The sequence below is a fragment of the Vicugna pacos genome, chromosome 15, assembly GCF_048564905.1.
Source record: "Vicugna pacos chromosome 15, VicPac4, whole genome shotgun sequence".
In the NCBI taxonomy this organism is placed as follows: Eukaryota; Metazoa; Chordata; class Mammalia; order Artiodactyla; family Camelidae; genus Vicugna; species Vicugna pacos.
In genome coordinates this window covers 4,299,746-4,418,843 of record NC_133001.1, presented here as the reverse complement: position 1 = coordinate 4,418,843, position 119,098 = coordinate 4,299,746, and the positions used below count along the sequence as shown (strand labels likewise).

The 119,098-nt window shown below is 41.4% G+C and overlaps 5 protein-coding genes and 1 pseudogene across 10 annotated transcripts; 3 read left to right on the top strand and 3 right to left on the bottom strand.

Annotated features, from left to right (window-relative positions):
- Positions 1–7,478: 7,478 nt before the first annotated feature.
- LOC102544222 (STAM-binding protein) lies at positions 7,479–39,595 on the bottom strand. Of its 2 annotated transcripts, XR_012058885.1 has the most exons (11): positions 39,475–39,575; positions 37,307–37,524; positions 27,526–27,601; positions 27,114–27,209; positions 25,626–25,989; positions 24,510–24,634; positions 23,504–23,641; positions 20,533–20,645; positions 19,883–19,982; positions 18,353–18,519; positions 7,479–7,790 (listed from the first exon to the last, which is right to left on the bottom strand). XR_012058885.1 is itself a non-coding variant. In XM_006218999.4 (10 exons), exons 2-10 carry the CDS (start codon positions 37,507–37,509, stop codon positions 18,463–18,465), a joined length of 1,272 nt encoding a protein of 423 aa, XP_006219061.2. In that variant the 5' UTR covers positions 37,510–37,524; positions 39,550–39,595; the 3' UTR covers positions 12,145–18,462. The 2 variants fall into 2 exon arrangements, 1 of the variants encoding a protein (XP_006219061.2); XM_006218999.4 differs by lacking the exon at positions 7,479–7,790 and having other exon boundaries at positions 12,145–18,519; positions 39,550–39,595.
- Positions 39,596–52,634: 13,039 nt separating this feature from the next.
- Positions 52,635–85,373, top strand: LOC102544657 (RNA/RNP complex-1-interacting phosphatase). 4 transcript variants are annotated; one of them, XM_072937508.1, is made up of 10 exons: positions 52,635–52,731; positions 55,673–55,750; positions 69,692–69,767; positions 72,914–73,045; positions 75,960–76,083; positions 79,611–79,671; positions 82,029–82,075; positions 82,333–82,408; positions 82,636–82,821; positions 84,697–85,373. In XM_072937508.1, the coding sequence occupies exons 3-10, from the start codon at positions 69,723–69,725 to the stop codon at positions 84,890–84,892; spliced, it is 867 nt and encodes a 288-aa protein (XP_072793609.1). In that variant the 5' UTR covers positions 52,635–52,731; positions 55,673–55,750; positions 69,692–69,722; the 3' UTR covers positions 84,893–85,373. The 4 variants fall into 4 exon arrangements, with proteins under 4 accessions (XP_072793609.1, XP_072793610.1, XP_006219062.2 ...); XM_072937509.1 differs by lacking the exon at positions 52,635–52,731 and adding an exon at positions 52,753–52,837; XM_006219000.4 differs by lacking the exons at positions 52,635–52,731; positions 55,673–55,750 and adding an exon at positions 67,996–68,221.
- On the bottom strand, positions 53,632–61,149 carry LOC102524667 (uncharacterized protein C2orf78). Of its 2 annotated transcripts, none has more exons than XM_072937505.1 (3): positions 60,721–61,149; positions 56,539–57,333; positions 53,632–55,717 (listed from the first exon to the last, which is right to left on the bottom strand). In XM_072937505.1, exons 1-3 carry the CDS (start codon positions 60,815–60,817, stop codon positions 53,799–53,801), a joined length of 2,811 nt encoding a protein of 936 aa, XP_072793606.1. In that variant the 5' UTR covers positions 60,818–61,149; the 3' UTR covers positions 53,632–53,798. The 2 variants fall into 2 exon arrangements, with proteins under 2 accessions (XP_072793606.1, XP_072793607.1); XM_072937506.1 differs by having other exon boundaries at positions 56,569–57,333.
- A 3,916-nt stretch (positions 85,374–89,289) lies between the features above and the next one.
- LOC140685634 (EKC/KEOPS complex subunit TPRKB-like) lies at positions 89,290–96,332 on the top strand. Its single transcript, XM_072937504.1, has 6 exons — positions 89,290–89,419; positions 92,580–92,656; positions 92,983–93,145; positions 93,997–94,119; positions 95,470–95,646; positions 96,176–96,332. The coding sequence occupies exons 3-6, from the start codon at positions 93,005–93,007 to the stop codon at positions 96,260–96,262; spliced, it is 528 nt and encodes a 175-aa protein (XP_072793605.1). The 5' UTR covers positions 89,290–89,419; positions 92,580–92,656; positions 92,983–93,004; the 3' UTR covers positions 96,263–96,332.
- Positions 96,333–105,907: 9,575 nt separating this feature from the next.
- Positions 105,908–108,304, top strand: LOC140685990 (putative N-acetyltransferase 8B). Its single transcript, XM_072938378.1, has 2 exons — positions 105,908–106,576; positions 108,005–108,304. The coding sequence occupies exons 1-2, from the start codon at positions 105,908–105,910 to the stop codon at positions 108,302–108,304; spliced, it is 969 nt and encodes a 322-aa protein (XP_072794479.1).
- Positions 108,305–114,015: 5,711 nt separating this feature from the next.
- Positions 114,016–116,533, bottom strand: LOC140685989 (uncharacterized protein C2orf81 homolog; annotated as a pseudogene).
- Between the last annotated feature and the right edge of the window lie 2,565 nt (positions 116,534–119,098).

The window sequence follows — 119,098 nt, the reverse complement described above, 5'->3', positions numbered from 1 at the left end:
ATAACTGAAAAATTGTGCTCTACACTGGAATTTGACACAACACTGTAAAATGATTATAAATCAATAAAAGATGTTAAAAAATAATGTCTTCTTCTTACAATTATGTAAATATTCACCTACAGTTTTTATTCTGGCACTTTTGTTATTTCATTTCTTATACTGAACTCTTTATTTCATCCAGCTGAAATTTATTCTAATGTAAACAAGAGGTAGGTATCAAACTCCCCTGTCTCCCCTGTTCCCTTAAGTCTATTACCCAAGACTATTTGTTAACTAGTCAGCATCATTTATCAACTAGTCAACATCATCTCCATGATTTAAAATACTCTCTCGTTCTATATTCTGTTCCCCCCATTTGCCTATTTCTGCACCAATATCTCACCATTTTAAATATAACTCTAGGTTTTAACATCTGCTGAAGTAAATATTGCATTGTCATTCTCTTTCAAACATTTCTTGGTTATTATTGTTCAGTTATTTTCTAGAAAAACTTGTAAAAAATCATTTTGTGAAATTCTCTTACCACATCCGCTGAAAAAGATGAGGTCCTAATTGGTTACACTGAAATTATGTATGAATTTAGAAAATGTTTATACCTTTACATTGTTGGACTTTCTGTTTATGTCTTTTCATTTATTCAGAACTTTCTTTATGTTCCTTAATAACATCTCCAAGTTTTCATCATATAGATCCTGCACAGTTCTGTTTTTCAAATTAGGTTTTTACATTTTTGGATGCTATTATATTAACATTTGTGTTATATTTTCTATGTGGTTACTGACATATAGGAAAATATACATTTTATTAGATACACATATACTATATTATTATACACACATATCTAATTATCTTGCTAAACTCTCTCATTCGTTTGAAGGGTTTTTTTTGAGCAGGTAACGTCATCTGAAAATAATATTTATTTCAAACAATACCTCTACTTTTTATTTAGTTTCTTATTTTTATTACAGTATGTAGAACACTCAGAACAACGTTTAATGTTCTGCTCTTACAAACGGCATCCTGGTCTTTAATGAGAATGCCTGTAGTTCAATGTCCTTAACCACCCCCTATAACCCCACGGGTTCTGCTTCATTAAATCTGAGGTGGGACCCGGGCTGCTGAGTTCCGTTAGTTATACAGGTAGTACTGAAGCGTGCTCCCAGTACCCAGCGAGGACTGTACTCTAGTGCTTCCCTATTAAATATTGTTTGATATAATACACATTATTTTTCACATGATGGAAGTATTGTTCCACTATAGGTTTATGAAGAGTTATTAATTAGGGGGTTAGATTTAATAAAATGTCTTTTCAGCATCTCAGTGATCCCCTCTCTTGGATAAAACATGAAAACACCTGTCTGAAGTCCCCAGAGAACTGCCAAAACAGACAGGACAAAAGAGACTGGATTTCTAGAGAGAGAAAACTCATTTGGGTGAGGCTGAAATTCTATGCCATTTTCCTCTTGAGACATCTTTCAGTGTTCAAGCAGCACAGAACAGAGGTCAAGAAATTGGGCAAGAAGAAGTAACTAAGAGAATGAGAAGCTTATCAGTACTTTGGGCAGACTTACGAGGCTAGGGAGAAAAATATTGGCGTTCAGAGCCCATCGCGGAGGAAGGGGTACCATCGAACGCTCCAGGCTCTCCAACGGGACCCGTGATGGTTAACATTGTGGGTTAACTTGGCTCGGCCACAATACCCAGATATTTGGTCAAATATTAACTGACGTTTTTGGGTGAAGGAATTTTTTAGATGAGATTAATATTGAAGTCAGTAGACTTTGGGTGATGCAAATTATCTTCTGTAGTGTGAGTGGGTCTCATCCATTCAGTCGATGGCCTTAACAGAAAAACACTGATCTTCCTGGGAGAGAAAATTCTGCCAGCAGACCACCTTCGGACTCAAACTGCAATTCCTCCCTGGGTCTGCAGCCTGCTGGCTGTAGGTACACACACACACACACACACACACTCTAATCTACTTCTTTGGACAACTCTAACTAATGTAGGTACACACACATACACACACACACACACACACACACACACACACTCTAATCTATTTCTTTGGACAACTCTAACTAATGTAGGTTCCATAAAAAAAAACATGCTCTAGGGAATAAGAGCAAGCCAAAAATAGTCCAGGCCTCGCAAAGAGTGCCTCCAGATTAAAATAAGTTCAATTCCAGGCTGGAATAAGGTGATCTCTACCTGCCAAAATTTTGAGTAAATCCTCTCCAGAGGAAGATAACACTATTAAAAGCCTCTACAAATATTTGTTCACAGTATCTGGCATTCAGTTGAAAAATTATCAGGAATACCAGGAAACAAGACTGAAAGAGAAAAAAGCAAACAATAAAAATAGATCACAGATGATCCATATTTTGGAAAAATAGGAAAAATACAAAAAAGAGATTTAGAATATGGTGAAAAGGTCTAACATGTATAATTGCAATCCTAGAAAAAGAAGAGCAAAAGAAAGAGACAAAAAAAAAAATTGAAAAATAATGTCAAGAAATTTCCAAAATGGATGAAATACAATTGAGCTACAGATTCAAGAAGTACTCTGTATCGCAAGTAGGATAAATACAAAGAAAATCACTCTTAGACACATCATAGTGGAACTAAGATAGAGCGTAATTTACAAGCAATTGGGGGAAAATGTTACCTTCAAAAGAACAGCAGTGAGACTGACAGCTGACTTTTCACAATGGAATGTTACCTTTAAAATGCTGAATGAAAATAGATGTGATTTATAACTATATAACCTATGAATCATCCTTATGCCTTATGGAGAATTCTTTAGGCAGAAGGAAAATTATCCCAGTAGGAGGCACAGAAATTCAGGAACAAATGGAGAACAATGAAAAGGGTTAGTATTGCATGAATATTGACTGTACAGAACAAAAATAATAATGTCTTGTGGGCTTTAAAATATATGTAAAATATACATAGAATTATAATACACAACAAAGTCGGGAGGGGATAAATGGGGCTGAAGTGTTCTAAGTTCCTCGTGTTGTCTTGGAAGGAGGGAAGTTACTGTTTTGCATGACATGTTAATAAGTCAAGGGTGAATGTTATAATATCTAGAGTAGTCTCTAAAAGGAAAAGGATGTATCACTACTAAGCTAATAGAGGAGAAAACAACTAAGATAAAGAAAAAAGATACTCCATTAATTCAAAAGAAATCAAGTAAGGAGAAAAATAGAAAGACAAAACAGGTGAGAAAAATAGAAAACAAATCGTAAGGTGGTAATCTGATGCCCAGATAGATCAGGAATCACATTAACTTAAATTGAGTAAATATTCCTATTTAAAGATTAAGATTGTTTGACTGGATAGTTAATGATATTAAATTGACAACCTATTGCTTGTAAGAGATACACCTGAAATGCAAAGATTCAGTAGAAATAAAAGTAAGAAGCACTCCTCAAAAGAAATTTATACTAAGATCAAAGTAGGTCTTAGGGCAGTCATAAAGATAAAGAAACATTTTATAATATAAAAGGGTCAGGCCATCAGAGAATATAACAATTCCACATTTATGTGCACCTAATACACACACACACACACGCACACGCACGCACACACACACACACACACACACACACAGTGGGAGCAAAAGTTGACCAAACAAAAAGGAGAAATAGACAAATTTGCAATCACACTGAGAGATTTTTTAACACTAAGAAAACTCTCAGTAACTGATAGAACAGAGATGAAAAATCAGGGAGGATTTAAGAGGATTCAAACAACAGGATTAAATCGTCTCTGTGTACTGAATGTTGAGCGAACATTTTTGTTTCCCTGGATAGTCACTATGGTCCCAGCTGCAAACAGCAAGCTCTAGGAGATGGCCAAAACACAGAGCCCAGCACCTCCCCCGGGCTCACCGAGGGGCAGCTTAGCCACCCTTCTTTCTGGGAGCAGCCCTGCCTCCAGACGCCTATGTGAGAAAACTACGGAGAGGAGACTGAACCGTCCCGGTTGGAGTTCTCAGCCTTGTGGGGAGGGCAGTATTATGGTGAGAAGGGACCCTCTCCTTTCTCTGTGAGGAGGGGAGGGCTGCAAGTAAGTAATGCCCTGCCAAGTAAGGGATAAGGGGGATTCCCAGAGGAAGATCCAGGTGCCCACAACAGCTCCCCTTCCCCTTTTGGGTGTCTGCCAGTACAGCGGCTGTATTGATCAGCCCTGAGCGCATCTGAGACGAGGCAGACGGTGAAGTCTGTGGAGCAGACTGGACACCCCCCACTTGGAGTGTCCTCGCAGGTCCAGTGGGCACAGGGAAGGTGATTGGGACTGAGCCTTCTTGCCAATTACCTAACCCAAGAGAAAGGCTGTGGGTGTACCCCTGGAGGATGTGTCCCTAGATGGGGATAAGGGAGGGTGAAAGTGTTTGAACTAGACCAAATTCCCCACATGGAGAAAGTGTGGAGGGGCAGCTATAGCTCAGTGGTAAAGCATGTGCTTAGCATGCACAAAGTCCTGGGTTCAATCCCCAGTACCTCCATTTTAAAAATAAATAAGAATTGAAATAAATAAATAAACCTGATTACCTCTCCAAAAACAAAATCTTTTTTTTAAAAAGCGTGGAGTTGGAGGGGGAAGCAGCTTGTACCGAACATACAGAAAACCCTGCATGTGATTGCAATGAGAAAGCAAGTATTTGGACAGTCAGTGCTAAATGGAGAAATGACAGCTGAAGGAAGAACTCTGAAACCTACCAGTCAGCTGAGTAAAAACATACGTGCCTTTTCCTGCTAGCCCTCAGCGACGACCCCAGCTCTGGAGGAGCTAGAAATGGATTACACACCCCTCTCCACTTTCTACGAGCACTGAGCCTTGGGCTGGCCCGGAAGGTGCCAAGGATCCCCGTTCGTTCCTTCCCTTCCTTGTCATGGGGCAGTCCCCTCCCCCACTCCCGCACTCATCCCTCCCCGGCAAGCCCTTGTGCTGCGGTGCCCCAGGCCATTATTCTCCTCCTGGGGGCACAGGGGGAGCTAGAGAGGAGGATGCGGGAAGGGGCACTGGAGGGCTTTCAAAGCAGAGCTGGTACAGCCTCCCTGCTGGATGGTTCTTCAAAGTCAGGCTCTATCTGACACTTCAGGCCTGCCCACCTGGAAGGGCGTCTTTTAAATGAAAGCAGGATGCCACCCTCCTTCATTCTGTGACTAGGGGGTGTGGTTTCCCTGGGAGAGGTCTCAGCGCACAGGGCCTCAGCTGAGCCTGGGCTGTTAGGATCCTCTGCCCATCTCTCTAGGGAGGCAAGGATGTTCCCCCCGAAAGCCCAGAGCCCCCAAAGGGCGACGTGGGGCGAACTACTGGCCTTAGGCCTTGTTGTTGTCGGTATTGTTGCTATGGTCAATAGCTGCCGTTTACCGAGTTGAGTCTGTGTGCTACAAATTGTGCTGGGCCCTGGGTGTGCATTCCTACATTTAAATGTATTTTTCACATTTTATAGAGCTGAGGACTTTGAAGCAGGGGAGGGTAAGGCACTTACTGAAGTGACTTGGGCAGTAAGTGAGGAAGCCAGGAATCCATCCCAGATCAATTTAGCTTTGGAGCCGGCTCTTAACCTCAGTTCAACGCCCTCCCCTAGGGCTGAGGGCAAAAAATATATTTGCAATTTGGTACTAGCTGAGAACAAGTGCAAGCATCACGTATAGCGTTCTGAAAGGGAGGTTCTCCCGTAACAACATAATGCAAATAATTTAGAACCCATCAGTCTTAATTTTCAAAATTTTCAAAATTAATTAACAAAATACAGCTCCTACATCTCCTGCCTTTGGTTAAAGAAGTCTTGGGTAGCCAGAATAACCTTTCATGGAGAAGTTGTGAAAAACCGAATTAGGAAAGCCACTCAGGACCTCATAAAAGTTAAGGTGTAGGATACATTTTTCACTGTCTTAAAAATATTTTACCCCAGTGGGAGGGGAGGAGAGATATAGGTGAGGGAGATGAAGAGGTACACATTTTCAGTTACAAAACAAGTATCACAGGTATGAAATACACCATGTGGGGAAAACAGTCAATGATCATGTAACGTCATCATATGTTGACAGGTGACCACTAGACTTACCATGAGGTTCATTTTGAGATGCACAGAAATATCAGATCACTCCGTTGTGTACCAGGAACTAACATAGTGCAGCTCAATTATACTTCAAAAACAAATAAACAAACTCATGGAAAAAGAGATCAGAGGTTACCAGAGGTGAGGGAGGGGGAATTGAATAAAGGTGATCGAAAGGTACAGACTTCCAGTTTTAAGTAAGTACTAGGGATGCAATGTACAACATGCTAATGAACACTGCTGTACGTTACAAATGAAAGTTGTTAGGAGAGTAACAACTCTCCTAAGTAACTCCTAAGAGTTCTCATCACAAGGGAAAAATACATTTTTTAAAAAACATTTCTTCAATCTAACACTCTCCCAAGTGAGCTATCTTGGCTGCCTTTTCTGTTTCCTTAATGTTGTTTCTATATGAGATGATGGATGTTCGCTAAACCTACTGTGGTCGTCATTTCATGTATGTAAGTTGAATCATTATGTTTAATACCTTAAACATATATTGCTGTCTGTCAAGTATATTGCAATAAAACTGGGGAAATATTTTAGTTCAATAATATCTTGTGGTGAGAATGGAATCTGGCAACAAGGGCAGACTCTGGAAGAGGCTTTTGAGCGGTTATCCTGGGAAGTGAGCTTGCATGGGACCAAATGCTGAGTAACACCTAGGAAGTTCACTTCCTTGGCTCTCTTGAAACAAGATCAACAGCCCCAGTTTTTATAAACATGAGGCCAGTCTCTGACTGGAGCCCAGTTATGGTTCTCCGTTGCCCAGACAACAGTAAAACTTGAGCTTAAGTAGAGCATCCATAGGGACTTTTTGCCTTGAGTTCTTAATGGTCCTTCTGAATGATGGGCTCCAAACCCCAGTTTTATTTATTAATCGTGTTTATTATTCACTATTTTACTCCTCGGACTTAGTTCTGTCTAACTAGACCCAGAGTCCAGGTTCTTTTCCTTGAGTAAGGACAACTTGTGCCTCTCCTAGCTCAAATTAAAAGTCCATTTTTTAACCCAAACTCTATGCCAGCTCCTTAACAATTCATGTCAATCCAGGATTCTCAGATCAGCATTTGACATACGGAACCATCTGGTCTTTAAGCAGTAATTCCACCACCGGCCACTGCTATAATGTTTGCCTACAGTGGCAGGAATATTATCAAACTGCCTGCAACTTTTATTGATCTTTCCTCAGTCTAGGCCACAGACAAATTGATTCGCCACTGCTATCCTGCTTCACGGGCCAGAACGGGGGGGGAACAACTTTCCTGAGGGCTGATCCAGGCTGAGTTCTGACACTAGTATTTTTCCACTTATTCAAAAAAAATCTGATACTATCTTTGGATGAGTTAGTTGCATAGCTTCTTGCTATAAAAAAAAAAAAGGAAAAGGAGACATTCTTTTTCACTCTGATGATACATGGCTTTATTTTCCTGGACAAGGAATGGTCTGTATATGCAACAGACCCTACCAGCTAATTGCAACAGAAAGAAGGGCTACAGATCAAAATATCTAACACTAAGGCTATTTCCTGGGTAAGTAGTCCCATGTTATTGCCAAGTTCATAAATGAGGAGACAACCGCATTGTCCAAGTGTGATTCTCCAAATTTGCTGTACAGAAGCCCTTTGTGGTTACTGCAAGTCTCTTTTCTGCTGTAAAGTGGGAATCGATGTGCTAAGTGGGCGGCGGGCTCTCTTACTCCACCTTGATGAGCTCTATTAAAACAAAACAAAAACCGTCTTACTTAGCCCCCAGTGAAGAATGGCAGCTAAGCAGGGGGAGAGCATAGCTCAGTGGTAGAGCGTGTACTTAGCATGCACAAGGTCCTGGGTTCAATCCCCAGCACTTCCACTAAAATAATAAATAAGTAAATAAATAAAAACCTAATTACCTCCCCACCATTAAAAAAAAGAATGGCAGCTGAATTCCAGGCACTTGCCAAAGATCACAATTCCAAGTTCATTGTCACCACATATTAACTAAAATGTCACCAAAGAGAAACCTGGAGTTGTTTAGAATCCATGCAGTCCATCTGAGTCCAGATATGACAAAATACATCTGTAGGTTAAGCTGATTAACAGACAGCTAGGCATCTGAGCTGAACTACACGACCTGCCCCCACCCTCCGCGTTCCAGTAGAATTACTTTTACTAACTCTTGTGCGTCAGAGAGAGGCCATCTTTATATGGAAGAACGGAACCCTCTGTGCGCCGTTTGGGTTTATATACAGGTGTTTACATTATTTATGACATTACACATCACGTGGCCTACCCATGGTGGGAACGTAAGTGATTATGTTTTGCTTTTTTTGCTCTGTTACTGGATCCACTTTACTGTAGCCTTGTAGTCTATATTTCTTTGTCCTTATGTTCAATTTATTTTCTCTTTGAAATATTTTACACATCCTGGAAAACCTTTCTAACTAGGTGTCTGGAGTATAACATGGGGCTTGGCACTTAGAAGGCACACAGTAAATATTTGTTGAAAGAATTAAAAGTGAAATACAAAAAAAAAGAACTATTATAAATAGAGTATAAATTAAGATGAAAACTTGGGTTTCTCCCTCACTTGGGTTCCTTCAATACTCCTGCATAGAGCTGGTGCTCATTCTGTGTACAGTCATCTATTACGAAGAAATTGCTCTTGTGCTATTTCACGGGAGTATGGTTTCTTTTTCTTACTCCATTATTTCCTCCTTGGAGACAGAGAGTATAGGATTTACTTCCTGTGTATTTTGAAGAGGGCTCTGCACACAGTAGGTGCTCAATAAATGCAAATTAAATAGAAGAATTATCCATGGCCTGAAAGTGTGACCCACCTTTTGGGGAGTGAAAGGGTTACTAACCCATAGTCCAGCTGCTTTTATCTAAAGCCAGCAGCACTGGTGTTTCCATTTGTATTTCATTAGCTTGCTCATCTTGGGTCTTTGTGCCCACAGTGGTGATGGCAGGCCCTAGCTTTTTCTCCTGGGCACATATCATAGGTATCTGTTGCTTTTGCTGCCCAGCAACCATTCTTCCCTTAATGCTATCATGACTTTCCTTTGCAGAATGAATGTTCCCCCACACCCAGTGCATGTGGTTCAGATGGGTTTGGACACACAGCCCAGGTCTGGCCAATAAGAGCATCCCATCCCCTGGGGCACAGTGATGGGTATGAGGATGAAGTCATGACCAAAGTCATAACCCAATGACTCAGTTCCAGGACTTGTTGGAACTGTTGGACACAGAAGTTCTCTTTTTCCTGCTGGATTTACCAAGATGATAGGATATAAACCTATAGCTGTCAAAGCTACCATACTGGAAAAACCTAACTGAATGAACACTGAGTACGTAAGAGCCAAGAGATGAACACAAAATGAGTGCCCTGATGACGCTGTGCCTGAACAGTCTGAATTGAATTTTCTGTCAGTACAATGAAAAGAATTCAAAGCAGCACAGAATTCTGTTCTCATCACATGGCCTCTTCCTAGACCACACTGAAGCCCCAAAGGCCGTATCGGAGGCTGTGTGCTTACAGAGCAACACCGGGACTGGAAACTAAAGTATCTGTGTGATCCTATCCTGAGTCTACCATGGTTCAAAGAAAAATAGCGTAAAACTCCTAAGCCAGGGGAAAGGGGTAGAATGTGAAGCTGGGTGAAAGAAGTTATAGACACAGATGCTTAAGTAGGGAGGACAGGGGGTCAAGCGCTGTCCAAGGTGGGAAGGGGGTCAGTGCTATGCATGGTAGGAACCGGACTTTGATGGAATTGTGCGTTGGTATTTGGAATTGGCTTTCTTAAGGCAAAGTGAAATGAAGACAGGAGACAGAGGCGTAGGGAACCTAACTGCAGGGGATAATTGAGGAAAATTTAAAAATAGTCTTCCTTGAGGTGATGTTTTCACTTCTTTCACCCACTGATAACCCATCACTGTTTATCCAACACGAGTAACATCCTACATTCTCACTCAGGCCCAGGAAAAAAGCTAGGAATCACCCTTGGGCCACTGTGGGAGCTCTTTCTTGGAGGAGGTGAGATGGGGAGAAGGAACCCTCCCCTAGGAACTAAGCACAGAGGTCTGCTAACAAGCCCCGATGGGCACACAGGAGCGCTTCAGGCCACAGCCCAGAGTGTCTGTCTTCTTTAGGTCAATTCTCTCGGCTTTCCACCCTCCAGGTTTTGCCCAAAGCTCTCCGCTAGCCCTTGCAGCAGAGTTTATGTTGAACGGGCTCCAGGGGTGAGGTCATCCTCGTGGAAGCTTTCCATATATGACAAGCCTTTGCTGCTGTGCCCAAGAGTGTTCCTAAGGCCCTTTCACTGATGCTGTTCAAGAATAAGGTCTTGGCTGGATTCCCACACTGAAGGGGCAGTGGAGCTTTGGTTTCTGAAAATAGTAGGTATTGTCCTTTTTGCTCCATTATGAAAGAAAGCAATGTTCTCTGTAGAATATTTGGAAAATTCAGAAAAGTATAGAGGGGAAAGCAAGAGCAATCATGCCATCATTCTATCAATCACCTACAGAAAATTAATTTCAAAATGTTGTATTTCTTTCTCACAGTTTTATGAAGACATGTATCTGTATATATTTTAGGAAGGTGGTATTGCCCTGGGGTTGGGTGTGGGTTTGGAAGTGTGACACCGCTCATTTGGAGTTCTGTGGCCTTCGGCACCTCCAAAAAAGAACTCCCGCAGTGGCCCAAGGGTTATTTCTGTCCTTTTCCTGGGCCTGAGGGGGAATGTAGGATGTTACTTGTGTTGGAAAAGTAATGGGTTATCGGTGGATGAGAGAAGTGGAAACATCACCTAGACTAAAGGTAGTAAGACTATTCTTAGGTATTCCTCAGCCAGTCCCTGTAGTTAGCTTTCCTACCCCTCAGTCTCCTCTCTTCGCCTCACTTTGCCTTAAAAAAAGCCAGCGGCATCGTACCAAGCACAACTGCCGCAGAACACAGTCCGTGTTGTCTACAGCACTGCCTTGCCTCCTTGAACAATCAAGCTTGCTAATTCCTAATCTAGTCCTCTACCTGTACACTATTATTTTAACTTATAAGTTTATAGTAAGTTATCTGGTAATAAAATTTCTAACATTCTTCTTTCCATTTTTAAAAATGGTTATTTCACTTATTCCAGATTAATTTTAGAATGCTCTTTTCAAGTTAAAAAAATGAAATTTTTATAGACGTGCATTTAAATCTACGGATTAATTAAAGGAGAGTTAGCATCTTTGAAGTATTAAGTCTTCCCCTCATGGAATACAGCCTACCTGTCTTTGCATTTATTTTCTTCATATCCCTCTGTAAAGCTGAGTTTTCTTTATGTAAGTCCTGCACACTTCCTGTTAATTTTATTCAAGGTGCTTTATAGTTTTGGTTGCTAGGGTAACTGAGATTCTCCACCAGCATCCCCAATCACAACTGGCTATTGCCTGTATTGGAAAGCTGTTTTAGGCGTTTTACATTTATCTTTTAGTGGGCAAATGTGCTGCTCTCTCTTATTAGGTCTAACCGTTTTTTCAGGATTATCTTCAGGTTTTTAGGTAGATACTTCAGTTTTCAGCCAAAATCTCTGTCTCCTTTCCGATAGTAAACTCTTTATCCTGCTTCAGTACATTGGCTAGGTTATCCTTTCAGGACACTGTTACATAATAGTATTTAAAATGGGTCTGTCTTGTTTCTGCCAATAGTATTTCTTTATTAAGAATGATGCTGGGTATCGTTTCAGAAGACATATTTTATCATGACAATGAAGCTTCTTTCTTTCCTAATCTATTAAAGGAGCTTTAAAAATAAAGAATAAATGTTGATTCTCATCTTCAAATGCTTTTCTTATTCTCTGAGAGCGCCCTGGGTCTTTTTTTTTTTTCCCCTTTTGACCTACTTCTGTGATACATTATATTAGTGGATTTCTTTTATTGGGCCAACATTACCTTCTCAACAAACTCGCCAGATGCATCATGGGCTATAGGGTTGGGCAGACCTGGGCTGCCGTCCCAGCCCACCACTTACTAGCTAGGGGGTCAAGGACAGGTTCTAAACGGGGATGTGCAATAAACGCTGGCAGTCATGACACATTATTCCTCCACTATGTTGACGAATTTGTTAACGCTTTTATTTAGGAAATTTGTATCTGTATTGGAGATTGGCGTGAAATGTATGTGAATATAATTTAGTGAGTTGTGTTCACAAAAACGAACTATGTTGGTTTTCTTATTTCCCTGTGCTCTACAACACTTAAAACAGCAAGAGATATTTATATACTCATGTCCACGCAAGTACTATTCACAATAGCCGAGAAAGAGAGGCAACCCAAGTGTCAATCGGCAGATTAATGGATAAACAAAATGTGGTATATACATACAACGGAATATTATTCAGCCTTTAAAAGGAAGGAAGTTTTGACACATGCTACAGCATAGATGAGACTTGAGTACATTATGCTAAGTGAAGTAAATAAGCCAGTCACAAAAAGACAAAAGGATTCCACTTACATGAGGTATCTAAAGAAGTCAAATTCATTGAGACAGAAAATAGAAGGGTGGTTGCCAGGGGCTGGGGGAAGCGGGGAAAGGGGAGTTGTGGTTTAATGGGTGCAGAGTTTCAGTTTTGGAAGATGAAAAAGTTCTGGAGATATGTTTCTCCACAATGTGAGTACACTTAACACTACTGAATTGTACACTTAAAAATGGTTAAGAAGGCAAATTTTATGTTATGTGATTTTCTTACCACAATTAAAAAATGGCATGAGAGTTGCAAGTTTGAAAGAACTCATTCATAAAAGCATCTGGAGATAATACTGCACATGTTTTCCCATTTCTTCATTGACTGTTGGTCTTTCAAGTCTTCCACTTAAGACAAATTTTGATTTCATTCACATGTATAATTTTTTTTACTAGAAAATCATATATTTCATTGAGAAGCAAGTTCATTAGCCTAGTTAGTTACATGTAAGGCTTTCTGTTGTACCCCTTGGTTTGTTTCTAATTTTTTGTATATTTTTTCCTCTTTGACTACTTTATTGTTTTTTTCAAAGAAAGACATTATGAATTTATCTACCAAATCTCCTATTTTCAAATTCAGCAATATCTGCTTCAATATTTCTTTCTTTCCTTCTGGCTTTCCTAGCATATTCTGTTATGCTTTTTTTTAATTTGATCCAAATGTTTAATTCATATCTTTTGATTCCTTCTAATTAAATAATTAAAGCATTTAAGGTTCTAAATTTCTTTCTGTGTACAATTCGTAGACAGTCTCGAAGCTTTAATTTGTGACACTGCAGTAGCATTCATCTCTAAATAAAGACAAATGGCTACGTATGTAGTTTTAATTTTCTTACATGCTTTCTTTCTTATATGTTCTAAGAAGTAACCTCCTATGATTAGTTTGTTAATTTTAAAATTATACAATCTTTAAAATCATTAATCAAACTTTGGATAAGTCTGTGCATTTATTCCTATCTTACTGAGTGTCAGGCACTATTCTGGGAGCTGAGAATACAAGTGTGAACAAGACAAAAGTTGCTGTTTTCAGAATATACGTTAGATATATAAGCTAGAAATGAACAGGACAACTCTAGCTAATGAATGACAGTGCTGTACACAGTAAAGAAGGAGATGTGGTAGAGTGACGGGCTGGGCGTGTTTTAGATGGGGCTGTCAGGGAAGACCTCAGCTAACTGCCAGATCCCATGGGCTCATCTTGGTCCTTAGTCCAGAAAACCTCTCCTGAACCATTTGGTACCATTCATCTCCCCTTTTTAAAAATTGTTGCTTTCCTTGGTTTCTGTGATAAAGAGAGTAGTAACTTATCTTGTAACCACTGTCTCTTGGTTTCCTCCCACCTCTTGGACCTCTCCTTTCAGCCATTATTGTGGGCACATCTTCCCCTCCTGACAACCATCTGTCCTGGCAACCAGAAGCAGGGCTCAACTGCTGGCTCCCTCTGCTCTTGCTTGTATTCAGACCTCTGGCACAAGGTGACACTGGGGTGGCAGCTGAGGCCCAGGACACAATGTCTGGGTCAAGGCATTCTCACAAGGTGGAGGTTAGGGCACAGGCCCAGCTGGCTTCTAAGGACACTATTCCAAGGAAGGGCTGAGCGAAAACAAGGAAAGAAGTACCATGCTGACTGAAAGGCTCAACACAGTGCTAGAAAGCAAACATGGTCCCTACCTTTACATGACATGAGTGTACATAACGTTCAGAGACACGACTCACAGAAGACAATAAGAAAACACTACAAAAACCAGCCAAAAAAACACATTCCAAGTTGTGGGAAACAGGCTATAAATGCCACTGGAGTTCAAAGAAGGAAGCCCTCAGAGTAAACTGACCAGTTTGAGAAGACACTGAAGGAGGCAGAACTTGAACCAAGCCCGAAGGAAAGCAGGATTAATCACCAAAGGACATGAAAGCCCATGGTTATTTGGTGCGACTTGGCTGGATTCTGGATCCAACAGGCACAATGAACGATTCTGGGCATATCCTGTAAGTGTAAGGCCCTGCTTCCAACCCCAAGTAGGCAAAGGTTAACAAACTATTCAACCCTGGAGGAAGGAGTGAAGACTTCTGTGAAGAGGATCAAAGTTCTCTTCCTCTTCTTTCACCTCAAGAAGTAGTTGGAAAACAAAAGTGGGAGGTTCAAACAAGAGTAGGAGGGACCTGATGGTGAGAGAGACTGTGAACTCTCTTTAGGTCCTGGCTCTGCTCTGGGTCTTAGGGAAAATGAGTAGAAATTTGGAATGTTTCTTCTGGCTCTTGAGGCTCTCAGTTTCTCAGCTCAGAAGATCAGGGCAGACCAGAAAAGATATCTGGAGCTGGGGCCCAGTCAGTGATTGAGGATGTGAAGCTCTAGCTGGAAGTTGGATGGGGCAGAGGTGGGGTAGGTGGAAGCAAAGGCACCTCAACTCTAACATTTTCAAAGATATAAATAACAAGTACTTGAAGTATTGACAGCATCTTATAGCTCTGAGTTGCACATGGAGTTCATTCTGTCCTCATTTGAGGTAGGCATATTAGGCTGGTCCCATTTTATAGATTTAAAGAAGTCTGGGGTGCTGACTTGCTGGTGAATGAACAGCTGGACCCAGAGCAAAGTCTTAAATGTTCAACCTGGCACTTCCTTTCAAGAGGAGAATGTTCCAGTGGTCCTGATCCAACAGGCCTTCTCTGTGCCCCAAGCAAAGCTCCTCACAAGAAGAAAGAGCCTTGCCTCTGAAGTTCCACTCTGGGCTCACAGGTCTGAAAGATCCTTGAACAAACCTGTCTCCAAATCCAGGTGGGGTTAACACACTGAAATATGGCAGAGATGGGTAGGGAGGAACAATACCAACTGACAGACTGTTTTCTAGGGAACGACACCTGGTCTGGTCCTAAAACTGGTCTCAAAGTCCATGCGAAACAGACCAAAGTTGCAGGATTCACTGAGTCTTCAAGTCAGTAAAGCTTTGCTCTTAGCCGTCTCCATTCCTGTTAATCCCCACATGAAAAGTTTCTCCTTCTACTAGGGTAAATGAAACCCAGATGTGATCAACAGTCAAAGGGGACAGGCATTATGACTTTAAATTCTGGGGTGCCAAACGAAAGTTGAAACCCTTGCCTCTCTTGCAACAAATATCCACCATGACACGGGCCCCACTAGGGGATGCTTCTTCCGTGCTGCCTTTTAAGGTATCTGGTACCCAAGAGAGCATTATAAAGGCTTCAGTGGTTTCTTCTTCCTCTGGTGGCATTGAACTAGGAGTACCTGAGAGTAATCATCTGAAAAAACCCAGCCCAAGCCTGGCCCCCAGCAAAGCAGCTTCACCAGGCCCTGCACCTGGCCCAGGGCACTTGGGAGGGCCTGTGCCTCTAAAGCCAACTGGGATACAACCAGAAACTGCTTCTCTCTCCTCACTCAGCCCAGACCAGCAAGCATGGCACTTGTGTGGCCTGGGAGAGTGGAAAGGCGTTCAGCAGCCCAGAAGTCAGTCTCTTCACTGAGCAGTTGTTAACCTTTCAATATCAGCGTCTTTCCTTGGGTTTTGTGGTCTGAATCCCTTTTATTCACAATATTCCTTTCCCTACACCTCTGGCTTCTTTTCTCTCACTGGCCTCCCAGTCTCTCTGCTTCCTTGCGGGCTGGCTTGATACCACGTCTCTTCCACAGAGGTAGGGTGAAGTGAGACACTGAAGCTGGCCTGTGCAAAGTGCCTCTGCTGTGGCTAGACAGGTGTGAAGAGGGCTTCTGCAGACTGATTTCCTGCACCCGCCCATCCACTCACTGGGACTTCCTGTGCACAGCTGCAGAGGCAAGACAACGTGGCCATTCGGTACACATTAGGTGATCAATGTGGTTGCAATCTATGATACAGTTCACTTTGGTTCAATGAACACTTGCTGAATGTCTATGATGTGCAGAGACATGACAGCTCACAATTCTTACGTATAAATGACAAGTACAGAGGTTTTCAACCCTGGCTGCACTTGAGACTCCGAGCAGATTGAAAGAAAAACCAAAACCAAAACAAAACCCAAACAATGTCTGAGGTCCCATTCCAGAGAAAGGGATTTCACTGGGGGGTGGGGGGGTGGTGCCCGGGTACCAGCATTTTTTTAAAAGCTCCCCAGCTATTTGAACGTGTAGCCAGGGGTAAGAGCTTTATGTGGTCGTATGTAGAAAGTTTGGAATAAAGGTTACATTTAGACTTTAAGCAATACAAAGCTAATGCAGGTTTCTGAGCAAGAGGAAACATGAGGATGGTTGTAATGGGGGAAAATTCTCCGGACTATAGTGGGCAAAACAGACTGGGGTCAAGAAACACTAAAAACAGAGACCCAAACAAAGCCTTAGTGCACTAGTTCAAGTAAGAGATAAAAAGGTCCTAAACTAGGCTGTAGCCTTGAGAATGGAAAGGAGGGGTGAGTTTCCTGGAAAGAGCAGGGCCAGGCAACTGTAGGACTTTTAAGGGCAAGACGGAGCAGTGCCGGCTGCAGCAGGGGAAGGAGGGCAGTGACAGGGAAGCACCCTTTGCCTTGCCCGGACCCATCTAGCCCCACGTTCCCACAGACTCCAAAAGTGCAGGAGAAAGAACTTCTGGTGTCTTTGGAGTTAAGTCCATGAGAAGAACAAGGATACAGAGATCTGGTGCTTTCAGGGGCCAAGTTCACGGGCCACTAACCTAAGCAGTAAAGACTGAACATACTCAGGACAAAAAATTTAAAAACAAAACATTTGCAGATTTTTTTCCCCCGAAGAATTTTGATACAAAAAGAAATCATTCTCCTACCCAGGGCATTTACTCTTCAAACAATATTATTAATTTCCAGGCCACCTTAGAACACTAGGCTCAGCTCATAGAAAAAATACAGAATCAACTGCAGCTTCAGACATCTTCCTGGACGTCACCTAAGTCAGAAAAGAATAGCCAACACGATGAAATTAGTAGAGTGTGGTGGCATGGGAATACAATCCTTTATCTGGAGTGTAACCTGGCACTCCGAACAAAGGTGCCACTATCCTCAGCTGAAAGCTTTTCGGGCACAAGAAGGAAGTGAATGGGATGACCCACTTGAGAAAGCACCAAACAAACAGAGATGACTGCACATCCCTGGAAGACAGCAACGGGCAGAGAGAAAGACTGAACAATCAAGAGTGAACCGGGACACACCTTCAATGCTGGTACATCTCAAATTCCACTCCCCTCTCACCTTTCTCCAAATAACCAGACCTTTTAGTTAACCTGTTTAGACCATGTTTGATCCAACACATCATTCTAGAGCACACACACACACTATATATATATGCATATGTATATATATATAAGTTAATTGTTATTTTATTGTAGAAGAAAAAATATCCTGAAATATTTGTTAAGTAACAATAATTCCTGACAAAATCATTCCTCAGGGTTTTCGAGCCTCACCACCTGGTCAGACATAGCGAGCTGTCTGTCTCTCAGCCTGGTAATAAGCTTCATTAATAGTGCCACAAACCACAGAAAAACCCAAAGGTTTTCTAAATGGCTTCCGAATTTCTGCATAGATGCCCTTAATTAGTCCAAAGGTAAACAATAAACAAATAGGCAGAGAAATTAGAAGGATAGCTGAGAGAAAAAAATGTTAACAACGGGTGAATTTATAACAAAGGGTATATGAGTGCTCATTATAGCATTTTTTCAACTTGATTTTTTAGTTACAGGCAGACTGAAAAGTTGCTTCAGCATGATCGTGCTGTTTTCCAGACGTGCCTAAAAAACACATTCGAGTATTTCCTTTCAAACCAGAAATAGAAAATCAGTCCTCCCCCAGGTGATACTCACTTTCTATTCTGCCTAAACAAGCTTCCAGAGCTTTCTGGAAAGTTTAAATTAACGGGCTACAGTACACTGATACGGTGTTATAGTTCTTGGCAGGTGTTTGACTCAAAAGCTCATCGAAGGTCTGTGATGGTCACTGCTCTGTCCACAACAGTCGCATGGCTGCAGCTCTGCAGTAGGGAAAAAGGAAGAAAGGGAAAGTCCCGGAAAGTTCTGAAAGGTCATCTTTGAAAACTCCTTACTTATAATGCTCACTCTGGCCGGTGGTTCCCAGGCTGGCAGCCAGACGGCTACTCAAATGGCAGTTACGGTAAAGGGTCTGGGACTTATTACTTCTACCAATCCAGACCTGCAGACTGAATCAATGTAGGCCCAAGCACCTTCATTTGTTTCTCCACTGAATGTATATTCTGGAGTCATTCATAAAATACATACTTAGGAGAACTGCTGAACTCATTGCGGCTTTTGGGTAACTATGTCAGCCAGACAGTAAAGCACATCCACTGTCACGCGGGGAGTGCTCCCTTCTGACTGGCACACGGGGTCTCCACGAATGAAAGCCTGGGCTGTGCGGGGGGTTGTGCAGCCCGTTTCAACATCTTGGTACCTACACACTTACTACATTCCAAGGCAGACTAACCTATTCGTGACCAGATCTGTCAAAAAGTTCTTTCTCACTCTCAGCTGAAAACTGTCATTCCACAAGGTCTGAAGTTTTAGTTCTGAGAGTCACATGAAACACCGTTGATAGCTTTTCATAAAACAATTCTTCCAACACTTACAGATTCTCAGATCCCCTCTGGGGTTCTCTCCTAAACAACCCAGTTCCTTCTATGTGACAAGGTTCTAAGTCCCTTTTCCATACTGGTGACTTTTCAGTGAATCCAAAAGAAATAATAATATTCCATGACCTGCATGGAGTGAAGCAATACTATCACATTAGATTCGAGGGGGAAAGTGAAATGTGCTTAATCTTACCACAGTTGAAACTTTAATTCACAGAGTACCACTTGGGGAAAAAAAACTTCCTAAGAAAGTCATAAAAATCCCTGTTATCTAAGCAAAATTCCAAAAGCAAATATACTTTACCTATCTTAAACAGCTTTTTTCCTTTGAATTCAATCTCTTACTGAAGTGCAGACTTAGCAACTGATGTAGATAAAGACGAAAACCCAACATTTAATAAGCAAGCCACTGCACGTGGTACTTTCTGTGATTCCTTCATTTAACCCTGTCAATAACCCTATGAAGTGGGTATTATTATTATATCATCTCCATTTACAGATGAGAAAGCTGTGGTCCAGGAAGGTTAAGTAACTGGATCAGAGACACACAGTCCTTAATAAGCAGAGCTAAGACGCAAACCCCTCCCTGTCCCACACTGCTGCCCCCGAACGTCTACTAGGGAGATGTGGAAAAGCAACTGACAAGGCTGATCTTCTACGAGGGTCAGAAAGGGCAACACGCCTCGTCAGCTCTGACTGCCCTCCCTGCTTGCAGCACAGCTCCGATTTCTTCTACGTGGATACCTACACAGAAGAGGGGCGGCTCCTTGCTGTGTGGATGAAAGCCCTTCTGGCGACAGGAAGAAATCTCTTCTAGTCCGTGGTCAGTTAGTCTAAAGAATCCAGTTCTGAAACAAGAAAAGGCAGGTCCAGAATCAAGCAAAGGCGTCCCCTCAACCACACACACACAGAGCAGGGCACAGCTCATTGTGAGACAGCTTCACAAGTGCGCCAGCTCACAGGCCTCTTCTCTGGGGAATGCATCAGAGTTAGAGAGCTCATCGCTTCCACCACGCTAGTTTTGCTGGGAGAATTCATAGTTAAAAACCAGGATTTAGAATAAAAAAGAAGTTAACTTTAGGACGTAGTTTATGGATTTTGGAATTCTCTAATCTGAAATCAATCTCTTGAAATTCCTACTGCTTCAAGTCAAACACTTCAAATTTCGTGTGTCCCTTTCTTAGAAAAGCACCTCGGTCATTGCTGTGACACTTTGTAAACCAGTAGACCAGGCTTATTAGGAATAGAGAGCTTAAGAGGAAGCCTTTGGAAAAAGCCAATCAATACCACAATCTATATATTTTATGGAGAACAAGGTCTTAAGAATGGAGACCTTTTCCTGAAGCTTTTCCCCTACTATCTCCTTGTGAAACCCTGAAACGCATCCTGTGTACTTACTCCTGGAACTTGGGGGAACAAACGATGGCTATCGACTCCGGCAGCATCATCTGGTAGGAGCAGTGAGTGTGCAGGTCAACACTGGAGAGGAAGGCAGTCTGTGTGGGATGAGTCTGGGAAGAGAAAAAAAGCCAGGGACCCCTTTAGTGAGAATACACAGCCAAGCCTGGTCCACGAAGGAAAGCAGAGCCAAATAATTCTCAGTAACTTGCCATAATCTCCTTAAATACAAAGCCATTAGCAGCCCTGAGGAATAGATCTGAAGTTCCTAGTAAGTAATGAACTTCCTTCCCAGCATTGCAAACAAGTATAGCTTAACATGAGTCTGTGAAGAGACTCAGTTTCTAACTGACCACCAGGACTTATCTGGCTCCTCACAAGCTCTCTCTACACAATGTCCTACTGGAACAGAAAGCACATGCTGCCCAGCACTTCAACGTGGTAGGCGTCACGGGCTGCACAAGCCACAGTCCGCTGAATGATTCTTCTTCTGGACATACATGTTAAAAGGTCAAGTATGAGTCTGGGGCTCAAAAGGCAAAAAAAGCCAAAGATATGAGAGAAAGACGGTGACTGGGATTTCAGTGGGGAGTTAAATCCACAAAGGACACTGTCTTATTTGGCAAAAGGACTAAGATATTGAAATTTGAGGGAAATCACCATCTAAATTCATTAAAGTTTATCTTTAGTTTATGTACTTTCTTATATGTGTTCTATGTCAAAGATAAAGGTTTTGAAAAAAAATCAAAACAGAACACGTATTTTCACACTAAACCATAAATCAGGCAAACTGTCTCTCAACCTGGCTATTCCTTAAGCCACCATCCCGTCTCTTTCCTTTCCTCTAGGGCTACACTCTTCAAAAAATTAGTGTATACTTCACTATCACGACAACCTCAATCTCCATTACTTCTATTACTTCTTAAACCCTTATAATCTACTCCCACCACTGCCTAAAAACCCCACTAAACTGAGTTCATCAATTATCTCATCAAATCCAACAGGCTCATTCAAGCCTTCATCATTCTGGAGCTCTCCGCAGCGTGGGACATAGTTTAACATCCTGAAGTTTCTTCTTAAAATGTTCCTCCTCCTCTGGCTTCGGTACCTTAATGTTAGCCTCACGCTTCTCTTACATCTCTCTGCTTCATGACTGACTATTCCCTGTGCTCCGCTAGGTGGCCTGTCCTTCAAGCTGTCAGGGAATCTCTTCTTGTTCTCTGCTCTCCTCCAGTTCCTAGGCTTCTAAGGTCAGCTCTACACAGAGGTTTCCCAGTTCCCTTTCCCACCTTGACCTTGTTCCCAAGTTTCAACTGCCTGATAGATACCCCCACTGTCTGACCAGTATCTTAAATTCAACAGACTCAGAACTGAAAACACCATTTGCCCCACTTTCAAGTAAGTTCTCCTACTGAAGCCTCTGTTTCTGCTTGTGAGATGATCACTGCCTGAAATCTCTTAAGTCATCACCTTTAATCATCATCCTCTCTTACTCACTCCCCACATGCTCTTATATCCTACATTTATCTCTTCCTTTCCAAATATGCTGCCATCACCCTAGCTCTCATCATTATGAGATGTTATTACCACACTAATCTCTTAAATGATCTCCCTGTCTCAACCTATGCACTAAAAAGCAGAACTATGCTGTCTGTCCCCCCCAAACCCTCCAGAACACTGTTCCTAATGTATCATGTTAAAGCTTATCCTCTACTGTTTCCTGATAGGAACCACAAACCCCAGCAAGCTGGACCACTCGATGCTCCACGAACGCAGTCAGCCTAGTCCAATGCTGTCCCCCCCATACGGAACTTCCCCCTGGCCCATCTTGTCAGAATTCTAGTAAATCACCCCAGGTGTCATCTCTCCCTCCTCTGAATTCCACAGTGCTGTTCGCACCTCTTGAGGCACTTGCCTCACATGAAGAGCTATGACTTGTCTATTTGTCAATCTTCCTTGTGAGACTAACATCATATCTTACTCAAGTTTGTATCCCCTGGCAGATAAATACAAGTTTTCTACCCCCATGTACTATAATGGAGGACACACAACAGAAGGCAAATATCTGTGAAAGGACACAGGGGCACGGGACAGCCTCACGGGTCAGTATTTCCCAAATTCTAACAGACAAGTACGTGCAATCTTCTCAAATCCAGAAATGAGCTGACTTGTTTGAATGCAACCCTGTCACACAACATGAAAAACAGCTTGGTCTATGAGAATGAGGGGTTGAAAAGGAACAGAAAGAAAAATTAAGAAGTAATCTCTAGAGTGGGGGAGAGTATAGCTCAAGTGGTAGAGCACTTGCCTAGCATACATGAGGTCCTGGGTTCAATCCCCAGTACCTCCTCTGAAAATAAATAAACAAATCTAATTACCTAACCCCCGCCAAAAAAAATTTTTTTTAAAAAAGAAGTAATCTTTAGAGATGGAATTATGGTTTACCTGAATATTACCAGAAGACTGTATACGATATACAGACACTTGAAAATCACCTATATTGGTGGCCCTTCTGATTTATATAAAGGTATATGCTGCTTTAAGAAAGACCAATGTAAACATCTGAATTAACTTCCTTGGCTCATTTAAAATGTTTTTATTTATATGCCTTTGAGGAACAGCATTCATATATAGTAAGGCATAACCTCTACAGTCAATGTCCACATATGTTCTAGGCTAGCATCCTATCCTCATTCACGTTCACAGGGAAACTGGGACTTTAGGGAAACAAGTTCACTTTTATTACCTTTTTTTAAAAATTAAAAAGCCCTAAGTAGTTTCCAGAAATCAATACTGGAGTGCAAGCAGTTAAGTATGCTAGAGAAGTCAAGTCTGCATCCAGCAGAGGGAAAAACAGTCAGCTAAATAATCTAGCTACAACTCACTTTGCTCCAAGAGAAAAGCAAGCAGTGTGTTTATAACATCATGCGAGAAGAGGAGACGACCCCTCGGAGAGCCCGGAATTGCTTACATGAATCCAGCCCAGTGTGATGAGACCCTGCTGATCCTGTATGAGGAAAAGCTCCTCTTCGTTCTCCGTGTTGCAGTAATCGGACCCAGCACTTTGCTTGGGGATGAGAACGTGGGTAATGGTAAACTCATTCCTCATCTGTCAAATGAGAAAACAGCTCGTCACAGTCCCCTGGTGTTTAGGCAGCCCCCATCCGTCAGCATCTATACAAGGGAAAGCCCTTCCCCCGGTGTGCGTCTTCTTGGGAGGTGAGTCCTTCAAGTTAGCGGTTCACACCCCTGGCTGCCCACGCGCACTGCCTGGGGCACTCGGCAAAGCCACAGATGCTCACAGCCCTGTGGGAATTTCCTGCTGCAGCCAAACAGGTCTACTCGTGGTTCTTGAGAAGCTCTGGGTACAGCACCATTTCTCTTCCTTTGTTATGTCTAAAGTAGTTTCCTTTTACTGTTTCTCTAAGCCCTTCCCAACCTTTAAGGTTCAGTTTGAGTCTATTCCACTTTATTCACTAATTTATTCAGCAGTTTAAATGGGTTCTTTAAGCAACTCCATGTAATGATCCTTCCTTCCTCATAATTTGCAGTGTTTGGTTTTGTTTTGTTTTTAGTAAGTCAGCATGCTGCTTAGCTCTTGGTGTGCATCTCCCATCCCTCCTAAGTGCTCGGGTACTTTCTGTGTATACAGGCTATGTGCCTTACATAGTTCACGTTCCCAGGTCCTATCATAAAGCCGATGCTCAAAAACTGATAGACAGGATCTTCCTACCAAGTTTAGAATTAGGCATTTCCTAATACTAATATTAAAATCATCATTCCAATTCAAGGGACTCTGAAAATCAATCAAATACAGGGTAAGCAAATTCAAGGTGACATTGCACTATGCTGTCCATGGCGCCTTTGGCAGAGGGATAGGCACAAAGGGTAACGGATCCTGGGTATCTTCTCTGAGCGTCACAGGCCAAGAGGGAAGAAACAGTGTCAGCTCAGGAAAGCTTTTTTTTTTTTTTTACCAGTTTTCCACAGAGAATTCCACAGGTCTCTACTCCCCGGGCAGTGTTGGCACTGGCCAGCTGGAGAAACTGGGGGCAGAGCTTCCCAGGTACCACCACATGGCGCAGTCCATCGATTGTGGGGGCTGTGATGGAGAAAGAAGGAAAGTCTGAGTCCTGGGGCAGAGCCTCCCCAAGCAGACCTCTGAGCAATGCCAGATCACTGGGGTCCCCCCAACTGTAAGAAGTAAATGGCAAAAAAAAAGGGGGGGCTGCAAAGTCTCTCCAACCTCTGGCCACAACCATTGGGAGTACGCTATTTCAAGAACAGAAAAGAGGCTTTAATCATTCAAGTTAAGACAAGGGTAAACTACCACTTAAAAGAAGCTTCTGAGCTGTTCAGGAATAACAGTGAGAGACAATCCTGCCGAGTACATGGGGAGAACCTGAAGGCCAGGCTTCAGAGTCCAGCACCCCTCGCCCACTCTTACACTGTCCTTTCAGGTGGATCTTTTGTAAAGCTGAATTCCTTAAATGACTACTTGAAAGACAATTCCTAACAAAAAGATTTATTCTAATAACCAAGGCATACTCAACATTTTTCTCAGATAGCTGTTCACTGGTGAGAGGAGGAAAGACTCAACAGTTTTTATGGCTAGACTGAATTATCCCTGACTACATACAATATTTACCTTGCGTAAGCTCCTTAAGGATTAGGAATGTTTGCAGGGCAAGCACAAGTCAGTAGCTCTCTTTTATCTTTTAAAAGGCAGTTGTTGAATTACAAAGTAGTACTATAAATGTCAAATTTCCTTTACAGAAGGTCAACAGTGGTCTCTAGTTCACTGGACATTTCAAATCTCTGTATAACTCTTAAGAGCTGAAGGTCTGACTTTCAAGGATATTATTAGCTCTTCGGAAAATCGACCTGGCTCAGGTAAGTTATATGGCTTAAGCTAAGGCCACTATATAATACAGCTGTGATAGAACACAGCATGGTAATACTGATCGATGGATTTCTGTGACCAGAGCCTCATAAATGGGTCATGGAGGTAATTTTAGGCTGAATCCCCGAGAATGACACTCTGCTTGGCTGAAGCTGAGATGGAAGAGGACGTGAACAAATGGACTCACTACCTGCTGAGTTGCTCAGCGCTCCGGGTTTCAAGGACCTGTCCACTACAGGTGGCTTGGCAGGCCGTACAGTTGTATTACAGTCTGAAGGCTGCGTGGATATGACAGGCGCCATGGGGAGGACATCGAGGGGGGGCTTCTCCAAGTCAGGTATCAGTGGGCCACCCAGGCCAGGGTCCACCTTCCCAAACTCCTGTACAATTTTCAGTCGTTCTTTCTCGAGCTCCTGGTTCCGGATCATCTCCTCAAAGGCATGGAATTGTTCCTGCTCCAACTGTTGCTGCTTCTGCTGTGCAACCCTCTGTTTTTCCTTCTCCAGCTCTTGCTGGATGGCTACGTTCCGGGCGAATTCTTCCGCTTCCCTCTTCTACGAAGAAAGAACAGGAGTTAGGCTAACACTTTACACTCAGGGGATTTCACACCTTAGGAGGACGAGGCTTTCCAGCAGGGAGATTTCCCCAAATGCGCTTCTGCTGTAGCCTGATTTCCTGACACACAATTCATGCTTCCCTCAGTACCTCTACACCCACTCCTGCCTTTCTGAGAGTCCCTGTAAACCTATTCTTCAAGGACAGTTAAAGTCCCCATCCTCTCAAGACACTTTCCAATGACTCTAACTAATGCATTTTCTTCTCTACCAAAATCCCAATGCAACTTACTGTCTGCACCTCATAATCTGTGCCACACAATTTCATTCTCTAAGTGCGCCGCCTTGTATACAGTGTTTCCCAAGTAAGGCTGTGAAATAGAACCAAATCCCAGCTTACACCTGCTCTGGTGGGAGTCTCTATTCAATTTTAACCCAAAATGAAGCCTCTGAAATTTTTCTGGTGGTCAGTACAATATAGAGTAGCATTTTAACAAGAAATATCAAGCAACAATCTGCTTCATGAAGGTTTTCACTCATTCGGTACCTTAGAAACACACTGCTGTGTACCTCCCTGCCAGGGTTCAGCATCAGAGTCCAGAAGAGAGCTAACACAGTGCCACAGAATACCGTGGGAGTGCCTGCAGTGTGTATTCTCATCTGCCACAGGCCACTGACACTGCCTTGGGAGTTTTTCCATGTGCTTTAACTGAGTCTTACAAACAAGAATCACTTGAAAATAGCTTGGAAAAACACCCCAATTATAATAAACAGGTATAACCTGTTTCAAATATAACCAAATGTGAATCAAATCTCCCCAAATTCGCTGAGCTAAAACCCCTCTGTTTTAGTGACAGTTTTCTTTGTTCTTAGGTTCTCACTCTAGACACAGCAGACAAGCAATAGATTTTCTGTCCCTCAAGTCATCTTCTTGGACAAGCAGGCTAAATCTGTACCAAAATCCTCAGCTTAAACACCTTTCTTGAGTTTCTGGCCTTTGTCCAAAAAAAATAAAACATTACATTAAAATCAAAGGATCTACTGAAATGTCATATCAGAATCCTAGGGCACACAGCCTAAGAAACCAAAATAATTTCCTTTTTTTTTTGCTGTTACATACTCACTTTTTCTTCATTATATTCTGCATATTCTTTGGTATATCGTTTTAACAGTTCTGCCTTCAGCTCTTCTGCTTTGGGAAATGCAATCTCCTTTAATTTCTGAGACACGAAATCAAAAACTGAGGGTTAGAATAATTCCCAGCTAATTAAGTAGAGAAGTAAAAAGACTTAAGTCAACTTGACAATGGCAACAATGTTCCTAAAAACATTTAAATAATTTAAATTTAAATTTAAGTTAATTTAAAATACCCCCTATACCATACCTGATACTTCATGACTGATCTAATGAAATGGCCTTATGTCCTATTTGCAGGTGTTGATGCTCAGATGCAGACACGGCTGCTACTTGTACCTAGCAGTTAGTCTGTGCCGCCGTGAAGCTTTTAGATGGCCATCAGTGAGTGTGAAGACTCACCTTTACTGTGTCTTTCTTTTCAGGGATGACAGCTGATTTGTAATCTCGATGCTTTGGTAGTTTCTCAATAAAGAGCCTAAGGGAACAGATCAGAATGATTGTGATGCAAAGAAAATGTCCAAATGTCCAAAAGACTCCGAAACAATGCAGCTCGCTGATCCCACTGCGACTACGTGATGGGTCTGCAGACATGCATGGCTAACAGGCACACCCTGACAGCCCACGTTCCCCACCCATCTTCAGCCCTGTAAGGACCAGCAGAGTGTTTTCCTCTTCTCCCAAATCAGGTGTGCCGCAGCAAACACTAGACTCCTACTACAGAAAAGATGGGGGGAAAAGCCTATCCTGTGCCCAAAAATAGACCTCTGAAGAAGATTCTTTTCTTGTTGGGACAGTGACAGGCTTCCAAAGGAAAAGGTTTCTGTCACAAATCATTCTTCAGAGAACGGTTTGGCAGCCAAGGGCAGGAGGCTAAGAGAAAAACCGTGTTCTTTTACTAGTCTTAGCTCTGTGTGACTTTTAATGTTGGCTTTTTTCTTTAGAACTCATATTATTTCCAAGAAGAATACTCCCTGCATCAGACTAAGCACTGAGATGCTTAGATAGTACATGTGCTGTATGTGTGTAACATGTGCGTGTTACACGTGTGATTGCATCATCATCTCTGAGGAAAAATGCTGAGAGAAACACGGCGCTAGATTTTCTCTTTCAGTTCTTGTCCTTGGCTGGAAAGCTCAGTGGGAAAAATAAACTGAATCAATTCATAGACCTCTAACATTTATGATGTCTATTTGGGGACAGTGAAAACAAGCAGAGATTCAGTAACTTGTCATAGTCAAAAGTGGCGAGTTCAGAATTTCAATGCCAGCAGGCCAGCTCCAGTGTCTACTCCCAGCCACTAGATCATACTGCCTCCTCATGGCTCCTGGGATGTCCAGAACTGTTGGAGGGGTTCTGAACAAAAATGTCTTTTAATTGAATTAAGTTGTAACAAACACAAACTGAGACCCAAAACAAATAAATTAAGGGTAGCTTGGCCACAGCCATGAAATACTATAATATAGTTGGGATTAAGTGACTCTCCTACTTTCTGCCCGTGGGTAGGAGTAAATGAAGGGGGAAACCTCAGTAAAGGGAAAGAAGAAGATCCCCACCAAAGCAGACCCCTCAACAGATACGCTGTCCTCCTTCAGTTCTGTATTAGTCACGTGAAAATTTCATTTCAATCCAATTTGACAAGGCCTCTTAGGCAGGGATGAATTCCAAGCTAATTCTAAAAAAATCTTTCTTTGGGTTCATGAAAAATGTATAAAAGTTTCCCTGAAGTCCATACTTGAAACAAACACAGATTCATTTTCAACCATAAAGACCTGAAGAGGATATTAAGATAAATAAGACAAAGGTCTTGTGTTCAAGAGATCTGTAATTCAGGGACTGTGAAGACCAAGGTACGTGTTCACTACCTTCAACAGGCTGAGTGTTCTCAACTAATACTGCCATGCCATTTAAACACCATGCTTTATTTTCACTTACGCTCTCAGCCTGAAGAACTTTAAAGTTCCCGAGGGCCAGAGATTTCTGTGTCTCATGCTTCTTTGTTTATTCCTCTAAAGCCAGCACAGTGCCTTGTATGAAGAGGCACTGAATACACAGCTGATGAACAAAACTGTCCTAAAAAACTTGGATGAGCTGAGTGAAAAAACAAAGTGTAAAAAAGTATAATAATATATAACTTATGTGTAAGAACGGGGAAAATTACACAGAGGCGTATCTTGGAGATATTGCAGGTTTGGTTGCAGACCACTGCAATAAAGCAAATGTTGCTATAAAGTGAGTCACAGAAATTTTTTGGTTTCCCAGTGCTTATAAAAGTATGCTTACACTATACTGTAGTCTATTTAGTGTGCAACAGCAGTATGTCTAAAAAAGAGCATACTTTAATTAAAATACTTTATTGCTGAAAAATGCTAACCATCATCTGACAATGCAAGGTTGCCACAAATCATCAATTTGTAAAAAATGCAGCACCTGCAAAGTGCAATAAAATGAAGTATGCCTGTATGTTTGTATACGTATTTATTTATTTTGCTTATAAATATATAAAGTAATGCAGGAAGTATATACAGAAACTAATAAAAGTAGAGGGCAGGGGAAATAGAGCAGATAATACAAGACTGAAAAGTGAAACTTTTCACCAAATATACCTTTTTTCCGTTATTCTGATTTTGAACCATGTAATGAAAACTAGTTTACAAGCAAAGATAAAACTCCCAGACCTGAACATGAATACCTTTCTCTTATTTCAGTAACTGCAGTCAATTTTCTGAATGGGGACATATGGGCAGAAGGGCCTCCTGAAAACAGAATGGGCAACATAACCCATTGCCTGTACTGGAGGCAAAAGGGCTTCGTGTTAGGACAGCAAGCTGTGGAGCCACTGTGTTTAGGTTCAAATTCTGACTTTAACCACTTACTAGCTGTGTGACCTCTGGCACCATCCTTCAGTTTCTCTCTCTCTCTCTCTCTATATATATATAAAAATTATAAATATGGAGACAAACTAAGACTACCTGAAAGGGTTGCTAAGACACTAAAAATTTTAAAAAACAAATAAATAAAGTGCTGAGCACAGTGCCTACCACATAGCCAATATCTACTATATGTTTATGTGATTGTTTTTACCAATAAACAAAAATGTAAGCAGGAAGAAAAGGTGAAGATGTTAACAGCAGGGTCAGAAATTTTCTAAGCAGAGACTAGCTGTGGCCCAGATGTATACTGTTCTCTGGGTTATATCTGGTTGCAGCCTAGAGAGAGGAAATATACCAAAGCAAACAAAGGTGCGTTGGCAAAAACACAAGCAAAACAACTCAACAGAACAACAGAAAAAGGGAGATACACAGAAAAGTAAATACAAAAGGTAAGTAACTATTTAAAACGGTACTCAACTTTACTTATAAATGAAGGAAATTCAAAATGGGATGAGATACCATTTTCATCTATCAGACTGGCAAAGACCTAAAAGTTGATTACAACCAGTGTAGGCAAGGGCAGAGAGAAATAGGTGTCCTTACACACTCTTAGCAGGACTATAATTTGATAACACCTTTCTTCTTAGGGGAGGCAGGGGAGTGGGAGATGAGCATTTAAAATTTTAAATGTCTACACCCTTGAAACTCACAATGCTACCTCTGTGAGTATAGCCTACACAATAACACAAAATATATGTATGACTATTCAATACCGAATTGTTTGCAAAAGTAGGGAAACCTGAAAACCTAAATGTCTATCAGCAGGGGATTATTTAATAAATTATGGTGTACCCAAATGTGAAAAACAACATAATCACTCACTCATTCATTCAACAAATATTTATTGAGCATCTACTACGTGGCCAGACATTACTGTGGGGATTTGGCAGTGAATGACTCAGTCACAGGTTCATTCCCATCAGAGTGTACATTACAGTGGAGGAACAGACAATAAACAGAAGAAAAAGTATACAGACAACCAATGCTAGGAAAAAGTCATTAATAGAGAAGGAGACAGGAAGGGACAGCGGAGGAGCTGACATTTTAGATAGGGCAGCTAAGAAAGGCATCGCTGAAAAGGTGGCATTTAAGTAAGGACTGGAAGAGTGAGCCATGAAGAAGTCTGGAATAAGACTGTTCCCGGCAGAGGAAAGAGCCCTAAGGTAAAATGAGATGGATCAGCATGTCCTGATTTCAGAAGATACAACTGTTAAGAAAGCAAGTCACAGAAAAGAATGTATTATACGATCTCAATCATGCTTTAAGAAAAAAAGATAAACACATGGGCTCACGTGCTTGCACAGGCATAAACACGTTCTTAATAAACACACAAACACAGAGGAAACGTAACGGTGATTACCTCTGGTGAATGGGAATTTTTTTCACTTTAATATTTTCCTTGCTGTATGGTTTGAAAAACATTTTTAATCAGGAACAGACATTAATTTTACATAAAAACAACTACTTCAAAAAGTCAAGCAGAAATTCTGTAACATGGATGTATTAAGGGCTCTAATTTCTTCCAATCTTAAAAGTTAGTTAGCCGAGTAAGCGTGATCACAGATGAAAACCCTCTGCGGTCCATAACCCCCAACCTGGGGGCCAGCATTTTCTATGCAGGTGACAGACCACTTCCAGAAAGCAGGTTTGTATTGCGGGAGGCTCACAGCAGACCGGAGTTGCCTAAGTCCTCTGTAACTCTCCTCTCTGTGGCCTAGTCAATGACCATAAAAAGCTGTGAAAGAATCCACTGCCTGGATTATTGTCTGTGCTCACCATGAAAATATGTACTGATTTAATATGCTGAGGCTCCTTCTTCTCTGGTGGGGTCTGCAAAAGGCAAAGCATTCCTAGAGCAGGGAAAGTCTCTGCGGGGGGAAATGTGCTTGAGATCATTAGGACACCTCACTACTTGAGGGAAAAGAACAAACATGCCTTTTAAGCTCCTGAATTAAAGTACCCACAAAAGGTCTAGCACAGTGACTCAGTCATGGGGGGAGGCAGAGGAGTGGTGAGGCAGAGGCCTACCCCTCTCCTTCCTCTCTCCTTAGTCATAATAATTGCCAAAGTGAGCTGTTCTTACTGACGGCAATAAACCAAGGAAAATGTGGTAGAAAAACAGACCAAGAATACTGAGCTAGAACTTTTTTTGTACCTCCCAGGCCTTGTCAGTTCACAGAATCAAAATTAGGGTCTTGAAGATATCTGCGAGAAAAATGAAGGTAGCTACATTTATTGATTCAGGGCAAGCCAATCCAACAAAGTCCCAAAGTAAACCCCAGATCTGACGAATTAAGTGAATGTGCTGCTACCTTCTGCCCTCCTCTCACTCGACTCTCCTCTGTGCCAGGCTCATCACGTTTAATGGTCCTGTGGGCAGAGCAGCTCACACAGGGACAGACTCCCTGCACAGGTCTTGTTAACACTGATATGCAGATCACTCAAAGAAATACCATATTACCGAAAAATATCAGTGCCTTAAGTTTCTGTGTAGTCTTAATCCTACTACCCTCTTGCCTATTTAGGGGTTTACTTCTACACTGATCGCTCTCTTTTCTGTACCATCAGCCTCTCCATCTCCACAGTATCCCTTCTATCAGCAGAAAAAAAAAAATATGCTCTAGAATTTCCCACCTTAAAATACACATACACACACAATCATGTACTCCCTGCCCGCCTTCAATTACTTTCTCAGGTTTCCACTTTACTTCCTATTCAAACTTCTCCAAAGAGTTTTCTCTGTCAGGGCTTGGCACACTATGGCTAGTAGGTCAAATCCAGCTTGCCATCTGTTTTTGTAAATAAAGTTTTACAGGAACATAGCCACACCCATTCACTCATGTATTATCTATGTCTTGCTTTCACACTACAGAGTGGAGGTTGCAACAGAGATTAAACTGCCTGCAAAGCCAAAAATATTTACTATCTGGCCCTTTTACAGAAAAAGTTTGCCAATCTCTGGACTATACTCAGGGTCTCTATTTTCTTATTGTCTGTTCACATTTCAATCCACTCCAATTTAGTGTCTCTTTAATCTTCCAGTGAAATTGCTTACCAAGATTACCAATCACATCATGACATCAAACCAAATCCTCACCCAGCTGACACAGTTGGCCACTGTCCTGAAAATACTGACCTCTTTTGGTTCCCATGACACCATTCTCTCCTGGACCTCCTCCTGCCTCCCGAATCTCCCTTCAAAGTCCCCTCTACTGGCCCCTCCCTCCACTAAGCAACCCTGGGGCTCCATCCTACGCTCCCTTTCTTCTCATGCTACAGTCTCATTAGCAAGGTTTCTTGATCTTATTGTCCTGGATCCTTCTGACATCTGATGAAGCCTCTGGATCCTTCTCAGAATAATTTTTTAAAGATATAAAATATGAAGGCGTACAAAAAAACCCAAATCTACTGTAATAGTTTTCAAAATATTAAAAATTATAATATGTGCTTATTTATGTATTATAAACACATTAAAAAACAGGATCTAGTTGTAGGTTTAACAATTGTGTACTGTATATACAATGGAATACTACTCAGCCATAAAAACCGACAACATAATGCCATTTGCAGCAACATGGATGCTCCTGGAGAATGTCATTCTAGGTGAAGTAAGCCAGAAAGAGGAAGAAAAATACCATATGAGATCGCTCATATGTGGAATCTAAAAAACAAAAACAAAAACAAACAAACAAACAAACAAAAACAAAGCATAAATACAGGACAGAAATAGACTCATAGACAGAGAATACAGACTTGTGGTTGCCAGTGGGGTGGAGGGTGGGAAGCAATAGACTGGGATTTCAAAATTGTAGAACAGATAAACAAGATTACACTGTATAGCACAGGGAAATATACACAAAATGTTATGAAAACTCACAGAGAAAAAAATGTGACAATGAGTGTGTATATGTCCATGAATGACTGAAAAATTGTGCTGAACACTGGAATTTGACACAACACTGTAAAGTGATTATAAATCAATAAAAAATGTTAAAAAAATAATTGTGTACTGTAATTCTCAAGTGGTGATAAGAATAAATGCTATTTTGAGATACAGCAACAATTATAATGTAATATGAAAATACCCTGATTTCTATTGGTGACAAAATTATAAATATTAATACTACTGTGGTTTGAGGCTTACATTCAAAATTGAAGGAAATGCTAAATTTCAGTTAGAGATTAGTAAAAACAAGAAAAGTTTTTCCCAATCAAGTTCTTGGACCCTGAATTCTACCAGTGAATGAATCCCTGTGGGGTTCCCGGACTCCAGATTAAGAACCTCAGCACTAGAAGGTCTCAGCAGTTCTCATGGCTTCAGAACCAACTACCCGTTGAGGACTCCTGGGCTTGTATCTCCAACCCAGACCTCTCCTGAGCTCAGACTGCTACATCCAACCTCCTACTGCTCATCTCTACTTGGATATCTCACAGATACCTTAAGCTTAATACCTTAACACTTCAAAAAGCCAGGCCTCCCCTCTAGAATCTCCCCAATACCCAACCCCTTTTGGACACCACATCTCTCCATCTCAATAAATGGACCAACATCCTAAGTTACTCAAAGCAGTAACTGAGGTCAACCTTGATACCATCTTCTTTCCCAAATTACCAGGACGTTCCATGGACTCTATCTGCTCCCTTCCAGGCCACCATGCGCCTTCAAGCCACCAGTCTCTCTCTTGAACTGTTGTTAGGAGTTGCCTAACTAATCTCCCTGCCTTCTTTTAACACTCCCTCCACCATTTACCACCTAGCAGCCAAAATGTATATTTTTAAAATATAAGTAAGGTTAGGTCACAACCTCACTCAAAACTTCTCAGTGGCTTTCTACTGCTCTCAAGATAAAATGTAACGTCCCTACCATGGTCTGTAAGATCCTGCAGGATTCAGCCACGCCTGCCTCCCCAACTTCCTCTGTAGCCCTTGTCCCTCTTCACCTGCTGTACTCCAAACACAATGACCTTTCGATCCCTAGACCACACTAAGGTCTTTCCTACCTAAGAGCTTCCAAAAACATAGTTGCATCTGTTCTAAATGGTATGCTTTAGGCTCTTGGAATGACCAGCTCTATAGCACCCTTCAAGTTTCAGTGTAAATCTTACTTTCTCAGATAGCTCTTATTCTATTTAATTTCCCTATTTCCTTGTTTTGGGGACTGTGTACTTATTTCTTTACTTGTGACTATCTTCTCCCATAACCATAATAAAGGGCCATTTTACTTATTATTTGTACAGTGTCAAGCAGTTAGTAGGTATACACAATACGTATTTGCTGAATGAATTTGGGTCCGCACCCTCAAAGCACTTTCTACGTGGGGCAAGAAGACCCAGAAAATACCTGGTAGAATGATTCCATGATTCTACTGAACTTCCTCAACTACCATTCTCTGAAGGAATTGTGCCTCTCATTCTGGGAGAGTTACGAGATTACTGGAAATATATAAGAAAGCTACTTCTGCCAGCAGCAGAGTACATGGAGAGAAGGAAAGTAGCCAAAGAAACTCTTCAGGAAGATTAATTCGGTGCCCACTGTGCCTAGGAATGAAAAACTCATAACAGCAAAGAGAGGCAGAAATGTAATTATAATTGTATAAAACTTTATCAACATTGAGGACACATAACAAGGCATAATGACATGGATGGACTGTAAGATCTTGGAGGAAACAGGCACTACTTCTAAATGTTAAAAAAAAAAAAAGACAACAGCAGTCACTTTTACAACACGAATTCTAGGAAATCCACTCTTCACCTACGTTTTTTTAGAGCACTGGTCTCAGCTGGGGCAATTTTCTCTCTCAGGAAGCATTAGGGGATGTCTGGAGACATTTTTGGCTGTAACAACTTTAGGGGAAGGGGCTCTACTGGCATCTAGCAGGTAGAGACCAGAGATGCTGTTAAACACCCTATGGTGCACAGGACACTCCCTGCAACAAAGAATTATTCAGCCCAACATGTCAATAACACCAAAGCTGACAAACCCTGCTTTAGAGTAGTATGTGATCAAAACCTTCACATGATGTAACTGATAGGCATACATCACCTCCAGAAGAACAGAGAAGAAACAAATCAGAGTGACTGTCTCTGGGGAGGAGAACTGAGGGTTTGAGGGGAAACAGGAGTGGTAGCGAGATTTATTTTTAAATATATATACTTTTTTGCGCCTTCTGAATTCTGTATGACACATGCATGTTACCTATTCAAAAAACAATAAAAAATAACCAAAAAGTAGTGTGGCTCAAGACCATGATCTCAAAAGACCACCTTCAATTCATGAAACATTACCAAAAAGAAAAAGAAAAAAAAACAAAAATTAAAAACAAGTGCTCTGTTGTAGAACGAATCCTGAATTAAGAGTTAGAAAATCTGGGTTTTGTCTCTATAAACAATGGAACCAAGCCTACCACTAAACCTGAAGCCAATTTCCTCACAGGTGGCATGCGAGGACGATGTGCCTTACTTAATGTACACGGAACTGTGACGCTCAAATAAAATACTCTATGAAGTATTAAGAGCCATACAAATACAATGTGGTTATTATTATTATTTTAGGGTCTTGGTATTATGAAAGAATATGACTAGAAGTTATAAATGAGACCCTTTAACTAATTCCCTTCCTGAATTTGACACCATTTAATTATCACTGGGGTTTTTAGGAACTGTTCCCTGTTAACTGAACCGAAAATTTTGATTTTTGCTGCCTATCCTAAGGAGCTAAGCAACTTAAGAAAAAGTTTTTATGGTGAGCCTCACAAACTGTAGGTGGTCAATACTTATTTGATGATTTGCATGATTATGATTAAGGTTAAGAAGAAAACACTTTTTCCTGAATCACTCAGTTTGCTACAAAATAAGCAGAGGTGAGGGATTTTAGCTCTGCTAAACCTCAACAATAATCCTAAGATTGGCTGTCTAAATAGAGAAAGGACAGGAAAAACACTCATCAACACAAAACATGCATAGTTTAAACACCATCTCTCTTGCCTAACAGCTGGGCCATGTGGGATAGGCCAAAGAGCTAGGTCTCTTACTCATGAAATGACTGAGTCATGAAAACAACACTTTCAATACTCATGTCTTTGAATGTCAAGGACAGCTAATGTGTAGGAGCTGCCAGCAACAATGATTAATGATGATGATGTTGTAAAGTTCTCTAGTTTTAGCAATTCTGAGCAGAAATAAATGAGCACAAGAACAGAATGAGTGAGGCATCAGTCACCGGAAAAACAGAGGAAATTGGGAGTGTCTTACGTGATGTACTTGTTATAGAGGATGAAGGCATGTTCAATGTTGCCTTCCTCACAGTAAATGGACGCCATTCGGATAATCTCGACTCCAGAGCGGAAGTACCGTCGGGGTGGAATGTCTTCATTTACCTCCACTGCGCTACCTATCTGGGAGAGAGCCCTCACCCGGTCTTCGGGTGGGAGGCTCACATCTCCATGGTCAGACATCAGGACCAAGAAGTTCTGAAACAGAAAAAACAGATGGCATCAACACCAAAGCCCCATCATCCCAGCGCAGCCTAGTACAGTGTTTATCCCACAAACCTCTACCTTATGAAGAAATTAAGAGAATACCATGTGTTGTGGCTCATATTAAGTAAGATTTCTTTCCCTTGAGAAGCCTGAGCCCCTCAAGGAAGCCCATATCACAATCATAAAAGGCTTGGCACACATGCAAAAACCCATAATCCCTGTGCCATAATTAGGTGGTACAAAGAGTATAACTATGAGCCACAAGGCGTTCAGCTCTACCCTTTGTGTTAACCACTCCCTGTCATTAGGTGGCCCTGCCCTTGGCATCACAAAAAGAGGGACAGTATCTTATATTTTTTCCACTATTTGTCCTTCCAGCGACCCACTTCCATCCACCTCAGTACCTAACAAAGTGTACGCAATGAACTTTCCTGATGATTGTTAAATGACTTCAAGTTTCCTCATTTTAATTTAATCTGAGAGTAACTGACGTTTCTCTGTATCTTCCCACACTTGAGCACAAGGTTAGTTGGGAACTGACATGGGAATGAATGCTCATAAACCTAACTCTGCTCAAGAAACCACTCTTCTAGTCAGTCTACAACACCACACATCATTTCAGGGCAAGGAATTCAGAGCTAGAAAACATTTACTGAAATTTATCTTCAAAGACTAAGCACTCTTTGAATAACAAAAGGACACAAAGGTAACTTGAAATGCAAAAAACAAACCAACAAAAAACCTGGGAGTTTCCCTCCCCCCACCCCGAGTCTCAGTAATTCTACAATCTTTCTTGATATTGTTGCTGTTAAAATCAGATTCCAACTTTTAATCAGGTATCACTCTACATCATTTCCAAAAGGAATCGGAGTATTTACGGGGGGAGGGTATAGCTCAGTGGTAGAGTGCATGCTAAGCATGCACTAGGTCCTAGGTTCAATCCCCAGTGCCTCCATTAAAAAAAAAAAATAAACAAACCTAATAACTACCTACCCCCCACAAAAAATTTTTTTTAAAAATCTGGGTATTTGATTACATTACACTGAATTACAGCACACCCTAACCAGCATGCTGTAGAAAACACAAACTATCGTAGATTTTGGAATTCAAGGCCCTGTGTCAGCTGGCCCCGTTTTGCCCTTCCAGTCTTAAAACCTTACTAGTTCCCTGCAGAGATGTTTTTCTTCAGTCAGGATTGTTACCTGCCCAGAAATCCTCACATTTCAGTTTCATTGTCTACCCGCTGTTTTTGCTTTCCATTCCAACTCTTCCCTCAGAGATGGTCTTCTCTGGGCCAATTCCATCTCTAGGTCACACTTCCCTCCACCAAGTGTCTTCTCAAACACCCTCACTAGAGTGCAAAAGCTCTGAGGACTACCAGAGATGTAACGACACTTCATCTCTTGCAGGAGCATTTTCAGGGACTCAGAAAGCCGCTAGCATATCTAAAACCTCCCTAAGTTGCTTATTTAGTAAACTGAGGGCAGAGCCCATCAAAGCTAACTGAAGCATAGTAAGCTTGTTGCTTCTCAGTACCTCCCGGGAGATGATGATCTTTTGGTCGAGAATGCAAACCCCCTCCCGAGGCCAGCAAGCGGTGCCCGGGACTACAGGGCTGAGCAACACTCCAGAGAGGGGAGGCAGCATCCGCAAAAAAGGGGAGAAGGTGGGAAAGGAGGAGAAAGGAAGTAGCAGCAATAAGCGAAAGCGGCGTATACAGCGGAGAGGGATCTCTGGGAAACTGCGTAAGGCCCCCTTCTCAAAGGCACGCAAAGCCCAAGTTGTCAACACCGGGCAAAATTATCGAAGGTTTTCGGGTCTTTTGCGTGCGGTAGTTGGGGCCGCGCCGGCCCGGCTGGGGACGGGAGCCGGCAGGAGCCTCGCGCGCGGCGAGCCGGGCAGGAGGCGCGGGAAGGAGAAGGCCGCAGGCCCCACACTCACGGCGGCCGCTCGCCGTCACAGTCCGACCACCCTCAGCGTCCCCGGCGCCACCACACTCCTGGGACTCTTCCCCACCTGTCCCCGCGGACGACACCCGGAGCTTCCGGAAACGTCACGTCCGGCGCCCGCCCCGCCCCCTCCCTCTAATAGTAAAGAACTGAGGACCCCAGGCGGAGGCTGGTGGGCGGGGCTAGAGCTGCCACCTGCTGTGGGTGGGTGGGAACCACCAATGAGGAGCGAGCTGGGCGCGGCCATTTTGGTAAAGGAAGATCAACGAGAAAGAAGTGGGAAGCAGGTGGGCAGAGGATCCGATGTCCAAGCTAACTTGTTTTTAGATTAGTACAGACACAGTAAACGGATCAGGACATTCCCTCCATACGAAAGTCTACCCAAGTTGTAATAAACATCCCTTAGAAAAGCCTCAAAAGTGTGCCATCAGATAAAATCTACCACATAAATCATACATTTATTGGAATTAGACTCTGGTAACGTCCATGCTTACCCCATGTCCTCACATTTATGGGTGCGTTAAATGTTTACGTTGTTACAGAACCAAACTTGGGTCCATTTGCCTGCCCAGTAAAGCCAATCTACTGATATAAGGTTGTGGGGAAGGAAAGTGCAGCCTTTGCTACAGGGAGCCAAGCAAGTCTCCTGCTCCATTGCAATAGGTTATGTCAGTCCTAAAAGCCAATTTGTCCCAGTTCTTGGCAGAAAACTGTATGAACTTTACCAAAATTGGTTGCATATTGATCTCTATCCCCAGAAGCCTATCGATGTCCTATATACACTACTAAGAATGTATGAATAAATATCATTGGAAAACCACGAGGTAAGTTGTGTTTTTAGTTATATTTTTATTGCTAAATACATATTCTCAGGTCTTCTCTATGTGGAAATTTGCTTTCTCTGAATTTTCATTCACTTATTTTTTTAGAAATTACTCAACTCTCAGTGCTTCATTTCACCTTAATTTTGTTCACTGCCACATTCAAAAACTCAATGTCCAGTTCTGTTTTAAACCTTTGTGGCCAGAGAGGTAGGCCACATTGGACTCATTGGCTGTTAGGGTCCATTCAGGTTAGTGGCAAGGTTTTCAGAGGAGAAGTATTTGGGGAGATGAGCAGTCATTCTAGTGGTTTCCACTAGTAGGATCTAAAAGTAAATTTCATTTTGTAAACTTTAGCACACCACTTTAGCCTCTCAAGTTCTTTTTTGGATACTGGTTAAATCATTAACCTTTTTTTTTAGCATTATATTGCAACAAAATTTTACCTGTAAATTTGAAAAGCACGTTTTCTATAATTATTTCCTTTTCAAACCGAAAGATGTTCAAAGCTTCATTAAAGAAAGATTTCTTCAGCTTGTCACCAGAGATTTCTCTGTTTTCATGGGTTAACATTCTGTTGAGATTATAGAATTTGAGATTACCATCACATAGAAGCAGGTGCACATTTGTTTTAGGTTAGCAGTTAGTTCTTGGTCATCATGATATTCATTAAATGTTTTAACATTTATAACCTATTACAATACCTAATCTGAAGTTTGTTTAAAATGACATTTGAATTTGTCCCTTGCCTCAATGTATGCAGCCTTACAATGTTTTAAAAATATTAGTAGACTACTTAAGATTGTCTGGAAATATTATATCAATATACATGTGTTCTCAACCACTAAATAAATCAATGAATTTGCTTGCTTTTGATCACTGCAAAATTTTCAAGTATTTTTCTACACATGATATTTCATAAATGAATGTGCTTGACAAGTGTTAAACTCTTTAAAGCTGAAAGTCAAACCCATTTGCTTTGGAGTCTGATTTGTATTACCCCATAATTTAATTGTGTTGTTCTGTTGCTTTCCAGAAGAGTATCTACAATTTCTTTAAACTCTAAAAATAGTTACCGTAATAAAAAACGTGATCTGCCTTACTGTATTGTTAACTTTAAAGTTTTGAATCTTATGAAAGAACTACTATTTTGATTTTGGTTAGGGGTTTCCTGGCAGATAGCCCCTCTATCACACTCACATAAATGCAGCATTCAAAGAGGAATTGCTAATGTGACTATCTGGGTAAACTTGCCAAGTTTTCTAAATCAGGGAAAAGAAAACTCCTTCTGAGAATTTCAGCTTGTTTGTGTTACTTTCTACACAAAACTGATGGCCTGAGTTATTACAGAATTGCTTTTTTTTTTGGCTAGGAAAGAACATAAGACTAATTTTTTAATGTCACATCACCAATAAAAAATATTGAAAATGAGTGTTTTATCTCAAAGGATCAAAGTGCAAAGCAATGGGGACACAAATATCTGTATGACACAGTTTCTGCCCCTGCAACCAGGACAAGGTGGTTATTGACACCAAATAGAGAATGGCATGAATATATGCACAGCCTCATTCCAAAAAGGTCCTGCAAGACTGCTAGTCATTCTGTCTCAGGAAACTTTGTATATCAGCAATCTGAACCTTTATGCTTTGGTTTAAAAGTTCAACTCTGGGCACATTTTAACCTCCAAATTTTAGAAGCCTTCCTGTAAGTTTGTTGGTATGATGATACGATCTATCCTTCAAGGTCTAGCTTAACGCCCCCTGCACGGTGTTACCTCCTCCACCAGGCCAGTGTCCAGATCTCTAGTTTCTCTCACTTTCTGTTGTGTATATTTCTCTTGGATTTCCCTGGAGTGATTCTGTGTGGGCATTGGGAAGCACTTATCAGATTCTTTCTCTACTACAAACATAAATATGCATGTCAGTGCTAGGATCCTCTAGAAGGGGAGGAATGAAAGCCTTTTCTGACTTGCTCAGAGCTCTATTCCCAGTGCCCAGAACAGGTTGGGACCCCAGATGACACTCAGTGAAGATCATTGGATGTTCAAATGTTGTTATATAAATGCTGACCCTAAAATGAATTTCAGGGATGGATAGCCAATCATGGTGATAACTGAGATGAACAATGAAAAATAGTGGCCATTATGCTCTTGGGACCAAATCTTCTCTACAGAACAGTAGAACTAGGAGCAGAATGTTCCAAAGCTAGGTGCCTTCATTCAATGAGCAAATTTTTATTAAGTGCCTGTCATGTTCATAGATCTGTGTCAGGCCATGAGTCTACAATAATGAAAAGAAAAACTCAGTTTCTGTTGTTTGAAGACCCTCATAGATGAGGGCTGAGAGTCATCAGAAGGAAAACAATCTTTTTTAATTTTTTTCATTTTTCAGTTTTATTAGGTTGAATTGTTACAATTTGACAGCACATATACAATGTACTGCATGTAATTACATATACACAATATACTGCAGATGTTTTTTAATTTTGCATATAAGTACTGTTCATTGTTTCTAAGAACGTTTAGAGCTTTGGTGTTTTAAACTTACATAGCTATCAAAGGAATAAAAGCCAACCACGAAATAAGAATAAATTCAAAAGGATATATACACCCTGCTATTAACAGCAACATTATTTATAATTGCTAAGATATGGAAGCATCCTAAGTGCACATCAATAGATGAATGGATAAAGAAGATGCAGCATATATATGTAATGGAATACAACTCACCCATAAAAAAGAAGGCTATTTTGCCATTTGCAGCCCTTCATTCACTTTTTTTTCCCACTCCCCAAACCAGAATGTTATAACTAGCATAAACATTTCCATTGCATCGAAAAGAACAATATATCTAGAAATAAACTTAACCAAGGAGGTTACCTATACTCTGAAAACTGTAAAACACAAACGAAGGGAATTGAAGATGATACAAAAAAAAGGAAAGATATCTTGTGATCTTGGATTGGAAGAATCAATATGATCAAAATGACTGTACTACCCAAAGCAATCTACAGATCCAGTGCAACCTCTGTCAAAGTACTCACGATGTTTTTCAGAGAACTAGAACAAACAATTCCAAAATTTATATGGAACCATAAAAGACCCTAAAGTGCCAAAGCAATCTTTTGTAGGTCTTTTTTTTCTCTTTTTTTGTTCTATTTTCTTATGGTTTGATGACTCGAGAAGTTCCTTTAACATTTGTTGTAAAGCTGGCTTGGCGGTGCTGAATTCTTTTGGCTTTTATTTATCTGTGAAGCTTTCGACTTCTCCTTCAAATCTGAATGAGAGCCTTGCTGGATAGAGTGTTCTTGGTTGTAAGTTTTTCCCATTTATCACTTTAAATATATCTTGACACTCCCTTCTGGCCCAGAGTTTCTGCTGAAAAATCAGCTGATAACCTTGTGAGAGTTCCCTTGTATGTTATTTGTTGCTTTTCTCTTGATAATTTTAATATTTTCTCCTTATCCTTAATTTTTGTCAATTTGATTACTATGTGCCTTGGTGTGTTCTTCTTTAGGTTGATCCTGTGTGGTACTCTCTGCACTTCCAGGACTTAGGTGACTGTTTCCTTTCCCAAGCTGGGAAAGTTTTTGGTTATTATCTCTCCAAAAATTTTCTCAGGTCCTTTCTCTCTCTCTTCTCTTTCTGGAGCTCCTATAATGCAAATGTTAGAGTGTTTCATGTTGTCCCAGAGTTCTCTTAAACTAGCCTCATTTCTTTTCATTCTTTTTTCTTTTTTCTGTTCTGCAGTAGTGATTTCCACTCATCTGTCTTCTAACTCATTGATCCGTTCTTCTGCCTTATTTAGTCTATTCTTGGTTCCTTCTGGTGTGTTATTCATTTCAGTGACTTTATTCTTCAACTCTGGGTATTCTTTATACTTTCCAACTCTCTGCTAAAAACTTCGCTCTGTGCATCTATACTCCTCTGAAGTTCTCTGAACATCTTCTCCATCATTACTTTAAACTGTTTCTCAGATAAATTGCCTATCTCCTCATCACTTATTCCTTCTTGTGGGATTTTATCTTGTGCCTTGGCCTGGGAGATATTCTTTTGCCGCCTCGTATCGTCTATCTTTCTATGTTTGTGGGCTCCTTCCACAGGCTTTGGGATTGTTGTTTTCTGATTTCTGGTATCTGCCCCCTGGTGGATGAGGCTGGACTAGAGGCTTATGCAGGTCTCCTAGCAGGAGGAGCCAGGGCCTGCCCACTGCTAGGTGAAGCTTGGTCCTGGACCTCTGGTGGGTAGGGCCTTGTCTAGAGGTGTTTGTGGCTTAGGAAGTCTGCTGATGGGTGGGGCTGCGTTCCCACTCTGTATGTTGTTTGGCCTGAGGCTTCTCTACAGGCAGTTGAGTGGGGCTGGGTCTTGGTGCCAATGACGTCAGCCTCCAGGGAAGCTCCTGTACTTGAACACTCCTGAAATGTCTGCCACCAGCTTTTATGTCCCCTGGGTGAGCCGAAGCCGTCCCCCACATCCCCAGGAGACCCTTCAAAACCAGCAGGCAGGACTGGCCCAGGTTCCTATAAAGTCACTGCCTCTGCCTTTGGACCTGGCACATTCGAGATTCTGTGTACACCTCCCAAGAGAGTGAAGTCTCTGTCCACAGTCCTGTGGGGCTCCTGGAGTTAAGCCCCACTGGCCTTCGAAACCAGATGTCCTAGGGTCTCCTCCTCCTCCCAGTGCCAGAACCCCACGCTGGGGAGCCTGACGTGGGGCTTAGAGCTCTCATACCTGTGGGAGGGCCTCTGCGGCTTAATTAATCTTCAGCTTGTGGGTCGTGTACCTGGGGGGTATGGGGCCCAATTATATTGTGAGCACGCCCCTCCTACCATCCTGCTGTGGTTCCCTCTTTTTGTTTCTGACTGAAGGCAATCTTACTTGCTAGGTTCCAGCCTTTTTTTTTTTTTTTTGATAGCTGTCTAGCAGTCAGCTATGGTTTCATTGTGGCCATGAGGAGAGGCGAGCTTGTGGTCCTACCACTCCGCCATCTTGACTGGAAATCTCCGGAAGGAAAGCAATCTTTAAAAACTGAGTAAGTTTCTCAAGGGGATGCTAGGTGAGCTTCATGCACTGAGACATTAAAACAGCCTATCTAGAACGTTGCTAGGGAATGGGGGTGCTCCGAAAGCCGAAAGGAATGTGTACGAACGACGGTGGTTCACAATGTTAAAATTTTTCTGTGAACCCACTGGAAATATAAAATGACAAATAGAATTTGAAAAGTACTTGGGAAGAAAAAGATCTGGAAAGAGCTGTTTACAAGAAGAGAGCTACAGCAAGTGTACTGGAATCTTGGACATTTGTGTATTATGAATGCATGGACATTACATTCCTTTTCAATTGGAGTTGCAATTTCGAAAAAGCTGTTCCTTAAGAGAAACATTAAGATGAATCTGAGGTTTGGGGCTCCACCTATAGGTTGTTTGAAGAATAGAATCTCCTGTCGCCAAGAAAAGTAGCTGGGAAGGTGAGTTTTTATGCATACTTGGAAAGGTTTTTTAATGTATGTGTATTTTTATAATTAATGCTTACATTTGCACTTAAGTGGTCAATTTTGTTTTAGACTTATCTTCTTCCTGTGTTACCTGCTAGTTAGCTGTGAGTTATATGACTTACTTCCTAATAACTAAAAGCCTTTTGTTTGAGGTAAGAGTGTCATTCTCAGGTGAAGACTATAAATTTCAACAAGAGTTAAATAAGATACGAAACTTTGGGACTATTGGAATGGTACACTTTGCGTTGAGGGATTTTACCATTTTGTATTTGGTTTATGTATTTCTGCAAAAATATTGGCATGTGACCAAGCATTATACCTTTGAGTGCAAGGTAAAGAATTGCGTGCCAGTACATTTATACTCTTTGAAAAACATTCATTCATTCAGTACCTACTATGTGCCAAACACTATTCAAAGCATTGAGCATCTATTAGTGAACAAAGCAGACAAAAAATAAAACAATCCTTCCCCCAATGACCTTATATTCTAGTGATGGGTGAGGGAGTGATGGACTCCGAATAATTATATGATAAATAAGTAAATTACATAGTATATTAGAAGATTCTAAATACTATGGAAGGGAGGAAGGTATAGCTCAATGGTAAAGTACGTGCCTAGCATGCATGAGGTCCTGGGTTCAATTCCTGGTACTGCTATTAAATCAATCAATCAATCAATCAATAAAACCTAATTACTTCTGCCATTAAAGAAACACATTAAAAAATTGGGTCATAAGGTACATGCCCCCCAGGACACCACACAGATTCACCAGTTTGTAGCAGGATATTTTAAACTTTAGAAGGATTCACAGCAATATTTGACATCTGTTAGGTACTGTGTGAGCTGGTAGCTAGCAGGCAGTTCACAGTTTCAACATTAGGTCATGTTAAGTTCCTTTCAGTGCTGTCATATCACTGTGAACCTGGGGATTTGGGGAAGTACCACTGGAAGATCAATGTGGAGCAGGAAATGAGGCTGGCAGTGTCCAATTTAATTCCACAGTCTGAGATATTGTACAGTGCCCAACAGTCACCTGCATTCCGTCAGCAAGTAATTGTGGTCATTTAAGAGGGAAATAAAAATAGTTTTCTTTTAATTTATATGTATTATTTTTCAAATGTGTACTTGGTTCTTAAGTATATGTATTATTTTTCAAATGTGTACTTGGTTCTTGGTCATTGTATTATTGTGCAATGTAATGTATTATTGGAGCATTTTTCCTGTGGCTACTCTAACAAATCACCACAACTGGTGGCTTAAAAAAGCAGAAATTTATTTTTTCACAGTTCTGGAGGCCAGAAGTCTGAAGTTAATACCACTGGGACAAAATTAAATTGTCAGCAGAGTTTACACTCCATCTAGAGTTTTTTTTTCCTATGAGTTTGCCTTTTTAATTTAATTTTTTAATTTGTCAATAATTTTTAATTTATATACAATTTGAAAAGATTACTTTCCATTTAAAGTTATTACAAAATATTGGCTATATTCCTCAGGATGTGCAATACATCCTTGAGCCTGTCTTATACCCAATAGTTTGTGCCCCCTACTCCCCAACCCCTACATTGCAACCCCCACCCCCACCCCAACACACACACACACACACACACACACACACACTCATCCAAGCATCCAAGTCTATTGAGGGAGATTTCATTTCTTGCGCTGCCAGCTTCTGGTGGCTGGTGGCTCCAACATTCCAGTCTTTGCCTCCGAGGTCATATTGCCTTTTCCTCCTCTGTCTCTATCAAATCTCCTCTGTCTCTGTTTTGTAAGGACACACCTGATTGCATTTAGGGCCTACTCTGATAATCCAGGATAATCTCCCCATCTCAAGATCTTCAATTTAATCTCATATGCAAAAATCCTTTTTCTAAATAAGGCTGTAATATTTATAGATTTAAAGAATTAAGACCTGATCTCTTTGGGTGGCCATTATCCAGCCCACTACAAACATAAATACTAATTAATTATTGATGCCTAAATACTTAGTAAACGGGACTGTTTAGTATTTCTTTTAGCCTAGAGGTGAGACACCAAGCACTCTGTGAATCTGGAAAGTTTGGGAAGCTTCTGAGTTAGGAGGCTCTCCCAATAATCCAGGCAGGAAATATGGAGGCTTGGACTAGAGTGGGAACAGGGAAAAGTGGTTAGGAGTGGATGAGTGCCATATACAATCTGAAGACAAAACAGATGGAATTTGCTGCTAATGCTCTGAATATGTGTTTGGAAAGGACAGAAGTGACCTCAAAGGTCTCTGGCTTGAGCAACTGGAAAATGCCATTACCATGAAATGAGATGAAGAATATTGATATTGTGCACAGACCAGGTTTTTTTGCTGGGGAGGAGGGCAGATTTGAGACTCATGAGCCCTTAGATTGTTGTGTTTTGACTTCCTATGGACTGAGCAAATACGGACACGAGACATTAGACAGAGGAGACTCAGAAAGCCTCGTCTAACCCAGAGTTCTAACGAGGGGAGAGCAAATGGGCCTCTGCTTCAGGGAACTGAAAATTACAGGGCCCCCAAATTTCAAATAATTATATCAAATGATGGAGCAGAGATTCACAAAAATGGAGGCAGCAGCAGGGTTTCTGAATCTCACCAAACCTTCTCATGGAACTAGATCAACCAAAACCAAATGCCCAAGGGTAGCATTTACCAAGAAAGTAGAAACACAGAAACAATTGAGTGGGGCAGACCTGCATGGACCGACCATCTGCACCAGAGGAAGTGGCAGACAGGAAGACGCATCTGATAGACATGGGAGCAGAAGGCCTTGGAAATGACAGCAGGTATTCCCTGGAAAGCACTGGGGGCCCGTTTAAGAACAGCAGCTGAGACTGGGAGGGGTTTTGTCAAGCCCCAAAGTGAGTAAGGACAAGGGCCCCAGGATACCATTTGGAGGGCTGGAGCCGTCTAGCCCCTCTGCATCTTCAAACTGAGCAGCCAGAGCTCCTTTCCAGTGTGTGGCCCACACAAAGCAGAAACTTCTGGGAGGAACAACAGGCACAAAGGGAAATGTCTTGATAAAAGTCAGGGAGGGGAACAGAGCCAGGAAACCTCAGAAAGCAAGCCACTATGTTTTTGAATACTACATTAAAAAAAAAACACAGAAATTCTGTGAAGTTAGAAAAGTGATCCTCAACCACACCTCCTTTTTCTTTCTATTTTTTTTAAAGCTCCAAGTCACTCATTTTAAATTCTGAAAAATTATTCCCATGATGAAAGCAAAAAAAAAAAAAAGCTCCAAGTCATTAATTTTATTTTTACTGTATCAGCATGGGATGGCAAAAATACATAACACTACAATCAACTATTAACATACAGAAATGTATCCTTGAATTCCTTACAGTCATTTTCTACTTTAAAATCTGTTAATTCATATTCAAGTAAAATACATGACTTCTTAGTAAAACTCTCCAGTACATATAAACAAGAATTTATAACTTCCCCTTTAAAAGCAATGTTCTTTTTATTATTGAGAATTTAATGGTTTAGACCCATCTTTTTTTTTTTGATGTTTAGAAAATTTAAATTTACTTACCAGGAACAGACAAACCAAACCTAATGTAAAGAGAGCTTTCCATAAAGCCCACTGGTTTATGCCTTTCCAGACGCTCTTTCCATCACTTTCTTCTTCCCTTTCTCCAGAAAACTGGTGTTTTATCTTTACAAGTTCTCTGTCATTCCATGAAAAGTCTGTTCTTCTAGTTTCATTGGTGAACAGTAGTAAGATAGCCAGTTTACTTAAATTCTAGACTTCCCTTCTGGGAGCAAATGATGGGGTGGGATTTGGGGACCAGTGAGATACGGATTCTGGTGAGATTGAGAGTCATTCACAAAAAATTACGGGGCTATAGTAAAGGGAGAACAAATACAAACCGGGTTCCTGTAGGTAGGCAAGAAGCCAAAATGAGGAGGAATGGTGAGGCAACAGGGCAATGTGATTAGGTCCTAGGCGATATGTCCTCTTTTTTTTTTCTACATGTAAATATTCTTTTATTTAGCAGACACGAGAGCTTTTTAAAAAATTCATTATGTCATTCATTTTAGAAAAGTTTGTTTTGGTCACTCCCAACACCATCACATTTTAGTAACTGGTGCCGTCATTTTTTTAAAACATTTATTTTTTATTTTATCTATCTATCTATCTATTGGTGCCATTATTTCTGATAGAAGAATTATTCATCTGGAGTCTGATGTTATGGGAAATTTTACACATGATAAAGAAGTTTCTTCCGAATCGAATAATAGTTTGAGAATGGGGGAAGGCTTTCAACACAGATGAGGTCACCAGCTGTTCTAGCCCTTCTGAAGAACCAGCAGAAGTAGCTGCATGAGGGATTTAGGTTACTTAAAGGAAGATTTCCCCATGTCCTTTAAAACAGCGAGATAAGCTACTGACGGAGGGGGTGCTATGCCTTCTGATGGTAATTATGAATAGAAACCAAATAATAATTACTAGTAACATGTCGGTGACCAATCCTTGAGAGTTAAGGTGGTGAGAAAGGATATGGCATTACACCTGGTCTCTGGATCGCTGAGTTTCCTGGGCTGGTGTGTGACCATCTTGGTTGAAATCATAACAAAATCATATCATATCATATATCATACATATCCCATCACAACAAAAGCTGATCGCTTTCATGGGGTCCTTTCTCGTTACTCTGTTCAATGATAAAGCCCATTGGTTTATGCCTCCTGGAAAACAGTTATTCCAAAATAGTATAGGTGAAGCTTTGATGAAGCAGCCATAAAGAACAGGTTTCCAGGTAGCCTCACACCTCCTTTTCAAAGAGCTTTCAAACTGGTTTCACCTAAAAACTGGTAACAGAAAAGGACTGGGATCAAACCCCAGGCAAAGGCAGTATAAGAACAAAGAGAATAAGGAGCAGACTGGCATCTCCTCAGACAATAAAAGCAAGTTGGAAAAGCCAGGCCCATAAAACAGATCAACACTGTAACCTGCTATTTCAAAGGTAGCTGAAGATGTTAGGAAAAACAGTGTGAAAGATGAAAGAACATGGGCAGAGGAGTGAATGGGAAGTTATGGTTTATTTTAAATTTTTTTTTAGCGTATTGATTTCTCACATGAGTTTTTTTAAAAGGAGGTGCTGGGAATTGAACCCAGGACCTCAAGGATGCTAAGCACCCACTCTACCACTGAGCTATTACCACAACCCTCGCCTAGGAAGTTATTGTTTAATAGATACAGAGTTTCTGTTTGGGATGATGAAAAAATTCTGGAAATGCTAGTAAATGCCACCCATGGGTGTTTGGTTTTGGTTGATGTATTTCCATGAAAGGGTTTGGGGAGATTCAGAAACTATGCTGCTGCTTCCATTTTTCTGAGGTCCTGCCCAGTCTTTTGACACAAATATTTTGAATTTGGATAGTGGTGGTAGTGGCACAACATCATGAATATATTTAATGTCACTGAATTGTGTACTTAAAAATGGTTAAACTAATAAATTTTGTTTTATGTGTTTTACCATAAGAAAAAAAGATGAAAGAAGAGCATAAATCAGAAATAGGTAACATGATAGAATGCAGGGCAGAATTCAACATAAACCAAAAAAAATTTTTTTCAGAAATGAAAACTAAGTTAAAAATGACATAAGAGTGAATAAACAGAATGGACAATGTCTTAAGTGAAACAACAAGAAAATGAGAAATTTTTCAAAAGTCAAAAGGAAGATAGAAAGAATTATAGAGAAATGGCAAATATAAAAGATGGGCAAAAAAGAAAGCCAGGAAAATTCTGAGAAGAGTAATACAAATACATTTAAGAATTTATTATAACATGAAAGTGACATTTCTAATCAGTGGGACAGTTTAGTCAGTAAATTGTGATACATACACATTGGGGTATAAATATTTCTCTGGAAGGATTCATGCATGACAAAAGTAGATGTCTCTGAGGAGGGAAATGTGTGGCTGGAGAACTTGGGGGAAAAGGTGAATTTCCATTCCTTTTGTACTTTTTCTAATTTTTCTAATGTTCTTTCATGTGAATCTGTTACCTCTGAAGTCTGCCTGAGTTCAAGCCCCAGCTCCCCCAATTGCTAGCTCTTAATCTTGGGCAAATTCTTGACACTCTCCAAGCCTATTTCCTTATCTGTGAAATAGGGGTCAATAACTTATCCCAGTACAGAATAAACTCTCAATAAATGGAAATTATTAGTGAAAACAACCCAAATGTCCATCAACAGAGGAATGGGTTTTTTAAATGCGGTACATATGAGGAATATTACACAGCCATAAAAAGGAATGAAGTACTAACACCTGCTACAACATGGATGAACTTGAAAAGATGATGCGAAGTGAAAGAAGCTGGACCCAAAGGTCACATTTGTATTATTTTATATACATGAAATGCCCAGAAAAGCCACATCCATAGAGACAGAGAGCAAATTAATGGTTGCAGGAGCCAAGGGAGGAGGGAATTGGGAGTGACTGCTGATTGGCTTTCTTTTTACAGTGATGACAACGTTGTGGGTTATATAATGGTAATAGTTGCATAGGCTTGTGAATGTACTAAATGACACTGAATCTGTAGTTTCAAAAGGTAAATTTTACAGTATGTGGAACATATCTCAATAAAAAATAATTTTAAAAATGAAAATTGCCAATTTTCCCATGATCTTTATCCATTGTCCCCATCCCTCCCCTCTCTCCACTTCATTCCTTGAATTGCCCTCCCTCCCGTTCCCAGCCCCGCCGCCCTCCCCCACCCCTACTCCCTCCAGCTGCCCCATGACGCCTCCCGGGGAGCATCTCGGGACCGCTGGGTGCCTGCATTCTGTGGCTGTTGAAACGGCGAGCCAGGTGCGCACGCCCGCCTCTCTTACCCCCGGAAAATGGACGCTTCCAGCGGATTTTTCTCGTGCGCTTCGGTTGATGGCGAAGTTTAGAGAAGGCAGCACGTGCCTAGGTTAATGGAGGAGGACCCGGTGGGCCCCTCAAGTTAATAATATTTAGATCCCTCCAGAAGTTTGATCCCGTCCAGAGGTCACTTCCGGATGCTGTCTGAAAGCCAGGTTGGCCACCTCCGGGCAATTGCAAATACTGAGGACTTTGGGCCTCAAATTCAGGCCTTGGACCTCCACATGCAATGTGACCTCAGCCCTTTGCTGAACCTCACTAGTGAAGTGGCACCGTAACATTGGCCTTGGCTGTTGTTAGGAAGGTTAACTGAATAGTGCATTCACCGCCCCGGTGCATAAGTGCTGAGTAAATGGAGATTATATCCCGAGCTCTGTTCTGCGTGGGCCTCCTGTTGGCAGCAATTCACTTGGCCCCGCCCCTGCTGTGAGCTGCCCCCGGGATAACTCTGAGTCCCTGCCACTCATCTGGTAGATTTCCCTATTCCCTGCTATAGTCATACATGGATAAGGCAGATCAAACCTTTCATACATGTGTTCTGAATCTCCTGTTTTCTAAAATACCTATCTGGTGGTCCTGAGACATAAGGCCAACCTCAGGAGACTTTTTCTATTTCTCTTAGTCAACCTAGACACATCTTCCGTCATCTCCAACTCTACTCAAATTTTATTCTTTCAACCCTAATCTCAGAGCCTGCTTCTTGTTTCTGCCATTTCCCACACTCCTGCTTCTTTTCATAAACCCATAAAATCTCTCCCCTTTTGGCCTTCCTAGCTCTGGGCCAAGTTTCTTCCTCTTTCCTCAATTCTTACCCCTATTCCCCCATTCTTCCCTCCAATTTTCAGTTCTTTCTTTCTCATGCAGCCTTTGATTCCTACCCCCACCAAAAGAACTAAACCAAAACAAAATCAAAACAAAATAAAACAAAAAAACCACAGTTAACAGCACCTCAGAACTCAAATGGCTTCTTTATTACTCAACTATTAGTTCTATTACATTTGTTTATTCAATTTTATTAACTTCTAAAATATATCAGAATAAATAGAGAAATTTATATCTATCTATATATGTAAAAACAGCTGGTACCTAATGTGGCACCAATACTCCTATCAGCTCTTACTTTGCATATCCATAGTATAGAGAAATGTCCATTTCTCTTTCCCTCTCAATGAAAAATTGCATTTTCCCCAAAGAGGTGTATTTGGCAGCAATCTCACGCTCTTGTTGGGCCCGCCTCTTCATGGCCTCCCGCTCTGGCCTCTGCTCTTCTGTGATGGGCGTTGACATGACTGGCTCAGGAACATTGGGTTTCCTCCATGGAATTGGTTGGAAGCTGAAGTCTTGGAGTAGAAATTGGTTTTGAGACTTGGGTGGAGACTGGTGCTTGGTCACAGCAGTGGAAACGGGCTTCTGCTGGAGAGAAGCACAAGGTGAAGTTTTGTAGGGTGCAGGCCTAGAAGCCGGAGCCTGAGGGACACTAGGCCTGGTAGAGTTGGTCAGACCTGGTCGAGTTGGGTTGACCAACATTGGACGAACTGGTTTGGCAGGACCTGCCAAAGATGCAGGAGCTGGCCGGGCTGAATTGACTGCAGTAGGTTGAGCTGAGTTAGTAGAACCAGGCCGGGCAGGGTAAGCCACAGCAGGCCGGCGTGAGGCCAGAGGCTGTGGCCTCCGAGAAAGAGGTTGAGCTTTAGGCTTGTCCACGGTAGGAAAAGGCAAAGGTATCAACTTGACCTTCCCAGGAGGTGGCAGCTCATACTGGGATGGAGATGCACACTCTTCTTCAGCACTGCCATCTCGTTTCTGGGCTTTGACTTGAGTTTTCTCAGGACCCTTACCCCCACAGCGGGTATTCAGCCATGGCTTGATAGCTGAGGATGGCCTGGGGTCTTTGAAGTTGCCTAAACTTCCCGGGGCCCGAGAGGAAGAGAGTCCAATTTTCTTATCATCCTTCTTCCCCAGTGCATGAAAAACCTGCACAGACTCCAGCATGTGCATGCCGAGGCAGCTTCGGGGCTTTTTAAAGTCCTCTTGGTTAAACTCAAGTTGATTTTTCTTCCGCTTCATCTTGGGAGTGGTTGACTTCACGTCTGCCTTCACTTTGTTCCCTGACTGCTTACTCTCTTCAGCTTTCTTGGAGCTGTTTTCTTTGGTCCTTTTGGTCTTTTCCTGCCCATGGCTCTTAGTTTTGCTGATTCCGCTAGATGCAGGCTTCTGAGGTTTGCTGTTAGAATGCTTGGCTGGGTTTGCAGGAGCCCTGTCACTGAATGTAGCATTACGAATTACCACTTCTCCCCCTAATAGGCACTCTGGGTTCTTTGCCTGGATTTTGGCCTTGGGAGCATCACTGACAGGCTCAGAGATTTTATGTTTGTTATTCCTGGGTTGATCAGAGGGAGCTTTTATGACACCCAACTTTTCCTGCACCTGATTCACCTTATTGGTTCTGGTATCTGTGACTTGGATCACCGTGAAATCTATAAGTTGATCTAAGTTCTCCAAAGAGCGAAAGAGCTGGGGACTGTCAATATCCCTCACTGGTGTAGTGATGTTTGCAAAACTACTGCTAGATTCAGTCTCATTTTCGAGTGTCTCAAGGTCCTCAAAACTGAGGCTATTCTTTCCCAGATCAGTGTTTTCAAAACCAAGCAGCTCCTCTTGGCCAGTGGGATCAAGGCAGGCCAAGATCTGGTGAATATCAGGGATCTCTAAAGGGAGTAGTGGAGAATCTTGGTTTTCTAATGGGATTTCATAGGCATCCAGAGGCTCTGAAAGCTTGGCTTTAATATCATCCAAATTCTTATTCTCCATTTGTTCCTGGCTTGGAGCTGGAGGCAGTGCCAGGAGATTACTGGAACTCTGGACTGGAGCAATCATTGAAATGTCCCCAAGTTCAGGTGGTGTGTTACTCTCAAGTATCTGGATATTTCTGCTACTGCAGGACTTGGGGAATTCTGGAGTTTGTGACAGACAAAATGTCTGACTTACAGGTTGTGATCCCAGGGAATTCTCCATCCCCAGGGAAGTCTCCATCACTACAAAGAGATCAAGGAAGAAGTCAGTCCCTGGTAAGTGAGATACTTCCCCTAGACACCAATATAGCAATCACGTATATTTCAATGACAGACAAGGCATTTCTACTAGCTTTTCTTGAGGACCATGGACAGCACCCTATGCTAGGAGATAAGAGGTGACTGTTCTAATTCTTACTGGAGATCATTTGATGTGATTGATTCATGGTTTTCTTTGTATTTCATAGAGTTGTTATAAGTCAAATAAAAAATAAAAGTCACATTTTTAAAATATGAAATGTTTGACAAAGCCTAGCATTTTCATTTAGTGCCCTTTCAATTCTCCCCACTTTCCTGAGAGAATAAGAACACTTCACACCGTGAACTAGGAAAGGAGAGGGGTAGAGCTCTTCCTGAAGAACCACACAAGAAAGGACAGAGTCTTCACCTGCTTATTCTGGACAGGATTTTGGAATGCAAGGTCTTAAATCCTGGTGTAAATTAAGGAAGTGAGGGAAAATTAACCTGCATTATCGTGATAAGAGTTCTGAAAGATTTCCAAAGAAACTATTGCAATAGGTCAGAGAAGGGAGTTAAACAGTGTGGTAGTACGGGGGATGGATCAACTAGAGCAGCGAAAACTCTCGGGGTTCTTGCACACATAGCATAGATGATCATCACAGTGCCCCACTTTCCCGCCTGCATTAGGTGCTCTTATATAGAGTCTGAAAACAGAAAGCACTGAGAGAGGGTAGTGGTTTTTAAAGTCTCGGGATCTAAATTCTACCTGTCTGTACACCACTTCCCAGCTGCAGATTTGACCCATTTTTGAATGCTGATCTTACTTTTTTCCTTCCTTGCTGTTTTGTACACACCTTGAAAACTTGTTTCTGTGATGGGTTGAGCAGGCACAGAGTAGTAGATTCCAGAGGTGGAAGCTGGTGGTAGGATATTTGTGGGCTGAATCTCTTTGAGTACCATTACTATTTCTGGTTGAGGGACAGTGGTCCTACTTCCTGTGTATGACACTGCGCCACAGGTTTGCAGGCAGGGGTCAAGTTCTCCAAACAGTACAGGACCCAATGTGCCTTGATTATAGTAATATACCTGGCTTCCTACCTGGTAGGGAACTGAAAGGCTATGTCTCTGATATGGAATCTGAGATGGTGTGCCCTGAACAAGGCTGGCAGAAATTGATGGATACAGAGAGACCATGTTATTGGCATCTGAAGTTTTATCATACTGGGCTGCCATAGACATGGAAGGAATAGCTGCATCCTGGTCAGTGACAGTCACAGTCAGGTCTCTGAGTAAAGAGGACTTCTTTTCACTGCTTCCTGCGATGTTCCACTCAAAAATATCTGGATGGGAAGCAGCTGAAGTGGAGATCTGGCTCTGGCCAGAAACTCCAGGCAACATAGTGGTGTTAGGATGTTGGTAATGGTAGGCACTTTCCAGGACTGGCTGGAAAGAGGTGCCAGAGGCTGCTGATGGCAGTAGCCATGCTGAACTGATGGCTGGAGCAGAGACTCTGGAGAAGTTGCAGGCGCTTCCTGTTAGGGGAGCTGTGCTGCTCACCACAGGAAGAGAGAACTGCAGAGGATTTAGAGTTCCAAGTACAGATGGATTTTGGAAATTTTCTGTAAGAAATAAGAGGGTAATGAAATGATCAGTAAGACTGATAAATTCTCACTATGTTGGAGGATCAGCATTATCTTAAAGGTCTTGCTGTCAGGATGCCTCTAATGTCAAGACTTACTGAGATAGCGAATTAAACAGCTTGTGATGGTTGTAAGGGCTGGAGCAGTTTGACAGTCTTCTGTATTAACTGCCTATGTTCCCATCTTGGGCACAGATGTGCAGGGGACCCAAGTGGTGTGGTTCATACATTGTTCTCTAGGCCAGAAACAATCTTCTCCCTGCCCTGTCTTTCCCATATGCCTGCATTAGTGTTGACTTGTATGTTATTTCCTAGAATGGAAGGATTTTAGAACTAGGAGGTTCTTAGAGAACTTCTAACAGTCTCATTTCTAGAGTAAGGAAACTGAGGGTCAGAGAGATCAGGTTGACTTGTTCAAGTTTTCTCATTATGTTAATATCATCACCAGATTTCAGAACCTAAGTGTCCTGACTTTCTCACCAGGACTCTGCTCTGACACTGCCAGAAACCAGGAGAAACAGCCCTTCTAATATAGGCATATATATATAATATATATATATATATATATTATATATATATATACTATAATATATATATAAATATATATATATATTATATATATATATATATATATATATTTTTGTCCATTAGAAAAGAGTACAGGTTTTATCACTGTAATCTTCAGTGTCTCACTCTGTGCAGTTCCCATGCTATTACCTAGAGTTCATATAATGCTCAGTCCAAGTTGTAAATTTGGGGGGGGGCAGGTAATTAGGTTTATTTATTACTTTTTTTTTAATGAGGGTACTGGGGATTGAACCCAGGACCTTGTGCATGCTAAGCATGCGCTCTACCATTGAGCTATACCCTCCCCCACCCAAGCTGTAAATTTAAAGGATCATTTTTACCCTCTTCAAGCCTGGTTTCTGATCCTGCCTCAAAATGATTACTTGAAAGTGAATTTCTTTTTTTGGGGGGGGGGTAGATAATTAGGCTTATTTATTCACTTATTTTTAATGGAGGTACTGGGGATTGAACCCACAACCTTGTGCATGCTAAGCTCTACCACTGAGCTATACCCTCCCCCTGAAAGTGAATTTCTTAAGTGCTTTTTGAAAGAAAAAAGTTATTTAACTCTCTGAGCTTCAGATTACTCAACCATAAAGTGGTTGCAACAGCAACAATGATAATAGCAGTAATAATTAATACATAAATAAAAGTAATATGTTACATATGATTTACATGGAGGAAGATATAATAAGTTCTGGAAAGATAGAGAAAAATCATGAAAAACACATCACATAACTAAAAAGAAATATACAGCTATTAATGGAAACTGGGGTAGGTAGCAAGAATTAAAGCATAATAAGTTTACTAATATATGAAGTTCTGTATCAGACAAGCAATATTATGAAACTGAATATTGTCTACTCTATTTTAGTGAATACTATTAACCAAATAACACAATAGAAGATAATTTTGAATGAATTCCTAGCCAATACATACAGAGATGATATACCAGTAAAAATGTGTAACAAGCAATAAAATGCAGTAAATGTGAATGTATAAGTAGCACAATATATGCAGACAAACATTTTAATAAAAACTGGTTCAAAGCAGACAGCAAATTAATAAGTGTGAAGGAATTCAATTATTGAGCTCATTCATATTTTCCTGAATATTACCCAGCAAGTAAGAGATATTAAGCCTAGTAGAAATGTGTATTTTAATTAATATAATCATATAATAAGCAGAAAGGAAAGCTTTAAAAGTATCATGAAGGTTTTTAATATTTATCCTAGAACCTAGATTATAATCATCTTCAACCTCTAAGAAAGTGACATCCCCAAAGTCTGAAAAACAAACAAAAAAATTTCTAGAATCCAATTAAAAGAGCTGTCTAAATGTAGGTCCCAAGAGGACTTAAAGGACTCCAGAACATTGTTTTAGATCAATGTGGGTTTAGAGACGGGTTTAGAGATTTGTCTTCTTAGTAGTTCAGATCTAAAAATGGTATTGATCTAAAAAGATGGCTGTTGAAGGGGAGGGTATAGCTCAAGTGGTAGAGGGCATGCTTAGCATGCATGAGGTCCAATCCCCAGCACCTCCTCTAAGAATAAACAAATAAACCTAATTACCTCCCCCACCAAAAAAAAAAAAAAGAAAGGCTGTTGATCAGTGTGCTCTCTGTGTTCAGAAGGAAATAACTGTAACGATGAAAAGCAGCCTTCCCTGAGAGCCTACCTATCATACCATCCTTAAAAATTTTATTTTTAATAGGCCAAACATCTACATAGTTTAAAAATCAGAATGAAAAGAACACTGAATATCAGCCCCCTAGATAACCATTTTTGTTAGTTTCCTGTTTACAGGAAGCATCATTTCTAAAATATATTTCAGAAATGTTTATATTCAAAACTGTCAAGTACCATCTGTGTTCAGAGAGGCAATAAAAGAAAAACACTGAGTCTGACTTTGCTGATGAGCTGTTTCCCCAGTGATACCCTATTCTGGCCTTGCTTTCCTTCCTAGTCTATTAATATAAGCATTTACTAAAAATCAACTTTGTTTTGCCCTGTTCTGAGCAGATTTCACTCTATGCCCTTTCTGCTTTAATTTAAAATCTTTGGTTCCTACCAACATTCCCACCAAACTGCTTTTTCTCTTGAGAGAGCCTCCTTGCTCTCCCTTTTTATATTTTCTCCTCCCTTTTGGTCCCTGTTGGCTTGTGCTGATAAAAACAATCCCAAACTTCCTTATTTTTGACTATACGCCTCCTTAGAGCCCAGTCCTCTCCATCCTCTCTCCTTATTTTCTTTTCAAGTACTTTAGATAGAAAACTCTAAAACATGTGAATAGTACTTTTTGAACAGCATGAAATTTAAAATACTAAACTTGAAACCTTAGTGGAGGGAGACCATTACAGATGAAACATCTTGGCATATATTGCTAGCTTTCTACAACACCTGAGTTTTCTCTGTTTCTGTTGGAACACTCTCAAGAAGCCTCTGATTTCATTTTCTACACAGGTGCCCTTTAAGCCTTAATATTAGAGAAGAAAGGGACCAGAGAGACCAACCAATGTAATATCCTAACATAACAGACGAGGGAAAACTGACTTTGAGGATCAATGACTTATCCAAAGTCACGCAGGTGGTAAATGTCTGAGCTCATTCACAGTTTTCTGAATATTACCTAGCAAGTAAGAGATATTAAGCCTAGCAGAAACTGAAGTCAAAACTGAAATTAAGTCTTCAAATTTCTAGCTCAATACCCCGCCCCATTATTCCATGCTGTTTTGAATCTACTACTAAATTTAGGGCAAAAAAATATCTAATGAAGAACTTTTAGAAGTTTCTTTCCTTACCTGAAATGGTCAGAGAAGAAGAAATATCCACTGCAGATATAAGAGACGAGGATACAGTACTAGAGGATGGCTGAGTGGCTGAAGCCAAAGAGCACATGTGTCCAGTATGAACCGGTCACTGGTCACTGGTCACTTGCGATGATCCAAACTTGTTTACAGACAGCTCCATGGAAACCCCAAGATTCTACCAGGTGGTAGTAGGTTTGGTGGGAGAATGATGTCACAGAACAGGTAGTTTAAAGGTATGAGATAGCCAATAGGGAAGTCAGATTCCCAACAAGAAGATGTGATTGGGCAGAGAGAATGCAACAGCTAAATTTCTGAGCTCTGGGGAAGTGAAATCCTACAAGACAGATTTACTTTCTTCCAGGCTCTTATGTTAGGGAAATCATCTCAACATTTCTTATAGATGTTCATTATTACAATTGGTAATAGTTACTTATATTCCATACAGTATTATATCTTATATATTATATTTGTATAATTATATACACTTTATTAATTTCCTTAGAGAGAAAGGAAAGAGCCTCTGGTTTGAACAATTACAGTTGTTCTGAAATCATATCAGTTTATCTGATTAGTGAACTTACTGCAGCTTTTTAGGAGCAAAAGAAGGGATTAAGGAGCTCTTTTTGTAACTTGGTTAAAGAGTAGGGTGAAGTTTGTTGAGTGTATATTGTGGAGAATGAAGTGGTCCGAGGCTCTGCTCTTTCCGTTTCTTCTCCTTGAATCCTACCTTCCTTGGGCTGGGCTGGGCTGGGCCAGATTGGACACACATTTCTTTTCTGATCTCCTCTTTTCTTTCTTTCTCTCTTCCTCTCTTTCTTTCTAGGCATTGTTTCTGGGACAAGCCTTGATCTTGCATTCTTACTCTCATGGCTGTTACTTCTGTCAACTTCCAGCAGCAGGGTCTTCTTTTTAGTGCTTCATGCTTCACAGAATAGACTGTCCACTGAAAGTAAATACCAGAGAGCTAGAAGACACAGCTGGTTGCAAACCTTCCCTCTTCCAGCCTTTGGCTACAATTCTTTTGCTCATAATTTGCCATCTCTGTCTCCTTGGGCCACCCAGGCATCCTGCCATCCAGCTTTTTTACATGTGAGAAGCATTCTAGATACTGTCCCTTCCCCTTCTCACATAAGTATATCCAGTGTGGCAGTTACTGTGGCCTCCTCCCCCTTGCAAACAGCCATTATAGAATCTTGGACCTCTAGGATTCTCTGCCTTGCATGCTTGGATGCAAGGCCAGGCCAAATGAAGAGGAGAATAATTAGAAAGGAGGAGGACATTCAGTGGCAAATAGGGAGCAGGCAAGGGAGCAGGAAAGGGCACAGGAGAAAAGAGGTTCATGTGGATTTTTCAGTTTCTATGAAAAATAAGTTGACACATTTTGGTCTCATTTTGTATTAACAGAACAGCCAATTGACAGACAGATAGAGATACAGATTTAGATATATTTATGCAGCTAGATAGTGCAGCAACTGCCATGAATTCTGTACACTAAAGAGAACAATCTTACATGTATTTTTTACTTTGTTTTATGTCTTATTACCTTATTTATATCATTCACTGGTATGTTTATCAAACACAGATTGTTTTTATTTTTTTATTTCTTACTTTTTAAAATCTAATTAAAACTTTTTATTGAGGTTTTTGACACATAACATTATATTCGTTTCACTTTTACAACATAATGATTCAATATTTGCATGTATTGCAGAAAGATTAACTCAGTAAGTCTAGTTAACAGCTGTCACCACACGTAGTTACAGAATTGTTTTTTCTTGTATTGAGAACTTTAGATCTAGTTTTTTAGCAACTTTCAAGTATGCAACACAGTATTATTAATTATAGTCACCATGCTGTACATTACATCCCAACAACTTATTTATTTTATAACTAGGAGAGTACACTTTGAGTCCCATCACCCATACTGACCACCTCGCCTGACCCCAACCTTTGGCAAACACCAATCTATTCTCTGTGTCTATGAGATTTAGTATTGGTCTTTCTCTGCCTTATCTCATATAACATGATGCCCTCAAGGTCTACCCATATTGTAGCAAATGGCAAGGTTTCATTCTTTTTATGGCTTAATAATATTTCATTGTGTATGTATATATATCACATTTTCTTAAGCCATCCACCCACTGATGGACAATTAGGTCTTAGATTGTTTCCTTTTCTGGGTTATTATAAATAATGCTGCAATGAGCATGAGAGTGCATATATGTTCTTTCAATTTAGTGTTTTCATTCTTTTCAGATATACACCCAAAAAGCGGAATTGCTGAATCATATTGTGGTTCTATTTTCAATTTTTGAGGAACCTCCATAGTGTTTGCACCAATTTACTTACCCAAAAACAATGTACAGTGATCCCTTTTCTCCACATCCTCACCAGCATTTGTTAGTTCGCGTTTTTGGTAACAGCCGTTCTAACAGATATGAGCTGATCTTTGGTTTTGGTTTGCATTTCCCTGATGGTTAGTGGTGTTGAGCCTGTTTTCATGTACTGATTGACCATCTGTATGTCATCTATCTATTCAGATCTGCCTGTTTTTAAATTGAGTCGCTTGTGTTTTGGCTGATGATTTTTTTTTAGTTCTTTACATATTTTTGATATTAATCCCTTATCAAAAACAGTTTGCAAAAGCTTTTTCCCAGTCATTTGCCTTTTCATTTCGTTGATGATTTCCTTTACTATACAGAAGCTTTTCTGTTTCATGTAGTCTCACTTTTTGCTTTTTGCTTTTGTTGCTTTTGCTTTTAGTGTCATACTAAAAAAAATCACTGTCAAAACCTATGTGAATGAACTTGCCACCTATGTTTCCTTGTAGGAGTTATATGGCTTCAAGTTTTACATTCAATTCTTTAATCCAGTTTGAGACAATTTTTGTGTATGGCATAAGATAGTGGTCCAGTTTCATTCTTCTGCGTGTAACTGTTCAGTTTTCTCAACACCATTTGTTGAAGAGACTGTCCTTTCTCCTTTGTATATTCTTGGCTGCTTTGTCATAAATTAATTGACCATACAAGTGTCAGCTTATTTCTGTATTTTTTGTTCTCTTCCATTGATCTATGTGTTTGTTTGTTTTAGCAATATGAAAATTTATTCTTTAATACTGCAGTAAGTCCAAAGGGAATGCAACTCACGTGACTGACTCAATTCAATATGACCGCAAATTACATCCTTCAGAGCTGCCCCTTTTCCTATACCGCCATCCGTGGAGTTGGCTTCCTCCATATGTGTTTGTTTTTAATGCCAATACCATACTGTCTTGACTGCTGTTGCTTTGTTTGAAACCAGGGAGCATAGTGCTTCCAGCTTTGTTCTTCTTTATCAAGGTTGCTTTGGCTATTTGGGGTCTTGTGGTTCCATACAAATTTTAGGATTGTTTGTTCTATTTCTGAGGAAAACGCCATTGGAAATTTGATAAGGATTGCATTGAATCTGTAGTTTGCTTTGAATAGTATGAACATTTTTAAAGTATTATTATTCCAATCTATAAGCGTGAAATACTTTTAAGTTTATTTGTGCCTTCTTCAGTATTTTTCATCAATATTGTACAGTTTACAGTGTACAGGTAATTTCCAAATTTATTCCTAAGTCTTTTATTCTTTTTAATGCAATTGTAAATGGAATTGCTCTCTTAATTTCTCTTTCTGATAGTTTATTATTATTGAATAGAAACACAACAGTGTTTTGTATCCTGAATTTTTTATTAGTTATAACAAGGTTGTTTTTTTTTGATGGAGTCTTAAGGGTTTTCCATATGTAATACCATGTAATCTGCAAATAGTGACAGTTTTACTTCTTTCTTTCTGCTTTGGATGCCTTTTTTTCTTTATCCTTTTGCTTAATCGCAAGCTCTCAGCTTTTAACTGTTGAGTGTGATGTTAGCTGTGGGCTTGTCACCTATGGGCTTTATGATGTCGAGGTACTTTTCTTCTATACCCACTTCAATGAAAGGTTTTTTTTTTTAATGGCAAAGAAGGTTAAATATTTATTTCTTTATTGAAGTATAGTCAGTTTACAGCGTTGTGTCAATTTCTGGTGTACAGCACATTGCTTCAATCATACATAAATATACATATTTTCATATATTCATTCATTTTCATATTCTTTTTCACCATAAGCTACTACAAGATAGCGAATATAGTTCCCTGTGCTATACAGTATAAACTTGTTCATCTGTTTTAATATACCAGTCAGTATCTGCAAATCTTGAGCTCCCGGTTTATCTCTTCCCACCTCCTTCCCCTCTGGTAATCATAAGTCGGTTTTCTATGTCTAACACAGATTGTTTTTCATTGCTCTGGTTTCTTCTACATGGTTCTGTCTTTGTCATATTTTCAAGGAATCTGACATTGTAAGACATATTGCATGTTTTTCTCTTGACAGTTGTTTATTTTGAAGCATCGTGAATTAACTTAATCTGATGGATTTTTACGGGGAAACTTAAAAAGGGGTCTGTGAAAAAGGCACCGTGATGAGTTGCACTGTGCACCCAAGCGTAAGGGGCAGATATCGGCTGTCAGCCCGACTTGGCCTGGATTGCTCCGTTTTTGTTGCCCTGGTTAGTGCTTTTGTCACTAACCACTCTTGCGACTGTGACAACGTGAGTTATGGCTGAGTTTCTAAGGATCTATATGTGGAGTAAGCTGGTTTAAGTGAGGAAATCTATGGACCTAGTCACTTTCATTGGTGGTAAGCTTTCAGGGGTGCACAGGTCGATTTGTCTGGGGACTTTCTTAGTACCAAGAAGATAGCTCATAGATGGGACCTCCAGACACATATTTAATTCATAGTCCTGTTTTTCCTATTATGAGATATGAGTTTTTTTCAGTGACAAAGAATGATATTTATCTGAGAAGAAATTGTGAAATTCATTGCCGTGTAGAGGTATGGCTCGAGCTTTAAAGTTTTTTCCAAGGTATTTTTTACCCTAAGCTTCATACTCTAGATGGTCCACTACCCTGATACTAGTATGTAATGTGAGGCTAAAAACATATACTAAATTCCTGCAACCCACATCAGTCTGTCTTTTCTCTATATTGCCACGGAAATCAGGGGAATTCATAGCTACTGCAGGTTAGGGTAGGTGGTGTGAGATTGGGGAGAAGTATGGTTAGACTAATGTTGATAGCAGTAAAATGTTTACATATTAAAGTATTCAATTCAAACGTTTAATTCTATTTAGGCAAACCCTTAGTTAGGCCCTTCCTGGTTCCAAGCCTGTACAACTTACTCACTCTCTCTAATTCTAGTCATTGAACGTTAGCTTGGATGCTCAGCATCATCTTAACTTCTAAAAGAATCTTACATATAGGAGGAAGAAACTAAAGCGTTCCAGTTCAACACTTTGGAACTTAGCATCAAGCCCTGCCCTGACTTAAAGCCTAATTTTTATAGTTAGGGTATTGTTTCGTCCCATAGATCCACTTCGTGCATTTTGTACCCATCAGGGTAACTGACACATGTCTTGGTGTAACAGACCTAGTCCATCTACCCCTGAGGCTCTCCCTAACTCTTCCCATTGGCAAGTTTTGATTTAATTAAATACTGGAATCCCTCAAACCCTACGTGGTACCTGGAGCCCTACCAGATACTGGTAGGTTTTGTTAGTATCAAATACTCAGCTGTCCAGTGCACCTATATTTTCCATTCCAGTGTACTACATACACATGAAGGCATTCTTTTGCCTCATGTTGACCCCACTCCCATCCAAAGGCCTATTCTTTACTAGTTTCCATACTTTCTGGAAACACTGTTATGCCTAGGTTTGGATTTTTTGTATTATAACTATGACTGAGTTTATTCCCACTCCATGCTCATATATTTTAGCAAATTGGAAGTATAAGACCAGTATAGCTTCTCTAGTTTCTGAAAGAGTTATATCGCGTTTTGGATATTGTCATTTCTTATACATATTTGTATCATTTGTACTTTTTGGCCATCATATGCCTTAGATTTTTTTCACAAATTTCAGAAGAATATTTTATGATTTAGCACCAGATTTGAATGTGCCTAATTGAGAGTTTGCAAACTGCTGTGCTAACGTATGTCTTTTTTTCCAAATATCAGTTTACTAATATTGACCCGTTTTTAATTATGTGGAAGTTTTCAGAATTGTAAATGCTTGTGGATTTAAACTTGGTGAGAATATGACTCTCCCAAAGATGCTAAAGCCAGTGATCTTTCATATTCATTCATTCATTTATTCAGTAATTCTGCTCTTCCTGACCCTTGGTTTACCCAGCTCTCAAATGGTTGTGAAGATTACTAACAGTGTATGTAAGATGCTTCCAGAAATTTGAAACTAAAAGGTAAACTAACAAAAAAATTGCTATTGTATTTATCTGCAGTTTAATCTGGAATTTAGTACTCTATTTTACCATCAGACCTACTGTAGGACATGCAGTACTTTGCTGTTCCACTTGTGGCAGAATTCATACTTTTTCTAACAGATCTCTATGCCTAATACTGTGTGGCAATCTTAGACTTAAGCTCCACTGTTAACTCTCTCAGCTTTTTTTTTTTTGCAAACATAAATACATGCTGTCCACCTCTAGTGTGATACCAGGCACATGACAGGAACCTAATAAAAGTTTCACTGTAAGTGAGAGTGTAGGTTGATATAATATTCTTGGAGGGTAATAAGGCAGTATCTTCCAAAATTTTAAGTTTGCATCGCCTTCATTCCAGCAATTCTACTTATAGAAATTTAGATATAGTTGTATACATGTACAAAGATGTTCACATTGCAGCCTATCTGTAACAGAGGACCAAAAAAAATGAAAAAATGCAAAGTCCATCAACATTGTACTGATTATATAAATTATGATTCTTATAACCAGTGAGATACTACAAAGCCACTAAAAGAATAGAATGCATATAAGCAGAAGTTTACTAGAAAAAAATCAATATCCAAGATAGATTGTAGAACATGTATAGTATGCTGCTTTTATATAAAATATAGGATCTGCATTACGTACAAATATTTATATACGAGATACAATAAGTGTGAATGTAGGCTCTTGGAAAATGTCTGAAAGAACCACGCAAGGAACTGGGAGACGGACCATTTTCCCTGTCCTATACTGCTAGAATTCCGAAGGGTACACACACGAACTCACAGACCTGCGCTACCCACCAGCCGCTGGCTAAGGAGGGCACTGCAGCCCGCAGAGAGCTGTTCACTAATCAAGTTTCTCGGGCAGCTGGCGTGATGACGTCATCTCGGCGGGCCCTGGCGCACGCGCAGTAGCGAGAAGGCCTGGGAGCTGCGTGGGTTGCTGCCTAGGTGCTTCCGGTTCGGGGTCTGAGCTGGCGTGGAGGGCCCAGGCCTGGCGACTTTGGCACTCTTGGCGTTTTGTCGGCGGCATCTTGGGGGCCACATGAGCCAATGGCATCATGCCCGGGGGCCCTGGGACCAGGCACGCAAGTTTCCTGGAAATTCCTCTGCCAAGAAGAAGGGCGGAAACCACATCCCCGAAAGGTAATACGCCTTGGACCCCGGGTGTGGCCCTTCCAGCGCTTAGCTCCTGGGCTGCGCTTCACCTTTCGTGCGCTCTGCCTGCCGCTCTTCCCCCCGGCGGGCTTGGCCCGGCCGCCCTGCGCTCGGGGACATTGACCCTCTGGCGGCTGGGTTCACGGTAGCTGAGAAGGAGAGTCTGATTTTCTGATTTCTCCCCATCGTTTTAAAGCGAGGTGCTGGCCATTGTTCCTTGGGTAAAATGCAGAGGGATTGCTTTTTCAGATGGGACTGTCAGTGTTGAGGATACCCCTTATTTACCAAAATTGGGTCCCCTTCAGTTCCTCAAGGTGTGTTATTTTGGCACAGAAAATGTGAGTAATAACTACGTTTGAGTGGAGAAAAACCCACCGGTACCGCCGAATTTTCCAAGAAAAAAGTTGATTTATTGTGTTTTGGGAATCACAGAGGGTTGCTTTCTAACCAGTGTCACTTGAGAGAGCTACCTCTGTACATTCAAATGATTAATTCTGAGACTGCTTGTATGTGCAGTGAGCTTTTTATTCCTTGATATCTTCCTTTCCACCGTCTCACACCCCGTTAAGTCCGCTTCGGTTTATCTCCTGAATTTCTTTCGAATCTGTCAACTGTCCATCAGCATCCTCGTCCTGAATTTGCCTGTCAATTGCAGTTAGGCCCTAACTAGTGTCCATATATCTACTTCTGTTTCATTCCAATCCATTCTTCACCCAAGAAATGTTTTTAATTGGCAAGTTGGAATATTGCTCATAAACATCGCTCAAAAACATTGTTTTAAGAATAATAATAATAAATAAAAACTCTTGGGCTTTAAGACCTCACAGTTTAGAATCCTCTCTGCATCTCTAGCCTCATCTTGTGCCACTTCTGTCCTCACTTTCTGTGCTTCTGTTACACTGAATTAACCTTTGTTCTAACTCATCCTAACAGAAGTCAGTTCCAATATTACTTTTCACTGTGATTCCTAGCATTAAGTGAAGTTCACAATCCCTTTTCTGTCAGATTTTCTTTTAAGATATAAACTTAGTTTCCTAGCTATTGAGTTTGATGGCATTAGTTGGATGAGGACTGAAAGTCAACTGTGAAGTGAAAGAATTGAATTTTTAAGTATTTTGGTCAACATGCATGTATTAATGATATCTTAGCATTCAGGACTGAGCTAGGTTTTATGAGGGATACAGAAGTTCTGGCCATCTCTGGTTTTAGATAGTACCTTGTTGGTTGAGACCTTTGCACTGTCTTGTTGCCTTTCATCTGTTTTCACGATGGGGAAACAGGACGAAGGGAAGTATAGGCTGTTACTAGGTGGGGTTGAATAAGTGGAGCAGCAAAATGCAAAGCAGAAAGAAGAGGGGACCTACTGTCCAGAGCTGTGATTTCCATTTTCAAGGAGCCTCCATCCTATTTAGGGAGATAGGCTACCATAACATTTGCTAACAAAGAATGTGTTAATAGGTGGAAAGACTATCTCCCAGTTGGACAGCGGATGCCTGGGACTCGTTTCATTGCTTTCAAAGTTCCTTTGAAAAAGGTAAGCAAAAGTTAATTCAGTATTCTTTCAGAGCTCTGAATTCACCATATAGACCCCTGGTTCTCAATCCTCTCATGCTCCATTTTTTCTTTTTATAGCAAATACTTTGTAATACCCCGCTTTGTTATTCTGAAATGAAATTCATAGATAAATATAACTTAATTTTAAAGGAAAAAAATCAATATAATACTCTAACTATAAACAAAGAATAGATAAAATAATTTATAATAAAGTAATATGTATTTCAATGTGTAAATATTTGGGCATGACTATACCAGAAATAAAGAGATAATCAGTTGCTTGCACCACAAATGCAAAAACTGCAAATGCAGACTGATTTAGGTGGATTATATTGTGTTAGTGGCAGGAGTTGCCGTGAGAGTGAACAGCTCTTACTAGATTTCCAAATAAAACAAAGTACAGTCTTCACTAGGTTGATAAGGTGGTTAATATCCTGGAAAACTTAATGTACATTAAAACTGCCACACACACACACACAAAAGCTTTGTGTTTATTTGTAAAATACAGTTAGGTTCTGAGGCTTAGGTAATTACCAACAGTTTTTTTGAATGTTGACTAGGTTATTCAAAAGTCATTGAGGATGTGAGACATATTTGTAGGACTATGCCGAATTTAGCAAGATGTCTAACATCCATTACCCCCACCAACTAAATGCCAATAAGACACTCACAGCATCACAACCAAAAAAATAGCCTGGATGAGCAAGGTCAGAATTTCAGCCTGGAAACTGAAAATTGTTTCTGTTTGACTGAAAAAGGAATAGATGGGGAAGGTATTTGACAAATATAAAAATGATGAGAGAGTTTCCACGTCTCATTGAACTGCCCGGCATGGCATGAACTAGTATCAGGGAAAGCCCACCGTGAGTGTATTGGGAATTTATTTAACTTGTGACTCAGAAGTCAGGGTTCCTTTTTAACCTACTGTGTTAGTTCTTCTGCTTCTCTGGACATAAAATTAGTCATTTCATAAAGGTAAACATATGTTTTTCTTATTTACATCCACCAACACCAAGTATAGTGTTTGACATATAATAAATACTTAGCAGATCTTTGTTGAATGAATGAGTGGACTCCCAACCCACACTTGGAGTTACTGTGAATTTTCTCCTATGTTCCTCCTCCTCTCTGTGCAGTTGTCCTGACTCCTCATGTCCCTACTGCGTGACCTCTAAAAGTGGATTCCTGAGGTTCTCCATGGGTCCCTGCTTATCACCCTTGTCTGAAAGTACATGAGCAGGAGAAAAAACAGGAAGACTTTCTAGCTTCCTTTCCTCCATGCAACCACAACGCTTTCCTTGATGATGTCATTATAAAAATTGTCTTTGAACTCTGTATACTCACGTTATTTTATTCTGTATTTGGCTTGTTTACGGCACCATAAAGGTGATTTCAAAGCTGTATGGTAGCTCCCAGTGCTGTCCCTGTTCATGCAGTGGAGTTAAGGAGGTTAATTACCGCTGTGTGGCAGTGACACGTGGCTTTGGTTCCCTGGCTGTTTTATGGAAGTCACCCAAGGAAAAGCAGCCTCAGTACTTGACAGTCGCTTCTCAAGCATACTGGAATGTGAAATAGAGTATGTGAAGTGTCAAATAAATGCCATGGCATTGAGGTAGAAATGAGAACAGACGGGGTTAGTCAAGGAAGGTTTCCTAAAGGGCTTGTGACTTCAGTTAGTTTCTGTCCGTTACTTAAGTTATCTAAACTAAAATTATTTAAAGTTTGTGACTTAGGTTAGTTATCTTGGTTATTCTTCAGATAGCTGGAGATAATAATTGATCTGTCATCTCCACGTCTGCAAGAAACTAACTAGAGAAATTGTATGCCTTGTTGTTTGTTTTGTTTTATTCTGGGGGGTGGTAATTATGTTTATTTATTTTGTTTTAATGGAAGTACTAGGGATTGAACCCAGGACCTCATGCATGCTAGGCATACATTCTCCCACTCAGCTATAACCCCCCCGCCATATGCCCTGTTGCAATTAATTTATTCTTCAAAGCTTTTTCAACATTATGCAGAAGATTCAGCACTGTAAATCTGTCAAATCTTCTTAAGTTGATTTATAAATTTAACAATAGTTCAAAGTAATTTTCTGAGTTAGGCTGATTCTAATACTCATATAGAAAAACTTAAACAGCCAGTAAAATTCTGAAAAAGTAGAATAATAGTGGAAGTAAAGCATCTAGCTCTACCAGATTTTAAGCCATATTAAACGTGTCTCAAATAGATAAGCAACAAGGACCTCCTGTAGAGCACAGGAACTCTATTCAGTATCTTGTAATAACCTATAATGGAAAAGAATCTGAAAAATATATACTTTGCTGTATACCTGAAACGAACACAGTATTGCTTATCAACTATACTTTAATAAGTGTTGAGGGAGCATGGGATTTTTAGGGCAGTGAAACTATTTTGTATGATACTATATGGGCAGATACACGTCATTATATATCGATCAAAATGCATAGAGTGTACAGCACAAAGGGTGACTCACAGTGTAAACTGTGGCCTTTGATAATGATGTGTTGGTGTTAGCTCGTGAATTCTCACAAATGAAGCACACTGGTGCAGAATGTTGATAGTGGGGAAGGCTGTGTTGGGGGAAGGAGAGAGGGTATAAGTGGGAACTGCACTTTCTGCTGTTTTGCTGTGAATTTAAAACTGCTCTAAAAACTAATCTATTAAATTTTTTTTAAGTGTGTTGCTAGTACTTTAACCAAGCTGATCAATGAAATAGAGTGCATAAATAAGCCAAATACATAGAATATTTAGCAATGAAAGCCATCCTTCCTGTATGTAGATATTCAAGAAGTGTTTGTTTATAACTGGCAATACAGTGGTGGACAAAATTGATGTGATTCCTGCCTTCTGGGAGTCTACAGTCTGGTTAGGAGACCAACATGAAATAAACAAACATAGAAATAAATATTATACAGAAATGAACTTATTTTCTTCCCTCTAATATCTCTGCGAAGAAAGGATTGTAATACAGTTTGTAAATTCAGAGGAGTAGAGACTTTCCTTTGAATCTCATTATATGTTAGCATCACAGGACTTAAATAAGTGGACAATGTAATAAAGGATTGTAAGCACATTTGTTCGTTCTTATTTCATTCTCTCTGACAGAGTTTTGAAGAGAACCTTGCTCCAGAAGAACGTTTTTCTCCCTTGGATCTTTTTAACAAAATCCAAGAACAGAATGAAGAACTTGGACTGATTATTGATTTAACATATACTTGCCGCTATTATAAACCAGAGGTAAAGGGAATCCTTAATTGAAAAGAACCTTCTTTCTGATACTGTAATAATTCGTTGTATTTCAGTAGTTAGCAGCTTCTGCTGAGGTGAATCCTGGCCTTCTTTCATGGGTGATAGTTCCAAAAGGGAAGCAAGTGGTTTCCTTAATTACACATACCTAATTGTTGTCTCAAAATGAGATTAAAGACATGAACTGAATTATAATATTTGGCAGTGGGCTCTGGGTATGCTTAGGAAATTCTGTAAGCTTCCCTATTCTATATTTTGAAAAGGAAGCAAACTTTTAGTTAAGAATAGTAGTAGCCTAAAAGGAAAGAAAGGAACATCCGTTATGTTGTTAGCATTTATTTTAAGCAGTTGCCTGAGCATGTGTAAGTGTCACGGTGCAAGGTAGTTGTTCTCTGAGTTTTGTGCTTTCTTTTCCCAATATCTTTTGATATGATACAGAAACTCATAGATTCTGTTGGCCCACGTGGGACATAACTGGTGGGAAAGAATTACTCTTTTTCTGACCTGTTCCATGGCCTTGGAAAACAGTAACACCTAATGTTTGTTAATGTTTGTGTAGCAGTTTGCCATTAGCTTAGTTAATCCTCACAGCAGTCCTTTGCTGATGAAGTATCGGTGGCACCAATGTCTCTGAGTGCTTACTCTGCATCAAGCTAACAGCGCATAGACAGTTATAATTGCTAAGTTTATGGATGATGAAACTGAGACTCAGAAAAGGAAGAATTGAAATTTGAACCCAGTTATTCCTCTTTTTTTAAATTGTGGTAAAATACATGTGAGTAATATTTATCGTTTTAACCATTTATAAGTGTTTACCATCCTCAACAAAAACTATTAAACGCTAACAAGCCCATTTCCCTCGCGCCAGCCCTTAGTGACCTCTGTTCTGCTTTCTGTCTCTGTGACGTACCTGGAATAGGTACCTCCAGTAAGTGGAATCATGCAATATTTGTCCTTCTATGTCTGGCTTATTTCATTCAACTTAGTTTTTTCAAGGTCCATCCATGTTACAGCATTTAACAAAATGCCATTCCTTCTTATGGCTCAGTAAATTCCATTCTGTGTATATACCATATTTTGTTACTCATCTGATGATTGACACTTAGGTTGTTTCCGCCTTTTGGCTATTGGGAATCATGCTGCTGTGCACACTGGTGTGCAGATACTTGTTCAAATCCCTGCTCTCGGTTCTTTCAGTTGTGCGGTATAGGTGAGAGTAGAGTTGTTGGATCATACGGTGGTTTTATGTTTAACCTCTGAGAAACTGCCAAACTGGTTTCTACAGGGTCGTCTTGTTTTTAAACAATTGTCACAGGTTTTAAATGTATCCAGAAGTAGACAGAATACTGTGAGTGTTCCTTGTCTATCCAGGAACTCATCCAGCTTTCATATTTATCAGCTGATGGCTGTCGTGTTTCATCTGTACTCCTGCCTGTCTCACCCTATTCTATATTATTTTGAAGCAGATCCCAGATATTGTGTAATGACACCTATATATTTTGGTATGTACATGTAAAATATAGGATTTTTATTCCTTAATATCATTTTTAATATTAAATATCCAGTCAGCACTCAGATTTGCAGTTGTCACCTGAATGTCATAAAAATTGTTTTTAAGAATTTTGAATTAGATCCAAATAAGGTCCGCACTTTGCTTCTGATCGTTAGGTCTCTGAACTCTTACTTAATTGATATGTCTTCCCTTCATGCCTGTCTAACTTTTTTTCCCTCTTTGAATTAGTTTTTAAAAGAAACTAGGTAGTTTGCCTCGTCTAGATTTCGATGATCGCATTGCATGTATTGTTAACATATTTTTCAATGCTTTTATTTCCTGTAGATGAGTAGTTGGACCTAGAGACTTAATCAGAATGAAGCTTGAATTTTTATTTTTAATTTTTTGAGGGGGAGGGACACAGTTTCATAGGTGAGGATGTGTTCTGTGGAGACTTGATTGTCTCTTTCTGTGGTATCAGCAGTCACTGATGATTGACACCTGCATCCACTAACTCATCTGGGGCTTCAAAAACTGGTGAATCCTGTTATTCCTTTTTCCCTTATTAGCAGCGTGTGTTTCTATCAAGAGAAGGTTCCCCTCATCAGCCGTTTGGCTGCCCGGTTATATGGAGGCGTGATTCTCCCCTTTTCTTAGAATAAAAATGATGAGTTGGCTTTCAGAATAATGTGTTGATTCTTAAATGTCCTCCAGGGGTGACCTGTTTGTTTATTTACGTGTTTGTCTGTCTATTTACTTAAGTAATTTTCTGCATTTCACTGTGAACTCCACTACAGCCAGTTTTCTAACTGAGTCCCCTGTCTTCGGCCAGTTGCAGCTTCTCAGTTTGGCTCCTGAGTCCTTTTGACATGACATGATGTGACATGACAGCTGCTTCTAGGCTTTTTCAGTGGTCAGAGCTAGGAAATGTGTTTATATGTTTGTTTTTAATATAAAGTACATCATAGGTTGATAATGATACTGCAGAGTTTCCACTTCATCTCATCTGTGTTTTACTGGTATCTACATTCTCCCACCCCAGGAATACCAGTTCTCAACCAGCTCTGTTTCCCAGTTCAAATCTAAGTTCTTCTGACTGTGTTCTGCTTAGATCACAGCTGCTTCATGGCCCTTGGCATGTAAGATATTAGGCAGGACTGTTTACATGCATTCACTTACATGGACTCGGCTTTTCCTTCTGTGTGCCTAGTCACCGCCCATTCTGTAGTTTTAATGGAAATCAAGTGATACTTCCTGGGCAAAGCTGCTTTGGAAAAAATGGCTCTTTTATCAGAATGACTGACATATTAAGTTTAATATAATCTCTTGGTTTGTTAGTCTGCCTCCTCTGATTAATTTTTTATTCTTTCCCTACAAATGAAATAATATACATTTTTATGCTTTGCCTTCTAGGACTTACCAGAAACTGTTCCTTATTTAAAAATTTATACAGTTGGGCATCAGATACCTGATGATGGCACTATTTTTAAATTCAAATGTGCTGTTAATGGGTTTTTGAAAGAGAACGAAGATAATGGTGAGTTTTTCTTTTTTCCTCTTACTTGAACTTGGGTGTACATTTTGAATGGGGTTGGGGATTTTTAATATTTTTGATATTTCTGACATCAGGCCTGTTATGTTTGGTAACGTTAAGGTGGAAATGTCATACGATGCTAATCGAATTAGGTGTTTCTCCTTTTTATGGTTACAAGCCATTTGGTTTGGAAAGAGAAATATGTACTGAACTGGTTTACTTACCTCTTTTTAAAACATTTGAATGAGAAATTTATAATAAAATAAAAATGTTCTTCTGTCCTATTTATTGGCTAAGAGTTGAGAGGTAGAAGAGGAAATTAAGAATCTCCAGTTTTTAGCATATATAAAAGAGAAAACAGAAAGCAAAATTGTGGAGTGAGACAGACCCCTAGAAGCAAAACAAAACAGAGTGGACCAGGGGAGTGCAATCTTCATCATGTGTGTTTAACATAGTTCTGCTGGGGTTTTTTTTTCCCCCACTTTGGGTGCCCGTGAGGAAGGACACTACAAACTCTTATTCTTCAGGCAGGAAGAACTTAAAAAGGCTGGTGTTTTCTTGTTCTGCTTTAAGATCTACCTTACTCTGTTGAAATTAGACCTGAATAGCTTCTGAATTTTAAAGCTCCCCTTGCCTTTTTCTGGCATCTAACTATCAGAAAGAAGGTGATATTTGCCATACTTTAAGATGGAGGAATCTTGTCTTTGGAAAGCCACTGACCCACAGGACAAAGTACTCATTTTGCCCTCTTTTTAAATTTAGCCTGAGGAGTGTGCACTTTATTAAATAAACCTGATAGACAGTGCATATTCTGTGTGTCCATAAAATGCTATACATACACACAGAACAGCGAGTAGGGGAGGCAGACAGAGGTGGAGGCGGGAAGATACGGGATGGGAGGTGAGAGAGAGACTAGAATTTTAAGATAAATTTTCAAACTGTAACCTGGTGGCCTAATGCAGGCACTAGCTCTTAAATATCTTAAGCCCTATTCACAGGTCTTCCCTGTACTTTTAAAACTTGGGAGGCTTGGCCTGGCCTGGGATAGCAGGGTGTCTACAGAGGAGGTAGATGATCTGATTTGTATTAACTGTAGTCGCAGAAACATTACTTCTTAGATGTTAGGGTGCAGCTGCAGGCTGCTCACTTCTTCCAGGCTCCTTTGTGTGGAACCGTTCCTCAGTGTTCTCTGCTTCGGGAGGGCCAGGAGATCCTTAGGAGTGCATGAGAACACGCCTGTAAGTCTTGATTGTTCCCACGTTGTACCGAGGCTGACCCTCTGTTGGTCTTGTGCCTGCGCTGGGCTGACTTCACTGTGCTCCCTGCCATAGCAGTCTCGGGACCTGGCTTATGATCCCTTTTGACTACCGCTGCTGGAGCCCCTCCCACAGATGCCAGGCTCACTGATGAAGGAAGAGGAGGACGCTACGCTGTCCACTCCCCAGCATTGGTAATGACTCAGGAAATAAACAGTTAGTAAACTTTGTGAGCCTCTGAGGTTTGCTGTTAGGACACGGGGAGACACAGGTGAATGGTAGTCTGTTCATTAGAAGCTTAGTTATCTAGGAAGACAAACATGTAGTGACTGTGTGTCACTGTGTGTTACTACATGTTTATCTGTGGGTTAATTATAATAAAAGGATTAAGTGCAGCAGGAAATTGGAGGCGAGACCGAGGAAGGCCTGACCGAGGAGGTAGCAGTTGAGCTGGGCTTAGGGGAAGAGGATTTTGCCAGAATGAGGAAAGGACGGCCCAGATCTTGGGAAGAAGGCACAGGGCTTGAGGTTGTGCTGCGGAGGGGCAGCTCCCGTCTGCCTAGAGGGGAGTGGGAAAGGGCGAAGAATTCGTTCGTTCATTTTCAGCACGTTTTTATATGACACCTTCTGAGTTGAAAGCACTGTGCTAGGAAGTAGGAACAGGACAAAGTTCTGCCCTTGTGTACTTTACATTCTAGCTGGGGAGAGAGATAAATTAATAAGTAAATATATGGAGTGTCAAGTGGTGATAAGTGCTTTGGATAATAAATGAAATTTAAAAAGGTGAGGGAATGTGGTCGGTGATCAGGGAAGGCTTCTCTATTAAGATGTCATTTGAGCAGAGCCTTAAAGAAAGTTAGAAACCAAGCTATTGGGCATGTGGGGGGAAAGGGATTACGAGGGGCTGGGGGTGGGAGGGAGTGTTCTAAAGCAGCGAGAATAGTAGGTGCAAAGTCCCTGAGACACGACTGTGCTTGGCACGTTTGAGGAATAGTGAGGAGACCAGTATGGCTGGACAGGAGAGTGAGCGAGGTCAGAGCAGTAGAAAATGGGATCCTGGAGGATGGCAGGGGACAGGAGGCAGGTGGCTCAAGTAGGTCCTTGTTAAGTCATGGTTTGGACTTACAGTTCAGTTGGAGAGACAGATTGATAATGTGTTGATAAAGAGGTCTAAATGCTGTGCTAGAACTTTGGGCTTCATTCTGTGCTAAATGAAGATTCTTAAGGAAGGGAGCAGCCCAGTCAAGTTTATATTTTAGAAAGATGACATCTTCCATATGGAGGAGCAGTCGAAATAGAAGAGATTAGAGGTAGGGAGGTAGTAATGAGTAATGCCTTCCTGCCAGGCACCATCTAGTCCTAGACATAAATTTTGCGGAAATCAACTACATGTTCTTTTTTATTTACTTCCTCATTTTTTTTTTTTAATGAGGGACTGAGGAATACTAGGACGTAGATGGGAAAAGTTGAGACGCGGTTCTGGTCTTTGTTCTGTTTGCCTGCGGTGCAGTTTGGGCTTAGTCTCCATGTCTTACTTTCCATTGCCAAGTACGAACAGGGCTGTTCGCCCGAGAACTGGACAGGCACGTAGACCTGTGGTGTGTGAGGGACTGCAAACGAGAGAAGGGGTGGAAGCGCTTTGGGGACTTAAGAATATTTCAGAAACCATTTGTTCTTTTTTAATATCAAGTATTAAAAGTGAAGGCAGGGGAGAGTAGAGCTCAGTGGTAGAGTATGTGCGTAGCATGCATGAAGTCCTGGATTCAATCCCCAGCACCTCCATTAAGAAATAAATAAATAAACCTAATTAATTCTCCTCCCCTCCAAAAAAAAAAAGTTAGCAATAAAAGAATAAAATAAAAAGAAAGAAAAAAAAATTTTTAAGTGAAGGCAATCCATTTGTTTCACTCAAAAACAAATTGCATTCTTGTTTTCTCCCCCACTTCCTTATCTCTATGACCAAATCAGTTCCTGTGGGGCATTCTATATTAAGACAAATGGGTTTGTTTCAGTTAGTGCCTGACCAGACCTTCTCCAGTTTATGCCATTGCATCTAATTGGAGGCTGTGCAAAATTTCCCAGAGACAATGAATTTTGGCTTTACGTTAATTCTTTACAGTATGTTCCTGCAGAAACATTTTTCTTCAGGGTTTGTCCTTTTCAAGATAGTGGTATTGTTGTGGTAACTAATAAATGCTATTCTTCAGGAAATTATATAATTTGTTTTTAGTATATGCACTTCACTCATTTAATTCCATATTGCCTGTTTTGTAGACAGACTTATTGGTGTCCACTGTACCCATGGTTTAAACAGGACTGGCTACCTCATCTGCAGGTGAGTTGCCAACCCCAAGAGGCAGATCATGTTTAAATTGTTTTGTTTACAGTAGTAATGTAAGCTATTGTAAGCTGAATACAGAAAATGCAATCAACATAGAAATATATGAAGAAAAAAGTCATCCTGCCCCCACTCATATACTACCACCAGTAACAATTTAGCACATACTTTTTTCAGACTTAAAAAATACAAATATAATCTGCAGGGGATTGGTTCCAGGATGCCTGCTTCCCCATCATGAATGCTAAAGTCCTCTCAAAGACTTAAAGATACTCAGATCCCTTCTGTAAAATGGTATAGTCTAGTCGGTGATTTGATGGTGTAATACTTAGACATTCTGGTTTATAATTTAATATATGGTGGACATCTTTCTATAAAAATATTTGGAGGCCTTGTTCTTTTTTAAAGGCTGCATTTTTTCTTTGCTTACAGTGGATATAAAGTTTGGAATTTTTTAATATTTTAAAACATTGAAGCAATGAACGTTCCTATGTGAGCATCTTGGAATATATATGCTATTGTCTCAGATAACTTCACTCAGAATAGAACTTCTGAATCAAAGAATTTATACCCTTATGCTTTTTGTGGCTGTTGCTACACTGTACCAATTTATGTTTGTTCATTCAGAAAATATGTATTGAGCATCTGTTACGTTTAAGCACAGTGCCGGGTGCTGGCAAGAAGACTTGTGAAATTTTGTGAGCAAAGACTTGGCCTGCCCTTTGTGAGTTCTGACAGTCTAGAGCGGGAATAGATATTCAAGAATCACACAAATGCACACAGAATTACGACTCTGACAAGTACCCAGAAGGAGAGGGACGCGGTACCTGTCAGAAGTGCATATTATCAGGAGGATTTGACCTCATCCTAGAGGTCAGAGGTATTTGGGGGGATGTTTGACATCTGACATCTGGAGGAGGAGTAGCTATTTACCAGATAGGGACATTGGAGAGAGATCTCTGGGCATAAGGAACAGTACGGGGCCCTGTAAGAGGAAGCACACGCTGCGAATGGAACTGGCCAGGAAGGCGGGGCTCTGGGGGAGTGAGGATGTCATTAAAAATGCAGCCGGAAGTGAGGATAGGAGCTGGATCATGCAGGCTTATGTTTCAGGTTGTAGACTGTATCTTAAGAGTTAAAAAAAACCAAGATGGGGAGGGTATAGCTCAAGTGGTAGAGCTCATGCTTAGCATACACAAGGTCCTGGGTTCGATCCCCAGTACCTCCTCTAAAAATAAATAATGAAGTAAACCTAATTACTTCCCCTCTAAAAAATAAAGAGTTAAAGAAAACCATTGAACTTTTTTTGTGGAAGATGAGCTTGTGGAACATGATCAAATTTGCATTTTCAACCTATCATTTTGCTACTGAGTGGAGAATACACTGCAGGGAGGGAAAAAAACGGGGAGTAAGGAAGCGAATTAGGAGACTTGTAGAAATTGGGTGTAAGGTGGCTTGGACCAGGGTGTGGCAGTCCCTTGGGTGGAAGGATGTGGATGTATTCTAGAGAGAGTTGGGCAACGTCACTGTCAGGGCTTGGCGATGGGTGAGGATGAGGGTGAGGAGGAAGCAGCTCTCGGTCATGGCGATCGCTAGCTTCTCCTGTGGTTGGTTAGATAGTGTTTTTTAGATATGATGTTAATATTTTTCCCAATTTGTATTTTATTTGTTGGTTCCCAGTGAATACTCTGTCATATTGTCTCCTTTTTTTTAGTTTACAAAGCATTTTTTTAAAATTGAAGTACAGTCAGTTATAATGTGTCAGTTTCTGCTGTACAGCACAGTGTCCCAGTCATGCATATACACACATAAATTCGTTTTTTTTTAAAGGTTACTACAAGATATTGAACATAGTTCCCTATGCTATACAGAAGAAACGTTTTAAAATATATTTTTATATATAGTGGCTAACATTTGTAAATCTCAAACTCCCAAATTTATCCCTTCCCACCCCCTCCCCCCCGTAACCACAAGATAGTTTACTGAGTCTGCGAGTCTGTTTGTTTAGTTTACAAAGCATTTTGATCAAAGCTGACTGCTGTCAGTTATCAGATACCTTTTAAACATCTGTCAGATTGGTTCTGTATTTTATTCTCTTTCATTTATTAATTAAATTGTTGTATGAATATAAACAATTATATTAATAGACTTTCTACAGTTGAGTCATTCTTGCATCCTTGGCATAAAGCCTTTTTGTAGTCATGGTATATCAGTCTTTAATAAATCATTGATTAGATGTGCTGATATTTTCTTAAGATTTTTTTATCTCTATAAAGTAAAATTGGACCTTTTTTGCAAAAATTTGATTTTTTTCTTTTTATTTACAAATGACTCAAATTATGTTGTTTTGTTAGATACTTGATTGATGTAGAAGGCATGAGGCCAGATGATGCAATTGAATGTAAGTATGAGGGTGTCACTATTATTCCCTTTTTATAAAACTTGAAGGTAGAAATGTAGATGGATTTCTCAAATTTTGGAAAAAAAGAAAGTTTGTAATTCATTTGTTCTGACATTTTACCGAAAGTTTCTGTATCTGGAAATAGCGAGATAATAACAGCCTGACTAATCAGTTGGTGGATTTCAGCTTTGATCTGCTTTCTCTGGGAGAGGTTTGCTTTTTGTACAGTTATTCCTAACAGTTCATCCACTCCTCAGTATTCAATAGGTGCCGAGGACATTGCTTAGAAAGACAAAACTACATTGAAGACCTTCGAAATGGTCCCATGAGAAAGTAAGTCGCATTTTATGCATAGTAGCTGTGGTCAGGGAGATGTAGTTTTGTATCATTTAAGTTGCATGTAACCATTCTTCTTGTAGTTTGTTCACTTGCTCTGGGAAACCTGAACAAATAGGAATGGGAGAGGACGGGATTGTTACTTTCATGGGCCAAAATGTAGTCACTAAATTGGCTGCTAAATTTGGAAACCAGTAATATTGTGTGGAAACACTCTCTTTGAGGAATCAAGATTTCAGTATATCCAGATCAAGTGGTTTTGAAGACTCAGCATATATGATGGGACCAGTCCACACCCCTTACAGGTCTGTTAACCAAGGACCTAGGCATAACCTCCATTGGACCCAAGGTTACCCACCACCTTCCCGGCATTTCTACACCAAGACCCAGGATTTTCAGCAGTCAGTAAGGTATCTCTGCTTTCCTTGTGTCTAGAATTGAAATAGAAATTAATATTATAAACTAACACAAATACATTATGATAATAGTGAAGAATTAGTGTTTCCTTGCTGATCAGTGTCAACCAAGAGGTACCATTTGCTCCATATTTTGCATTTAGGGCTGGAAAATCAAGTATAGGACAGAGAATACGTGACTTTTCAGAAGCAACTGGGAAAAGGACTTGGAGATTTTTATGGATTATTGAGCTTGGTCTAAGCCAGCAATCTGACGCGCGCACCGGAAGTGAGCTCGTATTCTTAGGCTACAGTGGTACTGGTATAGTTTTCAGAATAAGGAAGGTTGTTATTTAAGGGTAAACACAAATTGTAGGGAAAGCAGTAAAATTTCAGTAGAGAAATGTGTAAAGGAGTTGAACACATAGATCACATAAAGCTCAGTACAGTTAAACTAGCAAGGTACTATTCTTTGCCTGTTAATTTAGCAACTGTTTCTGATAAGACAGCCCAGGGTAGTGGTTGTCAGGTTGGACCTGCATTTGCATCCTGGCTCTGCTCTTCACCTTCTGTGTGATCTTGGGTAAGATCTCTAAATTTCTATTTTCTCATCAGTCAGATGGAAACTTTAATAACATTATATGTAAAAATTTTAACAATATATAGCTTGGGATTGTTGTTGTAAATTGCATTGTAAACTTCTAACTTTCAAAAAGATGTTGGCATTTTTATTGTTTTGGGGGGAGGGTAGGTACTGGGATTGAACCCAGGACCTTGTGAGTGCTAATCACGCACTCTACCACTGAGCTCTACCCTCCCCCTGGCATTTTTAGAAGATGTAAACATTTTAAAAAGATGGTGCTTGTGTTGCCAGTGGCACTGGAAATTGATATAGCTCCTTTGAAACATAACTGTCACAGCCATAAACATGCTCATACACGGTAATTCTACGTTGAGACTAAGCAAATCCTTCAAAATATGGGAAAAGCTACATCTAAATCATTCGGCACATTTCTCAAACTCCCTACTGTGTATCAGACACTGGACTAGGCGCTCAGGATACAGTGGTATATGTTCTGAGACATTAATCCCAGCATGATTTACAGTAGTGGAAAAATTGGTAGCAGCTTGTATTTCTAACAGTGAAAAATAGCCAAGTAAATTATTATATCTATACTATGATAATTTTATGAAGCCATTGAAAGTGATAGCTCACTTACGATAAGGGAAAATAACAGGTTATGATTCAAGTCAGAAAAGATACTAGGGAGAAATAGACCAAAAGGAGGTGTGAACCAGTTTAATTAGATTAAGTAGGATTGAGAGGGGTGGGGGGGGCGTGTTTACTTGTCAGATTTCCAGATTTGCTTTTGTATGATCATATTAGATTTTCCTGATCTTGCTTTTGAAACAATTAAATTTCAATTTTTCAAATTTGTTGTACATGCCATGGCTAGAATCTCTACATTTTATAATTGATCTATCTGTGTATTTATTTGTAAAGTGAAAGCAAGTTTCTGTTTTCAGAAATAAATAGCTTCTGTTTCATATCATCCCTTCCAGACTTGGAAAGTATCTGATGAGAATAGTGTAGGCATTTATCTCTATAGGGAAAGGTGGAAAGACTTCTGGAAACTACAGTGTGTCAGGGTGTTGTGGTGGGTAATTTAAATACATCATCTTAAATTTACCTTCAGAACAACCCAGGAAGATGGGAAGTATTATCAGCTCCATTTTATAAAGAACTAAGAAATCCAAAGATTAAGCAATTTTGCCTGCTAAAATCACACAGGTAGAAAACAGTAGAACCAGAGTGTCTATGTATTATTTTATAAAGCTTATATATTTTATTAAAGCTAAGAATAGTTTATTACTTTTGTTTTGTTTAAGAACATTTTCACAGAATCAGAACTTTTACCAGAGAGGCCATATTCCTCCTCCTGGTCCCCCTGGAGAGAACTATTTACAGAGGAGGTACTCTTGGAACGTAAAGCCAAATGCCAGTCCAGCAGCCCAGAACAGAAGGTGGTATCCTGGCAGTTACTACAGACTACCCTACCCGGCCTATTGTGGATGGACGGAGTGACACAGACCTACCCTGGAGATCTGTCTGGAGACACAGGACTGAAGACGGCTGGAGGGACTTTTTATAAGATCAGGTCAAACGAGGTTTATAATCTATTTTATTGCTCCCTTAGGCATTCAGGCTTAAGGGAAAATTGTGATACGCACCTCTTTGCTGGTAACTTTGCAGTATTTACAACAGTGAAGAAAATAATCTCGTTCCAATTTTAAATTTTTTTTAAAGGAAGATGACATTTTAGAATTAATAAAAGTAATAAAGAACTTCCCTCGTAAATTATTTTTTAAAATTCTGTTTTCCTTTACTTTGTATTTCCTTCTTTTTTTTCCCATGTATTTCCTTCTGACTAGAGTTGTGCTATTGGTGTGTGTGTGTGCAGAAATGTTTTGGGTTTTTGTCATGCTCTATTGATCCAGTGATTAAGGGTGTCCTTTTTCTCCCTGTAACTGTTCAAGATTTCTATTAAAATCTACCTAGGAGACAATCTCTTTAGAACCTAATCATTATTTGTAATTAGTTGTAGTGTTTTTGTGATTAGATATTTCTTTCTTTCTATTGTGGGATTTGACCAACTTCTTTTCACTGCATTATCAGAGATGCCATCTAAGACAGGAATGGATCAACTTTTAGGGATTGATTGTCAACTGAGCAAGAGAGGCTGATTGATAAACCTAAATGCTAAATGCTGGGTAATTTACTGGACAAGGTAATTGTTACCAGCTGGTAGAAGTATTCAGACAACCTGAAAACTTTTATAGGCTATAAAGGTTGCTTGATGAACAGAATAGGATGCAACATTTAAAGCCTGGAATATCTGGGAAGACTTGCATGGCTCCTTGTGTTCTGCTTCTGTGTCGAACACAACCTGCTGAGATCTTTCTCCACTTGCCTCTCACGGTGGAGTGGCGCCTTGACCTTGACTTTCGCTAAGTTGTCTCCTCTAGTTTACCTCTGGAACACACAGATGGATCACTTGGGAGGTGTTCATTAGTTTTAGTTGCAGAGGAAGCCAGAAAACTTTGTTTGCTCAAGGAAGTGTCTGACCATCATAACATCATAAGCCTTGGTAGGTATTTGATGAGTACTTGGGCAAATTGGCTTCATTTTCTTTTAAGCCTCTTGATTTTGAAGATTTCTATTGTAGAAAGTCAGATGCTACATGTGTTATTTTCTCTGCTTTCTTTTGTATGTGAACATCATGTGGAACCTGACCCTAAGGAGGTGCCCTAACTCAGCTGCTCCCTGCCCTGTATCTGATGAGCTCAACTTATTACCCTTCATCTAAGTGATGGCTCAGAAAGTTCTTTTCTGCCCACCACATTTAACAGAGATACAAGAGTTATTCTTGCTAAAAGGGCTGCTCTTGTGGAATTGTTCCCTAGGATACATCATGAATGCTCACTTGGAAAGAAGTTGGAGCAGACAATGGGTGAGGCCAAAAAAAGAACAATCAGGGGCAAGTACAGGAATCTAGCTAATCTGATAGTTTTAAGGAGTTTCTTGGCAAGCAGTCCCTGAGGAGGCCACTGCCAGTAGAAGCACCATCACAAAAGCACTGCCACCTTCAAGAACCTTCTTTGATCCTTTTGTCCTCTCTGTCCCTTCTCAAGTCAGTTATCAGCATGGCTTGTTGAAAACCAGTCTCCTTTCGCTACTTCGTGTCTCATTTATTCTTCAGCACACTATGGTTCTGGCTTCTCACATAATACCATAGAAAGTCCTCTGGCTAAAGGGACCAGGAACACTCTTTTGTAAAGGTCTTCAGTGGTTTACTTAATCTTTTAAAATGTTTATTTTTATTAAAAAAAACATATACAGGTAGCTTAACATTCAAATAGTTCTACTGAGATGGCTGTGAGAGTAGTCTTCCTATCAGCACCCTGCCCTCCCCTGACTGTCATTCCCCAGACGCAAGCACTTGAAGTATTTTTTGCATTATCTTCTAATATTTGCCTCCATATTTAAGTACTGTGCTTATATTGCCACTGCTTGATGTTTCTGTTTTTAATGTTATCTGTTGACTTCCTGCTGTGGAGGATGAGGACTTAGCTCATTCACATCCTCTTTCCCCCATCATCTTTTCAGTATAGCTATTCCCCAACTTTCGGTTAAATCAGTATTCTAAGTTCACGTTATCTGCTAGGTAAATGCCATTCACCTCTGAGCCATGGTGTACCATGATGATGTTTCCTTTCTCAACCACTTTCGTCCCCTTCGTTTTTGCCTTTTTTTTTTTTTGCATCTTTTCCTATGGACCCATCACTAATTCATCCAAATCTCCAACACCACTGTAACATGTCTCCTAACATGGATAGGATAAACACATCAGATTCTTTTTTGCTTGAAATCTTTCCCAGAGGCCTCTTGACCTACTCCAGGCTGGGTACTGTATTAGTTTGCCAGGGCTGCTTAAAAAAGGACCGCAGGCTGGGCGGCCTAAATGACGGGTAGTATTTTCTCACGGTTCTGGAAGCCGGAAGTCCGAGATCAAGGTGCTGGCGGGGCTGGTTTCTTCGGAGGCCTCTCTCCTTGACCTATTTAGATGGTTGCCTTCTCCCTTGGTCTTCACATGGTCTTCCCTCTGTGTCTGTGTCCAGGTTTCCTCTTAGAAGCTCACCAGTCATATTGCACTAGTACCCACCCTAATGACCCCATTTAAACTTACCTCTTTCAAGACCCTATCTGCAAACACAGCCACATTCTGAAGTCCTGGTGCTTAGGAGGACTTCAACATACGACTTTCGCCTGGGCACAACTCAACCTATGGCAGGCACCCTGGTGGTTCTCCACACCTGGGGCATAGCTCTCCCCTGGGACTTCTCCTTGTCCTCGCCCTGGGCATTACTACGTCCCTCTGCTGTTTCCTGGATCCATAGCTGCTGCTTTCCTGATTTACTGCCCTGTTTGGTGGAGAACATCCTCCCATAGTTTTCCAAGAAGGATTAATGGGATGTAAATCTTTTGAGGCTTTGGCATGTCTGAAAGGGGTTTATTTTATTCTTTTTCTGCATTGATAGTTTGACAGGCTGTATACTTTTAAATGCATTTATACATTGTTTTCCATTGCTCATAGCTGCTGTTTGAAACCTTGTGCTATTCTGATTCCAGAACTTTGACTTGTGACCTGTAATTTTTTCTTTCTGAAAGCTTTAGGATCTTTATCTCAGGTGTCCTGAAATTTCATGCTATACCTTAGTGTGGGTATTTTTAAAATTCATAGTGCTAGATACTAAGTGAGGCCTTTCAGTCTGGCCTGAATGTGCATTGGTTTTGGAACTCTTTTCATCTTATCCTATTTTCTTTTTGGGGAACTAATAAGTTGACTATTGAATTTTCTGAAGTGTACCTCCAAGTTAATTGTGTTTTTTATTTTCCACTTTTAATCTTTCCCTTTTTTTTTTAAATCAGAATTGCCTCAGCTTTATTTTCTACTCTGTTAATTATTTAGGTTTTCTGCTGTATATTATATACATGTTTTTCTGCTATATATTTTTTAATTTCTAAGAGTTAGCTCTTATTTCCTGAATGGCATTTTTTCCAGCATTCTTTTACGTATTTTTTAGTTAATGTATTATCTTTTCCTTCTCTAAGGTTACCGGTTTTTAAGTTTCTTCTGTTCTATCAGCTGTTTTTGTTTTTAATTTTTATCTTTTCCTGTTTGTTGATGCCTCTCTCCTGTTAGATGTGATCTTGAAATATTGGTGACCTTTGCCTGTCTTTTTGTCCTTAAGATTAAGGCAGTCAAAGTTGAAAATCCAACAGCTGATTTATTTTGTATATATGTATTCCCACTGTGCTCAAGCCACACGGTTCTCTTTGCTCTTCCTTAAATAGGCTAGGGCCGTATCTGTCTCAGAGCCTTTGAACTCTTTGCTGCTCTCCCAAATACACAGAACTTGCTTCCAGACCTCCAGTCGCTGTTCAAATGGCCCTTTTTGGTGAGCTCTTTCTTAACCATCCTATTTGAAACAGTAATACCCATGGCCTGGCATTCCCTCTTTCCTCTGTTTTTTTCTCCGTAGCACGTATCTATCCTACAGCTGTTTGTTATTTACCGTTTTTGTATAAAGAGAAAAAGTATTGACCAAGACGAGCCCCGACCATAAAGAACGTGGGAAATAATTCTCTACATAACCCTCTCATCCTGTTCAGAGGCTTGCCGCCTCCTCTGGAGGCTGATACGCCCGGGGATGACGCTGAATCTCGGGCAGCGGAGACGTACGTAGAGCTCCCCCGGGCCAACACCTTGCCCGGGAGAAACGGGGCGTCTCGTCCACGGCTGCCTGGCTGGAGGACGAGGCGGGCACTCGCAGCCTCGGGCCGGGCCGCCTCCCCGGCGGAAGTGGCGGGCGGAGCCGGGCTCTCCTTCCAGCCGCTGACGGGACTCACGCGGGGGGGGGGGGGGGGGGGGGCGGAGACCCTTCCTCCGCAGGGGACGCGGAAAGACGCGGCGGCTCCGGCAGAACCCCCGGAAGTCGAAGCCCTTGCTTCCGAGGGGACGGCTTCGTGGGGCGGACCGGGGACGCGGCGGTGAGTCCTCCCGGCGCGCTGGCGTCCGTGGCCCCGATTTCCCAGTCCTGCCTGTGGCTCCCCGCGCCCTTGTTTCTCCCGCGCGCCCTCGGCCCGGCCCCGGGAGCGCAGCCGGACCGGGGCCGACTCTCCCTTCTTGGGGGGGGGGTGCAGTCCAGCGGCGGTTCCTCATCGCGATCCGCCCGCGCTCACCAAAGTGGTGACAAGGGCTGAGAAGGAGCTCCGAGAACAGGGAGCTAGTCCTGCGGCTCTGGGCGCGCTGCTAAATGGACTCTTAGGGGCGAGCTGAGGGAGGGGAGATTGAGTCGGGAGAACTGGCTGTCCCCCGGAGTCGGAGACGAGGGGGAACGTGGGAGACTGGAGGCTGAACAGGCCTTTGCGGCGGTGGCGGGAGGAGCGCGGTCTGGGGGCGGGTGCGCTAGGCAGCAGGAGACGGAGGCAGGGCCCGGGTCCTACCTTGGAACGCCTTGACTTAAAGGGGCTTTATCGTAAGAGCAGCAGAAGGGAAATTTTGGTTATTTTGAAGGGATTACTTTGACCCCCCAGGTGGAGGCTGGATGATAGAAGGGCAGGAATTGCTACGGAACAAATGTTCCTGTGCCCCAGGCACAGTGAGGCCAAATAAATGGAAAGGAGTTTGGAGCAGAGAATGATTTATTGCAGGGCCAAGCAAGAAGGGGTGGCTCATGCCTGAAAAACCTGAACTCCCTGGTGGCTTTTGTAAAGAAGTTTAGAAGTTTTTAAAGGCAAAATCTGGGATGAGGGCTGCAGGGTGTGTGACTTTCTTCTGATTGGCAGGTGATGAGGTAATGTGGCAGAGTTCCGGGAATCGGGTGTTCAGCCTTGAGTTGCCTTCCTCCACCTGGGTCAGGGCCTTAGATCCTGCAGAACTCATGGGCATTGTTGGGTATATCCCTTGAGGAAAAACCAGGACCCTGCCCCAAGGCTGCACTGTTGTTTCTTGACAGTTCCTGCCCATACATTCTCTCCTTTCCCTGATTAGCAACTGTTTGAATCTGCCATTTGGAACACAGGGCAGGTCAGGGAGGCTGAATGAAGCGTATTTCCTACAAACAAGGAAAGGGGGGCACAGAAAATATTTGTACCAGGGAGGAACCCCAGAGTCCTCTGTTTCCTTTTGAGGCAACCACTTCTAAGAGGTCACAGCTGTAGATGAGAGGTGGTGGCCTACAGTAGTGGCAGTGGGTATGGGAGAGAAGTGCACTGGTCAAAAAGATATTTAAAAATTGACAAGACTTTTGGAGTAGATAAGGGATTTCAGTCAAAGGTATCAAATGATGATACTAAGTTCCAGGCCTAAGTGAGTAAATAATAGAGACCAAAACCAAACTATTTTGACGTTTGCTAGGGGTCCTTTATCCCTTAGTGTAAAAACCACAAACATTTTTTTCCTCCCTGATTATATGTATGCATTTCTTTGTGTGTGCTCTGCTGGGTAGAGCAGCAGGCCGATGTTGTGAGTGGTAAAAGAATTTACCAAAGACAAAGGAAAATTTAAGAAACAAAGGAAAAGTTTAAAAGTATGTAAGTTTTAAAAGCTGAAGCTCTAAACTGTTCTTAGTACCTATATGTGAATGAACAGTACATATATGTAGATTTTAAAATGGTTTTATCTCAGTGAGTTGCTGTTCCTGGAATAAACATTGTTTACATACATACATACATACATACATACATACATACATACATACATACATAAATGAAAAGTTTAATAGATACACTGCTACAGGCAGCAGCGGGCCACACAGACTAGAGGTGCCTGTGTGAACACCCAGGGTGGGCTGCTGAGGTCTTTTATGGGAAGGCGTTGGTGAACAGAGAGGGCTGGGCTGCGTGATCAGCTCATGCACAGGTTTTTGATTGGTTATGGGTGAGGGTCCATGAAGAGCCAATAAGGAGGAACCATGGGCAGAGACAAGTCAGCCTGCGCTATTATGAGGCTAGCCATTTCCCAGGACTATTGATTCTGCTATGGGAAACACATGTCAGAAAAGGGTGCACTTTGGTTTTTTTTTCCTGAGGGTTTGCAGGTGGACATCTGAGAGCCCAAGAGTGGGGGTCTCAGGGCCTTGGCGGACATCAGTTGGCACCACATGCTCACTGTAGAAAATTTAGAACATACACACAACAATATTTTTTATAGAGGACAATAAAAGTTACCTACAATTTTACTGCCCAAAACGGCCACATTTTGGTGTGCTTCCTTCATGTTTTTTTGTGTGTGTGTGCATCTGTTTGTATAATTGGGTATACATTCTATCTGTAATTTTTATGTATTTTATGTAATATCTATTTACATATCTGTATAATTTTTAATAAATTATGTATACTTTTTTGTGTAATAGAGTATGTTATCTTTTTTCCATTGGGCATTATTGTGACAATAAAGACTGAATTGCTGTGAGCCAGGACATTATTCACAAATATTCTTTTTTTTCCCCCTGATTGTAACAGAAAAGGTCCTATGTAATTCCAGCAAGTCAAAGATAATTTTTTGTTGTATTTCCTTTCAATATTTTTTCTGTGTACCTTTTTAAAAATCCACAATTTATGCCACATTTTGTGTTTTGTTTTCCAATCGAATGTTTTACCTTCATAATGTTATTAATTGCTATTTTTACACATAGTTAACTCCTCCTCAAGACTCTAGTTTTTAGTTGTTCAGTAATAACCAAACCTACTAGTTAGGTGAGTTGTTTTCAGCTTTTTACTGTTAGGATGACGAGGACATCTTATTACATCAATCTCCAGGTTGCCGATTTATTCCTTGAAAAAAATGCTAGAAATGGAACCTGCTAGGTAAAAAGATTAAAATGAACCTATCAAATTGCCTGACCCAAGTCTCTCATTAAGGCTTTGATTGAAATTGTTTTAAAGATCAAATTTTTGCAGTGCTTCGTTTTTCCATTCGAGGATGTGATTATGTCTTTCTGGTTATTTAAGTTGTCTTTTATGCTTCTTTTGTGTCTTCGTATACACCCTGTCCTTTTCTTGTTAAATTTATGTTTGTAAACGGCCAGTATTTTTGTCTAAGAATTGTACCCTCTCTGCTTAAATTCCCATGTGTGAAATGAATAGCTTTGAGTCAAGTTGTACTTTAGTCCATAAGATTGTTTTTTCCCTTTATATTTGCGTCTAGGTGCTGCTAGTGTGTAAACAGCATGGTGAGATCAGGAAGCTGAAAAGGCTAAGTTGGAGTGAGGTTTCATCACTGCCGTAAGTAACCCGTGGTCTAAAAACCTGTCAGTGTTCTGCTCCTCGCTGTCTCTTGGAGCCCCTCATCCTTGCACCAGAGCCTGCCTTGTCTGCACAACCAGGGGACCAGGCGGCAACCTTGAGCCTTTCCCAGGAATGGGAAGGAAGCTAGGAACTGCTCAGCAGGGTTAGGAAGACAGTGTCTCATGAGGATGCCAAATGTGCTGTTGGATGGATTTTTCTAGTTTAAGAGCTCTCCGTCTTATTATTAAAGTTATTTTAACTTACTCGTTAGTAAGGATATTTGTTTATTATGATTTACAATGTTGTCTTTTGGTCTCGTGCAGTTGCATCCTGCTTACCTAGGAAATGCAGCTAACGCATCAGCTGGACCTATTTCCTGAATACAGAGTGACCCTTCTGTTATTTAAAGATGTAAAAAATGCTGGAGACTTGAGAAAAAAGGCCATGGAAGGTGCCATTGATGGCTCATTAATAAACCCTACCGTGGTAAGTACGCGTGGGGATGCGTGAGCTCTACGGAGAGATTAGGACTATGATAACTTTTTGTTAACAGGTGATGATGTTATTTACAGGTTAGCCTAAGGTGGTTGTCTTGATAGCCTGAGAGTCAAGGGCCAGGCCCTGCCCTAGGAGATGTGAGAGGCGGTCTGGCTCTGGTGTGATGGCAGACGCTGGGTCTCTGTCTTCTCATCTGAGCTAGGATGTAAAGTAGGCATCGCATAATGGTTACGAGCACATGCTGTACAACCACTTACCAGGACTTGTCCCAGACATGCCACTTACTAGGACTTTGAGCGAGTGGTAGCCGACCTTTATCCAGTGCTGCTTTGGTTCCTAGTATTGTTCTAAGTTCCGTACGGACACTGCTAACTCACTTAATCTTCACAACAACCCTGTGAAGGAAGTGCTGTGATTATCTGCATCCAACAGATAGAGCACTAAGGAATTTGCCCAAGTTCCCTGGGTGGTAAGTGACAGAGCTGGGATCCAGCCCTTTCTTTGCCTTGGTTTCCTCACCTGTGGCACGTGAGTAATGACACGATATCATAGGTGGTTTTGAGAACTACAGAAAATGGAGGCAAATGTTTAGAATGTGACCTTTCCCATAATAATAGCTCTCAATAAGTGTACTTTGAAAATGTTTTTACTGTTTATCTAAGTTGCTTGCAGCTTTAAAATTCTATGATTTTCTGAACACCCAGGCCCTTGAGATTTTGAAAATACCACAGGAATTGTAATGAAGTGAAACAGACTGGCACTGGAGTTACCTTGACAGGGCATACGTCTTTGAGGACTCCAGACTGTGTGTGTGTAATTCTTTTTGTTCTCTTTGGTAGATTGTGGATCCATTTCAGATACTTGTGGCAGCAAACAAAGCAGTTCACCTCTACAAACTGGGAAAAATGAAGACAAGAACTCTATCTACTGAAATTATTTTCAATCTTTCCCCAACTAACAATGTAATTAATATGGAATTTACTTTCTATCTGTTGACCTTGGCATGATCGCCTGTGTGTTGCTCAGCATTGGGCTGGAGCCTGTTCTTAGTAACAAACCAAAATAATAGTGAAGAGAGCTCTGGACGGAGAGTTGAGGCTTAGCACTGCCTCTTACTAGACAAATAAGCTTTGGAGTCACTTCACATATGAGTAAACAAAAGTTGAGCTAAATTACGTGTAGGTAGTTTTGTTTGTCCTTCTTACCGTATAGTCAGGAAGCTCACTCTAAGTGGCATGTAAATCTGAACGATAAAAGTCAGGCATGGGTATTTGCCTGTTACCATGTACATGGTTCATTCTCCCGATAAAGTCTTTAAAGGTAGAATCCATGTCTTTTCCGAATACCAGAGGCCTGATGCCTGGAACACCCCTGAACACAGGCTCACTCACACAGCCAGTGTGTAGGAAGAGTTTGTGGTTTGAGATACTGTTAGTAATCAGTTACTAAGCTAAAAACATTCCACCTGGGGCATGTAAATAAAACACCAAAAGCTGTAATTTTGCTGATGAAGTGTTAATATTACTACTACTATTAATATAACCAACTGCTAAATCGTCAAGAGAAAAACTAGGAAACCCACAGCATGGTGTAAAATACAGATGTTTGAAATGTTTGTAAAAGGCATGGTCCTACTATCCCCTAGTACCTGGGGGAAAATTACTAGATAAAACACTGTTTCTTTGAGATCATGGAAATAATCCAAGAGACCGTGTGATTCATAAGCATCTGTTGAGCTCGTCCCTGTCCCAGTTTGAGGGTCAGAAGAAACATACGTTCCTGAGGAAGGCAGGTGAACAGGCAGAAGTTTAAATGCCCTGAGATAACTGGCGTAATGGGAATGATAATGCAGAGCTCTGGTGGCGACAAAGCAGCAGTCCATTCTGTAAGGAGGAAGGCGGAAGGGAGTCACATTTGAACTGGACCTTGAAAGATGAGGACACTCCGGGCAGAGGACAGAGTGTGAGCACAGGCCAAAAAGCATGAAATGACAGGATCCCCAGACAGCCCAGGCTGGCTGCAGGGCAGGAGTACGCAGCTCAGGGGCCACCTGGGTCCAAGGGAGGCGGTGTTAGCGCTCCACAGCGAGAAGCCCGGCCGGGCCCGCGGGAGTGCGGTGCTGCCGTGAGCGGGGGCTCTGGAGGCAGAGCTGGCGGATGTTGGGAAGGAACAGTTGAGGAAAACTACAGGTGGAAAGGGCTGTTAGGATATGAAAAACAAGAATCTGACCAGGAAGAGTGCAAATGGAGAGGTGTTTCAGATGTTGAAACTACTGGTGTTTAATTTTCTTCTTTTCTCTTTTTTTCTGTTAGATTTCAGAGGCTCTGAAGAAATTTGGCATCTCGGCAAATGACACTTCAATTCTAATCACTTATATTGAAGACGGAGAAAAACAAATAAATCAAGAAGACCTAGTATCTCAGGTGGAAGGTCATCAAGTTTCTCTGGAAAATCTCCCTGAAATAACAAATATTACAGAAGTGAAAAAGGTTTGTGAATCCACATTTTTAGAAAGAGCGTGATAAATGTGGAATAATACTGTTTGCTTATTGATCATCAGTGCTTCTATTGTTTTCTTAGCTTTTAAGAAACATTAATTGAAATTACTTGAAAAATATAGATGCAAAGAATTGGAAGATGCAGGTTTTATAAGATAAATTAGAAATTTAGCTGATAAACACATTCTTTTAAAAAGAATAGATAACTTTAAATATCAAGCTTACGTGCTATGTTTGACATGTAAAATAACTACAGTATGAAATTTATGACTAAACGTATGCTTTTAAAATTGGTACAGATTTGCCTCTGTGTTTATAGCTATCACCGTAACTGCAGTTAAAAGGGAACATTTGACATAAGTGACCAGTTGCCATCTACTTTGTATACTTTAATCACATTGTGATTTCACATGATTATCCCAGTAATTGGGTAATAAATATTCCACATATACATGTTTGTATAATGAGAATTAGTAGTGCATGAATATTTCAGCATGTCATCTGTCTTTTATTTTTACAGATATATAAACTATCTACACAAGAAGAAAGTATTGGGACATTACTGGATGGTATCATTTGTAGAATGTCAACAAAAGATGTTTTATGAAATGAAAAATATTAATGGTTTTCAGCATTTATTAAAAACATTGGTTATTTTTTCCAGATTATAACATTTATTATGTTTGTTGCAGAAATTTTTATTTATTTATTATATGTATCTTTTTTTAACTTAAGTATATTCAGTTTACAACATTGTGTTAATATCTGGTGTACAGCATAGTGATTCAGTTACATATAAATATATATTCATTTTCATTATAGGTTATTACAAGATGTTGAAAATAGTTCCCTGTGCTATACAGTAGGACCTTGCGGTTGATCTATTTTATATATAGTAGTTAGTATCTGCAAATTTCAAACTCCCAATTTATCCCTTCCCTCCCTCTATAATTATAAGTTTGTTTTCTATGTATGTGAGTCTCTTTCTATTTTGTAAATAAGTTCTTTTGTCTTTTTTTAAGATTCCACATATAAGTTATATCATGTGGTATTTTTCCTTCTCTTTCTGGCTTACTTCACTTAGAATGAGAATCTCCAGGTCCATCCATGTTGTTGCAAATGGCATTGTTTTCTTTTTTATGGCTGAGTAGTATTCCACTGTATAAATATACCACAACTTCTTTATCCAGTCATCTGTTGATGGACATTTAAGTTGTTCCCATGTATGGCTATTTTAAATAATGCTGCCATAAACATTGGGGTACATGTATCTTTTCAAATTAAAGTTCCCTCTAGATACATGCCCAGGAGTGGGATTGCTGGATCATATGGTAAGTCTATTTTTAGTCTTTTAAGGAATCTCCATACTGTTTTCTAGAACAGCTGCGCTAAACTATATTCTCAACAGTGTAGGAAGGTTCCCTGTTCTCCACAGCCTCTCCAGCATTTATCATTCGTAGACTTTTGAATGATGGCCATTCTACTGGTGTGAGGTGATACCTATTGTAGTTCCGATTTGCGTTTCTCTGATAATTAGCGATACTGAGCATTTTTTCATGTGCCCATTGGCCATTTGTATGTCTTCACTGGAGAAGTGGTTGTTTAGGTCTTCTGCCCATTTTTGGACTGGGTTGCTTGTTTTTTTGTTGTTGTTACTGAGCTGTATGAGCTGGAAATACAACTTTGTATATTCTGGAAATTAAGCCCTTGTCAGTCTCACTGTCTCTAAATGGTTTCTCCCATTCCGTAGATTGTCTGTTTGTTTTGCTTATGGTTTCCTTTGCTGTGCAAAAGCTTGTAAGTTTGCTTAGGTCCCATTTGTTTATTTCTGCTTTCATTTCTGTTGCCTGGGTAGGCTGCCCTAGGAGAACACTGCTAAGATTGATGTCAGATAACGTTTTGCCTATGTTTTTTTCTAAGAGGTTTATAGTGTCTTATGTTTATGTCTTTAAGCTATTTTGAGTTTATTTTTGTGTGTGGTGTGAGGGAGTATTCTGATTTCATTGATTTACATGCTGCAGTCCACGTTGTAGAAAATTTTAAATCATAGAATAGGTAACAAAGGAAAAAAAACACTCCCACTCCTGCCTCTTAATATTGTAAAGATAACCACTGTTACTATTATTTGTCACTGTCTTCTAGTCTTCTGTTTCTGTCCAAATATATTTTATTTTTATATAATTGTAATGACTGCAAACATTTACTGGATGTCACATAAGGCCAACAGACACAAAATATGCTCAGCACTCTAATTATTAGCAAAATGTAAATCAAAACTACAATGAAGTACCATCTCACACCAGTCAGAATGGCCATCATTTAAAAGTCTACAAAAAACAAATGCTGGAGAGAGTGGGGGAAAAAAGAGAACCCTTCGACAGTGTTAGTGGAAATATAAATTGGTGCAGCCACTATTGAGAACAGCATGGAGGTTTCTTAAAAAACTAAAAATAGAGTTACCATATGATCCAGCAATTCCACTCCTGGGTGTGTATCTGGAGAAAACTCTTAATTCAAAAAGACACATGTACCCCAGTGTTCACAGCAGCACTATTTACAATAGCCAAGACATGAAAGCAACCTAAATGTTCATCGCCAGATGACTGGATAAAGAAGTTGTTGTGTGTGTGTGTGTGTGTGTGTGTGTGTGTGTGTGTGTGTATATACATGATGGAGTACTACTCAGCCATAAAAAAGAATGAAATAATGCCATTTGCAGCAACATGGGTGGACCAAGAGATTATCATACTAAGTGAAGTAAGTCAGAAAGAGAAATCTGAGAGATACCATATGACATCTCTTATATGTGGAATCTAAAATATGACACAAACTATTTACAAAACAGAAGTAGACTCACAGACATAGAAAACAAATTTATGATTACTAAGGGGGTAGGGGGATAAATTAGAAGTTTGAGATTAGCAAATACAAACTACTGTATACAAAACAGATAAACAACAAGGTCCTACTATATCACACAGGGAACTATATTCAATATCCTGTAATAAACCACAGTGGAAAAGACTACGTATGTAAATGTATAGCTGAATCACTTTGCTGCACACCAGAAACTAAACTACACTCAACTAAAAAGATAAAATTCAATTTAAAAAGATAAAAAATTTATTGGATATCTACAGTATTCTAGGTTCCTATCTTAATAACTTTATATCCATCTGTTCATATTCCTGCACTTCTGGCTACTCCAGCATTGCCCTTCCAAGTCTCCTGGCTCCAGGTTTTTATGTGCAAGAAATCATTTAATTCTCACAGCATCATATGAGACAGATACTGTTATTAACTACATTAAACCCAAAGTTGCGATATACCGCACCAACAAAAGATAGGACAGAAATCACATGATCATCTCAATAGATGCAGAAAAGGCATTTGATAGAATTCAGCACCCAACCCATTTATGATAAAAACTAGAACATATCTCAACATAATAAAAACTACGGCAAACTCAACAGCCAACATAATACTCAATGGTGAAAAGTTGAAAGCCTTCCCACTAAAATCTGGAACAAGACAAGGATGCCCACTCTCACCACTTCTATTCAACATAATATTGGAAATCCTAGCCGTAGCTATCAGACAAGAAAAAGAAATAAAAGGGATCCAAACTGTCACTAAGATAAAGAGGTAAAATTGTCACTACATGGGGATGACGTGATACTATATATAGAAAACCACAGAGGCTCCACACAAAAATTACTAGAGCTGATAAAAGAATTCAGCAAGGTAGTAGGATACGAGAGTAACATATAGAAATCAGTTGCATTTCTTTACACTAATAGTGAAATATCAGAAAAGTAAAAAAATAATCCCTTTTAAAATCATATTAGAAAAAAAAGCTTAGGAATAAACCTGACCATGGAGGTGAAAGACTTATACACAGACACCTACAAAACATTGACTAAGGGAATTAAAGATGATTTAAAGAAATGGAAATATATCCCATGCTCTTGGATTAGAATAATTAATAGTGTTAAACTGGCCATACTACCCAAAACAGTTTACAAATTAAATGTGATTCCTATTGAATTACCCAGGAATTTTTTCACAGAAGTAGGATAAATAATCCTAAAATTTATATGGAATCATGAAGACCCAGAATTGCCAAAGCAATACTGAGGAAAAGAACAAAGCTGGAGGTAGAACCCTCCCAGCCTTCAGACAGTACTACAGAACTACAGTAATCAAAACAGTGTGATACTGGCACAAAAACAGGCATGGATCAATGGAACAGAACAGAGAGCCCAGAAATAAACCACAGGCTTATGGTTAGTCTTCAACAAAGGAAGCAAGAACATGCAATGGAGGAAAGACAGTCTCTTCAGCAAGTGGTGTTGGGAGAACTGGACAGCTACATGTACATCAATGAAGTTACAACAGTCCCTCACTCCATACACAAAAATAAACTCAAAATGGCTTAAAGACTTAAACATAATACAGGAGACCATGAATCTTGAGAACAGAAGCAAAACATTCTGACATAAATTGTAGTAATACTTTCATAGATCAGTCTCCCAATCCCAAGGCAAAAGAAAATGCAAAAATAAATTGGACCTAATTAAACTTAAGATTTGCACAGCAAAGGAAACCATAAAAACAGATAGACAACCTATGGAATGGGAAAAAATATTTACAAATGATGCAACTGACAAGGGCTTAATTTCCAGAATATACAAACAGTTCATACAACTTAGAAAAACAAACAACCCAATCAAAAAATGGGCAGGAGACCTAAACAAGCAATTCTCCCATGAAGACTTATAAATGGCCAATGGGCACATGAAAACACGTTCAGTATCACTAATTAACAGACAAATGCAGATCAAAACTACGATGAGGTATCTATCACCTCACACCAGTCAGAATGGCCATCAGTAAAAAAAGTCCACAAATGATAAATGCTGGAGAGGCTGTGGAGAACAGGGAGCCCTCCTGCACTGCTGGGAAGGTAGGTGGTGCAGCCGTTACGGAAAACAGTAAACAATCTTATGGTTCCCAGGGAAGGAGGGTGGGAAGGGATAAATCTGGGAGTTTCAGGTTTACAAATGTTAGCCACTTTATATAAAAATAGGTTTTAAAAAATGTTTTCTGCTGTATAGCACAGGGAACTATGTTCAGTATCTTGTAATAAACTTTAATGAGAAAAAATGAAAAACAAATGTGTGTGTAAATTCATGACTGGGACATTGTGCTGTACACCAGAAATTGACACATGTAAGTGACAGTACTTCAATTAAAAAAAAAAGTATGAGATTCCTCAAAAGACTAAAAAGAGACTTACCATATGACCCAGCAATCCCGCACCTGGGCATGTATCCTGAGGGAACTCCAGTATGAAAAGATAGGTCCCCTAGGCTGGCTTTGGCCCTGGACCTCCCAGGACGGTCTGCGCTACTCAACTCCTGGGTCAGGTTCCCGTCACCTCTCCCAATCCCGCTTCAGCCCTCTGAGCAATAATGTGCCTGGTTCCCCTCTACCCACCCACACCTTCATAATTAGTCCCTTTAATGAGCTGTATCTATAAAGTCAGCTCGAGTTACCCTAATTTGAGAGTTGGGACCCAGTACCGTCCCCCTTTCTCAGAGAATGTGTTAAAAGGTTCAGTTAGACTAGAAAGATTTCTATAGAGCTGGAATCATTGTCCTAGGATTTCTGAATATCTTGCCAAGGATGACCTGTCAGTCCGCTTTCCTTCCCCTTGAAATAATTTTCTTATTTCCCCTCTCTTATCTCCTTTAAGTTACGAGTTCTCCGTGGAAGCCCAGGGCACTGACCTGAGGCTGGCTATAGGGAGCCCTGATGAGAGGTCAGGGGAGATGTTCTGTCCAGGACATCTTCCTCCTCTTTCTGAGATTTCCAAACCACAGTGCATCTTGACTGCGTTCCACCTCACTGGCCCCTCTCTGGGCTGGGCTGGTCCACCAGACAAGTGTTCTTCATAAACCGAAGCCTGGGGTTTCACTGACATGCTGCTCTCAAGTCCACAACTCTGGGAATAGCAGTGATGCCAACAGTGTAATTATCTTTTACAACAGGTTCCTATGGGCAACAGAAAAATAAATCTGCGAGGGTGCTTGTAACTGTTGGTGTCTAATCTAATTAACTTTAATAAGTTAGCTGATAATTATGATATGTTGGCAAGCAAGTAACTAATAGCAATATAAGTGCTTAATGAGAAGTGCAAAGGCTTCAAAAGAGGGAGCAGATACAAGATCCATCTGGTTGGGAGGGGTCAGAGATCTTGATGGAGAAGGTAGCATTCAGTTGGATCTTGAAGAAAGAACAGAGCCTTAGGCATGTATTGGAATTTGGCCAACTTCTGATCACTGACCACCAACGACAGGGGCGTGATGAGGCTTGGAGGTGACTCTTGCCTCCCACCAGGGAAAGCTGGTTCTCCTGGCATCTAGTGCTTTACACGGATCCATAACTCACACACTTGTCAGACACCTGCTTGTCGGGGTCAGCATGTGGCACAGAAAAAGCAGAATGTTGGAGCCTTGGAGTCAGAGCTGCCAAGGCCTTGGTCACTCTGCCAAGTGCTATAGGGCCTTGGGTGGGCTAGCTCAGGTCTGTGGGCCTCAGTAAAACAGAAACATCAGTATCAACCTTAGTGCTTAGGTTGTCATGAACATCAAATAGCACAGCATAGGAAAAGCCCTTTCTCACAGCGTCAGGCATCTAACTTCTCAGTGACTAACAGCTGTCTCTTCTTCCGTGTGCACCAGGCACAGTGCTCAGGTCACACCCGTATCTGCTGAGGCAGGTAATAAAACAAGACTCACTGCTGCTGCAAAAGTACAGTTTGGCAGTTCCTCAGACTGTTAGAGCAACCATGTGACCCAGCAATTCCATTCCTAGGTCTATGCTGAAAGAACTGAAAACAGGTGTTGAAACACTTGTACAGAATGTTCATAGCAGCACTATTCACAACAGCTGAAAGGTGGAAACAACTCAAACGTCCAGTGAATGAACGGATAAACAAATGTGGTCTATCCATACAATAGAATATTATGCAGCCATAAAAAGCAATGAAATACTTGGCCAACAAGCACACGGAAAGATGCTCAACATCACTAATTGTTAGAGAAATGCAAATCAAAACTACAGTGAGGTATCACCTCACACCAGTTAGAATGGCCATCATTCAAAAGTCCACAGATAAATGCTGGAGAGGGTGTGGAGTGATGGAAATGTTAGCTATCTTGATTGTGGTGGTGGCTTCATGGGTGTACACATCTATCAAACTTCATCAAACTGTACCTCTGAAATATGTGTGGTTTACTGTGCAGGAATCATACCACAATAAAGGTGTTACAAAGAAACAGCAACGCAGTACTGACACATGGCAGAACATGGGTGAACCTTGAAAATGGAAGTGAACGAAGCTGAAAGTAAAAGCTCCCATGCTGCATGGCTCCATTTAAACGAAACAACCAGAACAGGCAGTGCACAGAGACAGAAGGCAGGCTGCCCGGGGCTCGGGAGGGGGAAATAGGGACTGCCTGCCTGCTGCCTAAGGGGTGATGAAAATGCTTTATATAGATAGAAGTGGTGGTTACACAACATTGCGATAGTACTAAATGCCACTGAATTGTACACATTTAAATAGTTAATTAAAAATAAAATAATGGAATAAAATAACACACCTGCCTTAACTGTAGGAGTGCCCAATCTTAGTGGGGTCTCTTTAGACTCTCAAGAGCTGGCTGAGGCAGAGACAGGCAGATCCCCAAGCCTCAGGTTCATCATCTGAAAGCAGGGCCACGAGCCTGGGCTGAGACTTCCAGACTTCACCTCTTACACAGAATCACCCACAGATCCTCCATCTGGAGAGATCGCTGCTGACGTCTGGTCTAACCATTCAGACCTTCTCTCTGCATACTGCTGGGTATAAGTTATTTTTGTTATGTTTTTCAAAAAAATGAATGAAAATACACTATTTCATAACATTTCACAGCTTGGTGCTCTCTTTTGACAACTGTTTTTCCATGTCAGTAAATCCTGGTCATCATTGTTCAAGGCTATGAGCAAAGCTGAAAGGTCTGAAGGTACACCCAGGCCATGGGTGTTGAGGGAGCCACAGAAGCCGGGTGAGAATACAGGAAAGAGAGGGCAGGGACAGATCACAGACCTCTGGCCCCTCAGCTTGACCATTTGGTTTCTGACTGGTTAATATTAGAGACTCATTAAGAATATTCGACTGCATTTTGGAGTCCTAGTTCAAATTTTGCTTATCATTGAAATATTTAAAGAAAATGTTAAAAGTGTACTGAAAACGATGTAACACACCCATGGCTTAGCACCCATGTTGGTTAAACCTTTGTGGCCTTGCTGGGTGCCAAAGATCTGGAGCTTCGGCAGCCTCCGGCCACCAGCCCTGGATTCCAGCTGCCAGGATGACACCTTTGGGGCCGTCATGATCTTTCTCTCCTAGCCTGGTCTCTCCCCAGTGTCCTCCTAGACGCTCCTGCCAGAAACCTGGCTGCCATTGCTGACCCGTCCTTCATCCTTGGATCGTCACTAACTCCTGCCATTTCTGCCCCTAAAATGTACCTCCAAGCAGGCCAGGTCACACCCAAGCCACTGACTTCTCTCCTAACTGCTGCTGGCCTACATGGCTCTTTGTGAACACAGAACAAGGCAACCCTCCTTCACACAGACACAACCTAATCGGACGCACAGTTCAGGGGGCAGCAATGCCTTTGAGCAAGTAAGAAAAAGGTGACTTTTTCTTTGGCCAGACTCAGCTCTGTGCCAGAGCTCGTGGTCTGGTGAGCAGAGCAGGCTTGATTCTAGTCCCCACTTGCCCTCCTTGGCAAGGTGTTCTTGCGCAGTGAGCAACCTGCACATCTGTACCTAGAGGCCCTTCTTTTGCCTGGATTGCTGCACTAGCCTCTGGGGGGCGGGGGCTATATGCTTCCATTTCCACCTCCTCCAAACCATTCTGCACGTGCAGGTAGAGTAACACACATGAACCACACACACGCACCCCCGTCTCTGGTTACTGTTCTCCTCAGCTAAAAGCACAGCAGTGGCCTCCTGCTGCTCCTGGAAGAGACTCCAAACTCCTTAACCTGATGATAGGCCCTGCATGGCCAGGCCCCTGCCGTCCCCGCCCTGCTGTGAAGGACCTTGTGTGCTGAGGCTGAGGACTTGGACTCCAGCCTGTGATGATAGAGCACAGGGGGTGAGGAGCATTCCCTAGGTCCACAGCAGCGGTGCGGAGGGGCCGAGGTGGACAGCAGAGCGCACCAAGGCGCCAGGTGAGCTGCCATGGCGGGGGAGTGTCGGCCGTCCACAAGCGTGAGGACCCATGAGCGGTCCCAGACCCTGTGGCCCTCACTCCAGGCTAATCCCCCAGTGATCAGAGAATGGAGAACTGGCTGCCTGGGCTATCATAGCCTGGCTCCTTCATCCTGGGGTTTATGATTAACAAACGTCCAGAGCCAGCCAATGGGGTGGCCCTCCAGGCCCTGATCCCCAGAAGTGGAGCGGACTCTGCACACTCTCTCTTGGATGCCAGCCGGAGGCTGAGGACAGAGGCCAGGCTGAGGCTGCCCCGGACACTCAAGGCTCTTGTGCAGGTGAGAGGACGCGGGTGGAAGGACAGTGCTCTGAGTGCAGCCTGGAGCTCCAGACCCTCCTCTGGCTCTCAAGGCTGGGCCATTTTTGGTGTTTGGCTCTTATGCCACCTCAACAGCCTAAAAATTTGCCATCGAGGGGGAAGGAGCCTTTGCTGAAACTTGCGTTTGGCACACAGGAGTCTTGCAGTGTGCGGTCCCTGGGAGAGGGACCAAAGGGCGGGGGACAGGCTTGGCTGCAGCATGCTGCCACCCCCATGTGTGGAGAAGCTGAGAGGAGAGCGAGCAAAAAGAGAGAGAGGGGAGGAGAGGAGGCCTTATAGCCAGAGCTTATACATGTTATTTTATTAAATCCTCACAACTTCAGAAGGTGGGTCTCAGAGGGATTACGTAAGACACCCAAGGTTTCGCGCGGAGCCGGCATCAAATGCAGGTCTCTCTGACCCGACGCCTTCTGCCAGTGGCTGTGGCCACATTCTCTTGGGTGGAAGCAGAAAGACACATCCTTGAGCAGAGCTGCCCGCTCCTGGGAGGTGGGAGGATAGAGCCACTCACCTGGCTGCCTCTCTCTCCCCCAGGGCTGCTGGGAAGGTGTACAGGGAAACCTGGCTCTACTCCTGAACTTTGAGATTCAGACACAGAAGCCTCCCATGGCTCCTTACCACATCCGCAAATACAGGGAAAGTGACCGCAAATGGGTCGTGGCCTTGTTCTCCGAAGGGATGACTGAGCACATCCCCACCGCCTTCCGCCACATCCTGAAGCTGCCCCGTACCCTTGTGCTCTTGCTTGGAGGGCCCTTCGCCCTGTTCCTAGTCTCTGGCTCCTGGGTCCTGGCCCTCGTGGCCAGCCTCGGCCTCCTAGCTGCCCTGAAGTTCCTTGCCAAATACCCTTGGATCCAGTTTAAAGTCATGTCTTTGCACACCGACATGTCTGACATCAGCGAATCCTACTTCAGTGAGAGTGGCTCCTGCTTCTGGGTGGCGGAGTCCGAGGGGCAGGTGGTGGGCATGGTGGGAGCACTGCCTGTCAAGAAGCACGCCGTGCGAAAGGAGCAGTTGGAGCTGCTTCACCTGAGTGTGGCCTCAGAGCACCGCGGTCAGGGGATCGCGAAAGCAATGGTCAGGGCGGTCCTGCAGTTCGCACGGGCCCAGGGCTACCGTGAAGTGGTCCTCAGCACCAGTGCGCTGCAGTACTCCGCCCTGGCCCTCTACCAGCGCGTGGGCTTCCAGAAGACGGACCAGTTCTTCTTCTCCATGATCCACAGGCTAGTCGCTCTCCCTTTCATCCAGTTTACCTACCGCCTCCCCTCTGCTCAGGTCTCTGAGGCACTGGGGCAGGCAGGGGGCCTGTGATCTGTTTCCTGTGGATCAGTCAGGAAGGACTGGCTCCGCTGCAGTAACGTGCAAACCCGGAAGTCTCACGGTGACAGCACAGAAAAACCTAATCGCTTTGGAAACCCGACAGCGTTGGTGGATGTAATGGCTCTGCTCTATTCAGTCTTTTCCGGGGTTGCTACTGTTTCATTTATCTAGTGCCACGAGAATGTTGCCTAAAATACAACCAAAAATTAATAATAAACTCTTTTTAGCGCATGAGTCTGTGGGTCAGCAGCTTAGGCTGAGCTGGGCTGGGCAGCCCCTTTGGTCTCAGCCTTTTCACATGTTGTCCGGTTGGCTAAGTGGCAGGGTGTCCAGGCGTTCTCATTTTCCAGCAGGCTAGCTCAGGCATATGCATGCGCCACTAAAGTTCAAAAAGCACTGACCTACACTACACCCTTCCAAACCCTGAGTTTCCGATGGTGGAACTCCATTTCCCAAACGGTTTCATATGTTAAACAGAAGCAATGCCCAAGAAAAACAGTATTTTCCATTCAAATCTGGGACACTCTCCATACTATTTACTTCCAGTGGGAAGTTCAAGGTAAATATCATTAGCATATTGAAAACTGAAACATTCTATGGTAGAGAAAACCCTAACCATGAAGTTTCTAAACATATTTGAGCACAAAACGCCTTTTGAAAACAGTTACCGTTAACTATCCTTAACGTCCCGTGGCTTGGGCTTTGGCAGTGCGTCAGGTAAAGAGTGTCAATCTCCACCTCAGAGCTCCTCGACTCTCAGGACCTTAAGCACAATGCATTCGTAAGTCGTCAATATGGGCGTGCTGCTCTGCTCACTGTAAAAATGAAGGCAAGTTTCCACGTCACCGCCTCTATAACAACAGCAGAGTTCCTCGTCTGAGTGATTTCGTTGGGGGACGCGCAAGACGACTTCCCAAGGGTCATCCTTCCAGGTTAAGGCGGGTCCCAGGAGTGAGTGGGAAACAGACACACTAAACGCACATCCAGGCCCCCAAGCTTGAATCCTCCATTTGCGCTGTTTTCTTTGTTTTCCCTTTGACACAACCTCTCAACCATGTGCCCCACAGGAAACCTGTAGCTCGAAATGGGTTCAGGGGTGCCTCGGATGCTCCCACGAATGGAGAGGAACCCTGGCAGTTTCGGAAGAACTGGAGGCACAAGCACTCTGACCCCGGGAGAACACCGCCAGGCTAGGGAGCTCGGGCGGGTGGGGCCGGCCCAGACCCCGGCGGGCGCCCACCCCCGCCGCGGGCCCCATCCCCGCCGCCCCCGCCCCGCGCCCCGCCGCGCGCCGAGCCCCCAGTGCACCGCCGGGAGCCTCGCCGACACGGGGTGGGGAGGAGACGGTTGCCAGCGTCGCCGCCTCCCTACCTGTCCTGCCAGGGGTTCCGCGCCGGGCTCCGGCCCCACCGGCGACCGACGCCCAGGCCCGAGCGGCGGGCCCGCCCCTCCCGCGTGGGCTGCCCGACGCGCCGCCCGACACCCGCAGGCCCCCCGCCCCGGGCCCTCTCGCCGCTGAGGCCCAGAGGCGCGCTGGGTCCGGGGGACACGCTGCTCTTCCCCGAAGACCAGCCCGGGTTAAAAGCTGCCCCTGGACGCGGCCGTGGAGACAGCGATCAGGCACAAAGCTGGACACCTGGGGCGAAGCGCGCGCGTGCGCACTGCGCCTGCGAACCCAATTAGGCCCAGAGGAGGGCGGCTCTCGGCGGCCGGCGCGCTCCCCAGGCGGGCGCGGACGGCGCAGAGGCGCCGGGGGGAGGGAGGGGGGCTCCCTTGCGTTGGGCAGGTGGGTCCCCCAGAGGGTCGCTGAGCTTTTCAGTGCTAAGCAGCTATTGAAAACAATAGTGATAAACCATATTTCGTCAGGTAGCTTAAGGAGAAGATTAAATTTTGCTGCTGCTCTATATTGCCCATTGTATGAGGATACAGGCATTCTCACGCCCTTATGGTGGAAATGTAAAATAATGCAAATTTACATAATGACATTTTGGCATTCTTTAATTAAAAAAAGAAAAGAAAACATTAAAAGTGCAAGTTCCTTGACCCAGTGCACCCACTTCTAATAATGTAGCCAAAAGAGATGAAAAAAAGAATAGAACAAGTGTTCAAAGATATTTGTACAAGGATATTGGGAGAGCCAGGATTTGATAAAACAATGGGTTGGAATTCCATTTACTGGCTGGATGAGATCTTAAGTCGGTGACTTTACCTCTCACAGCCTCTGCCTTTTTGTAAAAGGAGGATGTTAGTGATACAGTCTACATGATTAGGTTTTTAGGAATATTAAGTGAATCAATGTAAAGAGAGAGAGCTATTGGAAGGTTAGGTTTATCCCAGTTAACCTCAGATTGAAACACAACCTGAGAGATCCATGAAGTTGTTGGTGGGATGGAGGTGGGGAGTTAATGGTAGAAAGGGGGAACTGGGCAACCTCTCTACCACTGCCCCTTTTGTCCCCATTTCATCTTCTAAATATGTCTTGTTCTTACTCTCAATAGAAAATGCATTGGCGTGATTCAAAAATCAAAACAGCGTGAAGACTGTGCACTGAGAAACCTCTCTTCACCCCTCTTCCCATCCATTCCTTCTTCCTTGCACACCGCACGTAACCTTTGATATTGGTTTCTTGTTTGGCAAATATTAATATATAGTCTTACTCCCCCATTTCTTCTTTTTTTTTAAATTTTAAGTCTTTTTAATTTTAGTCATTCTTATGTCTGCAGTGGTTTCCCATTTTGGCTTCCAGAAGTTAATTTGTCGTTTCAGAGTATCTTCTACTGTGAGGTGCCTCTTCAAATCTTCTGCTCATTAAAAAACTTGATTTTCTGTTATTTTCTTTGTGATTTGTACAAGTTCTTTATGTATTTTGGATAAGTCCTTTTGAAATGGAGCAAGACCCTGTGGGACCTTCCCAGGACAGAACTCCCCCTCCATCCCCATGTCCTTGACCTGCCTTTTGTCTGTAGAAAAACTTTAGCTAAAGAAGAAATTTTTTTTAAGTTTATATAATTTATTTTTTGAAATGTGTATTTTTAAAAACTAGCTTGCAAAATTTCTGAAAATTTAACAATGTTCTTTTGAGCTGGTGCATGCTGACTCCATGTCATCACTGTCTGTACCCCAGAAATTCTTAAATACTCCTGCTTGGATTTTAATATTTATACAAAACCAAGAAAATTCTCTATGCTTTGGTGATGACTTTCCTCAGGTATTGTTTGTCTGGGAAAGTTTTTATCTCTCCTTCATTACTGAGGTATAACTTTGCTGGGTAGAGTATTCTTGTATATTTTTTTCTTTCAGTACTTTGAATATATTTGTGGGGTTTTTTTTAGATTCCACATATAAGCAATATCATATGTCATTTTTCTTTCTCTTTCTGACTTACTTGATTTAGAATGACAATCTCAAGGCCCATCCATGTTGCTGCAAACAGCATTATTTTACTCTTTTTTATGGCTGAGTAGTATTCCATTGTATATGTATATCACATCTTTATCCAATCATCTGCCGATGGTCATTTGGGTTGTTTCCATGTCTTGGCTGTTGTAAATAGTGCTGCTGTGGACATTGGGGTGCATATGTCTTTCTGAATTATATTTTTCTCTGGATATATGCCCAGGAGTGGGATTGCTGGGTCATATGGTAAGTCTATTTTAGTTTTTGAAGGAACCTCCATATGGTTCTCCATAAGGCTGCACCAATTTCTACTCCCACCAACAATGTAGGAGGGTTCCTTTTTCTTCCACACCCTCTCCAGCATTTATCGTTCATGGACTTTTTAATTATGGACATTCTGCCTGGTGTGAGATGATATTGTAGTTTTGATTTGCATTTCTCGAACAATTAGTGATGTTGAGCAACTTTTCATGTGCTTGTTGGCCATCTCTATGTTTTCTTTGGAGAAATGTCTATTTAGGTCATCTGTCCATTTTTTGATTGGGTTGCTTGTTGTTGTTTTTTTAAAATATATTAAGGTGTATAAGCTGTTTGTATGTTTTGGAAATTAGTCCCTTGTCAGTCACATCATTTGCACAACATTTGCGAATATGTTCTCCCATACTGTAGGTTGTCTTTTCGTTTTGCTGATGGTATCCTTAGCTGTGCAAAAGCTTTTAATTTAAATTAAATCCCATTTGCGTATTTTGGCTTTTATTTCCATTACTCTAGGAGCTAGTTCAGAAAATATATTGCTGTGATTTGTGTCCAAGAGTGTTCTGCCTATTACTCCTCCCATTTCTTATGCCAAAGGAAGCATACTGTGTACAGCTGTATCTTACATTCGTTCACTTAACAATATATCCTGGAGCTCTTTCTAAATCAGTAAACAGAGGTCTTCCTCATTCAGTTTTTCAGCTGCGGGGTACTCTGCTGCATGGATACACACAATTAACCAGCCTTTTCAAGTGGGATACTTTATTTCTAGTCTTTTGCTATTGCAAACAATGCTGCAATGTACATGAATGCTGCAGTGTACATGCAATGTACATAAAGTGAACTTCAGACAGAAAAAGGGCCCTGCAGAGGGGAACAGTAAGGATAGAAGCCCTCCTCATCCTTAATTCTGGGTGTAGAGGGGGGAGGGGGGAATCCTCACTTACAATTCAAAATAATAAGTTTGTACTCACACAAATTTGGGGGCAGAATGTATACCATGTGAGTGGCCCCAAAATTCCAAGACAAAAATGTAAGTTAAGGTGGTCCAAGTCAGTACAGCACTCCTGGAAACCTGGCCAAAGTAAATGTAAACTCCTCTGGGGAAAGTAGCTTAATCCTAGGAATCTAATCATTCCTAGAGCTACACCTCCAAGCACCATGAGGGCACAAAGTCACTAAACACACAAAGAAATAAGCCGCCATAAACTATTCAAACCTGCAAAGATGACTGATAGTGGAATGTTGTTACAGTACATAAAATGAATATGTTTCACTTATTTTTAAAAACAGAAAAAGGGATTTACAGTATAGAGAAGGAACAAGAGAGCAGATTACCCACAAAGTAACTGTTAGATTAGTATCTGATTTCTCAACAGAAACAATGAAAGCCAGAGACAAAAAGTACTATTTTCAACAGAGTAAGAGACAATAACTGTCAACTTTAGCCAGTGAAATGATTCTTAAAACATAAGGGTGAAATAAAGACATTTTCAAACAAAACTGAAGAAGTTTGCTATTACTAGATCCTGTATTTGTGACCTGTTTCTAGATAAAGAATGGCTACAAACTCAGTGGCTTAAAAGAAAACATGCACTGTCTCACGGTTTCTATGGGTCAGGAGTCTGGGTACAGGTTCACTGGGTCCTCTGCTCAGGATCTTACCAGGCTGAAATCCAGGTGTCGTTCAAGGCTTCAATCTCATCTGGGCTCTTAGTCCTCTTCCAGGCTCACTGGTTATTGACAAAATTCTTCTTGCAACCGCAGAACTGAAGCCTCAACTACTAGACGCCACGTGGCCTGCTCCACAACAGGGCAGTGTGCTTCTTCAAGGTAAACAGGAGACTGACTTCTGAGAAAGCCTGAACGCTTTTAAAGGGCTCACCTGATTAGGTCCGGTCCACCTGAAATACCCTTCCCTTTGATTAACTCAAAGCCAACTGGTTTCTTGTGTCTTTACCTGGTCAACCTATTTAAAATTTCAACCCCAGCCCCTCATCATGGCACTCCCTGTTTCCTTTCTAGCTTCTTTTGTGTCCATAGCACTCACACCTATGGAATTTTATGACATATTTGTGTTTAGTGTGTCTCTCACTCCGCTAGAATGTACACTGTGGACTTCATGGATACTTGTCTATTTTATCCATCATTGTAGGACAGTAACATATAGAACAATGTCTTGATCAGCTGACATGCCACGAACACATACATTTATTTATTTATTTATTTATTTATAAGAATTGATGGGTATTTTATTGTGGGTCAAAGGCACAGATTCATCTTCATTTTGTTACAACTACTGCTTTTTTTTTAATTATTAAAGTATAGTCAATTATAGTGTGTCAGTCTCTGGTGTACAGCATAATGTCCCAGTCATGCATATATATACATATATTTGTTTTCATATTCTTTTTCACGAATGGTTATTACAAGATATTCCAATATAGTTCCCTGTGCTATACAGAAGAAATTTGTTTCTTACCCACTTTTATATATAGTGGTTATCATTTGCAAATCTCAAAACTCACAAATTTATCCCTTCCCACCCCCGTCCCCCCACCTCTGTAACCCTAAGATTGTTTACTATATCTGCCAGTCTTTTTCTGTTATGTATGTGAGTTAATTAGTGTCCTCTTTTTTTTTTTTTATGACTCCACATATGAGTGATATCGTATGGTATTTTTCTTTCTCTTTCTGGCTTACTTCACTTAGAATGATGATCTCCAGGTCCATCCATGTTGCTGCAAATGACTTATTTATTTAATGAATAAATTAGTGAATGACACAAACCTTGGAAAGCTTTGAGGAACTCAAACACAGAAAGATGTAACAGAAAGAGTTGAAGAAAACTATGGTAGATGAAAAATATTGTTTATTCACACACACACACACACACAGAGCCAAATGGTTCTGGCTTTCATTACATCAGCAAACTTCTTTACCAGATATATAACATAATCGCAGGAGTGAACTGCCATCGTGTTCAGGAGTCTCCGCACACTCAGGAGGAGGAGATTATGGAGAATGTGCACACAAGGGGGTGGGGACCTTGGGAGCCACCTCAGAAGTCTGTCTACCACGAATCCTCATCAAAGGAACTTCTAAAGCATGTGCTTCAAGATAGAAGGAAAATAATCCCAGACAGAAAATCTGAGACATAAAAAAAAAGAGCGAGCAGAGGAAATATGAAACACATGGGTAAGCTGATGCAAATATCAGCTATTGAGAATAACAAAATACCTGATTTGTGAAATTAATGAAGTAATAAAATTAAAATATCGGGTTACAAAAGTATACAGCTTCAAAGGGAATGATTAATGTTGAAGAATTCTAAGATCTGTGTATTGTTTAAAAGAAAAATAAAGATATTGATTAAAGATCATGTTAAATTAAACATACATACAATAAAGAACAGAAATAGAGTGTATACTTTGAAAACAAGAAAGGGAGGTTTAAAATGGAAAAATTACTCCACTGAACCCTAAGATGCTCCTAACCAGCCTTCTCTCCTTCACTCAGGGTCAGACTTGTATGATAGTCCGGTGGATCTCCCGTCTTCCTGCTTCTTCCAGCTTCTTCCCTGTTTTCTCTCACATGTAATTTCCGCATACAGTTTCTTGGAGGGGAGAATCAGTATTTCGGGCTCTAAGTTCTTCGGTAGCTATGCCGTCACCTAGGGTTCTGGGGCACTCGTTTGGATGGGAGGGGAAGAAGTGCTGTCCTCTTTGTCCTCCTGTTGACGTTCAGCAGTGTGGGCTCCAGACACTCACACGAGGAGGCAGCTTCATCTCTTCCAGCCGCAACAAAGGCTTCCTCTTCACATGGAACGTGGGCTCACGAATTCGAGGCTCAGGGTGAGGCCGCTGGTGAGGATCCTGGATCTTCTGATCCCCGAGGACCAGGACCTGCGAGAGTATCCTGCGGCCCACCTCCAGCTCACGCAGGAACTTGGCCTTGGCCTCAAAGCCCATGGGACACTTGGCACTTAGCAATAGTTTGGATCTGGGGCTGCGGGCCACAGTGGGGAGCCCTCGGCTGGAGGCTGGCAGTCCGGTCGGGGCCTCGGTCTTCTCGCCCCCGGGGCGCCTGCGGTAGGCTTCTGGGGGGCGCGTCGCGGCCTCTGGAACCGGAACCTCCGCAAGCTAGCGCACCCAGCGGTGCGGCAGGCGCGCGGGGTCCAGGGGCGCCATCGCTGGCTTGCGGCCCATTCTGCGTGGCGGTGCACCGAGCCGCGGGCCCACGCGCCAGGGCTGCTGCGGCAGGAACCCGGCTAGGGGCTGAGCGCTGCGGCGCCATCTGCAGAGGGCCCGACACCAACACACCCGGGGCGATTCGGAGCACCTCCTCGTTCCTGGGCTCCGGCCAGTCTCCAGCCACATGAGGCTTGGGTGTGTAATAGTAGAGATCTGAGGGAGAACTGGGAGCTGAGGGGCTGTGCCCTCTCGACTGAGGCCTGGGGGCTGGCTCCCAGAGACAACTCCACAGAAGGGTGAGGACTGGTGGCAGGCGCCACCTCCTCTGCCTGTGGGCTACTCGAGCTCAAGGATGCGATGGAGGATAGGTGGCCCCTCGCATGGCCGTCTAGTTCCTCTGAAGGACCCCGAGGCCCTGTCTCCTGCAACTGCTTCGGGGTGGGTGGGGTTCCCAGGGTGACTTTCAGCTCCTGAGAATGCTCCCAAGATTCCATCCGCTCCTCAGAGTCTGCATCCATCCAAGATCTTCCTAAAGGGAGCTGGTCCATGCTCCCTTGGTCCTGGGGAAATACACTGGGGTGGAGGTGGGAGGGGAGAAGTATGACGTCGGGAAGGAGACAGAGGAACTAAGGTTGGAGCAGCCCAGAGAGGCCCTGAAGAGAAAAGGACATGGCGGGGGCGGGGGCGGGGGCGGGAGGTGGGAAGGAGCTGGGGGCGGGGCTTACTTTGCCTGGGCTCTTCTTCCTTTCCACCGAGCAGGGCGCGCACCGCACGGGCACGGCTCCCGAGCCCAGGTGTCAATCGGGCAAGGTGAGGGTTCCTCGTCCTCCACCCACGTGGGGTCCTCTGCTAGGTGGGGTTCTCCCTCATCCCGGGGCATGAATCGCATCTGGCCCATGCTCAACATGGTCTCCCATGCCCAGTCGACTGCGTACGGAATGCACTGCGGAGGCGAGAAACGGTCTCAATCCAGCAGGCAGGGGTCAGGGAGAGAGGAGATGGGTCTGGAGGACGCGGATCCAGGCCTACCTGCCGTTCCAGGTAGGATTTGCAGGCGGCATCCATCACTCGGTACACCAGTACCTCCGCGATGTCGCCCACCACCTCCTCACCCTCCTCACCAGCCCTCAGCTTCGCCGCCTCCACCTCAGTCAGCTCTCCAGGCATGATGTCCCCTTGCGGCACCGGAACCTTAGGCGACATGGCCTTTTCCGCCTTGGTTCGGGTCACTCTGGGGTCTCCGGCCTGCTTCTCTGTGGGAAAGGAACAGACAAATCAGGGCGAGAAACCCAGGAGTGGAGAAGGAGGAAGCTTCCTCAAGTTGTCTAATAGGAAGGAAAAACCTTCTGAAAGGGACAATTTACTAAGAGCCTACTACGAGGCAGACGCTTTTCGGGTGAGTGACCTCGCTAATTCAATTTTCCTAACAGCTCACTAAGCCCGTTTTACTGACAAAGAAACTGAAACTTGACAGAAGTTAACCTGCATTTGCTTGAGGTTACACCCTGAACCCAGGCTATGTATAGCTCTAACCGCATCCTGGTGATGATTTGTGCTTATATCAAGCCTTGGAACTTTAAATCTCTTTTTGTGTACTTCCTGTATTTATTCATTTCTACTTTGTTTTTTGATATAATTCACAATCATCTCACTCAATGTTACATTAATATTAATGAAAGGTATTGATAAACTCTCAATTCCTCTGCGGACAGAAGTTTTCTATGTCTTTTGTTTTATTGGTATTATTATTGTAATCATTCTGTTTCTCATTAGTATCGTTTTAATTCTAGCTGACGTCCCATTCTCTATTTTTTGCCCTTAATTGATAGGATTTCTCTAAAAAATGGACCATTTTAAGATGTAGTCATCTTGTCTAACACAAGAAACATATACAAATCTTACACAAATAATACACGGAACAAGTGTGGTCTCCCAAGGGAGCCATGAATTTTGGGATTATGTAGGATGCTGCAGCCATTGATATTTTGGCCCTATGCCTCTCTTCTCATTGTAGAGATAGTGTTCTGGTTCCTGCTGTTGTGACTGTACCTTGGGATGCCAGCAGCATTGTAACAGAGAAGAACCAACCTTACTCCACACTGGATCTATTTCTTTAAACTCTATCCCTTGTGCTCTGTAGCTAATTGCTCTCTGCCCAGCCTTGCTAACTCCGCGTGTAGGCGCACTCAACATGGAAGGAATGTGGTCTGTAGCTTGAAGTACACATAATATCCCCTTTCCAGAAACTCTGTCTCCCATGCTTAACTTTTAAAACTAAAACACTTTTGCTTAGCTTGTCGATGCACTAATTACCAGAAAGATCCTTTTCCCTTCCTTGGCAACCACTCATCCACAGAAATAAGTTATGAAGCTGATAATAAACAACATCTGTCTTGTTGAAGATTCACAGGAGCATCCTGGCCAGGTCATCATTGAACAACTGCAAGAACAAAGGATTACCAGGTTGCCTCCAAGGTCTGGTCAGCACCAGGGGGTCTGCAACAACCCAGCGCCTCTTGACCTCTCTCCCTCTTTGTAGCATAAAAGAAGCCTGTATTCAAACCCGAACAAGGTGGTTCTGTAGGACATTAGTCTGCCATCTTCTCAGTTTTCTGGCTTTCTGAACAAAGTCACTATTTCTTGCCCCAAGAACTTACTGTCCTATTGTGTGGTGACTTATTGGCCTGTCACGCAGCAAGCGGTACAAGCACAGACTTGGTAACAGTATGAGATTAACAGAATCTATGATGAGTGGTCAAAGAGAACCTGGGTCATGATTTCAAAAATACGGGGATATAGAAGGAGAAAAAAGCCTTCTAAACATTTTCTTTTGGATGATACTATGATCATAATGGGTTTACTAAAAGAAATACACACTGCTCTTATGGATTAAAATAAATCTTCCCAAAGCCTTTTCCCCCCTTCTCTTCAAAATACAGATGCTAAGAATAAAATATGAAGATATTTTTATATAAAAAAATTCAAACTTTTCAGTAAGATTAATTAGTCATAAAAAGGACATATACATTAAAGAAATGGGTTGATAAGGAAAATATATAAATTTATTTCACCTCCAGAAAATACACCAAACTGAACTAATTTATATATAATATACCATCATATTTAAGGAAGTTAGCACTCCATAAAATACATGTAATCTGATTAGAAAAACATCATTCTTCCTTTAACCAATACTCTATTTATGATGTTAATTTTTCATTGGAACCAGAGTGCTACTTTTAGAAGAATACATCTACTATGGACTATTTGGTCAACATCCCTGCTACTAAAATATATATTTATTACATTTCAAAAATCTTTTATTGTAATTTAGAATTGTTTCTTATACAGTTTTTTACTATTTGCAGACTTGAATTATGCTTTGTCAACAGATACAACATGGGCTTCTGATATTTATCTTGCACATTAGTGTCAGTTCTACTGGAAATGTAACTCAAGTATAATTGTAATCGAGCGAGACTTTATAGACACCTGCCTCATATCCTCTGCCTGCCTCTTGTTTGTAGAAAAGCTTTAGTCTCCAGGCCTCCCCTGAGTCACAAAAGACTTTCAAGTATATAATACAATATAATTAACTGTAATCATCCAGCTGTACCTTAGATTCCCAAGAACTTATTCATCTTATTACTGGAATTTTGTACCCTTTGACCAACATCTCCTCATTTCCCTTACTACCCAGCCCCCAGCAATCACCACTCTTTTCTGTAAATGTAATTTACATTTGCCTTTTTTTAGATTCCACATACAAGTGACATTATGCAATACTTGCTTTCTTCTGTCTGACATTTCATTTAGCATAATGCCTCTAAGTCCATCCATGGTGTACAATGGTAGGATTTCATACTTTCTCGCAGCTGAATAATACCCCATTTTATACACACACACACACACACACACACACACACATATATATGTATATCTCATATCTTCTTTATCCATTCATCCACTGATGCATACTTAAGTTGTTTTCATATCTTGGATATTGTGAACAATGCTGCAATATACATGGGAGTGCGCATATCTCTTTTAGATCTTGTTTTTATTTTTTCTGGCTATTACCCAGGAATGGGATTGCTGGATCATATGATAATTCTATTTTTAATTATTTGAAGAAAATCCACTGTGTTTTTCGTAGTGGCTGAACCACTTTACATTCCTACCAACAGTGCACAAGGGTTCCTTTTTCACCACCTCCTCACCAACATTTGTTTTCTCTTCTCTTTTTGATGCCAGCCACTCTAACAGGTGTGAGGTGAGAGCCCACTGTGGCCCTGATGGTGTGTGATGTTGAGCAGCTTTCACCTACACCTTTTGGTCATTTTTATGTCTTTTTTGGGAAAATGTCTTCAGATCTTTTGGGTTATTGCTATTGAGTTGCATGTGTTCTTTGTACATTTTGCATATTAACTCCTTATCAGATACATGATTTGCAACTATTTTCTCCCATTCTGTAGGTTGCCTTTTCATTTTGTTGATTGTTTCTTTCGCTGTACAGAAGCATTTGGATTTTACGTAGTCCCATTTATTACTCTTATTTTTGTCTTTATTGCTTGTGCTTTTTTATGTCATCCAAAAATTTGACGCCATGATTAATTTTAAAGAGTTTTTTCCT

Bases quoted from the DNA above. Each gene is read 5' to 3' on its own strand.
- LOC102544222 (XM_006218999.4), bottom strand. From the start codon at position 37,509: ATGTCTGACCATGGAGATGTGAGCCTCCCACCCGAAGACCGGGTGAGG. The intron at 25,990-27,113 runs GTGAGTATGTAA...CTTTCTTCGTAG, and splicing joins CAGAATATAATGAAGAAAAA to AAGAGGGAAGCGGAAGAATT. The intron at 24,635-25,625 runs GTAGTGAGTCCA...TCTCCATCACAG, and splicing joins AGCGCTGAGCAACTCAGCAG to CCCCCACAATCGATGGACTG.
- LOC102524667 (XM_072937505.1), bottom strand. From the start codon at position 60,817: ATGTGCTCTTTGGCTTCAGCCACTCAGCCATCCTCTAGTACTGTATCC. The intron at 57,334-60,720 runs GTAAGGAAAGAA...TATTTCTTACAG, and splicing joins TTCTTCTCTGACCATTTCAG to AAAATTTCCAAAATCCATCT. The intron at 55,718-56,538 runs GTAAGATCAGCA...ATCTCTTTGTAG, and splicing joins AACAGCAAGGAAGGAAAAAA to TGATGGAGACTTCCCTGGGG.
- LOC102544657 (XM_006219000.4), top strand. From the start codon at position 68,121: ATGAGCCAATGGCATCATGCCCGGGGGCCCTGGGACCAGGCACGCAAG. The intron at 68,222-69,691 runs GTAATACGCCTT...ATGTGTTAATAG, and splicing joins GGAAACCACATCCCCGAAAG to GTGGAAAGACTATCTCCCAG. The intron at 69,768-72,913 runs GTAAGCAAAAGT...TCTCTCTGACAG, and splicing joins TCAAAGTTCCTTTGAAAAAG to AGTTTTGAAGAGAACCTTGC.
- LOC140685634 (XM_072937504.1), top strand. From the start codon at position 93,005: ATGCAGCTAACGCATCAGCTGGACCTATTTCCTGAATACAGAGTGACC. The intron at 93,146-93,996 runs GTAAGTACGCGT...TCTCTTTGGTAG, and splicing joins CATTAATAAACCCTACCGTG to ATTGTGGATCCATTTCAGAT. The intron at 95,647-96,175 runs GTTTGTGAATCC...TTATTTTTACAG, and splicing joins ATATTACAGAAGTGAAAAAG to ATATATAAACTATCTACACA.
- LOC140685990 (XM_072938378.1), top strand. From the start codon at position 105,908: ATGGCTCCTTACCACATCCGCAAATACAGGGAAAGTGACCGCAAATGG. The intron at 106,577-108,004 runs GTCTCTGAGGCA...CTGTCCTGCCAG, and splicing joins ACCGCCTCCCCTCTGCTCAG to GGGTTCCGCGCCGGGCTCCG.